This window comes from Cottoperca gobio, chromosome 14 (assembly GCF_900634415.1).
Source record: "Cottoperca gobio chromosome 14, fCotGob3.1, whole genome shotgun sequence".
NCBI classification, from domain to species: Eukaryota; Metazoa; Chordata; class Actinopteri; order Perciformes; family Bovichtidae; genus Cottoperca; species Cottoperca gobio.
The window spans coordinates 3,532,044-3,676,222 of record NC_041368.1 but is presented as its reverse complement, the minus strand read 5'-3'; the positions used below and the strand labels follow the sequence as shown (position 1 = coordinate 3,676,222).

General features: G+C 41.2%; 3 protein-coding genes across 8 annotated transcripts; 2 read left to right on the top strand and 1 right to left on the bottom strand.

Moving 5' to 3' along the window:
• The first annotated feature begins 4,429 nt into the window (after positions 1–4,429).
• Positions 4,430–7,702, top strand: LOC115019063 (piggyBac transposable element-derived protein 4-like). Of its 2 annotated transcripts, none has more exons than XM_029448393.1 (3): positions 4,430–4,694; positions 5,660–6,973; positions 7,085–7,702. In XM_029448393.1, exons 1-3 carry the CDS (start codon positions 4,549–4,551, stop codon positions 7,515–7,517), a joined length of 1,893 nt encoding a protein of 630 aa, XP_029304253.1. In that variant the 5' UTR covers positions 4,430–4,548; the 3' UTR covers positions 7,518–7,702. The 2 variants fall into 2 exon arrangements, with proteins under 2 accessions (XP_029304253.1, XP_029304254.1); XM_029448394.1 differs by lacking the exon at positions 4,430–4,694 and adding an exon at positions 5,253–5,370.
• A 16,923-nt stretch (positions 7,703–24,625) lies between these two features.
• On the top strand, positions 24,626–44,010 carry pcp4a (Purkinje cell protein 4a). Of its 2 annotated transcripts, XM_029448424.1 has the most exons (4): positions 24,626–24,743; positions 38,425–38,476; positions 41,829–41,861; positions 43,130–44,010. In XM_029448424.1, the coding sequence occupies exons 1-4, from the start codon at positions 24,735–24,737 to the stop codon at positions 43,261–43,263; spliced, it is 228 nt and encodes a 75-aa protein (XP_029304284.1). In that variant the 5' UTR covers positions 24,626–24,734; the 3' UTR covers positions 43,264–44,010. The 2 variants fall into 2 exon arrangements, with proteins under 2 accessions (XP_029304284.1, XP_029304285.1); XM_029448425.1 differs by lacking the exon at positions 41,829–41,861 and having other exon boundaries at positions 24,648–24,743.
• Positions 44,011–46,998: 2,988 nt separating this feature from the next.
• On the bottom strand, positions 46,999–138,541 carry dscama (Down syndrome cell adhesion molecule a). Of its 4 annotated transcripts, none has more exons than XM_029448306.1 (33): positions 138,349–138,541; positions 116,164–116,481; positions 115,869–116,018; positions 80,961–81,107; positions 79,580–79,858; positions 79,109–79,384; positions 78,290–78,586; positions 76,754–77,029; positions 75,320–75,598; positions 74,844–74,963; positions 73,118–73,297; positions 63,960–64,156; positions 63,526–63,622; positions 63,244–63,372; positions 62,844–63,011; positions 62,229–62,299; positions 60,925–61,168; positions 60,477–60,623; positions 57,493–57,648; positions 57,008–57,141; positions 55,702–55,855; positions 54,758–54,875; positions 54,483–54,646; positions 54,085–54,183; positions 53,796–53,984; positions 52,686–52,976; positions 51,841–52,017; positions 51,715–51,745; positions 51,465–51,580; positions 51,231–51,389; positions 50,228–50,425; positions 49,778–50,080; positions 46,999–48,985 (listed from the first exon to the last, which is right to left on the bottom strand). In XM_029448306.1, the coding sequence occupies exons 1-33, from the start codon at positions 138,389–138,391 to the stop codon at positions 48,606–48,608; spliced, it is 6,087 nt and encodes a 2,028-aa protein (XP_029304166.1). In that variant the 5' UTR covers positions 138,392–138,541; the 3' UTR covers positions 46,999–48,605. The 4 variants fall into 4 exon arrangements, with proteins under 4 accessions (XP_029304166.1, XP_029304168.1, XP_029304169.1 ...); XM_029448308.1 differs by having other exon boundaries at positions 54,483–54,613; XM_029448307.1 differs by having other exon boundaries at positions 48,606–48,985; positions 51,240–51,389.
• Between the last annotated feature and the right edge of the window lie 5,638 nt (positions 138,542–144,179).

Sequence of the window (144,179 nt, the reverse complement as noted above, 5' to 3'; positions counted from 1 at the left end):
ACCTCACGGAGTGTCACAGCAGCAACATCTTGTCAATATGTTTTAATGCTTTCAGCCACTTTAGTTTTTTTGAACATTGTTTTCAGATTAAGAACATGTTACTTTAAGTTTCGATGCAGAGCACTTTCTGTAAATACCTCTAAATTAGTTATTTTCCATGATGCTGTGGCAAGTTATATTAAAATGAAGTTAAAATGAAAACAGCAGTTTTTTTTATGCTGTGATTGTTTAAATGTTTGAATAAATAATTCAGTTAATACATGTGTGGATTTTGCATTTTTACCCAGTGCTTACACATAGTCAATCTAACACGTTACTTTGTTTGGGTGTCAATTTATTTTGTTAGACTGGTATCTGAAAATATTTGGTACATATTTGATGAGTCTCAAACAGCCACACTTATATTTTCATTCATCGCAGGTTAAAGCATATTATAGCCCAGGAAAGTTCATGATCTAGATCTAGTTCATTGTTCATCAGCTGTCTGAGTTGGATGTACAGGTCAATGGTTTCAAACACATCATTTGTTAATGTCAGGTTATACTCTGACATGAGGTCCACACAGATATGGAACACATCTTCATCCTATGGGAAGTCCTTGAACACACACTCATCAAGGCAGACTTGAACCTTCTCCAGGTCCACAGAGTGCAAACGCTCTCTGCCTCCGTACAGATGAGGGACTGCATGTCATATGGAGGGACGTCCATGGGGTGATCGTGAGTTATGGACTAGACGGATTCTGTGGTTGTTCCAAGTCAATACAGCCTCATTAAGTTCTTCCTAGGAGGAAAATAATATTCAGTCAGTCAGATGTGTTAAATATTGAGCATTGGTGATTATTGCCTTAGTCAAGTCATTTGTTATATTTGAGAGTTTTATTGTTTAGTTGTAATATGGTAGGTCGGCACAATAATATTATTACCTATAATGTACTGCAGCCGTGCAACTAATGTTATATCTTCACAGCTTTAAAAATGTGCTGGATAAACCCCGTAAATAAAAATGGGCGTTTAGATTGTTATGCATGCAAATTATTACACTGGACAATTCTTAAAGCCCCACTCTTGCTACACTGAATACCCACATTATTGTTTTTGCCAACTAGAAAAATAACGTATTATTCATTCTCTGCACAGGAACACAGTAAATGACTTTTTACACATTCATTTGTGCCTTTAAAAAAATATTCAACACATTCAACAGTTCTTCATTTCATAATGTGTCATCTACCTGTACTGTTAGAAGAAAGCAGAACTGGAATCAGGGGCTTGTCCAAGAAGTTGTCTGAGAAGTAGCCATCTTCTCTCAGTTTGTCAAATAGGTCTATCCAAAACTGGACACATTCACTTTGCAAGGTCAGCCACCATCTTTCAATACGCTGGTTTCCAGTGCTTGGACCAAAGGTGACACTGTCGGTTTGTGCTTGGTTCCTAGGAAAATGCAAAAACTGCTGCATTTCAGCCATATGGCCATTTTCTGTTCCTAAATCAAGTGTGATTCTGGCAGGGCACCCACCAGCATTGATAACAGCATCAATGAAGTAGCCAGCGATGATCTTTGGCTCATTGTTTGTTTTATCATCTTTCTGGAAAATCCATCAATGCATCCACTGATTGCGATTCCAAATGGCTTCAGCTTGTCGTAGCCATCAATGTGCCATACATAGTTTGGATCACAGCTGTGGTAAACGCGCCTTCGCAGTCTGTTTCTTGACCTCAGATCAACACCTTCACCATCCAATAACTGCAGCAGTATTCACACTGTTTCTCTGTCAGTCACAATTCCATGTAACCAACATTTTTGGTGCATCCATCTGTAACCATGACACTGACCTGATGTTTCCAGTTGCTGTTCAATGAAAGTTGCCACCTCAGCTACATCAGTTTTATTCTTTCGACGCTACAGCTGCTTCCTGCTCAAAATTCTTTCAAAGGTGCGTTTGCTTAGTTCAACCCCATGTGAATCAGCAAGCAAATGAAATATTTAATTCACTAAGTCACCAACACACAAGCCTTTTAACAATATCAGATAATGTGCAGTTATTTTGAACAGATGAGAGCATGACAATCAGATAATGCTGCATTCATGTGAAACTAAATGAACCATCACTTATTGTTCTTGGTCAGTTGGAAAAACTTCACTTATCTGTTAACCTTGGAAAAAACTTTTTCACAAAGACTTTGTGTTTGTGAACTAAACCTGATTGAAAATATAAACCAGTTGTCTGGTCCATTCTTCAGTTGTTGAACAGAGAACATCGAGATAATAACAATAACAATGATACAATTTAATAATAATATCAATAACAATATAAATAATATGGCCGAAACACTTTTGTGTACCCAACACTGGGCAAAGGCATTTATTTAGCACCAAATTATTTGAAGGACTTGCGGCGAAAACTCTCGATGGACGCATCACGTGCACATCACAATCAGAATCATTTTTATTGCCATGTAGGTTCTCATCAACAAGGAATTTGATCTGGTTTATTTGGAGCTGATGAGGTGTCGCGGGGATGGTGTCAGGTCTGTCCCATTGTCTTCCAAAGCAACAGTAAAACTCATTCAGTTGATTGGCGAGGCGCAAATCACTCATGGAGTGGGGGGCTCTATAGGCTTATAGTCGGTGATCTGCCTTAGCGCTCTCCAGACAGTAGCAGAGTCATTGGCTGAGAACTGCTGTTGTTGTTTCTCAGACGACTGTCGTTTAGCTTCTCTCACCGCCTTGCTGAACTTGTACTTTGACTCTATAAACCTTTCGCTGTCCCCACTCTTGAATGCGTCCTCCTTTTCCAACCTTAACTGCCCGAGTTTGGCTGTGAACCAGGGTTTGTCATTCTTTTAACTCACCCGGGTGCGTGATGGTACACAGCTGTCCTCACAGAAGCTGATGTATGATGTCACAGCCTCTGTGTACTCATCCAGACTGTTGGTAGCAGACCTAAAAACATCCCAGTCAGTACAGTCCAATCATGCCTGAAGATCCTCCACAGCCTCACTGGCCCACTTCTTTAATGTCCTCACAACAGGTGTACAGAGCTTCAGTTTCTGCCTGTATGCAGGAATCAGGTGGACCATGACGTGGTCAGAGTGACCAAGTACAGCACTACAGCACGGGGGACGGCATGATAAATATATATATATATATATATATATATATATATATATATATATATATATATATATATATACACACACTTTGCTCCTAGTGACGAGAAGTAAGGTCTTACAGTGTTCGGGTATATGATAAGCACAAATGTTTAACGTAAACATGGAAAACATAGCTTTAGCATGAGCTCTTACCAGATATAAAGTGGACGCCACACACACGGGTGAATTGTGCTTTTTCTTCTGTTAAATCCTCACGAGTTATGTTGCTAAACCATCTTACGCCGTTTGGTAGACAGCAATTCATCCCTCTTTTGTGGATCCTTGTTTTTGATGATTTTAGTAAATCTAAAGAACCGTTTCTCTGGGTCACGAGTAGCGTTATGACCATAATTATACACTGCGCACAAGGTTGGCATTTTCTTTCAATCTTAGACGTTTAAATACAAAGAAAATTATGAAGCGTTGCAGCAACTCACACGTGAACGGCCGCAGTCTTGGTTGTATATACATCCAACATGGCTGACTTACGGGTTGGGAAATAAGCGTGACGACACATGCACACGATCTATATGTGTATATATATATATATACACATGTGTATATATATATAAACACACATATGTATATATACATATATATATGTATATATACATACACACACACACACACACACACACACATATATATATATATATATATATATATATATATATATATATATATATACACATATATATATTATATATATGTGTATATATATGTGTGTGTGTGCATATAATATATATATATATATATATATATATATATATATATATATTTCAGTTCCAGTAAAATAATTCATTTAAATTTATTTAAACTGGCTTAATATATGACTTGACTGAATAGTCTATATTTAATCAGTCTGCTAAAATTACAACTATGAAGAGAAATTACACTTTGAAAAATAACATTAAATAATATTGGAGATGACAAAATCTTACTTTCACTTCTATAAATCAGCTATCTGGCCATGCTGAAAGGCCTGTCAGCGTTTACTTTGCAGCTCGGAGTCCTCTTTTGGGTGTGTTTTTAGATGTTTGTTTGAATTTGTGGTGTTGCCACAATACTTTATTTGTTTCCTGCAAACATCGCAGCTTGCAGTATTTTGGTCTGCAGCTGTAAAATAACACCAAACTGCTCCTCTTCTTCTCTGCCATCATGCAGCCGACAGTGCGCTGCTGAGTGACGTCACGTGACTGGCTGCACGCCGGAAACACTCACAGTGTAGCAGGGGAGGTGGATCATGAGCGAAGTGAGTAGCACGCAGAGAACAAGAGGAGCGCAGAGGAGCACAGTGGTGTGCGTTACCAAAGTTTTCTGTTGGGAGCGGGAGGTGCATCATTTTGAGCGTTTCTTGACTGTCGAAGAGTTTGTGTTTTTTCCGAGGGACACAATGGCACATTTCGACCCAACAAACATCAAATCCCTCAAAGCAATTGTTGATTATTGCACACGCTCAAGCAGTGAGTCTGCAACGGAGGAGTCAGACTCTGAGGCTGAGGAGATGTTTGTGGAGGGCCAGGATATTCTTCTGGACAAGTAATTACATTATAACTTGTATTACTATATTGTTTGACGTAAATAAGTTAGTTTGGGCTTAGTTTGAACTATAAATGCATATGTTGCTGGTCGTTTTTCGTGTCTCAGTATTGATTGGGCTGACTTTAGTTTGAACTATGAATACACTGTAGGTTGTACGTTCACTCCAAATAAAACCCGCCTGTTTGTTATCCTGGACTAAAGTAGTGGAACGATTCGCAGTGTCTCAATTCAGTGTTCGCGGTCTTTGCAGGCCGGATCCTCCGTAGACCGCGAAGGCGTTTGTTTGAGGGGAATATGCATAGTGCATCAGCGCTAACGTCCCGTAACTTAACCTGTCATCTTATGTCCTTTTGGTTTTATAACATTTGTATTGTTAGCTATTCGAGCGAGTTGAAACCCAATACTTGCATTTAAAAGTATATCCATTTGCGGTTACTGCTGAGTCGGGGGGCGCCTTTTTCATCAGAAAATAACTAATGGGCGCGCAATGAATCTTGGGATACCTGCGGCCGTGAAGGATCCATCAGATGTATCCTTCAAATCCGCGAAAAGAATGCCGCATTTGAAGGAGTCGCATGTCGCGGCTGCTGTGACGTAATCTACCTATGTCATGTCAGCAGGCAAACTGAAAACTCACCTGCACCTCGACGAATGAAGACAATTACCCCCCCCTGTATGTTACAATTTTGTTTGGCTTATTTGAAGCTATTCTGCACTTAAAATGATTGTACCTGCAAGATTCTTGCTGTTCGGAGTTGTATCCTCATGATTGCACTTATTGTAAGTCACTTTGGACAAAAGCATCAGCTAAATGAACTGTAATGTTTCCCCTGTGTGAAGTGTTATTACCCTAATTAGTGTTTCCCTGTGTGCACTGATGAGGGAGTGAGCTGTAAAGAAGTTATGGAAGAAATGTTGTCTATTTTATATAAATAACTTATTTCTTTATTTTCACATAATAGACACACCGCAGATCAAGACTCTGATGGGGAGAGGGAGCCGGATACCTCCTCTGCCAGTAAGCGGTGTAGAGTGGAGCAGCAGGAGAGCAGCTCCCCAGGAGAGGACCCCCCCCCTCCAACTCGCCGGAGAAGTAGAAGACTAGAGAGAGGGAGAGGAAGAGGAGAAAACGGTGATGGTGGAAGCAGCAGCAGTCAACCTGGGATGTCAGCCACCCCAGCTGGAGAGAGATGGAATGGTGTAGACACCCCGGACATTACGCCACCACAGCCCATCTTCAGACCCAGAAACGCACCTGGGCCCAAGCTCATCCTCACAGCTTCATACACCCCCCTGGAGCTGTTTAACTTATTTTTTACCAACTCGGTGTTAGACACAATAATTCGGAACACCAATATACAAGGCTCCACACACCATACAGCCAACCACCCCTGGTCTGACATCACACTGCAGGACATGTTTTCATTCATGGCTCTGATTATTTACATGGGTGTGGTGAAGTGCTGTTGCTTCACAGATTACTGGCGAGGGGGGAACCTGTACAGTTTGCCGTTCCCAAAACTGGTTATGACTGGGAGGAAGTTTCTGATGATCACCGGGTCCCTTCAACTGAATAGCCCAGCGGCGGTTGATGCCAACGAGCTGAAGAAAGGCACAGCAGACTACGACCGCCTCTGCAAAATCAAGCCACTCTACGATGAGATGAGGGAAGCCTGCATGAGGAACTACCACCCTGGCCAGGAAATGTCCATCGATGAGAGGATGGTTGCCACCAAAGCACGTACTGGATATAAGCAATATACGAAAAAAAAACCTGCGAAGTCAGAGTGCAAGCTCTTTGTTTTGACAGACTCAAAGAACGGCTACACATGGGACTTTTTCGTGTATGGTGGGAGGCCCCTGGGAAATACCGGCAGGGGACTCGGTTATGAGTCGGTGATGGCGCTAATGGACACGCCGATTCTCGGCACTGGCTACAAGCTGTATGTGGATAATTTCTACACAAGTCCTACCCTTTTCCGGGACCTCCTCCAGAAGAAGATCTGGGCTTGTGGAACCATCCGGACCAACATAATTGGCTTCCCAAAGACAGAAGACAACAGCCTGGATTCCAAATCTCCCCGTGGCAGCATACGCTGGATGAGGAAGGACTCCCTCCTTTTCATCCAGTGGAGAGACACGGGGGATGTCTTCATGTGTTCAGCACTCCACACCGCCCATTCAGAGGACACAGTGCGCAGGAGGGTGAAGAGTGCAAATGGGCAGTGGACGGTGAAGGACGTCTCTGTGCCACCATGTGTGAAGGATTACAGCAGGTACGTAATACATATTCTTTTATGTTTTATGCCCTTTGAAATGTTGTTTGCTTGATATACTTATGTTTTGGTATATTTTTCTCAATGTTGTGTTTTTTTCTGTCCATCCAGGTGCATGGATGGAGTGGACCTGTCGGATGCCCTGATAGGCTATTACAAGGTCCTCCACAAGACCCGGACGTGGTACAAGACCTTTTTCTTTCACTTTATGGACATTGCCATTATAAACGCCTTCGTCCTGCACAAAGCCATCGCCACTGGAAAAGGACAGAAGCCGATGAATCAGAAGGCTTTCAGGGAGACCCTCGTCGAGCAGCTGGCACAGGTGGGCTCTCCTTCCACAACCAGACCCGGATCGCCTCCTCCTCCACCCAGCTCACATCACAGGCCAGTGTACATCACTGGGAACAGCACGGAAGGGCGGTTGAAGTGCAGGCAGTGTCACGCAAAAACACCACTGAAGTGCGCCTCCTGTGGCGTGCCTCTGTGCTTTGTGGCGGGGCGGGACTGCTACAATGACTGGCATGTTGCCAAAAACCTATGAGGATGTTAGGGAGGGACAATGTTCACTCAGGGACTAGTGTTTTTGTAAGTAGTTCATGTTTGCTGTGGGCTTTTATTTATTTAGGATATGCACTTTTTTTTAAATTTAATTTTTAATTGGATTTATTCATGTTCAGACAAAAAATACCATGCACAAAGTTCAATAAAGCAAAAGTTTGTGCTTCACTTACTCTGTCTATTAGCGACAGTGAATCTGGTATGTAAATGTTGCCTTTATGTTGAAGCATTAAAAAGTTATGGCCTTTTTACCCAATGTCTGTGACCATGGTTACCAAAGGTCTTTTTTTGTTCTCTGAATGGCACCGTTTGGAAATGCCTTATGGTACCCTTAGAAAACTAATATGTAATTTATTTGTGGTTTTGTTCTGAAATTTGAATCTGAACTTAGTAATACTTGATGCTATGTTCCTGTTGTGTTTTCCAGCTTATACCTCAAGTCCTCTTGAAGCACAGCATCCATGTCCATCTTATTATTTATCCAAACAGAACACACATACATACACACACACACACACACACACACAACTAAGAAATGAAGTATCTGGCAAATATAAGATACCGATCTGCATATACAGATCTCTGGAGGTTTAGCCTTAGATTTTTCAACATATCGGGGGTTAACTGCATTGATGTACAATTAACAGCCATGAGTTTAACTTCCTTAGGTCACTTAAAACATTTGTTAAATGGACCACTGGGGGGGGTGTAGTTAAATCTTTCAGGATGGGAAAACTACTCTAATTACTAAAGTGTTTGATGTAATGAATGATTTAGGTAATTCATATGGAAAATGTAATGACATGGTTTATACATTTGAAGTGGATCCATGTTGGATCCTGTCTCGCCAGTAGGGCGAGTGGACTTTACCCACGGACTGCCAGCTTCTAGTCATTCTGCAGAGAGCGACCTGTCTAACAACAACACACACTGTCTGTCTCATCATGTACCCTGTTAAACAGGACATGTGTGTCTGACTGCTTGTCCTCTGAACTGGGCTAAATTATGGGCTATACTGTTGTGAACTATATCATGATTGTTCTATGGTTTGAATCCTAACGGGTATGTTCATTACATCTGTAACTTTGCCTCATTTCAAATGAAATATTTATCGCTGATCTTTGTATGTGGAAGAATGTGACCAGTGGATTAGTGTTGGATCCTGTCCGGCCAGTGTCTGAGATACACGAGTTCAGTGGCGGTTCTAGACCAATATCACTAGGGGGTCCAAGTGTTTTTTAAGAGGGGCACATTCAATCCGGGACAAAAGAGAAGAAGCAGTGTTCAAGCCTTCAATATTCTTAGTTAAGTATAAATTATAGCGCAGAACAAAAACAATACCATGATTGGTATGTTCCTGACTGATGACAGCATCTCTCCAGTTCATTCATGTTATTAGCATGTCATTTTCTCTCCACGGCCCTTTTCACACTAGACACTTTGTGTGAGCGTGGCGTGCATGTTTTTATCTAGGTTCCCATGGTAACGAGTTAGGCTTCATACTAGTGATGGGAGGTCGGCTCTTCAAAGATTCGTCTCTTTTGACTCTTACGGCTCCCAAATGGCTCTTCATTTAGTATCACTCGGAGCCTTCTATTTTAGCCTAATTTAGCAATAATAAATGGTTTGTATGTTGGTAAGCAATTTTTCATTCAGTGTTTTCATAAGTCTTATTTTTATGCATTTATTTTATTACGAAATACACAGTTACTATTTAACATTTCAATCAAACCTTTAAATGAACAACTTAACACAGAACCACAGCAAACAAATCAAATAAATAAAGGCCAAAATCTTAACATTATGACACTTTAGATAAAAGTCTGTAGTGCAGTACTTTTACGTTTTTCGCTAATTTCTTCACTTTGTCCCGACGCGCTTGCATTTAAATCCGGCTCCCCGTCTCTCTGTGTGCACCTGGCCTGTACCACTACACTCGCTGTCTTTGGAGCGTCTGCCCCCCTTCCTTCTTTCACATAATGGTATGATCCTAGTCGGTCCTCGCATGTGATTGGCCACATGGTGTGCTCATCTAAATAAAGTCCCGCCTGGATCATCGCAAAAAATCTGTACTTTTTAATTATTATTGTACAATCTTCATTCGGAGGGGGGGCCGCAGGTGGGTCCTGGCTCAGTGTTACAGGGGCACTGGGAACCCTGTTCTACTCCACTGGCCGTGATTGTTTTGGGCCCATGTTGAACGCCATGATAAATGTTTGGGAATTAATTTGAAGTGTCCAACAATCAGGGTGGTACACCTCAATCCCCTCAATAGTATGGCTGTGGATCTGCTTACCTGCCTGCTCTGAGGCGGTTCATCGCAAGAAGAGAAGCCCCTGTAGAGTTGTGGTCGGAGCAGAGAACACAAACTTAGGTTGGCCTATAAGAGCATGGTGCAGAGTCAACTGGCCCGCAAAATGATTAAGATCCAGTTTAACCCCCCAGCAGTGCCACACTCTGGTGGAGTGTGGGAGAGAGAAGTCCTCTCCATCTAGTCTGCACTCTACATCTGTGTGGGGGTCCGACCTGTTATTGAAGAAGTCCTTCTCACAGTGTTCACGGAGGTTAAGGCCATTGTCAACTCAAAACCGTTAGGTTATGTATCTGCTGACATTGAGGGATATTGACCCTGTGACACCAAATAGCATGATTATGAGCGATCTACCCTGAGACGGAGATGCTGAGCCACGGACGTGGGCAATATTCACAGATTCTTGCTAACGAATTCTGGTCCAGATTCATTAGGGAATAGCCCCCGTGCTTGCAGAACAGACATACATGGTATTCTTCTCCTCCTGGATAAGGCAGTTGTGACGTTGTGAACATTAAAGGACATGTGTTCACCCGACAAGTAGCCCAGGTGATAATATTACCAGCTCTCCCGTCTGGAACGATACCTTGCTGAGCTCCTGACCCCTCAACCTGACTATAAGCCTTTTATTTGAAGCAATTGTGCCCTGACCATTCATGTATAATGCTGTATATTTAAGCAATAGCTCACGACAGGCCGTGGTATATGGTCATTATATCACAGTTAAGGGGCGTGGTTCGTCCCGACGCGAAGCTGTAACGGTTGTAGTTTTTTCTCAGACGCGGAGGGATACTGACTTGTTGTGAAAAGTAACTACAATTCTACCCGTGATATACGCTCATTATACCACGGCTAAGAACCAATCAGATTGCTTGATTTGACATGTCCGTTTTATAAATGCTATTATATCACTCCGTATGATGGCGTATGTACCCCACTAGCACAAAGCAGCGAAATATAACATGTTAAGTAATGAGCTTCAGCGGTGCTGGTAGGCAGCAGTTGTGTGTAAAGGGAGTGAGAGCTTGAGTTCAGCTTGTAGTTTTCCGAGTCACTTGCATGCGATAATTCACAACCTTCTATTCTTCCTGTGTGATCCAGTTTTCTACACTTTGAATATGGAGTCAGTGACGGAAAGTAAGTGCCTGTTGCTTCATCATGTTTATCTATATAGGTAGTGTGCAAACACGTGACAAAACTGTGTGACGTATGCGTGTGACGCCTTGTTGGTTGGAAAACAAATCAAAAATGGCGTCTAAAGCGAACAACAACAACTCCGACTTCTTCAAAGTATTGTGACTCTCTGGAGTCCTCTGCAAAGGCAGGATTCAGAGAAAAAGTCAAAACTTTGCGGCCGTGACCCGTACACGCTAAAGCCGTCAGATTATATTGAGGATTTAGATTCATTACCGCCAATTGAATATCCGGATATTGTGAACTACCTTGTGCTACAAACGTCGTGGGCAACCAACGCACAAATGAAGGCATACAAGAGCTTAGATGCTTATAATGTCTTTGTTTCTGGCTGGGTTGGTAGTCTTCTTACCAAACCACTGAAAGATGACAGGGTGCTCGTCCATGCCCGTGTAAATCACTCTCAAAGAGCTCGAGATACACCGCTCAAGCCGTGGTTTGTGAGTGAGAAGAGCGGCGATGTTAGCCTCGCACACTGTGATTGTATGGCGGGATTAAGCGAAGCATGTTCTCACATTGGTGCTTTGCTTTTCGCAAGTGAAGTAGTCTCAAGAATAAGCCAAACAAAAACATGCACAGAAGAAAAGAGCAAATGGCTGCCATCACATGTAAAGAAAGTGCCTTATTTACCAGTCAGCGATATGGAGAAGTAAGGTCTTACAGTGTTCGGGTATATCATAAGCACAAATGTTTAACGTAAACATTGAAAACATAGCTTTAGCATGAGCTCTTACCAGATATAAAGTGGACGCCACACACACGGGTGAATTGTGCTTTGTCTTCTGTTAAATCCTCACGAGTTATGTTGCTAAACCAGCTTATGGCGTTCGGTAGACAGCAATTCATCCCTCTTTTGTGGATCGTTGCTTTTGATGATTTTAGGAAGTCTAAATAACCGTTTCTCTGGGTCACGAGTAGCGTTATGACCACAATTACACACTGCACACACGGTTGGCATTTTCTTTCAATCTTAGACGTTTTAATACAAAGAAAATTACGAAGCGTTGCAGCAACTCACACGTGAACGAGCGCCGTCTTGGTTGTATATACATCCAACATGGCTGAATTACGGGTTGGGAAATAAGCGTGACGTCACATGCACACGATCTATAGTTTAACCAGCGTGATTAAAGAGATATTTACATATTGTCACGTTGTTAATTCTGTAGGTGACAGGAGGAATTACTAAGATAGTTACTGTGATCTTCATATGTTTCAATTAAAGTAGTTTCTTCTTTTGAGGGAGTTAAATTCCTAGTGTCTGTCTGTAAGAAGGGCACGTCCGCTGTGTGGACACTAGTATGTAGTAGCCTCATCTAGCCTAAGGGTGGAACTATTGTACTTTGTGTAACCTCTTCAAAGATAGTATGAAGAGTAACATCCTCATGTGTATATAACTCTAAGTTACTGTTTCTGCTGGAATTATCACAGCATGTTGTGCTGATATATACTGTATGTATGATTGAATGAGTCATGTTGTGGTGATTCAGTGCCATGTATGTAAAGGTTCTTTATTTATGCCTCACAGTGGTTTATGCACTGTTGCTGTTAAGGTGCCGGTGCCTAATGGTTTTATTTTTTTTTGTTACAGACTGATGGCAATACTGAATGTTAAACTGTTGCAATAAATATTAATAAATAAATACTGCTGGAACACAGTAAAGTTTAAAGAATAAATGACGTCTCCTCGTCTTCATTCCTGTGTCCTGACCGACACACTATCCTGTTTACTGTCAAATCCTAGACGAGCTAGCCCTACTTAATTACCTCAGAAACAACCAAATTCATATGTTTGTGAACACATGAACAGTGGTCTTTATTACTGGAGCATAGTGTATCTATGACAGAGATACACTTATCAAAATTGGAGAAGGAAATAAGTGCAGCAGACCTTGAGACGATCATTGCCAACAGCGTCTGCCGACCACCAGAACAAACTGCTTTTGTTTTTCTTGTGTCGTATGAATGGACAACAACCGACTGCATTTCGCTGTGCAACCCTGTGTTACCCTGTGTTACCCTGTGTTACTCTGTGTTACCGTGTGTTACCCTGTGTTACTCTGTGTTACCCTGTGTTACCCTGTGTTACTCTGTGTTACCGTGTGTTACCGTGTGTTACCCTGTGTTACTCTGTGTTACCGTGTGTTACCCTGTGTTACTCTGTGTTACCCTGTGTTACTCTGTGTTAAACTGTGTTACTCTGTGTTACCCTGTGTTACCCTGTGTTACTCTGTGTTACCGTGTGTTACTCTGTGTTACCCTGTGTTACCCTGTGTTACTCTGTGTTACCCTGTGTTACTCTGTGTTACCGTGTGTTACCCTGTGTTACCCTGTGTTACTCTGTGTTACCCTGTGTTACTCTGTGTTACCCTGTGTTACCCTGTGTTACTCTGTGTTACCCTGTGTTACTCTGTGTTACCGTGTGTTACCCTGTGTTACCCTGTGTTACCCTGTGTTACTCTGTGTTACCCTGTGTTACTCTGTGTTACCGTGTGTTACCCTGTGTTACCCTGTGTTACTCTGTGTTACCCTGTGTTACTCTGTGTTACCGTGTGTTACCCTGTGTTACCCTGTGTTACTCTGTGTTACCCTGTGTTACCCTGTGTTACTCTGTGTTACCGTGTGTTACCCTGTGTTACTCTGTGTTACTCTGTGTTACCCTGTGTTACATACAGTGCACAGTTCTGCGGACATGTCCACTGTAAGCATACTGTGAGTTTTGCGTCTCTGTGTCTGGACACATGACGGGTGACATGGGGAGGATGTTTGCCTTGCAGTCTGCAATAAGAACCCATTCAAGTGTGGGAAACCCAACACTAAATCCTTTTACCTGCTCTGTTTATGTTTCTATATTGGAAATCACATTAGTGCTAGTAATGTTTGCTTTCATTTAGCTTCTTTACAAGGGATACATGGCATTAACGTGAAAGATCTTCTTATATGTTATCATCTCTACTAATATTGTACTAACACTAACATATTACTTTGGCTGGTCAGGTTTTCTGTGAAGTGAAAGCAGTCATAGCTTATTTTGGCTGGTTTATGACAATATTATTCACAGTATTGTAATTTGATTATGCTTTGATGCTCTCTGGGCTCTCCTAAATGTAGATACTTACTTAGGTGGCAGGCTGGCAGTGGCTGAAAGAGTTAATAAATAGAACTAATAAAATGTATGAATAAAGCTGAAGTAATTACAATTGATGAGCAATACATAGTGTTGCTTGTCAAGTCATGCTGGATTTCAGGGCCCTTCCTTAAGCAGTTTTAACAGTACATAAGGAATGTTAATCTCTAAAAGCAGACTTCCATCATTAAATTGGTTCCGTGCAGTGAGCCGGGCTGACGCACACGCCTCTTGCTGGTATAAGACACAGCAGTCCCAACATAATGCAAAGTAAAGTGCTGTATGTTGACTAGACGGGCGTAAATGATAAGATGTTGGCTGGTACTGATTTTCTGTAAGTAAAGTCAGCAATTGCACCTTTTTAAAGTCAGTGTCCCAGCTGGGAACCATTTCTTTGGGCAATACTTCTTTTGTTCATTCATGAAAGGTGATTGTTTATTTTATCATTACATTCTTTCATTTAGAACTGGTTGAGGTTTTATTTTATGTTGGCCAGTAATCACATTGTGCTGCAATGATTTCCAGGAAACACAAATCCAAGTTGGTTGATTAAGGTTGCTAGATGCAGCATCTGTTGGAGGAAAGAAGTCCAAGTCTGGACCAGAATAAGAGTCATGACCTCCTCACCAACAAACCTTAACTTGGTTACTTGGTTAACTGGAGACGATCAGGCAATAGAGTGTGCTCACATTGTCATAGCTCAAATACCCTGTCCTCATTGGTGGAAAATGGGGGTGGATTGTGTCTGTCTACGAACATTTGTGTCAGCACTGTTATAAAGGTATCACGTGTGAGATGATCTCACACCCTTGGCCAGGCTTTTTGCTGACACTAGCATCTTTGGGGTTTTCTTCCATAGTAAACTAAAAACGTATCTCTTCACTTTAGCCTTTCTATACAATTTTTAATGCTGCTACTCTATGCCACTTTAAACTCATTTAAATGCTTTCATTCTGTACTGTTCATTGTTACTATGACTCATAGGTCTTCAACAGGGGGTCCGCAAAGGTACTGCAGGGGGGTCGCAAAATTGTATGTAGATAAAGCAATACCATTTTTTTGCATTGCCAGTCACATTCCCTCCTCCGCTTTACTTCGTGAAGGTGGCGACACACATCTACAGTCAGAGACAGAGTGGAGGAAAGGAGAGGGGTGACCTAAAATAAATTTTCGCCACGCACCCCCCCCCTGAGATCAGATGTTACCATGGGAAAAAGAGGAAGTTTCTCTGATAAATGATAATATTAAAGGAGAAAAACTGGCTTTAACCGCTGTGTTTTAAACGTTAATAGTTCAATAAAGAGGTTGACGCTGTAAACGTAAAAAGTATGAAGACTACCAAGAATGGGTGGCAAAGGGAGTAAACCAGTTGAAGGGCCACAGGGGCCCATTGTTGATCTTATGCTTTCAAAATATGTCTCTGATAGTTTAAAACATTTACAAGAATGGTGATGAATGTGGTTTCAGGAGGGTCGTTAAGTACGGCACAGATACGGAAACTAGGCATGATTTCAAATGCTATTTTATACTATTTTTAATGCTACGTCAGACTCATTTACATCATCACTGTGATTATTGTACTGTAAATGCTCTTATTCTGTCTAATCTTGTACTAATTGTTATGTTTTAGCTGTGAAGCACTTTGGGCTGCAATTCTTGTATGAAAGGTGCTATACAAATAAAGCTTATTATTATTATATATTATTATTATATTTGGCCTACAAGTACCTCTGGCCCTTGGGGCTCATGTTGTCTTCATGTGCTCATCCATGACTCCCTTAAGTCTGGGGTTCCTCAGGTTTCATTAAAAAAATTAAATAAAATGTTAAAGTTGTGCAATGCTGGTTACAGGCACACTGTCTACTTCTACCATTAGATAGATACAATAAACTGAATACATTGATTACCCTTTATTGTATTATATTATATTACAAGGCAGAGTATTCACTGGAACACATCACAACATCATACCACATTTAAAAGAAGACTGGCATCCCATCTTCCATCCTGACAACATTTCAGCCAGTTAGAAATATAAAGCCTTTATCTTCATGTCAAGTCAGAATGTGCTGCATCATCTTCATCGTTTTAGCGAGGACAGAACAATGGCTTTCTCTTTCTATGATTCCTTGACATGGAATGAGTTTCAAAATACCCTGACCTTAGATGTACTCCCTTCTTTGAGTACCTTTTTAAAGGTATTTTACAAACTGCATTAAAGTAAACATGCCGCTGTTTCACATACTCCTTGACTCAGGTGGAATGTGTTATGGTTATCGCTGGTATAGCCTGTAGGTCTCTCCTCTTTTACTATTTCCCTTGTGTTGCTTTTATGCATTGTATGTGTTCTAATATGTGAAACTGCTTATACTACCATCTTGATCAGGACTCCTTGGGACTCAATGAGACCTTCTTTGCTAAATAAAGGATAAATAAAGAAAATAAAAAAGAACAACAGAAATCTGATAAATTGTTTGTGTGTGTGTTAACCTCCTGCCTGGAGGAGATAGAGGCGTGGATGAAACACAACTTCCTTCAATTAAACAGCTCCAAAACCGAAGCCCTTCTAGTTGGCACCCCACATCAGGTCCAGTCCTCCTCCATAACCTGCATCACCTTCTCCGGTCAGAACATTCCACTCTCATCAACAGTCACCAATCTGGGTGTTAAAATGGATCCTCACTTGACCTTTGAGGCCCACATCAGACAAACATGCAAGAACTCCTTCTACCACCTCAAAAATATTGCCAAACTCCGCCCCACACATACAATCTCCCTTTAGTGCATTCACAGAAATGCTCCATCCTACCTCAGAGAACTGCTCACCGCACAAACCTCCACAAGAAACCTCCGTTCTGTAAAGGCTAACCTCCTCCTTCCCCCCAGGACCAAGCTCAAAACCATGGGAGATCGGGCCTAAAAACCCATCTTTCTAACAGAGCATTTTGCTAGACTTTAACCCTCCATCTGTTGCCTTGTCTGTCTATCAAATGTTTTTATTGTTTTTATTCTGATAGTTTTTGATATTCTGCTTGATCATTTTACTCTGTAGCACTTTGAGTTTTGTTTATTCAAATGAAAAGTGCTCTTATAAATAAAATGTATTATTATTATTATTATTATTATTATTATTATTATTATTATTATTATTATTATTATTATTATTATTATTATTATTATTATTATTATTATAAAAGGTGTATCAGTAGTGATAAACATTCACACACTCTCACACACTGTTGGCCATTGGGGTTCAATATCTTGCCCGTCCTGAGCCACAGCTGGACGTGTGTGTGTGTGTGTGTGTGTGTGTGTGTGTGTGTGTGTGTGTGTGTGTGTGCATGTGCATGTGCATGTGCATGTGCGTGTGTGATTTTCACAAACCATCAGCAATTGTTTTTTTTTCATTTTTCAGGTAGAATTTACTGCATCATGATTATGCTGATTTATCATATTAACAATGCAAATGGGACTGATTTAGACTTTACGCCACACAGTATGATGCACTAATCACAAAACAGTTCCTTTTTGTGGAAGACAGTTCTTCAGAGAATTCTAAAAATAGCAGATAAAGGTTAAGGTAGCAGCTATTATCTATAAATGCTTCAGAGTAAGAGCCAGAATGAAGCTGGATGAGAGAGCATGCATCTAGTAATGGATAACGCTGTACCTTAGTGTGTAAAGCGATAGTACATCTGAGAGCTTATTCTTTCACATTGTTAACATGGCTTCAGTATATGGAGGCAGTAGGTTTAGAATTTTGAAAGAGTTTGCAGATTTGATCACTGCAAAAGTCCAGAAGAACATGACTTGCTACCACTGGCTGCATCCAACTCTCTCCCTGGATAAATATATAAATGCATGTCTATGAAAATTCAACATTTTGTGAGTGCTAACACTAAATAAGGAACACATTTCCCCACAAAGCCTACTGCTTTCTGAAGAATGAATATTGAATTATTAGTATTAAAGGGCCTACGAAATGATATTTCGTCAGTGTTATTGGCCTTGGTACATGATAGAGGTTGCATATCTATTGTGAAATGTGCCATATATATTTTTTTAATATTGATGTATTCGTAATAAATCACGATCATAACAGCATAAAAATGACTTCCGCTAACAATAATCGGTCGCTGTACCGGGAGCATCCACTTCGGCAATGTTCGGGCGATGACGTCACAATTAGAACACAGCCGCCAGTGTTCGTCTGCGTTACAGCCGCCGCCAGTGTTCGTCTGCGTTGAAGCGTCCAGCAAAGACTGCTGTCAATTATTACGAGAAAGAACGGACAACAATCGATCGCCAAGGATAATTGTGAAGCGATGTGTTGTATGGGGATGTGGGGCCGTCTCCAAATCTAGCTTTCTGTGGGCAAAAGATGATAAAATGTTGCGTTTATGGACAAGACAAGTGCGTCGATGAAACCGATGATTTGTGGGCAGCACTTTGAGAGATCGTGTTTCGAACAAACTATGCTCGCCAAGGAAATGAGATTCAAAAAGAATTTAAAACTGAACGCAGATGCTGTGCCTACAATACTGCTGAGACCCCAGCCAGCACAATCCACCACGCCGACTCAAACACGTCCGCCGGTGCAGAGTCCTCCACCAAAGAGACGACGAAATGCATTCGCCAAAAGGGAGAGCGAAGGTAAGCTGTGGTACTTGTTTACTGTATTTATTGTTTCAAGCATAAAGCCATAATCGGTCTCGGTCTACTGTATGTAACGAGTTTACACCAGGCCCTAGCCAATATCTGTGTTATTGTTTGTAGTATTAATAACTTTAGCTAATTACACTTCATTAGCTTAATTAAGTTTAGATTCAATGTTTATAACAGGCTTCCCCATTTTATTCTGTAGTTTGAGTAAAAGCGTGAGTCTATTTAACTTTTAACTATCACCCTATTATTACATAGTATTGAAACATTGGTGAATGAAGCCACTGACAGAACTGAGGACACCTGTATGATCAGCAACCATCTATTGGACATCCACACTGGGGAGGAAGCTGTGTGTACACCAGTAAGTATACAGACTGTACGTCATCTGTACATTACAGTTGTAGTACCAGTAGACCTGCACATGACGTGTTAAACATACAATCACCACATGCATGTACATAATTCATATATTTGTTTCATTTGATATCATTGCTCTCTCAATCAATTCAACCACTTCTTTTATTATGAATGTTATTAGATATTAACTTTACGCAGACATGTATAAACATGCAATACAATTTCAAGCTGGTTTGAAAGATTTATTAGTAAAGTTGTGTTTTGTACATTTCAGACATGTCAGAAAGAAATTGCTGTGCAGACGGATCCCCCTCCACGGACACACCACAAGTCCATGCAGGCGCGACCACGTGTCAGGTCAGCTGGACTGCAAGTTCCGATCCAAGTTGGTTGTTCCAAAGGTCAGTATCATACACATACATACATACATACATACATACATACATACATACATACATACATACATACATACATACATACATACATACATACATATATATTATATATAATACTTGATTATAAAACACATTTTTTGCAGAGTATGTTACTGAACTGTTGACCGAGACTCTACGCTTTGTGCCAAGACAATGTTGATGAGGAACCTTTCCAAGTCCCAGCTCCACTCAGCAGTCGGTGGAAGAACCAAACAAGAGGGATGCTGTTGTGCTGTATAGAAGCAGATTCAATCACTGAACTGACATTGTGTTTTGTTATTGACTCTAATAAAGTGCTGATACTTGAACGACGTGTAGTTGTCAGATGGAAACGTAGCGCAGATCTTTTGAATGGCACATGATGGCAGTCTGTGGTTCTTACCAAGTATTCCCCGGCACAATCTCACCAGCTGGCGGTATGCCACATAGCGATACATGTCAATGGTAATCACTTCAACCTTATTTGCTTATTTATCTATTTATTCTGTGACTGTGCCAGAGTGACCATTCGACTTCCCAAAAATACATCAAAGTTTCTGAGCTCTACACATTACACAAGTAACTTACTCATTACGTGACTGATCACCTGCTTGCTGTCTGTCCCTCTTTCGAATACCTGTGGTAGGCTGTCTGCAACACCCAAACATCCAGACACTTTGATTTGAATCCTGGGTGATCTGTTATGCAGGTTATGTTTGCACCATGTCCCTCATATTCATTGAGTTCCTCCATGACATCCTTTTCTTGGCAGCAGCTCTTCAATTGCTTCCATAATGGTACAGTTTTCACATGTACACCTAAATGTACAAAAGAAGAGTGGTAAGGACATGTACACAATATGCAATATCCAGAAAAAAGGCCAATATTAATGTCATCTTAATGTCATACTATTTATATGCCTGCGTTTCACGACTCGACTCATAAGCCTGTTATGGTCGTACGGAGGTTGAATCTATCTAGTAGCAACTTTTTACCTGTTGCAGCCGTGAGACGGTCAGTAGGCAGACTATACTTTATAAACCAGCGCTATCCTCTGGTCTGTTTGTTAGCTAATAGCTAATGCTTTATATACAGCCTCGTAATATATGACGTTTAACATCAGACACAACGATAGAACCTCAACCGCAGAAACTTCGAGAAAGAATCAAGTTATCAAGCTTTACAGACGTCGATGTGTCCAAGTAGAGAAATAATTGAATATTTAGCGATCGAGCAATTTGCAGACAACTAGTCGGGTTCATAACAATTCAAGGAAACCAAGCTATCGACTCGATATAGGATAGCTTGCGATCTATTTACGATCGAGGATAATGTTACGTTTTATTATGATGTATTTACTATATATTGAGATGTTCTATGAACTATAGTCAAATGCATATATACCTGTCTGTGTTCTGTTGTCGCACAGGATCTCCGCCAAATCCAGGATCACCGTCACCATCATCCGCATGTCCGCTCCCGTCTGTGTCTCCATCTTGAACACTGTGTCTCGAGCTGCTCTGTTTCCACCACGTTAAACTCGCCCGCATGATCTAAATCCACGACACCGGCATCCTCTTCAATAAACTCCTCTTCTTGAAGGTGCAACGAGTCTATTGACGACTCACTGTCACTCGATTCTGTCGGAATATCCGAGCCAGAGTCCAACATCGCCACGTCTGCCGTGCTGTCTGTGTATTCAACTGGTAGACTGTATTCTACTTGTGATGTCAGAACACGGCGTCGGGTGTTTCCGGTAGCGGCAATGTAAACATCGGTGGTCTACATACTAAATCATGATTTATTAAATACTGTGATCATTGTGTCATAAATAACACATCATTTTATACCACAAATAGCATTTACTATCATCAGGAGAAATTCATGTTTATCATTTCGTAGGCCCTTTAACTTCCAGGATCTTAAGTGAGCCCATTTGTGTCGTAACTGATGATGATTCATATAAACCTGCAGAACAGCGTCCTCTTCCTGTAATGCCCCTCTGCTGTAACACAATGAGGCAGCTACTCTTCACAGCTTGGTCTTGTTTGTTGTTGTCATTATGAATGTGATAATTAATACTGGTGTTTAAGTATGACACTGTAATAAAACCTCACTTAAATACATTTTAGTTGTCCTAACTCATGACAGTAGACTCCTGTCAGCCTTGTTTACAACATTATTGTGTGTAATTTATCTACAACAGCTTTTATATTTTCAAATGACCGCTTCAATAAATGTACTTCAAATGAAAACGTGTCCAAGCTGTTTAAAGATCTTTGAAGTGCCTTTGATTCTTGCCAGCAGCAATAATGACTCACTGTGCACAGAGACCTATATGTGTGTTTAACATAATCGTGTTCACGATGCAGCAAAAATAGATATCTGCCTGGACACACACCTCAGATCAAATCAGCCTAAATACTGTACCTAGAGGGGATAACAAAAGGAATGTGTTAAATTCCTTCATCACGGTCAGTTTTAAAATGCAGTTCAACAACTTATTTCCAAGACAAACCACATTTATCTGCTGCATTTAATAATGATCCTAACAAAAACCTTTAACCTGCAATAATGATTTTATTTCTGGCCACCTGGGGGCAGCAGAAACAATCTGTCGACATATTATCACCTTTTTAGAACTTTAATGTAAAGATACACGCTTACGCTCCCCGCTCCAATGACTTCCTCCTCTTCTAAATGTCATGCACGGGTGAAACTAATGCATAAGCTTAGATACTAGTTTCAGACATCAGTTTGTGTTATGCATCTTTTTTAAACTACACGGACTGTATTTAGGTTCATATGCAAACTTGTGAACATACAGATTTACACATCGAGCAGACACAGAGTTGTGTTTCTGGTCTGCTGATCAATGTAAAAACAATATTCACTCTTCCCGTAGCTCTGGTTTATTGGAATATTGGAATCTTTTGTGAGCATTGCGACCAAAAACAGCCCTGTGTTAATCAAAGACAAGGGGTTGCGCTGGAGGGGCGCGTTGCTTCAGGGATCAGTGAGACATGAAATACAATTAAAGAATTCACACAAGACATTTGACATCGCACAGTGGTTTCTAATAATCAGAGACATGAATTTACAACCCTGGAAAGTTATCACAATGGCAACTATTATACTATTATATTTTATATTTATATATTATATGAGTATCAAGAGATAAACAGTAGAAACAGTAGAAATACCCGGAATGTGCACTTTCATTTATGTGATTGTCCAACGAAGCACAGATAAGCCTGGTTTGGATTTTTTGGACTGGCTCCATTCAAGTGAATGAGGAGGCTGCACACCTTCAGCTGCTAAATGCTCCACACTGCCCCCAACTGTGCCTGTCGACTGTTTGGTGCTCGGTATGTAGTTCACGCTGGGTTTTTCTAAAAATATGGATTACAGCAGCTTTGCAACAACTGCATTGCGTTGCACAACCCTGTGTTGTACAATGACAATAAATCATCCTTGTATCTTTTATCCCCCTGCAATCCATCGGTGCATTGAATCCAGACATTTACAGTATATGACTATGTTTGTAATGCAACACATTCTGTTGAAGGCAGTGTAAACCTTCTAAAGTGACTCGGTTTTCCCGTCCAGTCATCCCGGAGCCACTCTCCTCTTTGAGGCCTTTTACAGAAAGCCCCTGAGCAGCTCAAAATAGAATAGCTTCTAAAAAATGTCTGGCTTTTTTACATGCTTTTGACAAGCAATGAGTTCAGAGACTTAAAGCAACGTTATGCAACTATTTTACCTTACAATAACAGCTTCAAAATCATTTCTACACTGACTTGTATTAGGGAGGATGGTGTCTCTGTCAGTCCCACTCATGCCTGTTCTTGCACTATGAAACTTTTGCCCGGGGCGAGGGGAATGCTGACGCTGAGCACCACTGGTGTTGTGCCACAATCGGAACCTTGTGAGCGGGCAACAGAACTGGGTTCATCAATCTATACAGACATCAAGGCAGAAGCAAAGAGTGACCCAGCCATAGGCCACCAGACCAGAGTACATCTCTGACTGGCTTTTAGTCATTGGCGAGTGCTTCGCAAAATAAAAGGCTGCATGAAAGACACCGAGTTGGCCTTCTCGCTGTTAGACTAGTAAGTAATATTAGCTGGCTTGCCATGTCTTGTGTTGTTATATTTGTTTGATCTTTGGCTGTGTTAGCAAAGTTAAACTCGCTAGTTTCTAGGTTCAGAACTACACATTGCACCTTTAATAAATATGTGGAAGAAACATATAACATATATGTAAAGTCTTCTAGGCCATATTTAAAAAAGATTTTCCTTCAGGAAACGTAGGTACAGCGAGAAGTATGATTTAACACTTTCTATACATCATATTGGCAGTGACACAGTTCCGTTAAGCAAGCTGTCTTAGACCGTACTCTGTACCAATAGCAGTATAAGAGCAATGAACTCTTAACGGATGAACAGATTGTGCCGTTCAACAGCCACACTTTAGGATTTGACGTTTCCCACTTCCACATAGCACTGTGAACGTAGTGTACTAATTTTAATGAATACTCTTTGAAATTATCCTAAATATTATGACAATAGGCCATTTGTGTAACATTGGGACATACATACAGGGAAAAAACTTTAGGTCGGGATTTTGTCAATTTGTGTAAAATGACAGTGCCAATCAGTGTATATGAATATGATGTATAGAAAGTGTTGAATCATACTCTTCTCGCTGTAGGAAGGTCCTCAGCCTTCTTTGTTTGGCTGTCACTCACAATTCAATGCCCCTCTCAGTTGAAGCCCCCCCCCCCCAAACACACCAGATCAGGGCCAAAAGTCTGGAAGTGAAAAAATAAGAATTTAAGCAGTAAAAGATAAAATCTGAATCTGAAAAAAAAGCCCTGTTTGTTCAGATGAATGTCTTGTCTTCCCAAGGGGTTATATTTCATTATTTTGCCAGGCCTTTCATCGTCCCTTATACACCCTGACAACACAAACTAAAAAACAAAAGGCAGAACATGTGGAGGTTGGTGCCGCTTGTCCCCACTGTAGATCTGGAGAGGAGGAGGGACATGTGCTGAGCAGAGCGGCTATAAGAGCAGCAGCAGCAGCTCAGTCACACATCACTGGGAGACACAGAAACACACACAGCGCAGCCATGAGTGAGGTAGGTGCTTCTCTATTCATCTTATTCTCCACTTGTCCGGCAGAGACGGAGGACATTCTAAACGTCGCGTTTAATTGAAACAACCTGGACTTTTGATAGCATAATCTTTCATTTGGTCTGTATAGTCGTGAAATGCAATATTGCATGACCAAACGATCGCAGTAACCGTTTCTTTAATAATATGTGTTTTGTGCCATTGGACCGTAAAATCAAACTTGACAGTTACCCTCTGTGCACACGTCAGTTATTCCTTGTGTTGTTCATGATGGTGACTGAGACACACATTAAGGAGGGTCAAATCTCAACTTCAAATGACGGTCAGCATGTGACATTAGATACATCATTGTTGTGAAATTTAGTTGAACAAAGTTTAGTTTGAAAAGTATGAACACATGAGGGGTGAAGCAGAGGCAAATTGACCTACACAGTTAGTCTTTGCATCATTTCATGGGGCTGAGCCGTTACTACTTGTCTGTGGACTTCAGAGAGGGGGAGAGATTTTGAAAACGTCAGAGTGGAGATTATAAAGGACCCCAGCAAGAGTCTTCTCTGAAAGACAATTCACTGGCAGCACGTCCTCTGCTGAATTATTCAAGGCTTGCTAGTAACTCAGAGAAATAAAACATTCTCACAGTGTGTACGGGGAGCTGGCTCCAATACGACCTGTTATTATCACAAGTTCCCCCCAAGGAACTGAAAGCACATCATACACAGTAAGTCTGCTCTTAACCCACCCTACCCACATTTTAAATGACAAGGATCCTCTGAATTAACCGATGTAAGAAATACTTATTTCTTCAGTATTAGTTATGTAATTAATAAGTTAGTAAGAAAGAAAACGGATTATTTTTGGAAAGTTACAGTTAATTAGCATATTGTGTAAAAGAAAAATAGACCGAGCACATGAGGAAAAGTGTGTGCGTCCTTCAAACTGATGGACAGAGTGTGTTAGTGCGTGCTACTTTAAATTAGAAGACATGGCAGGAATGGTATCCATCTGTTAACACGGCTTAGGCTGCAATTGTAAAATGGACTTTTGAGCTTTTACACTACATGCCAACATTTACCCATTTTACGCACACATTCATACACTGATGGCAGGGCTGCACACAAGGTTTTAAAAAAAGCATTATTCAAAACAAAAACATAAAACAATGACATGAAGCCATCAACACATGTATTGAAAACAAATTGTAATGATAGAATAAAGCTCTGTGAGATGAGATGAGAACAGTAGCTCTGGGGTATGCGGGGACGCCAGTTGGTAGGATGAGAATTAATCTGTATCCTGCTGTACATGTTGGATGGAACCTTCATTAGCGACAGGAAAAGTGTTGGACAGTCCTCACTAACATATCATTCAGTAAAATAAGTTGTATTTGTTTGTGTGTAAACTGATATGAACACCACCTGCCATTTCAATTCCTATAAATCTTTTAATGGCGACTTGTCATGTCTTTTTGTACTCTGTCACACACATGATAGTCATGGGACTGACTTCTCCCCTACCCTCTGGTGTACTGCAGCTACAGAGTGAAGTCTTATGAATAAGACATTACACAAAGGAAAACTAAGGAACTTCAGTTGCATCTCATGTCAGCAATAGATTCATATAAACCAATGGCAGGTTCTTTTTACCTCCACACTGCACCGCTCTGCCTTACCTTTCTCCAGCTCAGACTCACACAAAGTTAGAACAGTACCTCGCTGCTTATTAGCATGGTCGGCACTCTCACCAGTAGCAGAGGAGATGGAGCCTGACAGATGTCACTTTGTACTGAAACTGTCCAGTTTGGAGCATTGTCAAGACAAAAGAGAGAAATGTTGCTTAATTACCTCTCCCTGCCTGCCTTCAAAGCCTGAGCAATGACTCAGTCTCTGTGTCATATACAAATATAGCAGCTTGTTTCTTTAGAGGCACTTGAACATTGATAATATCTCTTGCAAGTACAGGCAGTATATTATTTATAACCCCTTCTACAAAAGCCCACAGCCATGTTGCATTGTAACTGTATTACAACAACCCACTCAATCCAAACTGCGTCACAGCCAGAGAGATAAGATATGGAAAATCACACACTTTGTAGTTGCTATTCAAATCAATAGTATTGTCAAATGAACTGTTATATTGTGCTAGGATGTGAAGAAATTATGAAATCATGGAGACTGAAATGGACATATTGGAATTGTGCGCTCAGGTTCAGCACAGGAAGTGTATACCTATTTTTATAATAAATGATCTACCACGCCCCTTTAATTTATGATCAAGTGGACTTTTATATTTATATATATTTTTATATCATAATAACCAGGTCATGACAATATTATGCTGAAGCTATGTTTTGTAAAACAGATTGTTTTAGTTTTTATAGCGAATCAGCGGAAGGAGAAACGCCTCAAGTTACTGTCTGATAATTCCTCTTATTGTGTCTATGAGAAGCTCTACTAACGCATTATTCAACAGAACTACGTGAACATGAACGCGATACGAGTGGGAAATATACAATAAGAAATAACTGTGACAGCGCGTGCAGTGACATTGACCTGAACAGCTGATTTCAGCGCCACAGTAACAGGCGGGACAAACTAACAAGGCTTTTTAAACAAAGAAACTAATCATTTATTGTATCATACATCAGCACAAATGAACAATACAGTGATAATACTGATCATTTTGATAATTGTGATAGTTGTCAATCAAATTGTGTCTTTTATGGAAATGTAGTGTGAGGATGAAATCAGCTCAAATACACAGTATGAAACATATTTTGCTTGCAAATTAAACCCTTTAAAAAACTGTCTTGCTCTACTTTTATGCATTTATTGAAACACATAAAACAGTGTTTAGAAGATAATGTTTCATAGCGTAACAGCGAGCTCACTCCTGTTTCGGTCACACAGACAGTTTATATAAGTAGCCTTTTTTTGCGATTTGGTCAGCAGTGATACTGAATCACATGCAGGCTGAGACATGGTCCCTCTGGCAGGGGCCCACGAAATCATTTGAGATAAAGTTGTGCTGTATCATTAAAAATTGCATATCCACAGATAGGGACCGTTTGCACCAAAAGTTGGAGTACTTACTGAAATTCAGCTTTAGACTGGTAAGTTTAAATGTCAGGATTTATTAGGACTCTGTCAGTCTTTCTACTTTTAATTTTCTGAAAGATTGAACGGGATCAATAACATGAAAAGTAAAAATGATGTCAAGTTGAGTATTAACATCATTCAAATTGTAATGTGTTTCTGTTTATCACTATGAAACAGGTCTGAAGTATTTAGGTTGAAGTTTTAGAATACAAATCAAATATATCCGATAGCATCCAATAGTACAAATGGTAGTGAAGATGAATCAGTGTTATGATGAGTACAGTACTTGAGTAAATGTACTTCGTTACATTCCACCACTGAAAATCAGGGTTTATGCTGTTAAAGATATGTGATTCATAACCTTTAACAACTGAGGATCCGCAAACATTATTGAAGTTCCAGCAACTAGAGCAGGGGTAGCCAACGGTGCCGCAGAGCATGTTCTAAAAATAGCTAGTCTAAAATTTGTATTTAATTGTTTTGCTGTTTTCATTTATTTATAAATAACACTTGAATTATTAAGTGTAATTTAACATTTACAATGACAACATTGAATATAGAATTTAAAAAACCATAATGTTTTATGTATATATGAACTCTGACCCTGTAGGCAAGCTAAATCTCCATTTCCCTTCTTCCTGAGACAAGCTAGCGGGAGCAGCTACGATGGGGCGCTAGGTGCGTTTTTTTACGCTAAACATGGCAGAAAAGCGAAAGAAAACTAACTATTTTCATAATGATTGGGAGGAAGAATTATATTTTACAACAGCGAAAGAAAAGTGTGTATGTCTCATTTGCGGGGCGACGGCAAAGCGGCACATTGTGGAGACACTTCTGTACGTGTCACAGAAGCTACCATGCTAACTACCATGCTAACTACCACCTGCAGCACTGCGGGCAGAACAAGCCAGGAGTTAAAGGCAGCTTTGGACAGCAGCATCTCTTTTCACGAGGCCGGTGAACAAGTCACAGAAAGCATCGGAAGCTTCATTTATAGCTGCACATTTTAAATAAAGAACAAGAAAGCCTTTTCGGACGGAGAGGTCTTGGAAGATGCAATGATGTTTATTGAAAACACTGTTCAAAGACATGAAGAAAGATTCCGATGTCATCTCCTCTCTCTCCGATGTTACAAAGTTAGTGTTTTGTACAGACAGGATATGATTTGAAGATGCGACGGTTTGTAATTTGTGATACTTTGTGCAATAAATATATTTATTAAAATATCAGAGATGTGATAACTCTGACTTTCAAATGTTGAAATAGATTGAGAACATAAATAAAAATGTTGCATGTTATTATTATTATTGATGATAATATTATCATTAAAGGTGAACCGTGCAACTATGTTATTCAGGAAGTTTGAATCAAACAAGTAGCTGTTGGGTTTTGAGCCCAAAGGGCGCTGAGATAGTCTTTCAATTGAATCCAGTAAACTTCTAGTTGATCAAGATACTTATTTATTTAAAGTGATGGTGACAGCAATGTCAAAAAATACCCTCAGCCGAGGACACTTTCACACACCAAGTCCACAGTCCGAATCAATAAAGAGCCAGTTAGCTGTCTGTTGGTGAAAGTGAAAAGTGGTACAAAAACATCATAAACATTTTGCTATATTCTCTACAGAAGGGTGTCGTCGTCCCTCATTGGTCCATGTTGGCGCGGTTATGCCCCTTGGTGGGCCGTCTTGTAGGTGGCGAGATGGAGGTAGACCTGAAACTCTTTGAAGAGAACCTACAGTGCTTCATTCATAACTAATATAGTGCTCATTATACATTTGTGCAGAAATACATGTTGTGCAATAATACATTTAGATTGAGGTGGACGAGTACATGTGATAATCATTAAATGTGACACAATACAATCAGGAGTTTATTTACTTCACATAGCCCTTCGTATTATTCAGTACCCTTGAAGTAGCTCTCCGTATCAAAAAGGTTGGTGACCCCTGAACTAGTGTATGTCTGGGTAACATACTGTGTAAACCAGGGGTCGGGAACCTTTTTGGCTGGGAGAGCCATAAAAGCCAAATATTTTTTTTATGTATTTCCTTGAGAGCCATATAAATTTGAATGTAACTTTATGCGTGCATTTTTTAATATAACACGTCTCCGAGTACTAATAGAGGTATCAGTGTTTCATTGAACAGGTGCTCTTTTATTAAATAAACTAAACGCTTACGTTATTTATCTCATTTATGTGCACGTTTCAGTGTTTACTGCACGGGTGTCAAACTCAAGGCAATTATATCCAGCCCGCGAGAAAATATATGTCCGTCATAACTGGCCCGCCGGTTTTGGTAATTAAATCAATGCATGGCACAACCACGGGAAAAGACATTTGAGGAAGAATCTAAATGTGTAAATGAAATGAAAGTTTTTGGAAAGCAAAGGGAAAGACACCACAGATCTCTGGGACGATGTGAGCTGGACTGTTTGTGCGACATAACGAAGCATCTCACTGTTAAACCTGCAGCTTCAGGGCCGTGTGATCACAGACATGTATGATGCAGTGAGAGCTTTCCAAGCTGAGCTGCCTGTGGGAGACTCGGATGCACAAGGAAACTTTGGTCACTACATGTTTCCAAACACTGACAAACATCTCCACCGCTGTGTTCCCGACAGCATTCTGCTGATCAACTGAGAGCATTTGCCGACTTTGCAGCTCAGAAATGAAAACTGAACTGCTCAGCAATCCGTCTGCAGTTGACTAAAATATGTTCCATATCTTTTTGCACTTTATGTTTATCCTGTTCAATAAATGTGGACCGTGTTTGGCCCTCGACGTAGTCCCAGTTTTTAATGTTGGCCCTCTGTGAATGAGTTTGACCCCCCCGGTCTACTGCTTGCTTTGCGCAGTTTCTCCTCTGCTCGGTTTCGCGACGGGCGGGGCTCCGCCCCCTACACCCCTACACCCACACCTACACACACACCTATACACGCACACACATACACACACACACACACGTGTGTAAGTGTGTGCGCTGTGCAGTCTGAGACAGAGCGGAGGAAAGGAGAGGGGAGAACTAAAAACAAATCCGCTGCTAAATGTTTTACTTTAAAATGACACAATATAATTGTTTATTACTTGTTAATCATGTTAAAAAATGTCAGCTCAAAATTGTCTGCGAGCCATATCACGTCATCGAAAGAGCCATATATGGCTCGCGAGCAATAGGTTCCCGACCCCTGGTGTAATCCATGGACCAACCAAAGACACATGACTCTTCAGTGTACTTCAGCTGGTGTATGTGTTTTTATGAAGGAAGCACCAGCTCATGGTGAAACCCTGCAACTGAATGAATGTGCATGTTTACAGTGGAATCTAGACTTGGCTGGCAGCGGGCTGGTCTTGGAGGGGAAATTCTAGGTGGCTGCATCTGTAGCAAGCGACCATCCTTTTAACCCATCTGATGTAACTATTCAAGTTTGCACACTGCCATTAGTGCCTGCTGTTGTTCTGTAACTGTTAGGCTCTCATGACGATCTGTAGACGTACACCTTCTCTGTGTAGGCCTCAGGTTGGTCAACAGGCTCCAGCCAACTGTGTGGTTACACAGATATGTCAGTTCCATTTTTGGGATTTTCAGCAGAAGATAATGATTTCTTCTTTACCCCAATACCAGTGACTCTCACACTAACAATTATATTTTTCTTGATCACCTAGTTTTAATCATCACTTTGTTTGGCCATCAGTGAGAGCACTGGGCTGTGAGGATGTATGTTCTGTATGTAGTTAGCTTATTTTCTAACACATTTTACATTTTCATTGAAAAAGACTCCCTGGCCTGGCTTGCATTACATTGGTGGAAACTTTGGTGGTAATCAAACACAGTTTTAATGATAATCAAAATTTGAAATGGTAATACTAACCGTCTGCAATGTTAACCGTTACATCCATAGTTTAGAATGGTTTGACTTTACATTGACACTATAATGAATTAAATAATTAATTCAGAGAAGTCTTTTCATGTGCACCTCGGTTTAGAGTCCCATCTTAGGTTAACTGAGAATATTTCCTACAACTCCTTAGTCTTCTGTATAAAATCAGTTAAAAAAAGTCCTTATTGAGGAAACCAGACCTTCAATCAATGCACCAACAGTTAAGTGGCGTCTTGCTGTGTCCACCCACACCACTTTAATTACACTGAGAGTGGTGGCTGTGGTTGGCAAAGGGATTTTTTTCATCTCCTAAAGTGGACTACAGCTCTTTTTCTATCAAATGAATGAGATAAAAGTTGCTGATCAATGTAAAAAGGACAACAAGCTGAGATGGGGGAAAAGTGGTCAGAGACGGCTTTCCTTAAAACTCCTTTTTGCTGACTTAACACTGATGAAGTGATTGTGATCCAGAGCCAAGTGGTGATTAGAAAGAAAACGTCTCTGCATCTCTGGAGAAAATGTTCAAATACAATTTTAAGCGTGTTGATTTTATGTGATTCTGCTTATTGACCTGAAATATAAACTTAATCTGACCTTAAAATGACCCTTATCCCACTTTACACAATAAACAGAGATTACATTGTGTGTGTATGACATACACTCTAGTGAGCCAGCTAATTAAAGCAGCTTTTATAGTTGTAATTATAGTTATGTTGTGCAACAGAGAAGTAGCAATGTTGCTTATTCACCTTTTCTATGGAATAGTCATTACAGTTTGATGCTGCTGGATAGGCCATACTCTGCCTAATGCATCCATGTTCTATGGGAACACCATGATGCTATGCCATTAGTTTCACTTGAACAACTCCAGCAGGAAGGCAAACTGTACCTTCCTTACACTGTAATGATGCTATTGTACATGTTCAGGGGAGAGAAGGAAGTTTCCATAGCAGATCTGTTGAGATTAAAAGGAGCATTTACCCAAATTGCAAAAACAACATCTCATCTCACGAGTCCCTACTGGTATCTCGCATGCCTGTGGTTTCTCTTGGATTTCTTCCTCCTCACCAAAGTGAATGGAACCCTTTATGTGGTGCTCACGGAAATGAACACTCATCATTTTTTAAGGCCTGAAAAAGACTTAGTCAGATTTAGGGACAGATTATAGTTTGGAGTAACATAAGCACTTTGTTAAGGTGTGGGAAGCTTGGTTATCATGGTTACAGTAATACATACCTGGTAAAGGTTGAGCAACGTGGTCATGCTTAAAAAAGTGTTGACTTGTGGTAGGACAGGATAATCATAATTACTACGACTATTACAGTTACTAGTTACAGTTTTTCTGGGGAGGAAAGTCTTTTCTAGTGTTATGTAGACAATGGAAAGAGAAAGATTCTGCTAGATTTAGTCATTTTAAATCAATATCAGAATCTAAAAGTGAAACCAGCACTATCTGCATGTCTAGATAACACTAGAGGGGAAATATACAGTATGTTTTGTAATTTGGATGATTTCATCGATCAGACATTAGTGATTTCTGCACTGAGCCTCTGTCCTGTCCTTGATTAATCTCTGATCACTTCATAACATGCAAACACTTTGAATTGAACTATTTGAGTAGCTAATTATGATGCCAAAGGCAAGTCTTGTTAAACTTGTGTCTGGCTGCTAATGCACTGTGCAAAGGCCTAGAGAAGATATGTGAAGGATCCCATGACCAACGCTGTTATGTAGAGTTGTTTCCTCTCTCACGTCTTTAGTCTTAGTTTGAACGAGGTCTTTGTTTTAACAAATGTTTTACATCACTTATAAAAATAGTTCTATTTTAAACTTGGTTGTACCTGCGCTGTAAATATCTCAGTGTGACATCATGTCTTCTACAGTGTTACATCATCAAATATAGGCAAGTTTCTGTTCATCTCCAAAAGCTGTTTAACTGTTTGTAAGTTGGCTTGGGTGGTTTTAACAGAAAGGTCAGGCTAAACACAGTATACTCCACCCTCATCTCGCTTGTTCAGTCAATCAGCGATGTCACTCTTCTGTGTTGACATCCTTGTGTCCAGTCTGCCGGTGGCGAAGCTGTTAAGGAGTTATAGTTGTGCTGGGATGACCTAGTTTTTCTGTCTCCTAGTTAAATTGTTAATAGATCTTGAGTGCAGCATGGAGTCTCTCTGGGGAGCCTGAGCTGCCACAAGAACCAAAAATAGCCCCCCACACACTGGGAAGGTGATTTATTTATTTCACCAATTTCCTCCATGTCCACACCAACCCTTTTTTATAAACATACTGTATATGGGCACGACGTAAGGAAGCAGAAAGCACTCGCACAACTCATCCTGACTGGATGTGAATGTGAGCCTTTGCTGATAATGAAAAAGCATCTGACAGCTGTAGATAATTCATTTGTATGGATGCACTCTGCACCAAAAGCGGAGACGGTGATACCAAGTATCCGATTAATATTTTAATGTAATGAAATTAACCCAAAAGCATGTCCTTTATTTCAATTTCTTCAAATCCCTGAGGATCATTTTAAAGGACAGATACTCAAGATATGCAGTCTACAGCACAGCACATAATGTACTCATACAACCTACAGCCATGTTTCTTGTGTTTCTAAGTGTGGGCTGTAAGGACTGGTGCTGATATGGACACTGAGCATATATCTGAGTGTGGCACAATGCTCACATGAGACAGAGGTTATTATAAAAACATTCCTAGATTTTGATCCAGTATCTCAAGGATTTGTGTTTATCAAGCTTTGCAAATTGTTAGTCAACCATGGCAGACAGAGCCATATGTGGCACGTACGCTGTACAGAAGGACATCATCATTAGCAATGTAATTATCATCACTGCCATCCATTTGTCAGGCTCGGAGCAGGCAAACACTGCGGTTCCTCCGCGAGGACTCTGACAGCACGCCATCTCTGCACAAGCTGTGCACCAGCTCAGACATCAGCCAGCAATACTGTGGGGTTCAGCTTAGCTCGCCACATTATTGGCACTGAAGGCATCCTCCGTCCAGCTTCCTAATGAGAAGCTGTGCTGTTTGGCCTGAGAGAGTGTCTTTAGCTTTGGATCAGTTTTTTGCTGCAGTCTAGTCTAGAAATCTTTTAGATTTTCCTGATCTAAATATGTGCATTTTAATATGTTTGGAGAACATATAACAATAGATTTAAAACTATGTCAACGGGCATCACGTTTTCTCCTCTGTCCCGTTTCTCTTCACTTCCTAAAGCTCAGCTTTGATTGACAGTCTTTTAATTTTCATCTGTCACAGTTTGTAATGTACATCTTATATATATATATATATATATATATATATATGTATATATATGTATATATACTATATATAAATATATATAGTATATATATATATATATATATATATATATATATATATATACTATATATATAGTATATATATTATATATATACTATATATATATATATATATACTATATATAGTATATATATATATGTACATACTATATATATATATATATATATATATATATATATATATATTATATATATATATATATATATATATATATATATATATATACTAAATATACATCAATGACTAAGAGTTGGCCTTAGCTTTTGCTTTTTCAGTGCTTTGATTGTTTTGTTACACTCTGCACGTTGTCTCTGTACCTCAGCCGATAGAAAAAGATGTAACATTCCCAGGAGACAGACTTTGTCATACTAGACCAGGAAAGTAAATTCATCTTTTTATTTTATTTTATTATTTACACTGTTTTTTAAGAAGACTGGTCTCGGAAAAGGTTACATGCCTCAACAAAGAAAGACAGTGATATGTATTTATTTACACTGAGATATTGTTCTTAATTTATGGAGAACATGCAAAGAAAAAGCTTCCTGCCAGGGAGGAGAGACGGTGACAGTCTGTCAGAAGTTCAGAGGCTGTGCTGAGCTTTGTACCAGGGAATCATTCAGCTGTCATATCAGTGTGTTTGATTTAAAGTCTCACTAAAAAGGCAAACGTCAGCAAAGCTGCACCTGCTCCTCTACTGTTTTCTCTCTTTTACCTTTTCAGATTCCTATTGTTAACCCTCATCCTACCAACGGGCCTCTCCGCACACCCCGCACACCCCAAGCAATCTATTCAATACATTTTCCCATTTTAATCACATTACATTACATTACAGTTCATTTAGCTGACGCTTTTGTCCAAAGCGACGTACAATAAGTGCAAACAATCATGAGGATACAACTCCGAACAGCAAGACTCTTACAAGTACATTATCTTCAAATAGGTTCACTCCTTTAAGTGCAGAACAACAGCTTCAAATAAGCCAAACCAATAAGTATGGATGTGTAAATATATAAATATAATGTGCAACATTTTTATTTTTCTTCTTCATTGGCCTGAGTGCAGTCGATGGTGCATGATGACTTCATGTCATTGTTTTATGCTTCCTGTTTTTGTTTGTGGTTTAAAACAACTATATATATATATATATATATATATATATATATATATATATATAATATGTATTCAAAAGCACCAAATTGCAGTTTTAATATAAAAGTAGATACAATGTTTGCCATGGGTTCTAATTTAAATCACCACACACGCTCAGGGGGGAGGGGCACTCTGTCAGACATTTGTAACTTTCCTAAAATAGTAATAGTCTTTTTTCTTTTCTTCAGGTGACATTTATAACATAACTTATAATGTTTTGAGAAGAAATAAGTGAACATGTTGAACATGTTGCTACGATGGTTGTTTCTTCCAGCAGTTTATTCCTTGTATGTTAAATATGTTGGTTTGATGAGGGTTAAAAACGCTGCTGGCAAACAGAGCGACAAAACCTCCTCAACTGCTAGAAGTGAGCGAGTGATGGGAGACAAGCAGCGCCAAGCTTGAGCAAACGATGGGCCATGACAAACATCTCATTTGAAATTCACCGCTTGTGAAAATCCTCATCTGAATTTGTATGCTAACACTCCCTTTATTCTCGCTGTTCCCTCCATGTTTATCAGGCACTTTAAAGCTTATGTGCTGAAATAAGTCAGAACCAGCCTTCACTGGACTGGAATAATTTAGCGGAAAAGGGAATAGTGTTGGGAAGATGTGCTAATGTGTGGAGCGTTATCCCATTGTGCAATAGTAGTTGTGTAAGCTCTGACTGTATCCAGGCAGAAAGAGACAAAGGAGAGAGAGAGAGAGGATGATGATGATGATGATGATGATGATGATGATGATGATGATGATGATATAAGTACTGTATAGGATAGAAAGGAAGACAAAGAGCAGTGTTTGTGAGAGGATCACATTGTTGCTTTTGAGGTTTGAGGTAACAGTGTGGCGTGCCTGATAGAGAGACTGTCTTACTCAGGATACTTTGATCACAACACACCGCAGACAAGATTTAACACCCTCAAGAAGTCTACACATTTCTATTGCTGAAATGGGACCTTATATGTAATAAGTCTAACTCTGAACATGGATTAGCTTCTCCTCCATCTGTCTATAGTATGACAATCCTAGTTGAAGCTATGAGCAGAGACACAAAGGATAGAAAAAGGAGAAAACTAAAGAGTAAACGGTGAAAGGAAAATGGAGCATCCTAAAGCTGTGAGCTGCAGCTGGTTATTGAATTCAGTTTATAGCTTATCCATCTTCATTTTTCGATATTGTACTGCACCGAGACAATCACTCAGGCATTATTGTTGCCCTGCTCCCGGACGTCTGGCTGCTTGCTTGTGTCCTGGTGGGTGGAGATGTGAATACCAGAGCACAATCAAGCAGATGAGAGTCAGCGTGGTGCTGCGAATCACTTTGAGTTCGACGTGTAGAAAAGGAAAAGAGATGGCCATGCAGCCAAACACATCAGAGGAAGATGTCAGATTTCTTATGCCCGTTTTATTTTGCTTTCTTCCCACAAGAGTCACATTTATTCCCCCGTACGATTGCTTATGTTGTCCTACTGCTGTGTTTTTAATGTTATGTATGTCTTTGTATTTTCTGCACACTGAGACAGAGTGGCACTCTGAATCTCGTTGTACTTTTTGTATAATGACAATAAAAGGCTTTAACTTAATACATCAAAACTTCAGGATTTGAAGTTCATTTAAAGCTCAGGATTAATAATTCAGGCTGAGCTTGGCGAGATGGAGAGGTGATCTTTGCTGGGAAGATGAATGAGTGAAATACAATGTGCTCTAAATCAAATCACACTCCTTATCTGTATGTATGGATAACAGTGATATTTGAAAAAACAGGATGTTAGTTGAGTAATACACACACTGTAATGCCTGTGAGTGCATCTTGTGATATTGCTTGTCGGTGGAGAACAGTCAGAAGCTGTTAGCCGGCAGAAACATGGATTATAGATCAACATATCTCATACAGAGCCAAGGTCGTCCTGCAACATGTTCAGTGGGACTGTGTGACCCTAATTTCCTACGATAATCGGTAGTGTAAGAATGTAAGAAATGTGTTAAATCGTGTTGTGTTATTAACAAAAATCTTGGAATTTTAATGTGAAATTTACTGCAAATGAGCATTTTGTGGAATAAATATATTATAGAAATGTAATAGGAAAATAGGAAATAGGATACGAAGAAAGTTTTTAGTATTCCCCTATCGACACAGTGTGTTCATAATCCTTTATCATAAAATAAAAAAAGCAAGAAAAGAAAAGATGATCACATTTTTCTCTGTTTTCTTTGCAGAGACAAGCTTCTGGAGCAATGACTGGGAAAAGCAAACCATCTGCTGGCCAAGGTATTTCATCATGATCAATCTGAAAAGTACAACCATGCAGAAATACAGAACATTGCAAAAGTGCTGTTTTCACCAGAACTTGAAAGGTGCATTGACCGCATCTAATTTACATATAGCAATAGAACAACTTACACTAGTTTTGTCCTTTTGTTGACAGTTTAATTGTAATATTAGCATAGTCAGGTTAATTGCACACAGTAAAATAAAACCCAAAATGACACAATCACTATCAGCCCCGGGCCACACTACTACCTCGCTGAACTACTGCGGTGTCCACACAGGCAGCGTGTCTGCAGCGCTGCTGCTACTGCTGCTGCTGCAGACACGCTGCTGCTGCCAGCCCTGTCTCTCTGCATTGAGTCTGCCTGTCACTATGGCCATCAATACAATAATGTTCTATTTCATTATAAATGTCATTCTTATTTATTTTAGACAGAAAAAGGTTAAGAAGCGTGTGGTCATTTGTAAAATAAAAAATAATAAATGAAACAATTAAAAGCTGGATTTATGGAGCATTGCAAGTCACTGCATTTTCTGCAAAACTGTCCTGAAAATAGTGTTGTGTTAACAAATCAAGGGATTCTATCCACAGCAAAATGCTAGGGTGCTTTTATTTTGAAATGGATAAATGTAATAAATATTTACTTTTCTTTCTTGTCTGTGACATATTCTACAGATATGACACTGACACTGCAACATTGTGTTTCCTCAAGTGTTCATTTTGATCATTTTCACTGTCTATTTGCTGTTTATTTGCTGTAAACCGCGCGCATCATGTGGATTACAATTACATGTAGTGATGGGTCTTTATTATCACCAGCCTTTTCTTATTTGCAATTAGGTTTATCTTGTCTATAATGTTCACATTCATGAATTAATGTCATGACAATGATTTATTTTTTGTTCCTCTGTATGTTTATTAAGTGTGCACCGTCTAATAGTTGGTAAGATGCAATGACGTGTCCGGACCATCTTGAACACCAGACGATACAGCTCAAGGGGCTTATCCTAGTGTTCTGTTTGTTCAAACAGTATACGTACCACACTTATTTTCTTTTTCTAAATATCTTAACGTCCCCATATATACTTTATTTCATAGTAAGATCAGATAGAATTTGACAGAGAAGTTGATTTAAATATCTCTGCTGTGCTTTTATATAAGAAACAACATAACACAGGGGTTATGACGATGGCAGCAATTCACAGGACAGAGACCTACTTTGCAAACTGGGCTACAGTATTGTTGGCATAGTAATAATTCAAACCCCTTGAGTTATAAATGGTAAAACTGGGCTTGCAGTACTTGGCAAGACCCTTTGAAATTCAGAAATGATGTTGACTGCAAAACAAATTGGAGGATGCAAGAACAAAGGCCTGTTTCTACAGAATCTTACGCCAGGTGAGACACATTGAATTCTGGCATTTCCTGTTTCGTTGGCAGAATTAGCAAATGCTAACTAAGCTTTGAAACCCTAACCCTAAGCTATGTTATCATCAATATACATTTAGCAGGTTGTGTTCACGGGGTTTCCTACTTCCTACAACCATGCCAGTAGATGCTGTATTTATTTTAAGTGTGTTTTGCAGTCTGCACATTCACAAGATGAAGTTTCATGGTCTCATATGATACACTGAGGAACCACTGCGTGTAATCTCCTCCACTCCTTGAAGTGAACCTTCTGCTAACACAATGGATGCAGCAGGTTAATAGCAGCACATAAAGCCGCCCGATGCTCGCTGCTCTCTCTGGGGCTGCTGATAACACCGGAGGACCCCGTGCTGAAAAGGATTTCTGTCTCAACTTCTGGGATGATGAAGTGTGATGCAGCTCAGGCTCGGTCTGGAGGGAAACCTTCAGTGCAGTGTTCGGGAAGGATTTTAAGCAGCTTAATTGAATTTTGACGGAGGCATGAATTGCATTCATTTGACATTTGCCCATTTACACACTTTCACACTTTTCTCCTCTTCCATTGTTTTCGTTTTAGTAAAGTTACTCAACTCCAATTCACTCTGATACATGCACAGTTTATTTAAATATAATTATATTTCTATTATATTTAGGTGAGCAATTCTCAACACACTATCACAATATTAAATATCATAGGCCTACCATACAAGCGAGAGGGGGAAAGAAAGAAAACATGTAAGTAAGAACTTCCCCCTGTGCTTCAGATCACTGTCTCACTGGGCAAGAGCTTAGATCTACGTCCAAGGTTTCTTCTGTAAATGGCAGCCCCTGTAAAACTTCCCCCAAAACTGCACGGTAACACTTCAGATTACCACTCATATATTACGTTTTTTGTAAACTGGGTACCTGCTGGCAGGTTCAAGGTTAACACACTTGTGTTTTGAAGGGACCTTGAAATAAATGACACATGGAGGGGCTTTTAATTACTCTGAACTGACGTCTTGTTCCCCAGCAGCAATACAAATGTACACTATGTTGGAAATTAGTACTCCTTATTTATACACTTTACAATGTCATTGTTATTAAATTTGAAAATGCAACACTGTTAACCCCAGTTTTCCTACTTCTAGTCATCTTCCATTGTACTAACATTGTGTCTCTGTATGGGTACCTGGTAAGGATGTTATTGTTACCCTTATATTGTAAATAACTCTAAAAGGAACACATGTAAGTTCCAGCTGTCAGTTTAAATTGGCTGCATGGACTACATTGTATAGTCTTAACGACCACTTTACAACACAAGCCAGCATTCACCCCTTCACACACACATTCACACACTGCTGGTCGAGGCTAACATACAAAAGTGCCACCTGCTCGTCAAACATGTTCATCATATTTATTATGAAGATCCTCTTCACGTCATTTCACAAGTCTGTCAATGGAAAGATGCTTTTTGTCTTGTTGTGGCATCATGTCTGTAAAGAAAATCCATAACTTACTTTACTTACAGGAGCTGACAGTGAGGGAATAAATGTCCATTGTTTGTTAATAACCTGTGGTTCAGTTCACAGTCATTATCCATGTACTCTTAGGTTGCATTAAATCTCACAGGACACAGTTTGAACATGACCTTTCACAAACCTCTTATGGAAATAATCCCATCATTCATTGTGGCGATTTAATTAATTCATGCTGAAACTGTGATGTGCCAGGCTTTTAAAGTGTTACGCTCTCTGTGGTGTGGAGCAGGTGTCATTTAGAGAAGGAATGTGTGTGTGTGTGTGTGTGTGTGTGTGTGTGTGTGTGTGTGTGTGTGTGTGTGTGTGTGTGTGTGTGTGTGTGTGTGTGAGAGAGAGAGAGAGAGACAGAGAGAATGTGTGTAGTCCGGGTCCTGCATTCATGAAATATGAATTTGTTTTAATTGCCATCAATATGTCATCCAAGGGCTTCAAGGTCAACAAAAGGTTCCATCTAAACGTAAGTAGGACTGGAAAAGTCTCTGATTATGCTAGCAGGTCAGCACAATCATGCTCGGAGCACTGTACTGCATGTCAACTGTGTTGCTCCTTTAAACCACATCCCTACACGCCTTTTCACTCACCACGTCTGCGTTGTGTGTGTGGAGCAGTCATCAGTAGTCTTCACTCACTGTTTGGGCACTTGGTTTTGCTGTATGTGATATTGAACTTTAAATCAGCAGCGTTTCTTTTCCTTCTAATTTCAACGGGGCATGTCTCCTTCTCTTCACACAGATTGTCTGCTATTTATAGAGGGGTGATTAGAAGAGTTTCTCTTCTGTCATAACAGAGCAACATGTTCTCTGTCAGACTGGACAGCAGTTATCCTTCTCTGGTGATATGTGGGCTTTCTGTTCTGCACTTTTATTAAATGTCCGTAAAACCTATTTTCTCTGCATGTTTTATGACTCCATTAGTTGTTTAGTTATGTTTATCTTATATAATTGATCTTTTGTATGCTTCCCTTCCCAGAGTTTACCCTCTCTTTGAATAAACTCCAAACTCAATAACAAAGTCTTAAGTTTCAGCAAAGAGTAGGAGTTATCAGTAGCCCTGTGTGGGACAGTCTCCGCCCCTACGTGGGACACCATGAAGCCCAGGGCAGCAGCTCTGTGCTGCTCTTTAATGCAGGTGGCGGTGTAGATTTCACAAACCAACCAGTCAGTCTCCATCCTTGAAGTCTTTTCTCTTGTAAATACAAAAAAGTAAGTTTCAAAATGGAACATTGACGACACAAGATTTGACAGAGCACAAAACACATTCTGTACTATAGCTAAATACTAAAAACATGCTCACCTGCTCGAGTTTATTATGTTCACCTTCTTTACTTAGTGTGTTAGCATGCTAACATTTGCTAGCTAACACTAAACATAAAGTAACCTACAACTTGGATGGAAATATTAGAGCATCACCCATAGAGTAGATGTGCCTGCTAGGCATGTTGTCATCATAAATAGCATAAAAAGAGTTTGAGTCCAAAGAGGTGCAGCTTAGGTTAATTGTTGACTCTAAATTACCCGTAGGTGTGAATGTGTGATTGACTGTCCTGCTGTACTCCGCCTCTCATCAGCTGATCGGCTCCAGACCCCTGTGACCCTCTCAGGAGAAGCGGGGATGGATGGAGTTTGAGGTTTATGAATCTCCCTCCTGGAGATCAAAAGGTTTCTGACACACATCCTGCCAATTTCTCACCCCCCCCCCCCCCTCTCATCCCTGTCCTCTCCACAGATGAGAAGAACAAGAACAACCTCCCACAGGACTTTGACATCGACATGGACAACCCGGAGACGGAGAAGGCCGCCGTGGCCATCCAGTCACAGTTCAGGAAATTCCAGAAAAAGAAGCAGGATGTGAAGTCATAGAGCGCACACTGTCAGCTGCGTCATCTCTTGATGTGGGCCGGATCTTGCATGTCAATCAAATTGCACCGTCATGAACTGAAAAGGAAAGGTGGGGGTGAGGGTGGGATTCCTGTAGATGGAGGTTGGGGTTGGGATGGTCTGAGGCTAAATAGTGTCTTTGTGAAAGTCTGTGTGTAAATACTAAGTTATCATGACTATTATTTACAAAACAATCATTCTAAATGTGTATTTAAATATTTCCTATAATTGAGCTATTTCTGTTTTTTAACTTCATTGACAATTCACAGTCTGAGCAAGGCGTCGTAATCAAAAGATCTTTCAGCTCTACTGGAGCTCTGTTAATGTCATTTCAAAACAACAACATGCAGTGGCCAGTGCTTTTACGCCGCACAACTGATGCTTTTCAGTCGGATCTGTCCATCTGTGGACATGAACCTCTGAGTTGTGTCTTTGTACAGGCTGTGGATGCTGTGCTCTTGATTTGAATCCAGTTGTGTTTTATTCCTTGTTCGTTTTTTCCAATGTGATTTAAACAATGTCATTGTTCTGTTGACTAACACATGTAAACTGTGCACACACACTTATGCATGCAAGCTTGCACACACACATACAGAGAAATAAATAAAGACATTGGAGTGCAATTTATTTTCCCTTTTACCAAATTCTTCTGGTTAGCCGATGTGACTGCAACGAGTGCTCGTGTCCATTAAATGCAGTAGAACGTATTAAAATGGATTTATTACCATCTATTGTTGTCTTTGTTGACTCTTTTTAAGTAGGCTGTCCCCCTATTAAGCACGGGCAAGGCAGGAAAAGGAGAGCAAATATAATGATCACAGAAAAAGTAATGCAATGTACTGCTGCATTTTACTTCCAATTAACTTCACATAACTAAAACAGAGGCTGCTAACTAGCTAAAGGAGGATGAACACAGATAAAATGATACCTCTGCATTACCTCTGGGAAAATGAAAATACTGCCTAATCCCATCACATTTGTTGTTTTTGGCTCCAAAAAGCTACATTACTGTTATCAGTAATATTACCATTTTCACATTGAAATAAATTACAACATCCATGTTTGCTTATCGGCCAATGGATTTAAAGTCCATTTTTTAACACAGTAGCTTATGACTATGATACTTTTTAGCCACTAACTGTCAAGTCTCAGCTGTCAGCTGTCAGAGTGCCTGGGGCCAGTTTGACAAAGATGGACATGGCTTTACTTTGATCAAACTAATAGTCAGACTTCAGATCGACGTCTAAATTCATCCGTTGTGTCTAGTTCTTGACTACTTAAGTAGGACTAGTGCAGAAAATGTCAGTCTTCTTAGGAAACATTTTACTGGGGTAATTTAGTGAAGAGTGTGAGAATACAAAGGTCCAAGCTGCTGTGGTCTGTTGCTGTGGCAGGGCTCAGTACTTGAGCTAACTCTTCAGGCTGTCCTCACTGCTGTGCATTTCAGGTCTCTGTGCTCTCTAAAAACTCTTTCCCTTCTCAGTACTAGCTCCACAACATTGTTAACAAGACACAAATGATGAGCTCTGCTTTGCTTGTTTTCGTCACTTGGTGCCACTGATCAGCAGGTGTCACTGCTTTGTTACCTTGGAAACATGGCTCTTAGTTCAGAGCTAGTCTGGAGGCCTTTACTTTTGTGAAAATGTCAAGCTTGCATGAGACTGGGCTAACACTGCCGACCAAAACTATAAAAGGGTTTATAATAACTATATACTACAAACATGATGGTCTTCACCTACAAAGCCCTTCACCAACTGGCCCCCCGTACCTTGCAGACTCCCTCTCCCCACCCCCCAGCCTGGCGGACAGAGCTCTCTCCCCCAACACATCAGAGCACTTGAGTCTCTCCAATCCAACTAACAATTGATCCACCACTTTGGTGTCATGTGTTATAGTATGTGTTGGCTGACCTGGTGACCTGGCTGTGTAAGTGCTTCTACTACATGTGTATACAAATGAGTAGGATATTGAACTGGGCCTACAAAGGGTGGCCTGAAGTGCCATGTATAAACTATTGGTTATATAGGGCACCTATTGGTTAAAACAGGTCATATTGAAAGACTTACAATGGGATCATTGTATTATATTATTAAGTGTGGACTCGTTTTTATAAATTAGTATAAAATGCAAGCCTCTTATACTTGTGCCAGTCAATCCTAAACTAGACAATACTAAGCCATTAAAAGAACTATTCGTAGTCATTGATCTCCGTCCTGGATAATTGCTGCACAGTGATTTAGCACATTTTAGCTAGCTCACGTGCATGAGGATTCATGGGTAACAGTTAGACTATCATCAGCGTTGTGTAAATGAAATGGGTCTTTGTGAATCTTGTATTCATGTTATTAATATGTGTCTTTTTAATATAACTTCTTTTAACAGTAATTTGGCGGCAACTTCCCAAAAGTAACCCATGATGCCCTAGTGAAGACTCATGGTCTAGAAGAAAACATTTTCCTTCTTTCAATAAGAAAATTAATGAATTTGATACGAACAAAGCTATCTTTAGATCCAGTAAGCTGCAATCTGTTCAGGAAGGTGCGGAGTTCATTGCTCCAGTTCTGCACTGGGACATGTACATACATCCATGTTTATTACTTTACATTTTCAAAATCATTTCCGCTGCGCTGCCAGTGATATTTCTCAGGCTGATCAGAGGGAAGAATTTAGTTCGCCTGAGCCTTATTTATGACAGCAGTTATTAACCGCCAAGTGTGGCACACTTCCTTTGTTGTGGACTTCAGAGGTGGATGGCAGGCGTAGTTGTCAAGCTGAGTAATGCCCCCTCCTGTTTCCTGATATAAGACCATGGAAGCAATATAGCAGGCAACACTTGAGGCTCAGGCAGGCGCTGCAGGGTGGCAGGTTGGCAAGTCATCAGTGAATAAACCAGTTTAGGAAGGAAGTTCTTTATAATGCTCGAAATGATATAACTACACACTTCACACCTGTGGTTAGATTTTGGAATGAATCTTAATAAGCTATTGGTGTGATTTCTAGAAGTGGTGACATATACATGTACGCTGACTTTATGAAAGGAGAGACACCCACCTATAATGTTCAGAACATTTTATCATTACTTGATGCTGCACATCCAGTGTTTGCCTTCATTTCCCAGAATGCCTTTTGACAGCTACGCTATAAACGGCTGTGACCAAGCACTTGAAAGGGTCATGGCTTTGTGGATATGTAATGTCAGTATAGCTAGCAGGATGTCTATAGCTGTGTAGTTCATATTATATGTTGTGTAAACACACTCAGAACTGCTCAGCATTATTGTGCAGTGTGGATCAATTTATATCTACACCCCATACAAACTACATGTCTCTAGCTCTTCTTCTCTCACGTAAGAGATTATCACTATTACGTGTTTCTAAAATGTATTCTCTTTGAATGTGTTTACTTTAGTATGCGTGTGTCCTTTAAAGAAGTCAAGTTGCTCTAAGCTCACAGAGAGGCAGTTTCTAAATTGCAGGCTTCACACAGCTGATGAAAGTCAATGGAAGAGGATGTATTAGTGAGCAACATAACTCTTTACAACACTGCCACCTGCAGGCACGGAAGCTACAGAGTCCCAGAAGATGAGCTACATTATAATATGTCATTGCAGACTCCCTTTATGATGTCTCACTGCTGTCATGATGGAAATAAGGCAAGGATCGGTGCGTCTGCTTCATCTCCACACCACCATCAGTCACTCATGTCAAACCCGTGGAGGACACTTTGGGGAACAGCCATTTTATTAATCAAATTTGAACTTTGTGTTAGTTTCTCTTTATTCCAGTGCCACCATGGTGAACACTCATGTTAAAAATAAAAAGTGACATTTTTTTCCCGTTAAAATGTATAATCATAATGAAGACAGGTAATCATAGAAGCTAATCATAGAAACTGACATAATGACCTCACAGCATTTTGGATCAAACTCTTCTCCATTCAGTCTAACTCAAAGAAACAGAAAGAACAGAAATGGGCCAGGGTAGACAGGAACAAAAACAGCTTCTTACGTATATCCACTTTTTTTTCTTTTTTTCAGATATTTCCCATAGACATTATAGGTTTGGTTTGAAGGGGGGATTCTGCTGGATTGTCTCACGTTTTTTTTTCCCCTGTAGAGGAGCATCACTGCAATGCAGCAACAGTAAATCTACTGAGGAGAGTGAGAGCCCTGAAGACTCTACCTAGTGCACTGAGAGTAAGGGGATCTATCTGGACACACTTGAGTCGGGGTGTTGTGAAGTGCAAACCATTAGTTCTCTAAACCCTCCCTATTCTAGCTAACATCATTTACCACCCTGGCAAACAAGCAGTGGTAAACTACACCTGAATACATAGCTGGAGTGTGTCCGGCCCTGTAAGTATACTCACAACATAGTTATTTTTCATCATTACAGTACAGTATAGAGCAATAGTTTTCATATACTTTTCATATCTTTTTTCATATTGCACCATCAGAGAATGGGACACAGAGAAAGATCAACAGAGACTCCATTTCCTAATTAAAACGAGATATGTGCAAACATGACTAAGGACTTTATTAACCAAATTAATTCTTCCCTGTAATATCCACAAATAAAAGTGATTTCTCTTTTTATATATATATTTATAGTAATAAGAATAATAAATCTTCACATTGGATCATTTCATAGTGTGACAAAATGCTCGACTGGGCTGTCCAGCCACGATCGTAATCCTCATTGTCTTTTAATTGGTCAGTCCCCATGCATCCATAGGAAATAGATTTTTTTTATTCAAAAAAAGTAACAATTTGAGAGCAGCTGAAAAGTTTGGACTGGTGTCAATTGCTTTCATTCAAAGATTACTCCCGAGTTTCATTCAGTGTTTCAGAAGGATATTCCATAGGAAAAAAATGACTCCAAATCGTCATCTTCCACTCCAGGAAAAAAAAGATGTCCGGGTTCTTATGAAAACATTGTGGTAATGGTGAGAATAGATCATTTGGTAATCAATAATTAATGATCATTAATAGCTGACAACTAACAATTAATAATCACTGATTAATTATAAAGAATTAACAATAATCAAGAATAAATAATGCTCCCTCGTTACTCAATTAGTTTGGCAAAACTCCAGCTGGAGTTGTTTCCGATGAGTGAATTTTTTCTCAAGTGAAACAAAAAAAGAAATACAAACAAGAAATAAAAGAAATCTCTAAAATAAATAAAAGGAGATTAGTAAAAGTGACCCCGCTCTGGAGGGGGGTGGACGTATATACAGAACTGCGTGGTGAAGGTCAGTTTACTGCACTTGAGTGTTAAGTCCAGTGTTAGAGAGTTCTAGTCCCGCCCTAGGTGCCCCTGCTGTTATACCAGCGTGTAGGACTTTGCGTAGGGGTTGTTGCTCTGTTTGAGATGTCCTCGCGAGTCCAGCAGGGACTCTTGGGAGGTGCTGAGCTTGGCGGCCTGGGCCAGCTCTGAGCCCTCTCTGTGGGGGAGCGTGGCTGCAGAGCCAGGCTGCCACTGGGCCACCGGTTCCCTGCTGGCCTGAGGGGCCTCTGTGGGTGTTGGGGGCGCCATGCGAGAGGGCCGCTTCAGTGAGCGACTCTTCTGGGGTTCCAGACAGGCCTGACCCATGGCCGCTCTCTCCCCACTCGCTGTCCCCCTGGATGACCCCGAACAGGACATGCCTCGGTTTAACAGGAAGTCCATGCGCAGGTACGGGGGAAGATGAACCAACTCGCCCCCTGCGGGACAACACACACAGCGCAAAGTTAGGTAAAGGAGAAAGCACATGCACACATTCCTGCCCAACATCATCAATAATTTGTTAACTTAAATGTAAGAATTCAAATAGCATCAAACAGCTGCAGCAAGCTAACCTTCCACTTGGAGCTGACTCCATGTGTTTGTTTTAGAAGACTCACCTTCATGGGTGATGAACAAACAGCTAACAGAGTTTATTCAGTATGATCACACAGACTTGAAGGCTGTCCTCTGACCTCATCTGATTTAACTGACTCATTAGACTTACAATATTACTATGAAATGATTGAAACAAACACTTTCCTCTGAAGAAGATGTTGGATCTACCTCACATGTTATATCTAGCTGTGAGCATGTCTGTGAAGTATTTAGGTTAAAACCTCAATCATACATTTTGATAAAGAAATAAAATGCACTTTATCATTCAGTTTTAACACACCAGACAGAGTTCTTGTGAATGTTTAGTCAGCGGTGTGAAATATTAATCGTCTAATATTTTATAATGTCCTACTGTATTTACTCAGATATCATTTACGATTTCATTGTTGCCAAGTTTCTTTCTTAAAGACTTTGAGCCTAACTCACCTGAAACAGTCATCAGCTGGAATACATTGTGCAACACAGTTAAGGGTTGGACATCAATATTAGAAGTTTATTATATTATTATATTATTGAAGTTTAGGGATTAGTGTTATCAGCACCAGAATGAGGCCAGTTGTAATAAAGGTTAGCATGCTGTCGGGGTTCAGGCCGAGACAGATCTGTGGCCTCACCCGGTCTGTGGGCCTTGGGCACGGCCATGTTCATGACCCGGCTGACGTCCTGAGGCTTGGGCGGGGAAGCAGTGAAGCGGCAGATGCCTGATTCGGACGGTGTGCTGGAGGTCAGGCTGTCGGTGTAGTCGTTGGTTCCTGCCGTCATCTGCTCTGAGGAAGTGTCAGAGATGAAGCATTCGGTGATGGTGAATTTGGCGTGGCGCAGCTGCTCCTCCATCTTGGCGTGCTCATAGGCTCTAGCGAGCTCCTCGTAGGTGGAGGACGCGCTCTCCGTTGACACCATACTGCTCCGTGCTCGGTCTGGACATGGACCGGGGTTAGTGGAGGGATTAGTATCAAGAGTTAGTGCCACAATTGTTGGGATGCAACTTTGTGAGAGTTGTCAGACAACTGATAGTTTCTTGTTGTTAGAGATGACGAGTAGAGTTACACTGAAATGTTGCTTACCTGTGTCCTGAGATGGGCTGACGCTGTAGCTGTCACTTTCCTTATCAACAGAGCCTGCCACTCTGGGGGTGGGCAGCCTCCAGTCAGTGCTGAGAGTGTGGGAGGAGACAGGGGGGTGTGGGCGGTTCAGGGTCCACTGGCTGGCATAGCGGTTGCGAGCAGCTGGGCCGGCTTTGGCTGTGCGGCGGGCTGTAGGGTCTTAGAGTGAGGAGGAGAGCGCAGGGTGTTTATACGGCTCATGCTACTTATTAAACTGCTCATGATAGAATCAGATTTGTTACAAATTCACTGCATCTCACATCAGTTGCCACCAAAATGTCCAATAACCTGCAACTTTATTGTCTTGACTCACATGGAGCTTTTGACAGACATTACTAAAAGCCATGACAAGGCGCACCTTGCACATATATTATCATGTGCGAAATAGAAGAATAAAAGAAACACACAAAAGAAACACACTTCATATCATATCTGGCAGAATGTTAACCATCATATTGTTCCATTTCTCTATTAGAAATTTGACTTCCACTGTAATGGAAGTAAGTTGAAGTCTACGACATTTGAGTCAGTGAACTCGTATTGAATGACTTATTATGTGAATGTAGAATTTTGGCACCTACACCCTGACCTCATCACTCATCACAAGGAAGCATGAAGGTTACTGTTGTAAAGCGCTCACTCATCATGGTATGCTTTACTCCAGGGCTGGTTAGTCATCTCTGACCTGTAGTAACCTCAGTTATTGGTACTTGTTCATTTATAAAGCCATTCTAGGTATAATACTTTGATTACACATAAATCTGACTGTAGTTATAGACGGAGATCACAAGATTTGGTGTGTTGAACTGTACACTGCTCCCATCGCCTGCAATAGTCTTAAACAGAAGCTCCTATAAGAACGATGGAGAAGGTGAAGGCGAAGGTATTTTAATATTTCAACGTGTTAATTGTTGTTATTTCTTCTATCTGATGTGTTATGAAGTTAAAAAAAAAGCTTTCGTACTGGACTTACTGGTTCCTGGTCTGGCATCAGACACATCTACCAGTGGACCGGTGGCCTGGGACAGGGACTGATAGTGGACTGTGTGAGTGACTGTGGAAGACTTCTGTTTCTGGGTCTCTCCGAAGTCGTTATCAGTCAGCAACACAGTGGACCTGTCGTCTGTGGAACAAAAACAAGCTTAGCACTACACTAATCAGGAAACAGTGCAGTTTCTTATACGTCAGCAGACCTTACCAACAGTTTCCATGGTGTCCCTCTCCTCGATCAGGAGCTGGGCTCTGGGGATGTCAATGTGCATGCGGAGCGTCTGCTGTTGTTTATTAATTGGCTCTGCTGGACGTGTGTTTTTACTGCAGAGCACAAAACCAAAAAACAACTTAATTATCAGAAACTCTTGTCATGAGGAATCCTCCTCAGTTGACTGCTGTTTGCACACGGAGTTACTTGATAATGGCTGAGCAGGGAAGTTGTTGAGCATTCTTACCTCATTAACATCTCAGCCAAACTTTTTGCATCTGGAAAACAAAGCGAGAAAACATCAATTTAACGTGTTGAACATAAAACAATAGAGTGTCAAATCTGTCCTGTTGGATGACCTCTCTCATCTCACCTCTGAGCCTCTTCAGCCTCTGCTCTCTCCTCCTCCTCCTCAGCACCAGCAGCCCGGTGGAGATTACAATGATGCCCACCAGCACACAGGAAATAGTCACCACCATCTTCAAACCTTCGCCGCCCCCAGAGTTTTCCTCACTCACATTGGGTGCCTTCACCAAAGGTGCGATGGTACCTGTGCAGAAGATGATACGTGTGATGACAGATACTGGTGCTCCACCCACAGACATTTACACTGCCCAAAAACATTAAAACATTTGCCGCTAATTGGCAGTTATCATATTGTGTAAAAGTTGATGAAGACTACCAGCAGCTCAAAGCTCAAGAGTCTATATTGTTTCCCCCCAAGACATCACATACAGTGCTCCACCACAAGCTGCTGCATTCTGTTAATATCAGCACTTGACCTTTTGCAGAATTAGTTTACTCTGCCAAACTGTACTTAAATGCAAATGAAGTCATTGTTCATAGATAAATGCTGGTTGTTCTCTGAGAAAGAATACCACATCTCCCAGGGTGCAATATGAGCGGTGAGCGTCCTTTATCTCAAAGGATATCATAACAGCAACACACAAACCAGCTACAGCCACTGGAGTCGGCATGAATTGTATTTCATCAACGGAGCCTCATCACCTGGAGCCTCGAGCTGTGCCATTAACATTCATCTTTGCATCAAACTACTGCTGTTACAGACTCAGTATGCTGCAGTTACTGGAGAGATTCTCTATTGTTCTACCGTCAGAGTGTCAGTGTTCCTCTGAATCATGCAGGTGCAGTTCCCTGCCACCTTCAGGCAGGATATTTCAAAGACTGGTATCATGCTCTGCTATAGTGTTAACTCACTGCCATCATAGCTGAGTGTTGAAAACTTGACTCTCTTCTCAGCGTAGCCCGCGCTGTTGTAGACTTTCATCTGCAGCTCGTACCAGCTGGCCTCCTGCAGGTCGTACAGGATGTAACTCTTGGTGAGGGAGGTGCGCTGTGCCGTGGTCCACGAGGGCGAGTCTACAGGCCGATACTCCAAGGTGAAGGAGGTGATGGGGCATCCGCCGTTATTCCAGCCATTCAGGTTGAGCTTGACCCGAGTGGCGTTGATGGTAGTGAACAGCTCCTGTTCTTTAGAGTACTGAGGTTCTGTAGAGAGAGGGAAGGAGAGCCTCAGTGTGTTGAGATAATAAGAATGTACAAACATGCTTAGACTGAAAAGAATCTAACTTACAACAACTACAAGTAACAAGAAGAAATGCAGGACAATTACTTTCATTATCAATTCATCTGCTAACCTCAATTAATCTTTTGGTCTAAAAACAAATATCAGAAAAGTGTCCATCATAGTTTCTCAGTAAAGGTGATGTCTTCAAATGTCTGACCGACAAACATAAACCTGATTGACTATTGTAGACAAATAAAAACCACCACACTTTCACATTTGGAGCCAGAATTGAAGATGAAGCAGTTTTGCTTGAAAGATGTCTTTAAGGAAATGGATCATCAGAACAGGTGTCTATTCATTAATACCATGAATCCTTTCAGCTCTAATAAAAAGACCCTCAAAAAACTATATGTTCACAGGTTACATTACAGTGTACTCTCATTTAATAATCAATTACCTTATTAGGAAAGACACAATATTAACAATATTAATAAAACAGGCATCTTATTCTTATTTAGAAGGCCACTATATAGTGCTTTAAACAATTAGAAAACTACTGTATGTATCACATAACTACAACATTAGTAAGAAGAAGACCAGAAACAATTGATGGCACAAAATAAAGCTTCTGGAAAGTGTTTAAAATTAATAAATAAATTAAAACTCCAATGACAAATTTGAAAGTGTGCTGCCACTAGATCTATGAATGCTCCACTTATGAAGGTAATAAAATACATTAATCGTGTACTGATCACACATCTAAATGATCAAACACAATATTATACATAGTTTGTTCTTACCTTTCCCATGGGTCTTTGCTTCAATGATCTCACTGATGCGTCCTGGCCCCACTGCATTCTGGGCTGTGAGTGTGAACTTGTACCAGGTTCCACACTTGAGGTTCTCCAGCCGATAGGAGCGCTCACTGGGACTGATGGCAAAGTTACCCCACTGCTCGCTGTTGTCCTCCGAGTACTGCAGAATGTAGCCTGAGAAACATCACGTGTGGGGAAATGGATGTTAATCGACAGGAAGAAAGCGAACAGAAAGAAAAACACTGAAACCCCTCCAGGGTTGTATATGTCTGACCTCTTATGGAGCTGCCTCCGTTGTCTCCAGGGATCCAGGAGAGGGTTATTGAGGTGGTGGTTGTCTTGGTTACTGTGAGGCGAGGCTGGTCAGGTGGAACTGAAGGAAAGGCCCACAAATGATGATTATAAGTACGAGTCTCAGGGGAAAACCATGTGTACAGCTGAAAGGTTCAATCCCACAAAGAGCATTATCTAGCTAACAAGGTGCATTAACAGCAGCCCACGGGTGCAGCAGGCTCAACACGGGTGCAGCAGGCTCAACACGGGTGCAGCAGGCTCAACGCGGGTGCAGCAGGCTCAACACGGGGGCAGCAGGCTCAACACGGGTGCAGCGCGTCATACATAGTGATGGGCACTTGTTGTTAAAGGTTGGTACAGAGATGCTGTATGTCTTACCTTGAACCTGCAGGTTGAGGACGATCTTGTCCGAACCGAAGCTGTTACTGGCCACACAAGTGTAGTTCCCAGAATCCTCTGCTTTCACCGTACGAATAACAAGGCTGCCGTTGCCATGGACGCTGCGCCGACTGTCAATCACAACAGGTGCTGGGGTTCCATTGCTAAAACATACACGTGTTTAGAATTTGAGTGTTACACGATATCTTTGAAGAGACAAATGTAACTAATGTTGGAGCCTCAATATCTATTACAACACCTTCTCCTGTACTCACATCTCCTTCAGCCACTTGATGGTTGGAGATGGATCTCCCACTGCTTTACAAGGCAGCACAATGTCCCTCATCCAGGGGGTCGTTACTGTCCTGTTGAAGGTCAGGATCCGAGCCGGAGCTGCAAAAATGCACACACACTTCATCAGCCCACAGAGGACGTCCAGTGTCAAATGTGTTGTTGTTTTCTAAATGATTTCTCAAAGAGTTTTTCATTGTTTGTTGTCCTTTTATTTACTCTCTTCTAACCCTTTAGCTCACTGAGTCAGGGATACAGGCTCAGGGGCCACAGTCTCCATCTGAGTTGTGGAGCAGGGAAGGGGGGGACATCCATCACCCTGACCTCAGACAGGATGTGACGTCCTGATAGGAGCTGTAGGTCCTGACTGCAGACACCATGGGGTCTATCAGCATATGCAATCAGCTTATCAGCTCTCACCAAGCATGTACAGTGTTGACAGGGTCAAACACAGGGTTATTTACATTCAGCTGATGCTGCCCAACCTGTCTTCTTACAAGGATATACTAGGAATAATCTACTTTTTCACACACCCACATGGGTGAAGTGAGTTAGGGTAAGAGGGTGGAGCAGGGTAATCGCCAGAAAACATTATATGAAGTTAAGAATTGGACCTACTGCAACAACAAGGTAAACTTTATATTGTATGCTGCCAAATGCTGTCATACCCTTCCTCTTTGTTATTATATATATTCCTCTTGTGTTTAATCCTAAAGGAGTCCCAAAATCATTATTGTCAAGTCAGGCCTGTAGGTTAGGACATAATTTGCCTCTTTTTCAGGCTGACATAACCCTTTATGCAGTTACTTCTCAGAGCTTTTATTAATCAGTAAATCAATTTGCCTAAAGATCCAGTGTGGAACACAGTACAGTACAAGTATTTCATCTTTATTCAGCTTTAACTGCACCACAGATCAGCTCCACCTACCCTCAGCCATGGGTTTGACAGTGATGATTTCACTGGCGTTTCCACGGCCTGCAGCGGTGACGGCCACCACCCAGACACTGTACTGACGGTTCCTGCTCAGGTTGGGGATGCGGTAGAAGAACACATCTGGCGCCGCCTCAAACTCACTGCTCACCTGGGCAAGGGAAGACATTCAGGGTTGTCAAAACTTGTTGCCTGGGGATATTCTATATTTTTCTCATTGTCAAGAAATCCCATAAAAACACTAAAATCATCACTGAATGTATTCTTCAAACAAACACCCTGTGTGTACCTGACGCCTGATATATCCTGTTCCTCTGTATGATAGAGCTGCTGTTGTCAAAAAACTATTGAAAAAACATCAATGGGCAATGTAGTTCTATGTTTTAGTGAATCCCGCGTATGACCAGACCAGGTCCGGTTGAAAGTTCAGGTGTGTTGCACCTCTGAACACACAAAGCATCACTGATGGGTGTGAAGTGCATCTGCTGAATCCACTGTCCAATATGCATTCTCCCTTTAGCTTTAGTTTGGTGTCCACTAAGTCCTGAGGGAAATCTATGTCTCTATAGCTTCTAAATCAGGGGTGTCAACACCGGCCCGCCAGAGGGTCCAGTCCGGCCCGCAGGATGACTTTGCAAAGTGTACAAATGTGTTGTTTTGATCATAAAGTAAAAATACTGTTCCAGATACCTGTGACAGGGGCGCATTTAGATTCTAGATGCAGGGGTGTCAAACTAATTTTAGTTCAGGGGCCACATGCAGCACAATGTGATCTCAAGTGGGCCGGACCAGTAAAATCATAACATAATAACCTGTAAATAATGACATCTCCAAATGTTCCCTTCGTTTTAGTGCAAAAAAAACAAGTACATTCTGAAAATGTTCAAATGTAATGAACTATCTTTTTACAAAACATTATGAGCCTGAAATACTTTAAGAAAAAAAGGTGCAATTTCAACAATATTGTGCCTCAGTTTATCATTTACACATGTTCATTACAGCTTACAGATCACTGTGTGTCTACTTTAGGCACAAAGACTGAGTTTGACACCCCTGTTCTAAATGCTCCCCTGTGTTCTCTGGTTCGTCACTAACATTGTCTGTCTGCTGCTGCGTGCTGAGCAGGGAGCGTACAGTGGGACAGAAACACTGAAGCAGTTATCTGAACGATGCTATAAAGCAGCAAAGTGTCTGTAGGTTCAGCCCATAAATGATCAGGTCATTATAAATACAACCAATTTAAAACTTGAATCATTGCAAAGTACTGAATATCTCATTTCACATTTTATTAACAGTCACATACCGTGGGGTGTGGGTTGGAGCAGAAAACGGTGTATTTCCTGATGATGCCGTTCACTTTGAGAGGAGGAAGCCAGGACACAAACACCACCGAGTTTGATGCAGCTGCTGACTTCACACCTGCCGGGGGCCCAGGAACTGAAAGGAAAAGATAATCTGGTTGATATATTTCCCACATTAAGATAAAATTATACGATTTTTACACTGATACGAAAGAAAGATAACAGATGGCCAAATGTCATATTCTACAGGACTTCCTACTACGTGTAAGTTACAGTTAGAGCCCTCCACTTATTAAGCATATTGAAGACCCTGCCGCTCCCTTGCCTGTTTTTTACCACAGGGATTCATTAACTGACATTTCTCATTTAATGTTAACGTCAGACATATTGTAATTCCTCGAATTGCTCGACACAAGCTCGCCTTAACAAGTGCGAAGTGACTGCTGCCCATGTGATTTCATTTGGAGAGGTGACTTAATCTTCCTACCATCCTCCTTGGTGCGTGTGTAAATCTGTTCACTGCGAACACCGTCTCCAGCTCTGGTGAAGGCCAACACCTGGATGCTGTAGTTGGTGTACTTCTCCAGTCCATCCAGTTCCAGAGACGGCTTAGAGGTCGTCACATTCCTGATTTCTCCGAGCTCTGGTGGACAGAAGTGGACGAGTGAAGTAAGATTTAGTCAGGACACCTCAGGTCAAAGGCAGGTTTCTTATCAAGTGCAAATTTTCAATAGCTACGACCACGTAGGCGCATGCATTAACACACACACACACACACACACACACACACACACACACACACACACACACACACACACACACTCACTGCTAAGTGCAATGATATCTCTCAACAAGACTTTACGAGTTTGGCCAAGAGGTTTTGTGCCTTTATGTTACAGGCCACTTTAACTAACACACACACTTTTGTGGACCGACCATCCCACCGTGACTGCAGCTTACTATTGCGGTGACAAAATCTGATACACAGACAGACAGACAGACAGACAGACTCACAAGGTGAAAACAACACCAGCTTTGCTGTTGCGGCTGCTAACTACTCCATCTCTGCTGCAAGGTCTGCTGTGGTGGCAACCTGCTACCCTCAGCTGTTAGGGTTTGAATTATTGATGTCTCTCTGTGTCACTCCCTGTCCATATCACCTCTTAACAATGTTTCTCTCTCTTTTCACTTCTCTCCAGAGATCTATGAGACCAGCTGCATCTCTTCTTCTTTGGCTTTTAATGAGCAATTAAATGTCTGGAATACCCATCACACTTCCTGTACTACAGACACTTTACTGCAGAGTCAATACATTTATGCATGATTGTGTGTGTGTGTGTGTGTGTGTGTGTGTGTGTGTGTGTGTGTGTGTGTGTGTGTGTGTGTGTGTGTGTGTGTGTGTGTTTGCCTAGTGTCTTGATATCCAGTTATATTGTCCAGATACAAAAGTGACAAATCTGAAACCATAATTTGATTATAGCTACAGGAATGTGTAGCTTAGTATGTGTTAGGCCTGTATGTTGTCTTGCCATCAACTCTTGGAGGGTAACTGTTGCTGTAGTTTGATTGTAAATTGTGTATCTGTATTTCCTGCTTTTGTCACAGAGAACAATGCTGAATAAAGAAAAGAGAATGTTGCTGTGACCTGGGCGCATGTGATTGACAGTCATTAGTGTAGTTAGAGTTGACAGGAGGTGACGTCTCTACTACAGGTGCAACACAAGGAAAAGGAAATGTGCGTGCAGCACACATTTCAACCAGTAGTGGATACAAAACAAACTGAGCTGTAAACTCATATCATGGCTGTTGTTGGAGTTGTGTGGAGCTCAGTAGTATTATATGGATATGGAACAAAACTAATTCTATAACATTTACATAATTTACATGAATGCAATTAGCATACCAGTATGTGTAGCAGTCCATTCACATACAGCTTCCTGCAAGCGTCTGAAATAATTCAGTGCAACATAACCCTAAACTGTTACGGTCTAAAAAGACACGTTAACCATAGCGACACCGAGCTGATCCCAACAGCACTGATGTCCTGGTACAACCTGCACCACTGGTTGTTAAACACGGCCTGCACCTCCCTCTGCTGGTCAATGACACTACATGGTGTCATACTGATGAACGGCTACTGTCTGGGACTATAGATAGAATAGTAAGCAGTTTGATTGTAAGAGATACATGTTAAGTGTGGAGTGTTGGCCATTATATAGTATATATTATGTTTTCATACAAAAGCCCAACCATATAAATAATAACACTGAAATGTAACTTTGAGTATTCCCCATGGAGCACTGTTACCATGCAAACTAGTCCTGGCTGTCTGGAGCGTTCATGTTGTGTGGGCAGGCCAACATGATGTGACAGTGCAGGGGTCAAAGGTAATCGTGCTGTCACAACCAATCCCACTGACACGGCATACCCGGCATGTGACAGTGGCAGGGACTGCACCATGCAGACTCTTGGCCAGTAGTGGAGATACCCAGAATACACCTGGGTAACTATAAGATATACCTTACTCATAAGAAAACATAAATAATGACTCACATCAAGACTGGACCTCAGCATGTAACAATATCTGATGTAGTGCAATAGAAAGTATTTAGTTAGTTTCAGTTTGACCCAATTGATACACCAAGATTACTCTCTCTAGTCTCCACTGTGTGGTTTTCTACATTTATTAGTAATACTATGATGATGGAATTGCTAGTTATAAAGACCATGCCATTTTAAATATTTTGGGAAAGTAATATATTTTTCTATCTACTATTTTTATTGGTATATTTTTGTTTTCTAGTAGTTTCAATGACTGGCCTAATTGTTTCCTTTTTATAAAAACAAATATATATAGAGTATTTCTTCTTATTTTCTTATTTTGGCCCTTTCCATATATGGTGTGTCTCCTGTATACAGTTATGCAGCTCCACTCTGATTGGTCCAGTGTGAGAGCAGACTCTTAAAGGGGCCCCGTGGAGTGTTCTTGTAAACAAACAAAAGTTATGTTTACATTCATGGATTGTGTGTTTCTTTGAGGTCTAACAAATGCGTCCGGGGGCATTTCTTTCTCATAGAACATTTCTTTCGTATTTTAAATCTGGCATTATTTACATACCATGTTTTACTAGCTTGGAGTCTTCTTCTACCTTTTCTTTACTCACATTTTATAGGCTCATTTCAGCCTTAATATTACGAAGGCCCCGCCTTGCTACCCTTTAGAACTGCCTCTGCGTAAACAACGCAGCTTTTCTACAGTAAAATGCAATTTTTTTCATGTGTTGTTGCTTGTTCTGCTTTGTGATGTTTCTTTTACATTGCCTCTGTTAGATCGATGATAGAGACATTCCTGATTAAAATGCAATCAAGCAGCTTTTGATTTTTTTCTCAATATGTTGATGACAAATTGCAGATTAGGTCAATGCTCATAACAGTTAATGTTTTAAGAAGTGTACAGATGTTACTGTGTACCTCCATCAGGCAGGTTGGCCCAGTAGATGACCCTGAAGCCCAGCAGGTTTCCATTCAGAGCGTCTTTGGGAGGGGTCAGCCAGGACAGAGAGATGATCTCTGGAGACGTGGCTGTGGCCTGGACGTTCTCTGGAGGACGACTGGGCACTGAGGGCAAAGAACCAGAGGCATATATAAAAACAGTGGACTCTCAGTAGACACTGTAGGACTGACAACACGTGGCAGCACCCTCTGATCTCCACTAGGCCGTGATATAGCCTCATAAATCTCTCCAAACATAATCCATGCTCTGTGCTGTGTTAGCAAATCCAAACATATTGAGCTCATCACATCAAATGTACAATCCTTTGTTGGTTGTTGCAGTATCAGACTTTCTTTAATGTAATGGTTTTATTCAGAATATTTTGCACATAACTTCTCTGAGTTTGATATTGAATTCCTGTCTTACCGTCTTCCAGTGTGGTAGCAGCTACCTCTGTGGAAGACGGCCCTGTCCCAGCGCTGTTGCTGGCTTGTACCACGACTCCATACTGGGTGAACTTCTTCAGGTTGTCCAGCACCAGGCTTTCTGCATTGTCCCCTGTGGTCTCCACGCTGATCACACTGAACTGGTAGTTTCCACCAGAGCTGTACTCCCTGTAGCCCACCTGGTAGCCTCTGATGGCTCCGTTCTGGAGGTGCTTCTTAGGTGCCTGACAAAAGAAAGACACATGTTATACGAGACAATGGGTGTGAACGTCCCTGATCTTTTTTACTTGAGTGCAAAAGTACCACATTCTCCAAGACAAATTAAAACTGAAGTCAGACACTGATTAATAAAATAGTACCCTCGGGTCAAGCTCTATTTTGATGAATAAAGAAAACTCTGGTTAGTGTAGTTTGAACTTATGATGGTACTTTATTACGTTGTGGTAACAGGAAGTGAAACGACACACAAAAAGATCATTCAACAGTGATTCAGCAATCTACATATACATGTGAGTAATTGTCTACCAGAGACGAAAGAGGGAATACTTTAAAATACACTTATTTGCTAATAACTCTTCTGGTATATTGATGTTGTTTGTGTCCAGGTTTGGTACTCTCTTTTGATTTTCACTCTGCCCCTGACAGCATCTTGGATAATCCGATCACATGTGGAGAGCTCTACATGTCCCCCCAATAAACTACTCCAAAGCACAACCAGCACCATCCCCTCATCCCGCTGGCTGAGGGGAATGTGCACATGTTTCTGTTAAACAGCAGCTCAAACAGAACTAGAGGGAGGATGTAAAATGTGATCACAAGTCATCATTGGAGACATTCTGTATATTTAGATGCATTTTGGAGCCACATTTTAATTGAGTACGCCTCCCTTGGATTTACACACCATTTGAATAAACCAAAGGCCAAGTGTGTGCACACATGATGGAAATAATGATTTAAAGAAAACGAGACACCTAACAAGACTGATAATGGCCACACATACTCTCTTTACACACATGCTTCTTTTAACCCTTTAATTTATTCAGGAACAGCCAACACAAGTCACACCTGGGAGATGATCAGCGCGTCAGTACTGCTCAGCTGGAACACTAGCAGGTTCCATTTTGAGAAATTCAGTATTGAATTTCTTTGGAGATTTGAAGAATAATTCAGCCACACGCCAGAACTCAGCGCTGTTAACCCGATGGTACCTATCTGCACGCAGCTACATACTCACCTCATGGAAACACACACACATTTTCAACCCACAAGGTCCGATTAACTTACCCTCCAAGCGACTCGGATGCTCTGAGAGGAGAGGGCTTCCAGCTGCACGTCCTGAGGTGGTCCATCAGGAGCTGGGATCACATCGCCAACACGTACATATTATACAACTGTACACATCCAACATTAATATGCAAAAACCCCACTAATGTCCAGAAGAGAGTCTGAGTATGTATCAGGCTATTTTAACAGATGGGATGGTTGTATTTATAGTTGACTGCTGGGGGGGGGGCGAGAGAAGAATAGGGAGGGTGATTTACAGATGGGGTCCAGCCTCAGTCTATTGACCGTAGTGTGACATTTACTACTGAGGCCACTAATTGAAATTTTCTGCTTTTAGTGCGGGGTCAGCGTGTGTTCAATAATGCAACAGAGCCGATGGGGCTGATGTCACCAGGCTGGTAATGAATTGACTCAGTTGGCCCTTTTCCTCCCTGTCCCCTCCCGTCTTTCACTCCCCACCCACACTCACATGTATGTGTTACTCTCATTTGTTGTGTCATATTAGATGTGTATATGTATATAATGTGTGTACTGGTATAGCGAGTGTCTGAAACATTTGTGCATGATTAAGTTGTGTACAGAACACAGACTCATCCTCCGTCAGTTCACTCTCACCTGCTTCGTCAGTGGTGATGGTGAGCTCGTTGCTGGCCTCGCTCTTGCCAATCAGGTTCTTGGCGAACATGCGAATGTTGTAGGTGGAGGAGGGGTGCAGGTCGATGATGGTGGCCTGGTTGAGCTGAGGTGAGACATCTTTGGTCTTCTGAGCGGTGTCCCAGGAGGCTGTAGAGGTTTATTGGGGTTATTGGCTAAATTTAGGGGAGAAGTCAAAGCTAAGTGCACTAGGGCAGGCTACATTAAATCATAGCGCTGAGACAAAGTGAATAGAGGGATAATCAACCAAAACACACATTCTCTACAAGCGTACACATTCTAATCAATGCTATGTGAAATCATTGTTGCTCATTGTATAATTCTAACATCTAATTTTAGGTTTAAATGTTTTGTCTTGTACCTGATTTGTTCTTGCTCTCAATATCGAAGCCTGTGATGGGACTGTTGCCATCAAAACCCATAGTCCAACGCAGTGCAATGGTCCTGTCCTTCACTTCTCTGATCTCCACCTCTGGGGGGTCCGGGGGCTCTACGATTCATAACGTTGAAAAATACTTTGTTATTTCAGTGTTACTGAACTTAAAGTGGCAGGTAAAGTGTTAATTTGCCATTATCTGGCTGACAAGTTCCGATACAGCTTTGCTGTTTTCTCTTTGAGCAGTCGAGGCAGGTGAAGTCATACCTTGCACTGTGAGCTGTATGATTCCTCTGTCTTCACCAAAGGAGTTGATGGCATGGCAGGAGAAGAAGCCAGAGTCCTCCCTCACTGTGGGCATGATCTGATGGATTCACAGGGATGACATGGATTTAAATAAACAATACTATGCAGGTCCACTGGTCAATGGGAGTCATATTGACGTCAGAAAATTGATGCCAATATCTGATATCTTTATTTGAATGGAGGTTTTCACTCCAGTTATGGTTCACACAACGTTTGACTTGCGACCCCTCATCACAGCTCACAGTCGTGTGGTAGGTGAAAGTATCCAGTATTTATTAAGAACAAATAAATCAAGAAACAAAACTTAGCTGTAGCTACATATATTAAATGAATATCAACAATCCAATATATGGCCCAAAGTTGAATGTTACACTACAAGTGGCACAGCCTCCTACCTGCAGGGTGGAGATGACTTCATCACCCATCTCCTTGACAGAAACCACGTAGCGGCTGGTCTCGGGGTTGATGATGCGTTCCTCCTTCTCCCAGCGTACCATGATGGGTTTCTCACCGTGGGCCGTGCAGCTCATCTTCTTCTCTTCACCCTGCGTGGCTAGCGTGGTGTTGGGGTAGGATGTGATCATGGCTGGGACTGGTGAGGGAATGAGGTGGAGAACAAGAGAAGAAGAATTGGTACTAAGTGATGGATGTTTTGATGAAAGGACACCCATTTCTTTAGTTCAAATAACTTTTGATCAAGCCAGGAACTACCTCAAAGTGATTGATATTAAATAAATAAATAAGACATTTTGAAATAAATAATCCAAAAAATAAATAAATTGTGAAATAATTAAAAACATTATAAAAACAAAGTCTTCTTTTATTTAAAATTTGTATTTTCCCCAATGTCACTCTTATTTCATAATGTTCATTTGTATGGCACTTAAGTTTTCATCAGTCACTTTTCTGTATCTGTGTCACGTGGGTTTCTCCACTGCCTCTTTAGGACACGAGCAGCAGGTCGATGAACTCCATATAGAGAAGTGAACGTGAACACAGATTATGAGCCATTCTTTCACCCCATAGTCACTAAAGCTATTGGACCCATTTTTCACAAGCCGCATATCTTCAGAACATTCTGACACTAAAATGAATCAGACAGAAAAATCAGGAGAAAATCTTCTTTGCTCGAAAACAATTTGTCTGTCGCAGCAACACAGTCTCACGAGATCTGGGAATGTAAATCAAACTGTGTCAACATTTTAAGCTAACGTCAACTTACATTTGCAAAGGCTCTAGCTAACTAATATTCATAATGCTAAATATGTTTGCTAGCTGTCTAATGTTAGCTAAATAAGATATAAATACATTAGACATCTTTAGTTACAGAGCATCTTTGTCTTTTCCTCTTTTAGCGAGCTCAGCAACAATCTAGCTGGTTCCTTCAGAGGTACTTCAGCATTTACTGATTTATTGAAAGGTGTTTTTCAGAGGAAGACAAGCCACTTTGTTAAGAGCATGAACACTGTCTCGTTTGGATGCCAACAGGAGCCTACTAGTTAGCTGCCAGTTGCTGAGGTTGCAGAGAAAGGAAGAGAGAATGTGATTGGCTAAAAAGAGAGGGCGGGGACGGGTGAGAACTTATCTGTCATGAAAAGTGACATCATGAAATAAAAGCGTCATTGGGAACAATGTCATTATGAACCACAAACAGACTTTTGAGAGTTTCTGAAACAAACATGGACACCAATAACACTCCAATACTTCAAAGGTTCTTTTACACATTTTACACAAATTAATCATATTACTGTTTATGAAAACGTAAGAGCTCCTTAGGGATAACACATTGTTCAACTACTGTTTAAGATATGTCTGCTGAATAATCAAAAAGCTATATCCAGCTATAATCCAACAAAACCTTACTAACTGTTTAAACTACTGACTTTTTAAAATGAAAATAAAACATTTTGCCAAAGGTACACAAAGTGTTCCCCGAGCTTTTAATGTGCTGTAACTGAACGTACAGCTTCCCTGTGATGTTGTGTTGAAGGCTGCCCCGCCGTGTATCTTGTGTCTGAGGGTCCTAAATGGTTCAGTGATGCTCTAACAACACTCTGAAGACACCACACTAAACGCACACTAACGACATACATGCCTCATTACACCCACAGCAGAGTGTAGAACAACCCTCTGCTCCCAGATGCTCACACACACTCACACCCACGTACACACACTCAAGCTCACGCAAGCGCGCAAATATGTGTGTGAGCTCTCGATCTCGCATACGCGCAAACACAAATACACAAAGCGAGACTTCAGTGATGTGATGTGATGTGAAGTGTCAGGCAAGAGGTTGCAAACATTTAAGCCTCATCTCTTATTCACTCTGCAGCCATTTGGGGCTCGGCAAAGGAAAAGAACGCTGATTTATTTTGCATGGCAAGTATGAATTTTTTGTGAGTTAGAAAAGTGAGGGAATAAAAAAGCTCAGGCTTTATTTAAACGTTATCGTTTTAGTGCGCAGCCACTTTCATTTTGCAGTGAAAGTGGACCTGAGGTGACTCTCCTGCAGAGAGGGATAATGTGCCCGTTAGTGTACAGCACATCTGTACGGTTAGCGTTAAAGAAATGTCCACATCCAGGAGCTGTAGGGGAATACATCATATAACAATATGATTAGGTTTTTAAAAGGAAACCATTTAAAAATATGTAGCTTGATATTTGATGATCTCTGCTCAAACAAAGTTCACTACATTTGAATTTTTTTTTTTTCAAAGATATATTTGGAAAATAAATGTGACCTCAAAGTCTGAGCGTTATCAGCTGGTGACGGAGAAATGTGACAGCTCAGGTTGTGTGTGGTGGGTTTTTTCATGATTTTGAGGGGCCAGATTGAAACATAAAGATTAATTATAGAAACTGTTTCCACTAACATCTCCAGAACATGTAAGAAATTGTTGCAGACTTTCTAAAGAGCTGTCGATCGCTTATTAAACCAATGAGGGAAATATAATTTTTCATGTTGCATCATAAATCATCATCACTGTTCATTTATTTTTCTAAAGCAGTTACTGACATTGGCATATAGAAAATCAATTTGCTTCTCTGACTACACAAGTCTCCTTTATTTGAATGTGTGACCCAGGCAGCAGCTCTTCAGCTGATATGTTGCAAACATCAAACTTAATCTATTTTGTTACATGGCATCTTGATATGACAATAATGTGTAAGAAGGCAGACACACCACGCAAACAAATAGTCAACAATGGAAGTGAGATGAGGGCTCAGAGATGAGACACGTGCAATTCATACGTCTGTGTCTAAGTGTGTTTAAACATGCAGCAGCTCGTGTCTATGTAAATGCACGTGTGTTCAAACGTGTGTTTTTGTGTGGGTGTTTGTGTGTTCAAGTAGCGCAGCTGAGCCAGCCCTGAGGCGCACTTTGTGGCCCTGTAATTGTTTTGTTGATGTATTTCTTTAATATCCAGTGGAATTATTGGAATAGGACTACCAGGAGGAGTGACGAGGGGAAAAAGAAAGAACAAAAGAGAGGAGGTGAAGGAGGAAAAAGGGAGTCCCCTGTCTCATTAGGCATCAACTCCCCTGGTATCTAATTCAGCCTTGAACACAACACATGGGGCAGAGCACACAGCAAACACACACACACATGTGAGCTGCCTGTCAGAAAAAGGTGATTTCATCATAAATCTTCTTTTATATCAATCACTGTGAGTCATTTTGTCACTTGGACCTCACAGTGTTATTAATAACTTGCTGTGTGCACATATTGATATGCTCAAGTAAAGCAAAGACAGTGAGCAGACAGACTAAACAGTGCTCGCTGTCTTTCACACACAGACACACACACACACACACACACACACACAGACACACACACACACACACACACCCACACACACACACACACACACAGACACACACACACACACACACACACACACACACACACACACACACACACACACACACACACACACACACACACACACACACACACACACACGGACAGAGGAAAAGCACAAACCATTAAGAGAACAATGTGTTGCAGATGCAAACATGTTTGTTTTTTATCCGATGATTATTCCTGGAGATCTGGTGATGTATCTGTAGCTTACGTTAGTATAATGTGAGCATTACAGCTTTTGTAAAAGCAAAGAATGATAAGCAGAGCGTGTGTGTTTACTGCACAGTACAACATATCTTTTCTATGGAGGTGAGGAGAGCCCTGTTCCTCCACAGCAACCCAGAGGGCAGTGATGATACACTTAAGCCTGCAGGGGATTGTGGGGGATAGGCTGGCTGCTGATAGGCTACTCCCGTGAGACAAAAGCCCCCCCTTCCTCCCTCCCTTCTCCCAGGCTCCCTTTCACCTGGACAGGTTACCATGCCAACCAGCATCGGACAGTTTCTCCTCCCTCCTCCCTCTCTCTCCAGTCTCTACTCTTAGAAAAAGGGCCATTTCTAGTAGCCAGGAATAGAACATGGACCTGCCATTGATTTTTACAGGAGTATGATGATGATTACACAATCACGCCCTGAATGTCGCAATGCAGGGCCAAAAAAGAGATACAAAAATAAAATGTTTCTAGTGTCTCTAAGTGGCGGTGTTAGTGGTGTGGAATGGAGTCATGATAATAAAAACACATGATAACAGCAGAATGGCGACAGTGCTTCAGTGCGGGGCTATTCATATGTGATCAAAGAAAGAGAGCAGTGAGACCATCCCAGAGATTCAGTGAGATGTGAGAGGGGATGAGGAGGGATGACATTTTCTCCAGAGGCATCATCATCAGCAGCTATATTGTTTTTATCAACACAAAGAAAAAGGACTGAAACATCAAACTCCATTTTAGAAGAAACACAAAACTTTTACAAAAAGAAAACGATCGATGAAGTTCATCATTCATTCGACAAATGAGGTTGTGAGGTTGATGTTTGTAATGCACTAAACTGTGTGAGTTTCTCTAGGGGGCACTAGTTTCTGCATCTGAACTGGGACTATCAAAGTTGTATGCAATAAATATTCTAACATCAATATAAATATAATGTAATAGGTGCTGAACATGTTTAATTAAAAATAAACCTCTGGTGTGCTATCTTCCAGATGAGCTGGCTTCATAAGAGTCTCAATCCATGTGGAGAGCACTGGGATGCTAGTCTGCTTTGCTACGCTGTCGCAGGCTGTGAGCCACAGGGCATCCTGGCTCAATGGGGCCACAAGGGCCAGACAAGAGAAGACGAGCTGAGATGTGTATAGCTCCCTGCCCTGGAGGCACACTGTAAGTGGGCTGGGGAAGAGACTGTGTGGATGTGGGGGGAGGGGGGGAGATGACTGGTTCACTGGACGCCTGCAATGTACTGAAATAATTCCCTTAGCTGCACAATTGGCTTGGACAAGGAGCATGAACCGATGTATGATGCAGACTGGACGGGCTTCTGTGCACAGGTGGGAGGGAGGGGGCTTGGATGCAGATGAGTAGAAGAAAGACATAGAGATCAGAGGAAGAGGGGACTTCCTTATGGCCGTCTGAAGGACGTTGTGCTGGGGAGACTGCTCAGTGACCACGAGAACATTTACTCCTTCTCTTCAGTGAAGCCTCATTAAGTGCTCTGCCCTCATCACTGTCTGCCAACATTATGATGTATAATAGGCTTGATTGGTCTTAATTGGCCCTGATAAACACTGAGTGGCTGTTGACTGACTCTGATAGCATCCGCTGTGGATTGGTAATGAATTGACTGAATTGCATCTGTTTTGGAGGTAGGGATGCTTGACGGGAAATTGCAAAAAAATCATTAGTTTAAGGCCCCACCTGCAACCAGTGTCATGACAGAACAAAAAACGCAATATTTCTTCTCCTATACAGAAGCCTATGAAAGAAAAATACACAAGTGCAGCTACGTACACGCGCAGAGATAGGAAACCTAATCCTGGTGCAGTGAGTGCAAGCCATTTCTACTGGCTGTTAGAGCAGCAGTGTGTTCATGCAGGATGATGCATGGTGTATTATGACGAGACATTAGCCCATGCACAGACACTCATAACAATGAAAGTGCCAAGCTAGAACATCACAAAAGCTGCAATTCATTTCCCGGGGAGTCCAGCACAATAGCCTGGCAGAGCAGGATCTATCTAAAGCGCTGCATTAGCTGCCTGGCCCATTACTCTTTTGTGATGGCTGCATGTATCTGTGCCTTACATTATGCCTTTGCTTTGACATGTGCAGGTTGGTTGTCTTTGTGTGTGCTCATGAGCTTGTTTGCTCACCTGTGTCACATGAATGGCCATATAGCATCTTCACCATGTGTCTATACTTTACACCTCAGAGTTTCTGATTGAATCTATTGATTTTCCACTGTTTGTTTACTGATACATCAAGCTACACTTGGACAGCCAATAATACACAGCGAAGATCATACTATCCATCACGTGAGTACTTCAGCATGCGTCAGCTTGTGTGCCTCCCTAATTGGCTCCTAAGCCTCTTAAGTAGCTGCCACTACTCAAGTGGTGTAGGCTGGCCTGAATAAACAACACAAAAACAGTCCAACATTACCAAAAGCATTACAGCTTCAGACGCTATGGTGGACTGCAGAGGCTCATCACACATGGAGAGGTATACACACACACACACACACACACACACACACACACACACACACACACACACACACACACACACACACACACACACACTGTACAACATAAAAAGACAAAGATCAATAGTCTGTGTATTCGTTTTTCCAGGAATGTCAAACTGGGATCCTGTTAATATGGAAGTCTGTCACTAGTTTGATGAAAATGTTTTTATTAAAATGACAATGCAGATGCAGTTGCCTCCACTGAGTGACCAAAGGTGGAGTTTTTCAGACTATGAAGACTTTGCAAAGGTAACATGTGGCTTATTTTGTCTGACCAAAGATAATTAGTTTGACCACCTCTGGGTCGTATGCCTCCACCTGGCACACAAATTTCAGTTTACATTCATGTATGTCCAAAATGTCATCACTTTTGTCTGAAATTGTCATAATTAGCATATGAATTCTTGAGTTAAGTCCAAAACATTGGCTTGCGAGGTCACAGTGACCTTGACATTTGACCTCCAAAATCAGAGTCCCAGTGGACGTTTGTATGTAATGAAATGACCTCAATGTGTTCCTGAGATATTGCGTTCACGAGAACGGGACGGACAAAGGTATGGAGGTTGGTAGGTACAGACAAGCAGAAACATAACGCCTCTGGCCATGGCTGTTGCCGGCGCCGAGGCATATAAATAGAAAAAGCAATATATCAATTGAAAAATAAACAAATGAATAAATATGTCACCACAAGAGTTTTAGTGACAATGAAATACATCCGCTGAGTGTTCAACCGCCTGCAATAGATGATGCAGCGCTCCGACAAACTCCAAAATAATAAATCTGATTCTGATTGGCCCGCAGACTATGTGTGATGCTGCCATGAGTTATAATCTAAATAATCTAAAGAGTTTAACAGCATGGAGTTGCTCTACACTCAGCCTCACTATGTTCTTAATGTATTTAAATTGAATAAATGCAGTTAAGAAGCTTTTCACGGTAAGGTTTTACAACAACTTCAGAACATGGGGATCTAACCACCGGTAGCATCCTACAGTAGGTACCAGAGAATTATAAAATAAACTTCAAAGCGATATCTTCAAAGATATTTAAAGGTTCAGTTTGTGGGATTTAGTGGCATCTAGTGGTGAGGTTGCATATTGCAACCAGCTGAAAACCCTCCGCTCAGCCTCCCTTTACGTGCAGAGAACTACGGTGGCCTTGAGGTAACGGAGACACATGAAAGGCCCTCTGTAGGACCAGAGTTTGGTTTGTCCGTTCTGGGCTGATGTTAATTGATTTTCGTGTGTGTGTGATTAATGGTGAGCCAGTGGCTGCAGTGCAGCAATATAGATGTTTGGGCACTGTCCTGGACAAGAAGCTTACATTTGATGCAAATACAGATGCTAAATGTATGGACATTAAAGTTTTGGAATCTTTAAATCAACACGGACACAGATTCCGTGAGGAGGACCCGCTATGTAGATATTAAGGGCTCATTCTAAGCTAACGAAAACACAACCAGTTTCTGATTATACGCTGATGAAAACATAGTTATGAGTAATATATTCCATTTCTGCTAATAGATGCCTCTAAATCAACACACCGGTCCCTTCATTGTAAATCACACTTGAGAATGACTTAAGGGAATGACTGTACTGAGAGTTGCTGCCTCTGCGTTTCTGTGCATGTGTGTTAGCCTGTGAGGGAGCATGCTAGGCTGCAGTCAGACAGGAGGGGTCATGAAGGAGTGGTAGCCTATTTGGCTGTGGCTGGCAGACAGTGAGACACTCAGCAGGGAGTACTCTGCTCTGGCTTGATAAGAGCCACAGGGGCATAAGCCTCATCTAGCAGTGACTGATCAAAATGAGCACCCAGCCACAGCAGACTGGCTGGGGATCACACTCACACAGGCAAATCCTCAATCACGTGCACAAGCTCCAACTCAGATATACATTATTTGTGACACGGTAGATAGTCACTGTCAAATCTACGCTTTTAGGCTCTCTCTCTTTGGGAAGCTTTGGTGAGTTAAATCATGTATTAGACTCTCATGGTTTATTAAATGCTCTTTCAACCGGTAGAGCACAATATTCCAATTGCAAAAGTGTAATAGTATTACAAAGACACTTAGTTGTAAGAAAACATTGAAATGTCTTAGAAATGCAAAACAAAAATGAAAAGCAACTCTGCTAAAGAAAGGCTTACTTGATTTCTGTATCATTTATGTAATGTTTGCGTATGTACAGGACATATCTCAATAATATTACCTTAAAAGTCATTTGTTTCTTCTGTTCATGATCTGTAATTGGTTTAAACGTAAGTGCTGTATGTAAGTGTGAGCGTGATGGGTTTTAACGTCAGTGGTAATAAGAACATGGTATATACAGTATAGCCTTGGTCAGGCAGGAAGGGAAAGGACATAGATATACATATAGTAAGCAAAGGTTTAAAGAAACCAAAGAAAAAAGAGAAGACAGATATACTGTAAAGGGGGGGACAGACATGGATAACCCATTCACCACCCTCTTTTCCACATGGCAGCTCCTGTCTGCATGCAGAATTCAGGGCTTAATGGAGGGGAGCTAAGTCCTTGGCCACATGGCGGATAAATGCTGTACTTTCTCCAAGAGATGCGATGGCTATGTTTGTTGCTTTCGTGGGATTCATTCAGGCAGAAAGCACAGAGCAAACACCATGACAGCATCTTGCTGGTGGCCTGCCTGTCACATACAAAGCCATCTCCAGCTCCACTCACTTGTGTAAAAAGTGTTAACTTTTTACTTTAATGTAACCAGCAGCACTGTACATGGACAGCCAGAGCATGGAATAGGACAGTGGACTAGATAAAATCAGGTGTTACTAATGCTTATTTGTGGAAAGCTGACTATAAGAATACACTACATCCATAACCTTAAATACAGAGATGATGTAACGCAGACATCACTTTCTGCAGCACCTTAGAAGCAACTTTTAAATTGACATAGGTTTTAGGTGGTGTTTTCCCACTTACTTTTGACATTGAGATACATGGACTTGCTGACATCAGCTCCAACGTCATTGCTGACTCTACACAGGTAGAAGCCACTGTCTTCTTCCAGCACATGCTTGATGAACAGAGAGCCGTTGACCAGCACTTCAATCCGAAAGCCTGAGTTGAGGGCAATGGGTTTGAACTGAGGGACCCCGGCGCCTGTCGGAGAGGACAGAGTTAGTGTCAATCAGGGTTACACTAAAGTGCAGGACAAAGAACTGAAATTCAAACCCTATAACAATATGTCTGCTATGACCAGATATCAGGTCATATGCTTGTAAAATAGATGAAACTAGCTTTGGGGAAAAACTTTGTAAATAATAATAATAATAATAATAATAATACATTTTATTTGGAGGTGCCTTTCAAGTGCCCAAGGACACCTTACAAGTAATACAGGAGATAAAAACAGCAAAACAATGAGCGGGAGAGCAAACAAACAAAACCAGACATATAGTGTAGACATAAAACACAGAGCAATTCATATGAAAAGTTTGATGATGTTGGTGTAGATGTACATGGTGGTGTAGAGGGGTCAGAAACAGTGTAATCCAGCAGTTTCATAATCCAGGTGATGTCGAGGAGAGGCAGAGGGGTCGAGTTGTGAGGGCTTATTGAAGAACAACATTGGAAACGTGCCTCTGCTCAAGAAGTTCAAATGCTATCCATCTATTAGAAGATCCTCAGTCAATGCTACTCGACCCCAAGCAGCATGACTGGGCTTAAACTAAGAGATAATTATTTTAAATACATTTATTTTTCATTGTTTGTGATCTGTAATCATTCACTATATATTATTCTTATGATGTATTCATTAGTGGAGATAAAGTGAGGGGGTCTGTGTGCTGGGTTGAGGGGGTAATGGATGTGAGGCTGTATTTAGACTATATATGATATGTAGATAGATAGGTATGATGTTGGTCACCATCTTAGTTCAGCATTTGAACATGCCAACATGTCCTGTTATCAGTACACACAAAGAACAGCTAAGGATGATGGGAGTCTTATTAGTTTATTAGTATTTGGTCATAAACCAAAGTATGGAACAATTTAATATTTTGACCTGATGATGGCGCCAGATGAAACATCAGAGGAACACCAAAGTTATTATAATTCATCCTGAGGATAACGTGAACGTGTGTACCACATTTCACGTGGATCCATCTCACAGTGCTAAGATATTTAACTCGAAACCAAAACTGTGAACCTCTTGGTGGCACTAGAGGAAGAGTCAGAGGAGCACCACCATCATCAAGATTAGCTTTAGATTAGCTCTAGTAACAGTGCATGAGACTCGGTCATGAATCATAACCAGGAAGCAATGTCATATCTGACAAGAATGACAGCAGATCCTTTTTTTTTAGAATCACGGTTGTTGATGGGATCATGTACATTTAGAAGTCATACATAGCTCTTCCATGAACTGATGCTGTTTCTCATCTCACAGTGCTTGTTTGGACTTGAGGTGGGTTTTATTAAGCATTGAACCTCAAGGCTGTGGACATTGTTTGTTATGTTGGCCTCAAAGAATGAACATACAATTCAGTACGATTGTCAAAAGAAAAGACAAGTTATCCAGTTAAACTCTTTGAACACTTTCACCACACCTGGAGGGGACAGTTGATACTACAGTGTCTAATATATGTGTGTGAGTGGCAAAAACGCACATGTGTAATAATGTGTGTGTGTCATGCTGTGCGTTTACCTTTCGAGTACTCCCACTGGATGGTAGGAACAGGATAGCCTTCAGCTGAACAGTTTAGTATCACTGCCTTTCCATAGATGCCATCCTGGTCCTTAGGTTGCACCACAAATTTGGGAGGAACTGCAAGTCAAGTAGCCATTAGATACACATAATCATCTCAACATGCAATATACGTCTACTGATCAATAACACTTTGAAAGAAATCTCTCAAGGTCTCTGACTAACCAATCTTCAGTCTGTAGAGTGTACATTTTGGCTCATCGTGTTTTTTAAAATGTATTCAGGGAGAAATATCAAGGACCAATATTACATTACAGATAATAGGTGGATGAACAACTTGTAGTCATTTAAATATCTGATACCGACACTCATCACTATCTTATCTGGCACCAGCTTTCACTTCGCTTTGTCCCTAAAACTTCTAATAGCAAATTACGTGAGACACAAGGATCTCTGCCTGTCTCCCCCCTCCTTACCTCGGACAATGAGCTGGCTCTGGTGTTCAACGGCGGCAGCCTGGTTGCGTGCGATGCAAGTGTAGTTCCCATTGTGCATCAGTGTGAGGTTAGAGACACGCAGCGAGCTGGTAAAGTCTATGTTGTCTATGGTGACACCCAGGCTGGCCGGGATTGGCCGACGGTCCTTCTGCCAGGTGATGAAGACGGGTTGGTCGCCGGACATGACCACGCAGGGGATGAAGACTCGCTGGCCGATGGAAAACCGAGGGAACTCAAATGGGTGGATGGTAGGTGGAACTGGGGATGAGACATTCAAAGTCATTCATTTACAAATAAAAAAACAACATACAACATATATACACAGTGTTTACTGTACACGTCATGGCTGAGCTACTCTATAAAGCACTCCCATATCAACTCATTAGTCACAATTCTTTCTTCATCACCTTGTTCCCAGTATTAATACATCATGCTGTGATTTTATTACCTCTACCCACGTAGAGCGGCTGATTTCTCACTCAAACAACATGCATATAACATTCTCTCTCAATGTCTTTTGCTCTCTTGGGACATTGTAGCCATCGTGAGAACCAGATGCTTTGGAAAATTAATGATTTAAAATAACATTAGAATAAGCTGCACTTCAGCGCTTATTTAATTCACAACAAAATAGGCATAATAGGCTCCTGGGGATTCCCTCTCGGCAGCGGTGGAATGCTAAGCAGCCGAGAGGCAAATTAGCCGAGGTGGAATGGCGGTATAGCTTTGTCTACGCTGTGTGATTTCCCCCTCGCACACTTGTTAGCACGTCAAGACCTGCCAGTGAGAAAGGGGGGGTTGGGGTGTGGGGGGTATACAGGGGTTGCCCATCCGACATTTCAAATTATGCAGCGTCATTGAAGAAAGAAAGCCATCTGAGGTTATCATCATCTGGCTCAGCTCAGCGCCGCTGCATATTCAGATGAGCCCCAGATAAACTGGCTGGGATGATGGAGATGGTGCTTTAATGTCGGTGATGTGAGTGTGTCTTTCTTACAGGTTGTAGTATACAAATATCCCTCTGCATATCTGTGTTTTCTGTGACAAGGAAAGATAGATAGTCGGGTGATGTTTTAAGGTATCTTTTAAATGTGATGTATTTAAGCATGCACGCCTGATGGAAAGACACAGGGTCAGTGTGCAGACTGATAAAGTCTTAGTATCCACAGGCTAAGAGATCAATGATGGAGTACCTATGAATGTACTGTAGGAATACTGGGGTATGATACAGTGTGTATGTACATCTCAAATAAATGGCCTGAGCTGTTTACTTGACACTTCGGATTGCTCATGATTACACAGCTACAGCACCTAAATCTTATGCCAGTTTTTTCTAAATTATTGAGTACAGGCTTACCATCCAGGGTTGAGTCATGAACTGTAAGTGAAGACAGATGAGATTGAGGGTCATACCTTTCACAGTAACATAGACACTCTGGTGTGTGGAGAGCTGAGGCTGCACCAGCACATTGCATGTGTATTCTCCTTCATCTACATCCTTCTGTACATCAAACAGCTTCAGGGTGCCGTTGTTCTCAAAGGCCCGCTGGCGGTGGTTGTAGGGCAGCAAGTTGGAGTCCTTGTACCACTTGATGGAGTAGTACGGGTAGCCAATGACACGGCAGTGGATGTACATGTCGCGCCCAGCGATGGCAGTGAGGTTTTTCATTGGTCTGATGCTGGCAGGCCCTTGAAGGACACATTGGAGAGACAACTCTCTTAAAATGATTTTGAGGCAGGGGGGTGGTATAAGAGATAGCTGTGCTGGGAAGTGTTTGTTCTCAAGACACCACAACAATGTCTTTTACATGCCTTGCCTTATTCTGATTGCAAGAAATCAAAACATTGCCAAAATGTGTTTAAGAGTGTTTCAAAGAAAAGGAAATCAGGCGCTGAATCATTGCCAGTGGACCCATTCTGCTCTGTTTTCCTCCAAGTCAAATGTGCATTTTCTATGCCTTGTCAGAACCGGGGACTTGTCTTCCCTTCTATTTGAGCCTGTAGTGAATATTACCTTGCTCTTCCACCTCTTCGGTGCCGGCTGTAATTGCCTATGACAAGCATTAGAGTGGAATGTTCCCTTTCTCCACTCATGAAGCTATTACCAAAACCATTACTCATGTTGCCAGCTTTCGCACACACTTGTGAAAAACCAACAGAATAACCAATAGGCTTCCATAGCTCAGTGTCTATCAGGGAAATGGAGTATTAGGCTTCTATTTAAAGCACCATAGAAGACAGTTTAACTAGGCTCTGTAGTGTACTTTGAGCACAAGCATATCCTGGGTTGCTACTCTCTTTAGCACGATTAAGGAGCCAACGATGTGAGAAACAGTCATTACACTTTCTCTGCAACGGCACCTGTGGAGATTTATCTTCATTGCTTGGTTGCATTCGGCATCCATGGACCCTCGCTTAAGGCCTAGAGGATCGCCCTATTACCCTTACAACATGCAAGAATGAACACAATCAAATGAAACCAATCAGTGTACAGAACGTAGGCTTCCCTCTCTGCAACGGAGAAATATAAATAGCCTTGCACCAAGCACAGGAAGCTTGAGCTCCCCAGTACTACCACTACCTGACAACAGCAACCCAGCTAACCATGTCCCTGTAGAGAGCAGAGAGCACTAAAGCCATACACTGGAGCTAACAGTAAATCACCCTAATGGCGTCCCAATATAAATCTTTCAGCAGGTGTTGGGCATTAGTCGCTGTCGTATTCTGAGCACTGAAACTACAATATCAGGTTTCTAAATGAAAAAAACTAGCAACTCATCTGATGACTAAAAATAAAAACCAGTCGACAAACTTAATCAGGCAGTCTTTCAACATCTGCACATCCAGGCACTCTAAACGTAGCCAATTAGAAAGGTATAAAAACAGAATAAATCAAGACATGTTGATGTGTATGTGATGGTGTGTTGGAAGAGTTGATCTGACAAGCACCTCTTACGTTTATTCGCGCCTGGTAGGAAACTGTCCCGGCCGAGTTGTTGCAGATGCAGCGATACACCCCTCCATTGGGCACCTGGGTCTGACTGATGTTGAGGTGGCTGACCACATGGCCCTCAGTGTTGGTGTAGTAGGAGATGCGGTGGCGGCTGTCCCGTATAACCGCTTCATCATCCAGAGTCCACGTTACCCGGGGCTCAGGCGTGCCCTTCACCGTGCACGACAGCGACACAAACTCATTGATGTTGTAGACCTTCTCGCTGAATGAAGTCAGAATCTTGGGAGTGCCATCTGGATAGTGGAGGGAGATACACATGGCAATATACATTTTATTATTCAACACTAATTATTGTCTTAATAGATTTTGTAAGAGGATCTATTCAGAATCCAGACCAGACCGATTTGCCTTTCCATTGCAACACATTGCATGTCTGTTGTATAAAAAGCGGTATCAGAGTGTAAAGCAGATTAATACAGCTCCTTTCTCTGGCTACACAACATCATTGATTATCAATATTCTCCTTACATTGGTGTGGTTATGAGAGGTAAACACTGCAGCAAACCAGCTTGTGTAACAGTTTGCAAGCCTCTTTCAGAAAATGTAATACTGCAGCACTCAATACCAAATACACAGGTTGGATTTCAACATGAACACAAAGACACACAGTTTGGATTCACTCGTGCATACACAAATACTTAGATAACACATAACACAATAACACACTAGAGCTTATACACATGAAGTACTGTGACATGTAACATGATAACTGCTCTGACCCACACATCTCTTGTAAAATCACTGTGAATTCTGACCTTCCAGAATGACTTGAACAAAGTCCTGTGCGGACATCTTGTTGTGTCTGGCGAAACATTGATAGGCTCCTCCATCACTCTTGGCCATACCAGCCATAACCAGGTTCTCCCTGTTTTGGCCTGTCATGCGAACGCTGTTACTGGGGTAGATGAGCTCTCCGTTGCGGTACCAGGACAACTGGTACTCCTCGGAGCCGGTTACGGTGCAGGACAGTGACACCTGGCTTCCAACGCTGCCCTTCACTTTTCGCGGACTCACCACAACCTTCAGCAGTTCTGTAGATTAGAGAAGTACAGAGGCCATTTTTAACAGAAGATTATTTGTTATTTGTTTCTCAATTTGTTATAATTAGCAACTCAAAAATCAGAAGCAACATCTTTAGATTCCTAGCTTGTTCTTGTTTTGAGGCATAATACCAAAGATAAAAATCAACCCAATCAATGACTTACCACCAGCACATGGACACTGACCTTTTACTAGTAGCCTGCCAATCACTTCAGCATTGCCATAGCCATTCCACACCTCACACACATATGTCCCCGTGTCGCTGGACTGGGCTCTCTCTATCAGCAGGCCTGTCACACTCTGTCTGAAGCGAGGGTCGGGCTCCAGTGGCCGGTTGTCCTTTAGCCAGCGATATTTGGGTCCGGGGTGACCGGAGGCCTTGCAGGGCAACTCCACTCGATGAGACTCCATCACCTCACGACGCTCGAAGCTGTCCAGGATGTGGGGTGCTGAGTTGGTGGGGTCTGCATGGGGGAAAGAGGGAATAGTAAGAGGTTTACGTTGTTTTTGTTGTCACTTTTAACAATTTCCAAACCCAAATTCTTAAGCATATCAAGTAACACAGGAAGTTCAATCTGGGATGATTGTATGTTTTTATTTACCCTTTTCTTTCTGGCTGAAAGCAATTACAGTATATCTACTCTAAATGATCTATTGTGTGTATATAATGTGTTGATGGTTATCATGGTGGCTGACTGTGTAAAGGGGCACACACTCTTGCCATATTTTTACATTTATATTTTCCTTTTAATGGTCAGGGATGGAATCCCCATAATGTATGGAGAGCTAATCCCTTGGAAATATTATTGTTTTGATCAAAATCATTAATTACCCTGCATGGACATCCCTACTTTAGGGGGACACTCCAGCAATTAAGCACTACACATAACTTTGGGGGACTCACAGCAGACAGATTTTGAAAAGTATTGCCAAAATTGAAGATAATTACATATCTTGACTTTTAGTCCTGAACTTGGTTAGGCTTCAAAAACACAGAATCCTAATTTCCATAATGCAACTCAATATCTTCTTTGTCTAGACTCTCTGAGCTTGCAATTTGTCTTAACCCCAATCCAACATGACCCTGATGACATCATGTTTTCACAGGTTGAGTAGTATACCTCGCAACAAATCAGCGGATCTTCATGTGCAAACTATTTTTCTTTGAAAGGGTTTGAGATAAGGGAGGACCTTTCCTTTCCTGAAGCCATCCCCACAAACTCGGATGACCTTTATCACATGTCATCTCTTTAATTCATTTGTTTATGCTGTCACTCTCCATTCAACTCACATTATCTACATTTTTTTTACAAGCATAGATTTATTTCCATTTGGTCTCCTGTCACAAACTAAAAGCTAAATGAAATCATATTATATTATATCATGCACATCTTTGTATTTAGATTGGCTTTGAAGACTTATACTGTATGCCAAATGTGTGCTTGTTATGTCATTTACAGTAAAATACATTAAAGAACATGTTAGAACTATGCGTCAGGACATGATGTTGTTGACACTGTTGCTGATGCACAAATGTAACTATGCATAGATTAGTGTTCCACTTACCTGAGACAATGAGGCGGGCACTATTGCTCTGTCGGGTCTCTCCTGTGTACCGATGGCGTGTCATACACCTGTAGTTGTACAGCCCGTCTTCCATTTGCACATCCAGGATATACAGGGCTCCGGTGGATGTGATGAGAAACCGTGACACTGGAAATATAGAAAAAATAAAACATATTAAGTCATTGCACATTATTGATGTATGGTGTCATTTTAAACAGCTACAGTAAAGGTCCTAATGTAACAATGAAACCAAAGTATGATTTTAAAATGATAGCTCCATCGAACATTGTTACTGCCTGTAGGCCAATCAGCGCAACATATGTCACCTTTATGAGACCTCCAAGTATTCTATATTGCCTGTGGTCAATCAGTATAGTGTTGAACATTCTGGGAAAGCTATCTGTAGCTTGCAGAGTCTCAACAAAACACGTTGATCATTTGCCACCATTTAATGAGGCCCAACTGACTCCCTACTCAGCTTATTGTACATTTTAAGGGAGTAAGAGCAGTGAGTTGTGGAGTCCCTCAGGGATGTTGTTTCGGGCCACTTTTGTTTTTTATTTTCAGAAATGATTTACCTCTGATTTTGAATTATGCCACCAATGCAAAGTATTCAGACAATTTGACAATACATACATCAGCACATACACCTGGAGAAGTTCAGAGTTACAGTTAATAGAAGAATAGGTAACACTAAATACATGGTTTCTTCATGTAGAAAATACTAAATGTATGGTATTTTGTTTAAAACATCCATGCGATGCACCAATTTAACACGTGACTGTAGAGATATTGAAAAAGTAAGAGATGCAAAGCTGTTGATAGTAAACAATTCTTGAAACAACCACATTTATCAAACTGTGGTAACAATGAGCAGAAGCATGGCTGCTATAAAATCCCCGCCAACATATTTAACCAAACCATTAGTACAAGCATTAGTCAGATCAAAGTATAGATTAGTACAATGAAAAATAATTTTTGCTTGGTTAAGTGTAAAAACTATTTGCATTATTCTGTAGTCAGCCTTCAAAAACGACTTCATGAAAGAAAGGGAAAGGAAAGGAGAGACCCTGCCCGGAGGAAGCCCGGGGCCCCCGTCTGGAGCCAGGCCCAGAGGGAGGGCCCGACAGCGAGCGCCTGGTGGCCACGGAGCCCAGTCGGGCACAGCCCAAAGAAGCTACGTGGTGCCTCCCATCCATCCATCCTGTGGGCCCACCACTCATGGGAAAAACCGCTGGGGTCGGGGGTGCTGTCACACGGGTGGCAGTTATGGTCAGGGACCTCGACGGACCAGACCCGGGCAGCAGAGGCTGGCTCTGGGGACGTGGAACGTCACCTCTCTGTGGGGGAAGGAGCCGGAACTAGTGCGGGAGGTGGATCGCTACCAGTTGGATCTGGTGGGGCTTACCTCCACGCACAGTCTTGGCTCTGGAACCGTACTAATGGATAGGGGTTGGACTCTATTCTTCTCCGGAGTTGCCCAAGGTGTGAGGCGTCGGGCCAGGGTGGGGATACTCACTAGCCCCCGGCTGAGCGCCGCTACGTTGGAGTTTATCCCGGTGGACGAGAGGGTCGCCTCCCTACGCCTTCGAGTTATGGGGGGGAAAACTCTGACTGTTGTTTGTGCTTGTGCCCCAAACCGCAGTTCTGAGTATTCGGCCTTCTTGGAGACCCTGAATGGAGCCTTGCAGGGATCTCCAGTAGGGGACTCCGTAGTCTTGCTCGGAGACTTCAACGCACACGTGGGAAACGATGGAGACACCTGGAGAGGCGTGATTGGGAGGAAGGGCCTCCCTGATCTAAACCCGAACGGTCATTTGTTGCTGGACTTCTGTGCTCCGGAAACAGTTGCAAGGTATCGAAGGACTAGAAGGGCGGCAGCTTCTGCCGTGTCAGAGGCAAAGCAGCGGGTGTGGGAGAAGTTCGGAGAAGCTATGGAGAAGGACTTTCGGTCGGCACCAAGGTGCTTCTGGAAAACCATCCGGCACCTCAGGAGGGGGAAGCGAGGAACCATCCAAGCTGTGTACAGCAAGGGTGGGACCCTGCTGACTTCAACTGAGAAGGTTATCGGCCGCTGGAAGGAGCACTTTGAGGAACTCCTGAATCCGACTAACACGCCCTCTATGGTTGAGGCAGAGCTGGAAGCTGATGGGGGATCATCGTCAATTTCCCTGATGGAAGTCACTGAGGTAGTCAAACAACTCCACAGTGGCAAAGCCGCAGGGGTTGATGAGATCCGTCCAGAAATGCTGAAGGCTTTGGGTGTTGAGGGGCTGTCTTGGTTGACACGCCTCGTCAACATTGCGTGGAAGTCTGGGACAGTGCCTAGGGGTTGGCAGACCGGGGTGGGGGTTCCCCTATTTAAAAAGGGGGACCAGAGAGTGTGTGCCAACTACAGGGGTATCACACTTCTCAGCCTCCCTGGTAAAGTCTACTCCAAGGTACTGGAAAGGAGGGTTCGGCCGGTAGTCGAACGTCTGATTGAAGAGGAACAATGCGGATTCCGTCCTGGTCGTGGAAAAACAGACCAACTCTTTACTCTTGCAAGGATCCTGGAGGGGGCCTGGGAGTACGCCCATCCGGTCTACATGTGTTTTGTGGATCTGGAGAAGGCGTATGACCGGGTCCCCCGGGTGATACTGTGGAAGGTGCTGCGGGAGTATGGGGTGAGGGGGTCACTTTTGAGGGCCATCCAATCCCTGTACGCCCAAAGCGAGAGTTGTGTCCGGATACTCGGCAGTAAGTCGGACTCGTTTCCCGTGAATGTTGGCCTCCGCCAGGGCTGCGCTTTATCACCAATCCTGTTCGTGATTTTCATAGATAGGATATCGAGGCGTAGTTGTGGAGGAGAGGGGTTGCAGTTCGGTGACCTGAGGATCTCATCGCTGCTCTTTGCAGATGATGTGGTCCTTATGGCATCATCGGTCTGTGACCTTCAACAGTCACTGTATCGGTTCGCAGCCTTAGTGTGCAGCGGTTGGGATGAGGATCAGCACCTCCAAATCTGAGGCCATGGCTCTCAGCAGGAAACTGGTGGATTGCCTACTCCGGGTAGGGAATGAGCCATTACCCCAAGTGAAGGAGTTCAAGTACCTCGGGGTCTTGTTCGCGAGTGAGGGGACAATGGAGCGAGAGATTGGCCGGAGAATCGGAGCAGCGGGGGCGGTATTACAGTCACTTTACCGCACCGTTGTGACGAAAAGAGAGCTGAGCCAGAAGGCAAAGCTCTCAATATACCGGTCGATCTTCGTTCCTACCCTCACCTATGGTCATGAAGGCTGGGTCATGACCGAAAGAACGAGATCACGGGTACAAGCGGCCGAAATGGGTTTTCTCAGACGGGTGGCTGGCGTCTCCCTTAGAGATAGGGTGAGAAGCTCAGCCATCCGTGAGAGACTCGGAGTAGAGCCGCTGCTCCTTTACGTTGAAAGGAGCCAGTTGAGGTGGTTCGGGCATCTATTAAGGATGCCACCTGGGCGCCTCCCTAGGGAGGTGTTCCAGGCACGTCCAGCTGGGAGGAGACCCCGGGGAAGACCTAGGACTCGTGGAGAGATTATATCTCCTCACTGGCCTGGGAACGCCTCAGGATCCCCCAGTCGGAGCTGGAGGATGTGGCCCGGAGAAGGGAAGATTGGGGTTCCTTACTGGAGCTGCTGCCCCTGCGACCCGATCCCGGATAAGCAGTGGACGATGGATGGATGGATGGATGGATGGATGGATGGATGGATGTAGTCAGCCTTATTCAAAAACAGAATTATTTTTCAGACAGACATCAGAGGGTTGTTTTCTGTTGCCGCTGTGTAGAACTAGTTTTATACAGAGAGCAGTTCGTTATGACAGCATGAAATTCATTACCAAGTTTTTTGATTTCAGAAAGTAATACAACATGTTTTTAACAACAAGTTATGATCGTGATTGTGATGATGATTTGTTTACACAGGGAACAGTGTAGAAAATGATATTCTTTTTTGAGGACGAGTAGCTACTGCTGCAATACAATAACTAATGGGGATTTAAATAAACATAATCTGTGAACCTTCTGTAACCTGAATGTAACAACCAACCATTGCAATCCTGAAAATGCCCACTTGCATGAAATATTTTACCAAAAGCAGTCTGAAAAACTATGTGTGACCCATGAAAGAAACAAACAAGGGTCAGTTGCCTCCAGATTTCATCACAGGAGACAACTACCATTTTATAAAACAATAACATATTGTAAAATCTTATGTCTGTTCTTGTTGTCCTGCATTTTAGCGCCTTGAGATTGCTTTTAGCTTTGAAAGGCGCTGTATAAATACAATTTATTATTATTATTATTATTATTATTATTATTATTATTATTATTATTATTATTATTATTATTATTATTATTATTATTATTATTAACATTCTACAGTCAAACCTCATGTATGTATTTATTCTTATGCACTGGAATCACTAACTTACACATTTTAAAGGAAGAAAATACAGAAAATCCAATTTTGAAGTCTCTTAGCAAATATTTGCAAGTCAAGTGAGGTACACAGCTCTGTGGCTGTAGTCACCAAACATCTGCTGCAGCCCATTTAGCTCAGCACAGCTCTGAGGCACTGTGACAAGGCTGTGTGTTGTGTAGCATGGTAACACAGCTCGTTATCATGTATCTCTCTCTCTCTCTCTCTCTCTCTCTCTCTCTCTCTCTCTCTCTCTCTCTCTCTCTCTCTCTCTCTCTCTCTTTCTCTCACTCTCTCAGTTTCTCTTTCTTTCTCTGCTCTAGCAAAAGAGCAGGGAGCCAGGGATCACAGAGCGCTTTGATAAGGCATGGCTGCGCAGGTTTCGATGTGCTCATATAATGCTAATGTTATGCTAATTTGTGTGAACACATGGAAGTAGAGAGAGGTAGTCAGTTTTTATGAGGAGTGATGTGTGCTGTAGCCGATTGCTGCCGGGGTATTTCATGTCACCGATGATGGAGAAGCCAATCTGGCCGTATGGTGGGGGATTCTGGCAATATTGGTAGAGATATCATAATGCAGATTTTATGGGGTGTGGAATTACTTTCATTTAGTCCTGTCATGACAGTTTAATGCAGATTAAGGCTGCTGTACAGGCCCTTGCACAGTGCATGTTAGAATAATGGAAAGAGGTGTGAAGTGTAAGCTATGATCATCTGCAACATCTCAACAATCAATCATTCACTACTGCAAACGTCATCAAAATTATATTTGGTCACTACTGGCCTCTACATTTATGTTGTGAAAATATCAATGCACTTTAGTAAAATAATTACATTTGCAGACCGTGGATGGAGTGAATGACTTCCAACATGTTTACAGATGACAGTAATGGTGCAGTAAGAAAGGATGAAAGAGAGGACAGAGAAGAATGGGGGAGAAAACATAGAAGGAGAGAGAGGAATAAAAGAGGAGAGAGGTAATATACACTCACATGTGTGTGTCTGTAGTCCTTAATCATATAACCACAGAGATGAGATTTGAGCTTATCAAATTGGTGGCAAATGCAGTTTATTTTTTCTTCAAGGAATGAAACAATTCAGAGAAAGCAGATAAAAAAAAACAGGAGAGCAGGCTGACTCTCCTGTTTTCCCTTTTCCCTTCTTTACTCATAAAAGTTTCCTGGCATCAAAGGTTGACAAGGCAGGCTTATGAATGAGAGGAGCTTTCATTCGACCAGACTGCCTGTCACTGTGACAACAGGCCAGGGTTGCTAGAGTTGGAAGAGCTCACTGATGTGTTTACATGTGTGTGCTTGCCTCTTGTCTACCAGCAAATCAAACTGCCTCTGGATTTTTAGTGAATTCCTCACTGAGTAGAATGGGTTTCATTTAGAGGATGGCTATGTTTGATATTGGACTCATTGTAATTTACACTATTATAACTAAGTTATATTCTTCAATGCGATATCTTATGAAAAAGGACTAATATACCGTAAGTCTCATAAGTGTATTTGCTTTCTTGCCAGGAGTCAGATGAGAAGTCTGTACGCTACTTTAAGAGCTAGAACTAGGAGATGGCTAGCTTAGCTTAGCATTAATACTGGAAGCGAGGGGAAACAGCTAGCCTGGCTCCGTCCAAAGGTTAAACCAAATCTGCCTTTCAGCAGCTCGCAAGCTACAACTTGTTGTGTCTACACTTTATTGTTTGATGTATAACTTGTACATGTGTGTTCTGGGAGGTGGATGATTTACCTTTGGCCTGGCCAGCTGCTTCCTCTGGTGTTTAGTCTTTATGCTAAACTAATCTATCTGTCTCCTGGCTTCAGCTTCAGATTTAATGCACAGACATGAGAATGGAAATGTGCCAACATCTCAACCTGTTTCTATAGATTTACTACTCAACTCCTCAGAATAGTGTTTGACACCTTACACCAAAGTTGCTAATTAAAGGAGTTCTGATGTTAGCAGATTGTTACGTGAGTAAAGCATTTTTCAGATGTATTTAGACCATTGCAATGAGAAGAGAAGATCATTTATTTGATTACATTCTTGATCTTGGGGAGATTCTATTTCTTTCTTCAGTACCAACAAACAGAACTGATTGTCTCGCACAGAGATTCAGGTTGATTAGTCGACTAAGATTGGTTTAGTCGAGCTGAGTGCTACAGGCCTACTGTGCTGAATTGTATTTGCATGTCCGTGTAAGCATTTCTGCGTATGCTCGTACCACCGCAGTTACCTCAAATCCCACTGGTGTGTGCATGAACATATGTGTTTCTATGCGGGTGTGCATGCAAGTGAGTGTGAATGTGTTTTTGCAGTATACTGCTGCCTGGAGGAATGGTCAATGAGGACAATCGAAGGCCCTCCACTACGCTTTTCCCTGCTCCTATCTGCTCCACCTATTGCATACTAACTGCGCCTGAGAGACAGCCTCCACTCTTCTTGCAGTGTGTGTTAACATGCTAGACATATGAGCATGTGTTTGTGTCCACACCTGGGTGTATTAAAGTGTATATTTCTGACTATGGCTTCACTTCATCTACTATCAGTCGTCTCCTCTTCCCTTCATCAGCCCGCCCAGCTGCTTTGGCATCCATGGTGTCACAAACACGAGGCCCTTTCTGTGGATCTACACTCAATAGCTTTAATTATCCCCCATATAAGCCACACTGAGCCTGCAAGTAGACTCTTTGTTCATTCAAATTTCACTTCACTTTTTCACTGAAACCCAAATTGCTTGTGAGACTTAATTGAAACAGTGAGAAAAGGCTGAATTATGTCCACACTACAGAGCAATTGTTACGCTTTGCACCAATGACAGTTTGCATTGTAGTGGAGGTATTGTCATTGGACACAGGTTAACATGTGACACGGAATACGAGAGAAGGATTTCCGATAAGGTTGAACACATGACATACGGTGACATAGCTGAGCACTTTGACCCGAAACAGCTGACAGAGTTGCCTCGGTTGCCTGAGTCATTTCAATATTCTATAATTGAGACATGAGTGGAGGAAAGATGAGATGGGAGGAGGGAGAGAAGAGATAGAGGGAGCAAGCAGGAGAGAGAGAGAGCAAGAGAGAGAGAGAGAGAGAGAGAGAGAGAGAGAATAAAGGATCAAAAGGGAAGAGCCCCTCTGGGATACATCCACTCTCTGTCATCTAAAATGGCTTACAAATTAGCTAACAGCTATGCGCTCCCAGTGAAGAAGAAAAAAAGACTGACTTTCATATGCAAAGTCAGATCCTGGCTAAGCAGAGAAATAAAAAAAGAATGTGTCTGTCTGATGGATCTGAACAGGAACCCAGTCCTGCTGTCTGTGTTCCTCACACTGTCTGATGTATCTTCCTCAAATAAAAATATGCTGCTGCTCAGTGCATGAGAGGAAAAAAGATATTGTGAGAACGTACTGAAACCAAACACCTACTTGAGTGAACCTGCTTATATATTTGCAGATCTGCATGCCACACAATCCTCTTGTATGTCATTTTAAAGATTGAAGTGTTATGGCACACATTGCTCACATAGTGCAGTGCACCTCCAACTGCTTGTGCTAACTAAGAAGAGACTGCTATTTTCTCTTTGAACTTTGAGTCATCTGACCGATCAACACCAACAGTCTGGACGCCCCTACAGGAAACCCATGGAGTCAGCTAAACAATGCAGATAAAAATTGCTCCCTCATCACTCTGCTGGCAGTGCCCCACTGTGTAACTGTCTTGGAGTGTATTAGCGAGAGGAGTGTGGTCCCCGGAGACAGCCGGGCCTACAGAGTCACCGTAACCTTGGCCACTCAAAGTCATACAGCTTGACAAAAAAAATGTTGCAACACCTTTCAGCAAATACAATCTTCTCGAGGTGGTAAATAGAAAAAGAGAGCGTGTGTTGGGTGATTGGGCGTATGAGCTTCATGGCCATTCTCTTTGAAAATGTGTCTTAACAAGGTCTTTACAGTTAAACTCAACATGTAGACATGTCAGCCAAATGTGTGCTGAGGACAGTAATTAAGAAATAAAACAAAGAATGTGTGTTTTGGGTGGATTTTTGTGTTGCAGGGTCAAATTGTCTGCAACAAAAGTAAAGCAATTTTCTAAATGATTTATGTATGCACCGTTAACATTCAAAGCAACACTTTGTGTGATCACACAGGATAAACACAAACAATGAAACTGCCTGATGATCACTGTTTCACATTTAGTGAAATGCAAAAGAAACTGCAGCCATAATACTGCCATATGCGACTCCACATTGTTTCCCACTAGGAAAATGTCACACAGTGACTGGCGGCAGAATTGCAGGTGTAGTCTGTGAGTAATAATGAGTGTGTGATGAGCCCGGGAGGGCCTGTGTTGTAATTAGGCCCGGTCACAGTTATTGGCACAGTGACTCCAGGTTGATCAGGCTGGGATAAGCATGTCTATGGAGAGGGGGATCCCACTAATTTAGAGCCCCTCTAATAAAAATCATTTGTCATTCTTTCAGGAGGCACGCTGACAGCTGCTGTGGTTGGCATGGCAACACAGAGGCCACCACTGCTTACCAAGCAATATTCCCAGAGAGTACTGGAGAGGTGGAAACACTCACACGTAAACTGTCAAATGTTTCAATGCTTACATACGCAATACAAATATATATAAGAGATTCTTCTCTTACTTTGATTTGAGTTATAATAAATTAAAATGTGTATTATATGATTTTAGTGATTGTACTACTTATTCTTCATAAATGCTTACATTAACAGAAGGTTGTGGTAAGAATGAAGTTTGTATTTTCATGTCTGGTCATTTACATAAACTATACCTCATGGGAGTATTCAAATGTTATATATATATACTTTAGTTATTTCTGTCTACTCTGTAGACACAGCATCTATTGAATGTCTATCCGTCCTGGAAGAGATATTCCTCATCTGTTGTTCTTCCTGATGTTTCTCTCTTTTGTTCCCTGTCAAAGGTTATTTTCTGGAACTTGTCTTTGGGAATAAATGCCATAAAGCTCTCTCTCCCTTCCATAAAGACTTTGAAGTACATTGGACCCCCGTGAGTACACAAATACAGGAATACAGAAACACACACACACACGCACACACACACGCACACACACACACACACACACACACACACACGGCCACGCACACACACACACACACACACACACACACACACACACACACACACACACATACACACACACACACACACACACACACACACACACACACACACACACACACACACACACACAAACCAAGCACCTGCCCTAATTTCTCATCACACCTGGACTACCAACCTGAAGCGGCACTATCTGGGTCTGCTCGCTGCATAGTTGAGTCAAACAAGATGGCTGAGATTTTTTATTACCGCTCCCAATCAGCGGCAGCATCCCTCTGCTCATTAACTAGACCCACGCTAGCCTGGGGCTAACGGCCTCATATGTCAACCACAGATAAAGATGTCATCTTGTGCTTGACTGAATAAACCGCTATTAAAACTAGATGCAAATGGACGTTGAACGATATTCAAATCAGGAGGCAACAGGGAAGCTTAAACCCTGAGGCGCTTGGCCTCAGCGTTGGCCCACATTCCTGTCGTGTTGGAAGGAAGAGAGATTTTAGATACTGTCTGTCGTCAGAGCGATGTTCTACAAGACATCCCAGATCACTATGAAACAATACAAGAAGGAGATGAATAAAAAATCAGTAATGATACATGATAGATCATTTGGATAGCAACTGTACAACATTTAAAGGTCACAATCTTAAACAGTGTTCGAGTTCTTTTCAGGTTAAGTTTATTTATGACTACATTTGGACATACCAGGGACACCTGCAATGCCAATCCAATATTAGAGCCACAGTGGCGGATGTGTGGGATCCACCCACTACTACAGTATAACATTGTTGGATTCACAGAGGACAGATCAAAATCGGTGCATCAGAAGCAGAGACAGTGTCTTTCTAATTCCACGCATTCTTCTTCGTTGTCAAAACCTGCTTCCTACATTACCCACAACACAACTCAGCCTCTGAGATTCGACAGTGTTATGCTTGTCACTACTAATGAGCCGCTAGCTTTAAGTAGAGATGAAGAGCTAAGGAGGTCTGTAATCTCATTTCTTTCTAACCCCTCACCCACATTTTAAACTTGTAGTCTGCAGAACTAACAAACACAGACACAGACACTCTAAAGTCTTCGTCAGCAGCTTTGTCCACTATGAACCACTGCTCCTGTGTTCATGTGGGCACACCTGGCTGTGTAGACGGAGCAATAAAACTCTATCTCATCCAATATAAAGTGAATCAAACAATGGACAGTGTAATACTATGACAGCATGTCTCTATTCTCCACCAGCTGCGTGAGCACTTTTTTGTAATAGACAAAGTTTGTCTGTGGAAGTCACAACTGAGGAGGGACATCTCCATCACAATAGCGTGTTTTCTCTGCGCACGGTGTGTGTGGCTGCATGTGCGGCCTAATTAACCAGTACTGCAGTCCAGCTATTAAAGCCCTGATGGTTGTGTGTTTACAATGCTATCATTGGCCTCTCTCTGGCCAACACTAAATGAACCAGTGTTGAGCCTCAGCTGTATAATCATGAATATTCATGTCTCTGTCTGTGAGAACCTCTGTGTGTGCTGCACTGGCAGGCATAAAGGAAGCTATTACTATCTACTCAATCACAATCCGTCACTTTGTCTGGATGATAAGTCAGGCTGACAACAATTAAACTTATCGGCAAACCCAAACAAAACATCCTTTGTTTTGGGAGCAAGAGCAGAGCCTGTATCTAGTCCTGCAGCTTTGCACTTCAGCGAGCAATGTGGCAGGTTAGGGTTATCTTAGAGCGTCCCATACAATCTTTTCTCACGATTTTGGTTGTTTACAGTCTCTTCCCCTTTCAATTGTGCTTGATGGAAGCTCTGGATTGAAGATAAAAAGAAAAAAGAGAACTCTTTGTGCCACCTAGGGAAGAGACGTATCAACTGCAACCAACATTGACACTCAGAAATTATGTTTGTGTATACACAAGGGCCATTTTCAATGAGATGTAATATGTGTTTCATGCAAATGTACACATCTCAATGTGGTTGTTGATTACATCCCCTTCAAGCCAATGCTAAACGGTGATAACCTGAGTGTAAAAGAGTTACTCTCATAGTGCCATTCCCTTGAGATTTCATGGCACCACATTCCCGCTTATGGAAAAGGACTTAAATACAGTGCTCATCGGTGTTTCATGGTAATTTGCGGTGGCAAGTGGAGCAGGCGATGCCGCTCTGTGAGTAAAGCAGAGGGGGCAAGAGGAGGATTAGATAATCAAACAGTGTGCCACTTTAAATAATCTCTGGCTCCTCTGGGGGAGGTGAGACTTAAAGCCGGAGCCCTTCTGATTTAATTGTCTGATTTCCCCGTCATTACGGTTGAGGGCCTCAGTAATTCAGGCTTATTAAATATTCAGGAGCCACACTGAGGAGGGGAGGGATGGAGGGAGAGAGATGAAGGTAGAGAGGAGTGAGAGAAAGAGAGTGGGAGGAAGTTGAGGCCAGACGAGGCCCATGTGCACTGACAGAGATACACTTTGATCCCCGCTGAGAAGAAAGACCTCTTTGTTATTTATTAAGGAAGTCCGTACAGGGAATGTTTTAGCAGATTGGATCTCTTCACATCAGCAGTGTAGATTTGGGCAGATTTCTCCTGACCAGTGACAAGGTGCTACGGTTGTCTGACAGGATGGTGTCATTTTAACTGTTGCCAGGTTTGTGCGTTTCCTGTAAAGGCCACTTTTTATAAAGGTTCACCTCTTGTTCCGGAGAGTTATATAAGCAAATACAAATGGCAATTGCTTTGTCAAACTCATATTATCATGAAAGTACTTACACAACTGCCGATCAGTGAGAAAAAAAAATGTCCCTCAAGTTAGCAGTTTTAGAAAAACACTACAGTAAATGACTTCATCTGTGATCTTGCATGTCGGCAATTTATTATCAATTTATCTCTTTTGGATCATTGAGCTTAATAAACAAGAAAGCGAACCCCAAAAATACATGTTGATATCAAATTCAGAAGTACTTTAGTCAAAGAAAACCAACAACCTTTTCACTTTGTGTCAAATCTCCTGAGGGGAGCTCTCCATGGTGCTGAAGTGTGCTACGGAGCAACAGACAGTAAACACTATACACAACTGTTATACCTTAAAATAACATAAAAACATACATTAAAAACTAATTCACAATGAGATGCAGAATTGTGCATAAACTCAATAGATATGAATATAAAGATATTCATATTTCATCTGTATTAAACTGACAGTATTGATCTATTAATGGATCAAACTGTTATTTTACTTACTAATAGAAATATATTTCAGAAAAGAAATCCTGACAGTTAAACCCACCATGACATGCTGTGGGTATGAACGTCTATAAATGAAAGGACTGCACATTATAGTGATTATGTAGAAGGACATGAAGAGACAGAGCTGCTCTCTAATGAGTCACCCTGTCTGATCATGGCCCGCAGCTACAGCCTCCATGCACAACATTACACAAACTACATCTTGACATAACATTTACTGCAGGCTTCAGTCCGTAAAGCACTTCCAGTCCAGTGGCATTATCCTCATTCAAATATCCTTGTGCATTATTTCAAACTATCGCTTCATTTATTAAAACACATACAACTATATTTAAATTAGAAAAAATATATTACATAGTGGTACATCATTTAAATGTAGGCATCATTATTATGTAGCCGCTGAGGTGAAGCTAATTTGAACTATCTTATGAAGTGCTGGGTAGTTCAAAGACCCTGCGCAGCCATTTTTAACAAATTACACAACAAAAAAACCCAAAGAGACTCCAGTTCCCATCCATCCTAAACTGTGGTGTAAAGAGTGACACTGCATTATCACAGTGTTATATTATTTAAAGAGGCCTTCTGGCTAAATGATCAGATTCCTAAGGAGGTGTCTGTGATGTACCTGTACTTTAGATAAGGCTGCCAAATGTATGCATTTCCATAAATTTAATTTGGGAATAAGATCTGCTGATACTTGTGAATCCCCCAGTAAACACAGCTCAGCATCTTCTGTAATCTTCATCAAGGTGTCACAGAAGACGTAACAGGGCCCACGTTCCACCACTGTTTATTTGTAAATTGGTTAGGGAATATTATCTCACACTCTTGAAATTTAAACTAACAAAGAACGGATGTACTGAATGTACGTCTGAATTCACAAGAGGACAAATTATTAAGAATTTGTCGTCCACATCGTTTCACAAAGTTTAGAAATGTTCTCCCTAACTCACAAAAATCAGCAATTTTTGTATATTGATATTATATTATTAATAATAATATAATTATTATAAAGATATTAATAATACAGCAGTAAAATAAAAAAGTAAAAACAGAATAACGTAGAGTAGCTATTAAATATTGTCTAAACATTACTATTAAAAATGTAATTTCAAATGAAATGTAATGTGTGCACTATTCATCATATAATGCAGTGAAATTAAATAAAATGTAGGCGGCGTTCCAGGCAGAACAGCAGCGACGACCCAAAGAAATGCTGGTAAATGTAATCTATTACAAGTAAATGTCCTGCTTTAAAGTCATGCATTGTCACTATGGAGGCCACTCAGTTACATTGTATAATAAACTGACTGTTTTTATTACTGATATATTAACATGAAAGCTGCATTTTATTGTTGTAGCTGAGCGAGGTGGAGCTGATTCTAGCTGTGTTATCTACTGTTGGGTGGTTTCATTTACTGCATAACAACGCATTACATTTTATAAACTCACTTTAGATTTTTTTCAATCTTAATCTGCAAAGTAACTAAAGCTGACAAATAGTGGAATAAACAGTACAAAGTACAAGTACCTCAGAACTGTAATTGTTTAAAGTACTTGAGTAAATGTCATTTAATGTACCTACAATTATAAATCATGATAAATGCAAACCTCACACATAGATGCTTAAAAATCACCAACCCCTTAAAATAGTAGTAATAATACTAATACTAATAATAATAATAATAATAATTATTATTATTATTATTATTATTATTATTATTATTATTATTATTATTATTATTATTATTATTATTATTATTATTTAACGCCTTTTGGTCATTTCTGACTGGCCAACACTTCAAAAATATGAAATATTTACAGTGGTAAAACTGAATAATTTATCAATAGAAAGCTGGAATAAAGGCCACAAAATGATTTAGTGCATCGCAGTGTAAATGTGCTCTCTGTATAACTCTCCTGTAGTTGTCTGTATAAGATTATTTAACTAAACTGATATACTCAGAAAAAGATGCAAAGCGAGAGAGCCTGAGATTATTCACAAATAAAATGTGTTCTCCATGAGCACAGAGACAATATTGAGGCCTGTGAGTAGATACTGCTCTCTCAGCAAGACTGACTTTTGACTAACGTCCTTGTAAAGGATTCACAATGTGTGACAATGAGATTAGAAGGACCTACATTCATTTGGTAGCCGGAGAGTTATGGCCAAGCTATGCATATTTAGAGGAACCTGCAGACTCACCCTGGAGCACTGATATCTGGTGCACATTAGTGTTTGAACGATTTTTAAGGCAGATTCAGACCCCAATAGGTTTTGGACAAACAAAAAGTGAGGAATCTTTGGTTATTTTCCTTTCAAAACAATGACACAAACTTGAAACAATTGAGTGGCATCTAATAAAGAAATTCACAATACAGTACATTTAGAGGAAGGGCTTCGGGAGAGTGATATCGTACAAGAATGCATCAAATACGCAATTAAATAAACTACATCTTATAAAGCACAAGTTAAGAGAGGAAAGCCTCTGATAGCATATGAGCTGACTCACATCAGTGTTTGACACTGTGCATCTCCCGAGGAGAGAATGGAGACACACCCCTCGTTTACAGGATGACTCTACTACCATGTAATCAAATTCTCACAGCAGCCTCCACCTTTATTATAAAGGACCAAAATCACAATAAGAAACATCTCTCCTCCCCTTTCTATCATGGCTTTTCAATTGCATCTCCTTCTTTGTCACTGTCCACTCTGTCTCCTTGCTTTTCATTGCTTGCCTTCTCCTCGGTGTCTCCCTTCCCTCCTCCCCCCTCACTCTCTCCCCGCAGAGCATTAGCTTGCAGTGGTTAGGCCGCCTGACAGCTGCTCCACCTGAAGAATATCAATCAATGTTGCTGTGGAGACAGAATCAGGCTCCCCTCCTTTTTTCTTTCCCACCAATTTCTTCCTTCCATGTCTTCTTCTTGGTCTTGCATGTGGCAGTTCATGGACGTGCTCCAGTGTTTGTTTCCCCATTCAGTGTAACTGCATCATCAAGCTGTCAATATTTAGATAATATTTAAGATCATGAACTGATCTTTTACGGCAGCATACTTTTGCACCTTTTACTGCTAATTTATCTGAGGTGTGACTAATTGAGTTGCGAATGCAAACCCCACAATGTCAGACTATCACTCCAGATGAGCCAGGCAGACAGGCGTGGGATGGAAGTGTCTATCACTGCTAACACATGACAGAAGAGTGAGCACTGTACAAATCATGCTGCTCAATATAGTACCCCACTCAAAGCGCTACTAATCACAATTAAGGGCTCCTCTCTTCATCCATGCAGAAAAACAATTGTGTAGAGATATTGTTGTTGCATATTTCTGTTCGATGTTGTTATGTATTTAGTATTTGGTTAATTGTGGGAACCCAGTTACCAAAAACCAACATGACATTTGTAAAAAAATTAATCTTATTATTTTGAAAATAGTTTGTGATTACATCACCGAGCAGCAATTCCTCCTGGATAGCCAAATTGTCAGGAGACCAATCACATTCTTCCCTCTAATTGCTCCAATCTACCTTCCCATACGGCACACAATCCCACGTTGAGCCTGTCCCCAAACATGGCCCCAACCCTGCTGCTATACATAATACTAAGCAGGGAAATGACTCCCCACAGACCCATCGTCAGTGGCACTAGTGCCAAGCCCGCCAAAGGAGGGTTAAGTAAATATTGGGCAAAGCAGCTGCTCTCAGAGAACCATCATCTGCCTGCGTTCCTGCCTGGTCCCAGCCTGGTATAAATCACATACAGCAATTAGTGCCACACTGTCCCCCTGCCCTCGTTAAACAACCTGGCTGCTGATGAAGCCCATAAACACCAGACAGACACCAGCCTGCTTGGGTGGAGACTGGAGGGACGGAAGGATGGATGGACAATCAAGAGAATGATCACTGTTTAACAGAATGAATTGATATCTTGGACCAATGTTTTTGACATAAACCAGTGTGATCACTCCGGTGCTACATTGTTCTTTCATAATACTAAGGGCCCTATCCTGCACCCAGGGCGAAGACACGACTGACAGAAAGAGATTGTGCCAGTGAATCAAAGGTTCAGTATTTTCATACTAATTAAAGAGCGCATTATTCAGATATAAAGATGCGCCTTAACAGGGCACGCATACACTTGTTACACACACAAGGAAGCACAGCAGCGGAAAAGTGTTTTACTTTAGGTTAAGAAAAATGCAAAATTCAGCCACAGGTAACAAATCATAATATAATGGAATGAAGTAAGCTTCTCAGTTTATCATATTCATAGTTTGTTATAATATGATGAACTAAGCTGGAATCCTTCAGCTGAATGCTTAGGTCAGCATACTGACATGCTCTCAATGACAATGCTAAGATGCTGAGAACGCATAATGTCTGCCATGTTCACCATCTTAAGTGCATGTGTGTTAGAGTACTAAAATGTAATAATTTGCACGCAGCAAGAAGGTGCAGCTGAGGGGAGTGTCATTGGTGTTCTAGATATTTGGTCACATTAAAGATGATGAAGACTAGGAAGGGACTTTGATGAGGAGCTCATTCAGTTGGGATACCTTTCCAATCTGTTCTCTTCTATTTCCATAAGATGAGGACGTCATTGAGTCCATGACGACCAGCTGACCATATCACTGGTTGTTTATGGAACGCAACAGAAACATTCATCTGACCGATCCGTTGGAGTCTGTTTCAGTTCAGTCAAAGGCTTGGGACCCCTGTGTTTGTTTTTGATCCAGAAAGAAAAAGGTGGAACCAATGGGAGAAGATGAAGGATAACTGCTCCCAGCAGCAAGGGAATCTTCCATGGCTACTTTTGTCAGAGCCATTAAGGTGTGCAGCCTTCATCAAGGGGAAGAATCGTGTCTGGCAGAAGATCAACTGTCTAATTAAAGCATTGGTGTGTGGGCAGAATGGCTGAACTTTCTTTAGTGAAAACCTTTCAAATCAGCGTATTCAGAAAGAAACATGACCAAATCAAGAATCCTTCTGAGACAACAGGAACATGCACTGAGGTAGTCAAAGAGAGAGAAACACACAGGCATAGGCAGGTGCAGCTGTGAAACTAAAAGGATAACCATGTTCAATTACTGTCTATTTTTTTACAGTTTTATCAGAAAACTATAATTATATGCAAAAAGCGATTTATAACACAAATGATGTGGTCCTGCCGTCAGATAACAAAAGTCTTATATGTGTTAGTCTTAAAGACAGATATGTTGTTGTTTCATTTGTAAGACTTTCTGGAAAAAGAGGGAAAATCTGCACATCTTAAGTCTCACACGCACACCAAAGGAATATATATCATTCGAGATGTGATGGACTTTTCAATGAAACACAGAAACATGTCCTTTCTTGCAGACAGGTAAACTCTAAGTTGTAGGGCAAATCTTATTTGAAAGGACAAAAAGACACATCATTAGGTGGACATACTATATGTTTCCTGGTTAGTTCTTTGTATATATTTATTTGACATGTAATATAATTAATACAATAAAACAAACAGTGATCAGTTGAGAAGATTCCTTCGCTTGGCAGGGGTAGCAGACCACAGATTGTGCCTTTAACAGCATGTGTGCCCTGCTAATCTTATCTAGCTAATATAAATTAAACAGCATGAGCCAATGATGCTCTAATTTATGATGCTTGATCTGAAAAGTGATAATCAATGATCACTGAGCTGATGTATTTAATGTATCAACTGTGATGCAAAAAAGAAGAAGACACAAACAGGCTCTAGTGAGAGCAGAAATAGCCATCAGCACCTCTATTACCATATTGCTCTAAATTACCACCATCACCAGGGGAGCATTTAACATGCCACTACCCAGTGCAGAAGAAGTCCCTACAAATAATGTCAGAACGAATGTATCTGATTTACATTCTGCTCTCTTTGTCATCGTGCAACCAGTTGCTGTTGTGTTCAGGGTAATTAGGAGGTAATGAGAGTGTAATTGGGCACATTTAGAGACAGAGAGATGGTCACAGACAGACAGACAGACAGACAGACAGACAGACAGACAGACAGATAGACAGAGCACTCAGGTGATGAATGACTTGTCTAAGGGATGACGCTGTATGGGCAGACTCTCTAACACCACCACCACCTGAGTGCCACTCACAGACGACAAGGCAGAGGAGAGGGGGGTGAAGGAGGTGGGAGGACTGATATAGAGGAGGGGGATGGGGAAATATGGCTGGAGCAGGTGGAGGAGGCTGGTTAGCAGTGGTGGTGCTGTAAGAGAAAAGAAGCTTGTCATTCTAGGACTGCTTGGCTTGTGCACATGTGGTCAGGCAATATTCTTGTTCAGAATCCTCTTTTATTTTCTGTCTTTATTCGCTCCTGTTTGATTGGTCCTTCTTTGTATTGCCTTGTCTGCTCTGTGGTGCATGCTTAGTTAAGAATTGTAGAAAGAAAGACAGTTGTGCAATAATCTTTCGGAAATATGCCTCCCCCAATTCTTCTTGTCTCTGTCTCTGACAGGCTGAGACAGATTCTCCTGTTTAGGTGCATTGTGCATTGTGAGAGAGAGAGAAGACGAGAGAGAGAGAGAAGACGAGAGAGAGAGAGAGAGAGAGAGAGAGAGAGAGAGAGAGAGAGGTGAGCTGGTTACTGTGGCAACCAGGAGAGTGACTCTTAGGCAATGGCATATGCATAGGGGGGAGAGAGAGAGAGAGAGGGGGTAGTGGTGTCGGGGGGTTGGGGTGGAGGAGGCAGATCAGAGGGAGGTGTCAGTGGGTTACTGCGCACAGAGACCCCGGCAGAAGAAAGGGAGGCAGAAACAAAAGGAGCTGTGTTCTGAATGGTCGCTGTGGACTGTCAGTGATTCCTCCTAACAACCTGCTCCCACTGCCAGACACTTCCTTACTCTCTGTGTGTCTCCATCAGAACACTACACGCTCCAGTCTGTAGCAGGAGATTCTCCAATTGAATTGTACCATTAATAAATGTAAATTGTTGGGAACGGCTGGATTTGAGCTTTAAAATGTACCTAATATACTTCACACTTTTTGAGTTGATTGTAAATTATTTGAATTCAATTGTATTCAGTTTCTTTAATTGGATTCATCTGCTGATTACTTTCTCAATTGATTGATTCATTGTTTTTTCTATAAAACCTACAAAAACATGGTAAATATATTTTTACATTGGCCTCAACAAATATCTTATAGTCCAAAAGCCAAAGATGTTAAGTTAACTACAATGTTAAGACGAGGACAAGCAGCAGATTCTCACATCTGAGAGGCCGGACCCAGACAACGTTTCGCATTGTTGCTTGATAAATAACTTAAAGCGATACTGTGTAGCTTTGGAAAGAAGAAATAACACATTCTTTCTCCAGCAATTAAACCCAGTACAGTGTTTAGTCTGGTACAACCAGCAGCTCATTGAGTCACTGACTTGATGACTATTGACTACTTGTGCTACTGTTAAACTATGCTAGCAGTTATACATATACATTATTAGTGGCTGCTGTTAAGCAAACAAAGTCGTAATCAAGTAAAGAAACATCACGTCCCCAAACTGGCTCAGTAATTTCATGTACACAGAAATATCTACCTAAACTTTGCTGGCATTGGCTAATAGTATCCACGATAAGTTACTTGTCATACCAGACCAACTAAGGCTGTACTGAAACTTTTCATTTTCCAGAAGATGAATGTGTTATTTCCTCCTTCAAAAGTTAAATATTGTCACTTCAAATGATTCATTAATTGTCAAAATAGTAGTCAATTCATTTAATTTCAATAATCTACCCAAAGCTTGCTACCTCTGCATGCAGGAATCAATTTGATCGTTACTCATTTTACCCCGTACGTTTATCACGTAAACTTGCCATTTGTGCTTAAATAAAGGCTATTAACCTTTTAACTCTTTCCAGAGGCATTATGACTTTGCTGGCCTGTTGTGAAGACAAGAGGAGGATGATAGTACGTAGCCTCTGACCTTATGACAGGAGCCCATAGAGAAACAGACTGCCAGAGACAAACAGAGCCATGGGGTGGGTGTAATGAATATGCTGCCCCCTATGGTGGGGATGACCTTATAAACAACAACAAACTGTCACTATGGCCAGGCCTGCTGGGAGCTGCCCTCTGTGCAAGGGCACAAGGCCTGGAATTCACTGAACAGGGCAGCGAAGGCTCACAGAAGAGGCTGTTATTAGAGATTATAACATAGGACAGGCTTCTGGGCTGCACGGCTTTATCAGTCAATCTTCCAGCTGATGAGACCACATGGGCTCTGTGTTAGAGGTTGCACACATCTCCTTTTCACTACGCAGCACATTACAAAGTGAGGATGGCACATCATAAGTTATTTGTTGTATTACCCAGGTAGATCATCAAAAGTCTCACCGAGGCTGCTGTGGTAAATGTGCTCCTACTGTGTCGTGTAACGCTAAGTGACTGCTTTTATTATACAAGACAAGCTACGCCTGCAATCGCTGTGATCTCAGCCAGCCGTTCTGAATCAAACAGCAGAGGAGAGACTTCCTCATGTTTCAAGGGGGACTTTCATGTCACCATGAAGGAGACAGGGAAGAGCAGCGGTGGAGGGTTAGAAGTCAGAGCAAAGCATATGGCATCTTGAATTTTGGGCAATGAGAACTGACAGGTTAACTGAACACTTGGCGGGGGTAGCGAGTGGTAGGGGTGCTCAGGGAGAGAAAGGGTAGGTGAGAGGTGGGGAAAAAGAGGTGGAGGAGGTGTGTGTGGGTTCTGGTACGTGTGTGTGTATGTGTGTCTGTGTGTGTGTGTTGGGTGGGAGGGGTAGGTGGGTTAGGTTGCTAAACACTCCCATCTGTTCGTATCCCGAGGCGCTACTAGGGGCAGTTAGCTACTGTCTTATGCAGATGAGCTGTTGCTGTGCTGGCGTCTTCCACTAACAGCAGATAAATAACGATATAAATATATAAATATATTTGAATAATAGGAATGGCAGGATGGGAAAACAAAGAGTAGAAGGGTCAAGCTGTTTCCGAGGGAGTGTTTGCTTTTTACCATCCGATGATCACAGCTCTCTCAGGATGTAACTATGTCCTCATTAGGGTTTGCCTTCCTCTGGGGCCGTCCCAGGAGAGAGATCTGCTTAACAGGGGTCCTCTATGCACATAACATGCATTATATGAGCTCTGACGATGTGGTGGAACTCTGGTGGACTAAACAATACTGATCATGTCCTTGTGTACTTTTGACATCAGCGCTCAAAGTAGGAGCATACGGTACTTGAAGACGAGCCATTTACACACTATTATCAGCGATACACCGCAACCCAAGGCTCTTACAATCTATTACAATAAACCTGTAACCACTTAATGAAACCATTTACATTTATTATTCTAAACACCGGGTAACTAAAAACATCATTGTAAGTGATCCATTTTGGTTTCTGTTAATGGGGGCTTCTGGCAGAATTAGATAGTCAGCTGGAACAGTGACAGCCCACCTGTTAATAAGACTAACTAACTCTCAGCCACAAAACGTTTGCAGGAAGGAATGTCATAAATGAAATAAAAAGAGTTGGTTTTATAGACCACATTTAGAAGAATGGAGTAAATGTAATATATGTTTTAGTAAGAACATTCAGTTTATTTTATTGGATCCCGTTCGGCATCTGCTGCATCATTTTCTTTCTCAACATAGTCCCTTAAACTTCTGATTCCAACATTCACAATGGACTTTTCAGATTGAAAGGGGTTTTAAGGGGTAATCGAGTGATTGCATCAACTACGTCCCTGTTCTTAGACACAGTCATGTCATGTGGGTGCTTCCACCAAATGATTACATATTCAAATGAGGATAAGGAGCTTTTGATGGAATGAGGGGGGCAGGAGGAGAGAAAAATGGTTGAAGAAGTGGAGGAAGGAAAGCAAAGCCCGTACTGATTTGAATCTGGTAAACTGTCAGAGAGAAGGATTACCCCACCAAATCCCTGGCGAAAATAGAGGCCCAAGTTATTTACTAGCCTTACAACCAGCTGCAAACCATCTGTACGTAATTGTAAGACATAAACTTTATGAAGATCAACTAGGGATTTAGCCGCAAAGCCTCTTATGCTGCTGAATTGGTGTCCCTGCTTCGAGGGAGAGTATGGGAGGGTGCTCGAGACAGGTCACATGTTCTTTGGAAGACGTGGACTCTGCTGCTCTCTCTAGTATCTATCAGCGCCCCGTCCTTCTAAATACATACACAAACGTTGTGTATTAGAGTAAGGGGGAGAGTGCAAGGACAGGGAATGAAGGTATGCTTTACAAAGTATACATGCAACACATTTGCTTGCTTAGACAATAACCTATAATGAATTTCCTGAATTTCCCTCGGGATAAATAAAGTATCTATCTATCTATCTATCTATAGAAGACAGGCCCATGTCCACACACATACACTCACACACAGTACTATACACATGACTGGCCATGGCCGGCATCAAAGCATTTAATTGGCTTGAGCCTGAATTCCTTTTCGCATGAGGCCCGTCATGAGATCCCTATTAGCCACGTAATTGACCTAGTAACCTGCAGTTAGCCATGGAAATCAGCATCGGGAAGACAATGCCTAAGATACAGGCCCAGCATAAAACCTGCATGCGGCATTGTTTAATGTAGGTCGCTGTGCATTATGTTGTTCCTGGCAGCAATCTGAAGACAGGAGATAAGAAGTCCTGTCCAAGCCACTGAATGGCAGGTAGCCAGCTTAATCCTATTTAACAAGATTTGTGCTGAATCTGGGGTGGAGCGTGTTGCTGGGGTCACACGAGGAGCCTGTCGGCGTCAGGCTGGGGCTTTCAGGTGGGGTCATGGACATCTTAAAAACACTTCTGTGCCTGTGCTTCTCCCTGATCACTGAAACTAGTGCATATCAAGTGCTTGTGAACAATTGAATCAAAGTAAAAAAAAGTGTGGGAAAACAAAAGTGTGTTTTTTTGTTGTTATTTTGCTGCTGACGGAAAGAAGGAAATAAAGGCTTTCCTCCACGAGTGCATCACTTCTAAGAAACTCACAGAAGGGTCATCCAGGAACAAATATTGTGCGATCTAAGCTGCTGGCTGCTTTAACTCGTTTATTTTCTTCCACTGCACTAAATCCTTCCATCTCCATATGTTAAAGGGGGGGGGGGGGGTGTTAGTGTGTTAGTGCGTTAGTGCGTTAGTGCGTGTATGGGCATAGGGGGTGGCGGTGTCAGGGATTAGCCATCCTGTCTGGACATACGCCTTGTTTAATTACGCTGAAGGGCATACCCCATCATAACCTCAATGACCACCCCCTAAAAAAGAAGCACTAACATAGGATGTATAATGTCATAAGAAATATATATAAGTACATTAAATACAAGGTAGACCAAGAACGTATAAAATGTAGTATAATACAACTATTATTATAGACCGCTAACCTAAAATAAGATCTGAAACTTTACCTCATGTATCAAAACCTTAAGAATCATTTGTGTTTCCATGTTGTGTGTAAAAGATATGTTGATATGTGTTAACGCTGCCATATGCAAATGAATCATTTATCTGAAAATCCCAGAAGCTATTCACTATACAGTAAACAGCCTGTAGAGCAGAAATAAACTCTTAACATATAAACCAGAATTCTTAAAACACATCCAGTCCCATGAGCTGAGTGGAGGACCTGTAGCTCGGTCACATCATAACTTGTAATAAACCTTCAGCCCCACCCACCCCTGCTCCCTCTTCATTAGTAGGTATAATCCCTGATGGCCCATCTGCCAGACGTCAAAGCCACAAAACACAGAGCAAACAAGGCTGGAAGAAGCGGGGGCCTCTGTGAATGGGCCGACTGATCACTTACATAGACCAGACCCGTTGTTTGCTCAGCCCAATGTGCACACGACAGCGCCGCTATTTCCATACACACATAGGGAACTATTTGAGCTTCAGGAGAAGGATTGTAGCTAATGAGCGGTGCACCTGCCTCCTGGATAGCTGTGTGTGTGTGTGTGTGTGTGTGTGTGTGTGTGTGTGTGTGTGTGTGTGTGTGTGTGTGTGTGTGTGTGTGCGTGTGCGTGTGCGTGTGTGTGTGTGTGTGTGTGTGGATGGGGAGGGTGGACCCTCTCCCCTCCAGCTGAAAGTACAGACTTGATACTGTAACATTATATAAATTGCAGCTAACTTTATAGGATACACTGGATGCTAATTAATTGTATTATTTGCTGGTTTTAAACAGCAAATAATAACTATGTCCCCTAAACAAACCCAAGCATTCAGCCACACATATTTAAAGGGCCTCCACTACATGAATACAAATAAAAGTTATCTTTCCAAGCTCAAAAAAAAGGGCCTTGGTTAGGAATCAAAAGAGAATGTTTTTATCAGCTCGTCTTTCAAATGTTAACTAAGAGCCAGCACTGTTCTGGTAACACAGACTGACGGACACAAAATGGCTGCCTTGGACTGAAAGAAGCAGTGAGCCAGAGCAGCAGCAGCAACAGCAGCAGCAGCAGCAGCAGCAGCAGCAGCAGCAGCAGCAGCAGCAGCAGCAGCAACAGCAGCAGCCTAGACAGAGCAAAGCTTTTACTGGTCCCCTCTTTCCTCACTCTTATTTAGAGAAGATTAACAAATTGCCAGTAAACCACCACTTGATTGCTTTTTCCCCTTCCAATAGTGCCACAGTATCACAGTCAACACATTTGGGGGCTGCAGTGTGACCCCCAGGCTGCCCAACCAGGATTACATTGTGGAAATGTAATCGTGGTTTGGGGGCTAAAGGGATCAAGGCACTAGAAGACACAATGTAATCAGGAAGAACGTCTACACCCCAAGAATCAGGCCGCTAGATAAATCCAAGCAGAGATTTATCCACAATGTCAATTAGAACATATGCTGGGACACATTAATTGAGGCATGACATGCTTACTGAATGTTGCCTGCTCAAGCATGCTGAGGACAGCACACGTTACATTTATACACTCAATAGATTTTTCACAGTCCCGTCCAATTCTTTATTCAGAAAAGGCAGTATGGTAGAACTCTTTGTTTTAATATATTTTATGGTTACATAAATATAGGGATGTGTCAAAGGCAGTTTCATCTCACGGTGTATTTGATACTGATACAAAGTGTATACTGTGTGTGTGTGTGTGTGTGTGTGTGTGCGTGCGTGCGTGTGTGCGTGTGTGTGTGTGTGTGTGTGTGTATAAATGGCTGCACAAGGTCACATGATCTGGTCTCCATTTTGCAGTGCAGTGCATGTGTGCTGCAGCTTGTCCAACACACCTGGGACACACAAAGATAAACACACACGTACAGTTTAAGTTCAAACCTGCACCTCACTAACACTGAGAGCACAGAGGTGATAGCTTAGAAAATCCAGCTAAAGGGAAAGAAGAAGAAACTGGCTAACACACAGTGAGCTTAATAGCTGCTGAGAGAGAGGAGCTTATCTTCCCACCACAGCTAATATGAGCTTCTCAATTAGATGAAAGGCTCTCTCCCTTTCTCTAATTTTTGTTCAATTTCTCCAGGCAATTTATTTAGGGTGGGGGGAAAAAAATAAAAAAGGAGCGGAACCCGAGCAAACCGTATTGGCCAAACGCACAACGAGTCATAGCGAGCTTCAGCCAATCAGGCGGAGCTCACAGCATCAACTCAGGCCCTCAGCAACAACATGACTATTTACTGTATGCAAGAGAAAAATCTATTTGGGGTTCATCGCTGCTCAAACCACACAAACAAAAACATTATATTCAATTGTCTTTATACACGAACATAATATATTTACACATGTTGAATGAATTTAAAATCTGCACTTTAATTGTCAGTAAGTGTCTAAGTGTGACCTTATTTTTTGACGGCTGCAGAAAGAACGAACATGTTTATTTAAAAAAAATCTTAGCTTTCGGAAGACAGTCAAAGATATTTTTAGACAGTTCATTCTGTATTCTGCATTGTGGATTAACTCGGATTATGCAAAGGAACCTTCATGCGTTTACTTATCAGTTGAATTTCTTTGTCCTCTGAATGAGTTTCACACAGACTCCCTCCGTATTGTATTTCTCTCTGTAGTTGGCGAGTGGAACTAAAGGATTATGCAAGCATTTCCAAAAAATTAGGTTTCCTCACCTTTGATAAAATAATGTAAAGAGTTGGTTGGAAAGAGCATTAGAACATTTTGTTTTAATATTTTCAATGCCGGGAGTTTGCATGTAGAATGAAATTATTTCCAGCCACTCAGTTCAAACATATAAATATATCTGGAACGAAATATTGCATAATTATTTGAAATTTAGCATTTAAATAATAAAAGTAATAAGTAGCCCTACAATTGTTATTAATGTGTTTTAGGTTGAATTTCTTTTAAAGAAAAAATAAGATTTCATTCTTTAATACATTACTAAAATAGTATTAAAAGAAATTATGTTTAATAAATCAGATGAATCATGCATTTTAGATAATATGCAGCTTTGTAATGTCTTTTAGCCTAGACAACGTAACACATTTGCTTTTCAAATTTAAATAAAATGTTTATTTAGAAAGTTAATTATAATCTTTGTCTATTCTATTATAATGTATCTAAATAACTAAATAAAAACATACATTTCTTGTTTATAAGTTCAATCAGTTAAGTTACCATAATGTGAGATAACAAAAAATGAATCTTTCTTCAAATCACCTTTAATAAAAGCATGAGGCTTTTTCCAGATCTTGATTCTTGATCATCTTTTCTCACCATCTGCTCCTCCTCTCGTTTTTATTCAGAGTCAAGGTTACACGTCACAGCTTGAACAAATGCTGCTGCAGGAGTGCAGCGATACATGACAGGGCACCTGGGCAACACATGCAACATACATTGTTTGGGGATATCACTTCCCTAGCTGCCTGAGACGTCCATCTATCAAAGTGATTTCCCATGGCGACTCGTCTTAGAAATATCTTTTCCACAGGTCACCTTTATACTCGCACCACTGAATTAATTCACTTCATTATTTGTGGTTTTGATTAGCATCGCAGAGCAGGGGGAGGAATCTTTTTATTGCTATTATCTTCTGAATGACTTGTGGGACAGCTAAGGTTGGTACCTCATTCTTTACTTCTGTGCAAATGTTGCTTTAAATTGCTAATATCTAAATTATTATGCAATACATTTTTCCAACCCTACTTGCAACTAAAGAGATTTTATGGCGAGAAAACAATCGCATTTAACTGAAAATGAAATGGAAATTAAAAAATCTCTGATGATATCATAATAGCACAAGCCTCATTTGAGGCCTGCTGAGGTTTTGCAGGTAAACAACCATGACTTATTCAAATGCTAACATGTCCGTAAATTGCAGCACAGACAGGGACACCTCTGTATTTAATATGTAATATGTGAATCTTCTGTAAAATGCTTTGGCAACAACACATTCTGTTCATGCCAATAAAGCTATTTGAATTGAATTGATATAAACAGAGAGAGAGGTGTACATAGATGTAGGGAGAGAGAGAGAGAGAGAGAGAGAGAGAGAGGCTGTGAATTGGCAGAGTGAGTGGCATGCATGGACAGCCCCTCTGTCTCTCAAAGACACTGCAGCAGCTGCATGCACGCGATAAGAGCAACCATTCACAGCCAAACCCCCCCTTTTCCTCCTCCTACAAACCAACACACCAATGCACTCTTCTCCTTTCCCTCTCTGTCTCTCTTCCCACCACACACACAGACACACACAAACGCACACACGTTTATATGCACATCAGCCTCTCTGCAGGTTCCGACAAAGTTGCTGGGATTTCGAGCAGCTTTTGTTGCCAGTCAAAGGTTTTCCCTGCAAATCATTTTGTTCTTTCAGAATTCTCTGACGTCAAAGTACAACAGGGTTGAACATGGATGCGATGGAGAGGTGTGGGGGGGGAATCACCTCTCTTTTTTTTTTATTGCTGACAGAGAGCAATTACATAGCACTCAGCAGGCCAGAACACAGGCGTTTCTACAGCACTGTGACTGACTCTCATCTAGCTGTCCGCCACATCCACCGCCGAGTCTGATTTCAGATTTTTTTTTATCCGCCATTCTCCAGTGATCTCACATTCACAAGGCGATTGGTTAAATGCCTGAAAATCACTGTCCCATTATGACAGCTGGATGTTAAAATGACTATCTCTGTTCTGTATTCGAGGTCCTCCTTGTGCCATGTGCGCCATCACTTGCTGTGAAATGGGTGAGATAATAGTCTCTGCATCGAAACCGCAACTTGCATTCCAAAGATATTTAGGCCTGAATGCATCATCCATGTCATGTTGCTTCCAAGCACACACAACCTGCCCCAGCCTTGCACTATAGCCTGCAACTTGTCATACATGCAACAACAAATCTTTTTTTTTTTCTCCAATATTTGACATGTGAATATAAAGAACCACCAATGACATATATGCTAAACTTTGATCCACTGATAACATCAAGGCCCAAATCCATACAGTCCACAGAATGTCTAAGTGCCAATTAATTGGTGGCTCCTTCCACGATTAGCTCATGTTGCGCTTATAGCTAATCTGTATCTTGGCAGGGAGCCACGCATGACCTGGCTTCCCTCCAGGTCTGGGAGCCGCGGAGGAAGCAGCCATGAGCTAGGCCAGCACAGCGCTGAGCAGCCTGCAGAAGATGTGCCAGACTGCAGCGACACAAAGGAGACCTCACTGTTTATCAAAGATTAAGCAGTGTTTAGTATCTCTACCCCCGACCCTCCTCCTCCTGCCTGTGCTCAAATATACGCACACTCACACACACACACACACACACACACACACACACACACACACACACACACACACACACACACACACACACACACACACACACACACACACACACACACACACCACCTCCTTCTCACACCCTAATTGTTCCCAGCCCCAAGAGTTTAATAAAGAACAAATTGCGGTTATTGGTTTGCAAACAGAACAGTACGGAGGTGGGAGTGCGATCATTGCAGCGCCAGTGCAGTAAAAAGACAGAAAGGACATCAGACGATTTAATGAATATCACTGGAACAGCAGGCTGTGAAGAGAGAGCTGTGGTGAGCACACGAGCACAATGTAATGCTGATATTTACCGTGCTGCTGGACACTTAAGCATGTTATTTTAACTGCAAAATGTTTTAATATTGTAATGAGGCAATGTAAGGAATGACACAATCATGGTACCATGATAGCATACCGACCAAGACTTTCCTGAATTTACTACAGCGGTTTGGATTCCAATGTAAGGAGGCCTTGAAGTAAAATAACCCTTTATGCTTCCAGAAAGCTACTCATATTTTATTTGTCAAGAGCTGGACAGTTATAATTATTACTTAATTGTTCCACTGAAATTCACACATGTACACTAACTGCAGCAATAATACAATGCAGTATATCCTTTTATTTTATTTTTATATAGTTGTTTGCTTTGACCATTTTCTTAATTTTACCTTCTTTTGTAAAGCAATTTGTAATGCATTTTTGAAAAGTATATTTATTATATTTAGCGTTAGTCGAGTAAACCTTATGAAGAGTATAAGACAAATCCACACCATTATTAATAAAAATAATTACTATTAAACATCAGTAGTCAGTAGAAGTCATCCTTACAAAATGGTTTGCAAATAAATCATTATAAATAATAAATACTTATATCCATCTATGCACTCATTGCTACATTTTTTAAGTAAGATAATTTGATATTGTTTTCATGAGGCTCGGTGGGTTTGTGTGGGTTCTTTTCACTCTAAAGCGTATCATGGTGCCTGCAACCTGCCCAGCCCAAGTGTATCTATCTACCCGTCATGTTCCCATAATGCTGTGTGGCAGCTGCAGCCAGATTCATGCACACAGGTATTGATTTTCTTCCCAGTTTTTTTTCCGTCAGTGCAACCCTTTATTTATCTCGCTAAGCCCCTGCCACTGGGTGTGAGGAGAGAAGCTGCTTGCAGCTTGTGAGAGGACACAGTGGATTCAACGCGAGAGACGCTAACCTGGATTCAGTTTCATGTATCTGTTATTCATCTGCCACCACTGCTCTGCTGCAGAGTATAATCCTGCTCTGTGTGGGATGTATGTGTAGGTATGCTTGTGTGCGTGTGTGTGTGTATTTGTGCTGTCCGTCCATACAAACACTTCATTCTCCACAGGCCACCTGACCCATTTTTCTGTGTGAATAACAATACTCCAGCCAATCATGGGCAGACAGAATGGCGAATGCTGGAAAAAGACTCTACATGCAGCCTGTCACACGTCAGAGTCCCAACCCTGCCTATCGACAGAGCGAGGCAGGGATGGAGAGAGAGAGAGAGAGAGAGAGAGAGAGAGAGAGTAAGTAAACCTCGCTCTTCTCTCCCCCTCCTTTTCCCTCTACATCTCCACCACAGAGGGACCAGTAAAACCATTACCCACCCACCCCAGCCCCCAGCTCAAGGTTGTGCTGCGCCAATGGCTGCGCTTCCTACATAGCATGCTAAGAAAAGGGCAAAACCAACAGCGAGCGAGTTGCAAGGCTGCTCCCATCAAAATACATCAATTATACCGCAATACCTTTGGCTGCAACACACAGTTTAAAGCAGATTACATCCCATTCTACCCTCGAGACAATAGTTTACAGTAGGGCAACAGTGATACTGGAAAGTCACTATCCCTCTAAAAATACACTGAAACATTGGAGTACGAAGGGAAATCATTTAAATATACATACATAACCTCCCTTTATTTTCACTCATGCTGCTATTACATGTTAATGAAACATTTATTTAGACATGTGGCCAAACGCACCTGACATCTCAGGGTTGACTGAATGTGTCCATAGCGAGAAGCAACATTTGTATGGCTCATTACCAGTCGCTTCGTAGCTGCCTTGGAATGGAAGAGAAACAGTGGGCACTGTGGAAACACACGATAACGTCCGGCAGTCTTTTGATAGTAACTCTTGATATTTACTTCAAGGGCCCATTATCCACAGCCAATTAAACTGACATAGTGTGGCTGGCTCTTCTCCCTCTCAGCAAAGGCTGCAGGGACCGAGACTGGCAGCAGAAATAACTCCAACACACATCCCAAATGTCAACAAACATGAAATAAACTGGGAAATGCACAAGCTGGCTCAGCAAATGGCCAGACTGAAAGTGTTGGAGCAATCTGCAATCTCCTTACACGACTGTCTCGCCATGCTATCAAACCCAGCAGCACTGGTGAGGGTTATTATAAGATATATTTATTCCTTCAGTGTTCTTGTCCAAGAAATAAATAGACGTTAAAGGTGTGTTTACCCATGTACCAGTTCATATGCAGTACGTGTGTATGAGATAGTGATAGAAGCAGAGGGAGCATGAGAAAAAAAAGAAAAGATTAAGGCGGCAGAGAGATGAGGGAGGACTGAGCAGAGCAAAGAGAATCTGTGTGATGGCCGACGGCCCTTGTGCTTAGCTCGTGTGCTGAATGAAAAGAAGCCCCTGCGTGGGTGTGTGTGTATTTGTATGTGTGTGTGAGTCTCTGCAGTAGTGCTGAGGGGTAGGCCCCCTCTAAGCCCTACTGGTGCTGAATGCAGAGCAGGCAGCATCAGGCCAAGGCAAATGACTACAAGGCCTCCTCAGAGACTGCAGCGCGGGCTGCACCTGGGGAATGTCCCTGCACAGCAACACAGCCGCAGCCAGCCTCAGCCCATCACATCACAGCCCAAAAAGCAAGCCTTCAGGAATTACACACATTTCCACCAGGCAGGGTTTATAACATATATTTTTTTCTGTGGTGATTATCAAATATCTTCCTGGTGAAACACCCACACACACCACACATCCATGTTTACTCATGTTTGTCTGACATGTCCTGCTTATCAGTCTGCTGTGAAGTCTTGGGTGTAAGAGTCCGCCACAACCACAAGAGCACACCATCATGGTAAATCAATCAGAGCGTTTAACTGCATTACCACATATGATGAAGATAAACAAAAATAAATTAAAGCAACATGTCCACTGATACAAGCTAACGATAGCTAAACTGCGACATCACCTCACTAAGCCGTGTCAGGAAATTAATGTGTTACTGTGCTCAGGGCTTTTGATTAGACGCATGCACCATGTTTACACCAAACAATGGTGGAAATAGGAAGATTATGTGCTATAATAAGCCTTCTTTAAGAGCCTGATTATAAGACATTAAAGCAGTAAAGGCATCACAATCACACTTTGTTCCTGTTTGGCTCTGCTCACCGAACAATAACTGAAAGAGTTTGCAGCTTATGAAATGATGCATTCCCTCAATGTGTCTTGATAATCACATCACAGCATTGTATATTGTTGACTACAGAAACAAACAGGTGACACACAACTGCTCTCATAGTTAAGAGAAGAGAAAGTGCTCACTGTTTAAAGCAGGCATTTCTCCACACCATACATTGTATTCTTTCACAATTAAAACAATAATTTCATTGGACAAAGTGATTCATAAATCCAAGAATCAGTTCAGCTGTATAGTCATGGCTCACACGAGTTTACTCTAATCCTTGTTTAAATTACTGCACAAAATGGATACAAAACAATATCCGTCTTTATTAACAAGTTATGTTGATGCGTACTGTATGAGTGGGTGGAAATTAGAAAAATGTGTCCAGTTCAGTGAAATACTTCAGTTCTGTTCCTAAAGCAAATCAACTTGATGAAATGTTTCTTGGAACAAACGTAAAGGAAACAACAAAATAAAACTGTGCTGCCTCATTGGCAGATATTATCGTATCTTTTAATCTTTATCACGAGCATGAAGTGGATATACAGTGGTTCTGTTCAAACCCCAGCCCACTACAAAAGCACTACTAGCAGTTATTTGTATTGGATGTCCTGAATGCATGTTTCATCATAGTGTTCTATTCTTTTCTAATGGACACCAGGACCCTTTGTTATTCTACCCTGCAACAACTCAAAAAGGTCCAGTGAGAGTTACGCAGGGCTTGTCTGACGGGCACATCACGCTACACCTTTCCAACTGAAAAGCCAAATTAATTATTTATGGCAAAGACAGAAAAGCTATATTTCACAAAGTTCTTTGTCTAATGTCCAAGTGTTGATATTATTTTTTAGCATAAAAAATTGAAATGTCGAAGCTCGGTCATTGAGATGAGGGGTTAAGCCATCTTGCATTGAGCTGTCAGTTGGTGTGCACATAGACTCGCAAACATGGACACACACTCAAATAATGCACTTAAAATGTGTGTAGTAGAGGATGAGGGGAATGGACGGTGCGTCAGTAGGATGCGTGCACTGAGACGTGAATAAAGACCATTTGCTCATGGATTCATAGGCTTCCGTCATCCATTATTTAGCATGGAGAAGAGCAGTGGCTGGATGATTGTTCTGACAGCGTTTACATGGCTGATGGCTACAGATGTGATGATTTTTACGGCTCAAGATAAACACTTTGTTTTGACAGTGAAGAAACTTTTTTTTCTTTCCAAACACAACGATGTATTCAAAATGAGAAAAACCTAAACATGTTCCATCCTTGTCTAAAGCCAGATCTGTAAACGCTTGAAGCAAATCCATTTATGGACAATTAAGAGATTGCTATAGATTTCAACATGGGCAATTTCGCCTCAGCGGACAAATGTGAAACGTCAACAAAAAAAGCCGTCGCTAGCCAGCATTTGCCCTCCATCCAAAAGCAAAATGACATTAACCCTTGTCTATTGAGTTTGCTAAATGCCCCACATAAAGTGAATTTGCCCCCCAGGGCTGGGAAACAATCACGCAGGCGAGCGTTCCATTTAAGTGATTTGAATGATCGGAGTGCTGCAGTGCTTCCTATCAACCAGAGAAATGGGTCAATACACTGAGGCTAAGTGACACGGCTGGCAGCCTGCGCTCTCGTGGAAGACCAGGCAGAAGAAGAGGAGCGGGACCTCACTGTCATTGGGTCAGACAGACGTGGATACACAGACACACACAGAGTGCTTGTGTAGGTTCATTTCAGAAGATTTGTACAGTTCGCTCAGACCACACACACCTCTGCTGTCACAATGCTCCTCACAGCTCAGCAAAGAGGTAAAGATCCTCATCAGTAACTAAACACTGATGCCAAGTTCAAACTACCATACGTATATGTTCACATGAACTTTTAGACATTATGCAGTAGTTAGTGTAGTAAAGAAAAACTTACTTTCAGCGTTGATTGACAATGTGTCTTTCTCCCAGGACACAACAGTGATGTAGGCCTCCACTGAGGCAGGGATAATGCACTTGAAGACCGCCACATTGCCTCTCATGGCTTTCTGGTCCTCCACCCGGACAGTGTAGGGCTCTCGTAGGACTGGGAGGAGGGAACAGAGAGGTGTTGTGTATAAGATGGAAAACTGCTAATACTTAGATAAGGCAAGCTACTCCTCATAATGGACCATGTTTGTTTGGATTGTAACGATGCACAAGTGTAGACATTCATGAGCAGAGAAACTGACCAGCCTTAATGTGGACATCTTGGCTCCTGATTCTCCCTGAGGGGTTCTCCGCTGTGCAATAGTAGGTGTTGTCGTGGATGAGTTTGCTGAAGCTGGAAGGGGGGATGTGGAAGATCTGAAGGGTGCCATTGGGGTGCACATGGCGGATCCCTGGTACATCATAGATCTCCTCGCTGGTGACCAGGTACCAGCGCAGCGAGACAGGGGGCACGCCTACGGCGGGACAGGGCACCGATGTCCCTGTGGTGCTGGCAAACACTACCTCTTGCACAGATGCATTGACAAAATATAAGCTGGAACGTAGATCTTCACAGAAAACTGCAGGGAGAGATTAAAAACAGAAATGTTAGACAAGCTTTTGTTTAATCTCCTATCAAAACTTGCAGAGGTCTTCAAACAAACTAACCAGCTGTACCCACTATTGGTAAACAGAATAACAATTACATGTGGCAGAATCCTGCTTTCCTGCATCTCTACTTCTCTTTGGGTTTAGTCCAAGTGTGTTTTCTCTGGTTGCAGCAGTGTGTTTTCTCTAGTCTGTGAAGAGACATTGCAGCAAAGCTGTGTGGGAGCAGCAATGGATGTGAAATAGAAATAGTGAAATAGCCAGTGGAGCGCCAGACCCGCTTTCACAACATGTCTGTAGACACATCCTTCCTCTAAAACATGCATCTGTGAAAAAACACCACAGAACACTAGAGCTGGGACCAATTATCCAATAATGGATTCCCAGAAAAAGAAACCTATTTTGATGATTGATTAATGGTTTCAGTTGTGAAAAAATGCCAAACCTTCTCAGATTCCAACATGAAAGTATGTAATGTTGTCTGTTTCACTGTAAACTGAGTAGTTTGTGGTAGTTGACTGTTGGTTGAACAAAACACGACATTCGAAAGGTTTAACTATATTTTGAATGTTTACAACAATAAAATTATTAATCAATGAATCCACAAAACAATCTGCAGATGTATCCGGCCTACAGAAAACACACACACATATACATACCAACCAGAAAGTTCTTAAAGGCAAACACAACCCAACAGCGTGTTCTTGCTGTCAGTGGCTTCAGGGCTAATTCTCCAGCAAAGGAGGCATTTCTTGGTAGAGGTATGGAGGAAAGATTCATTATAATCTAATCTTAAATAATCCTCTTGAACATTAATATACATGTATGATAGGAGGTGCTGTCATACTGTGTCAGCAACAATCTTCACATGATATTTTGGTATTCTCAAGGTTTTATTTCCACTGTTTCTGTGTTTACCTTCACACAGCCAAACAACCGTCTTGACAAACTCATTTTGCATCTATACTTTGAGTTAAAAACTGTTGCCTCTAAAAGGTTTCATCTTGAAATAGGTAATCCTGCATTATAACAACTATATTGTTGCTGTGGTGTCACTCACTGAGAATCAGTTTACATAATCACAATTTGGATTTTGTCAAAAGAAATTGCCCTTAAAGCTGGTATGCAGTGACTGTGTCATATTCATCTACACAGTGTGCAGCAGAGGATGTTTCCAAGTTATGTTGACTAATGAAGCAAGTCAATGTAATGTGATGCACTTTCCCTGTAGTAAGTTACTGCGCTGGATTAAAACTGACAATGCAACTCTTTGCTGTAATGGACAATCCACATTGTTGGCACGAAGCCAGGAGATGTATACTGGCTGCATCCCAAGGAAGAGTGGAGGATTTGTTCAATACATGCACTGCCTTTTATTTATTATTTTTCTTGTTTGAGTGGTGGAGAAAATAAACAGTGATAATGTGAGATAACTGCAGAACCCTGTTTGTAGCATCTTTCTAGACCTGTGCAGTTTCAAAGACTCTTTCTTTACGATTGTTGTAGATAATATCTTTATCTGCCTTCTGCACAATCGTGATTGTCTTTACACCTCAAGAGGAGATAGTAAGAACCTTCAAACTGCACAAACAAGGGACCGCACAGTCTTTTCTGATGGACATGTAACAATCAATAGTTTCTTTGTATCTACTAACTAAATAAAAGCTTTATCAATCTCTATCCCCATAAGTGCCAGTACATCCATCAACAGTAATGGACCTATTATTGTTGTCAAAGTCCACGATCAGTCATTGTAAAACCACATTTTGGCATTGCAAGTATTGTCTGTGCAAAATATCTATACAAACATCTTTAACAACAGGTGTGCTGTTATCGTAGTTTTTTTTCCATCAATCCTGTTAGTAATGATATCAATGTATGACTTAATAACTGAGATGATGCAGCAACATCGCTGCACCAGACCTAACGTCTACATACTGCAACGGGTAAAAGTTGAAGTAGGAATTCCTCTCCATTGCTTTGTTTGGATTTGTGGGGTGGTACTTATCTATAGTCAGTGTAGCCACCAGACTCCATTGAAAAAAAGAGTCATTTTACCTGGCAGAACACAGGAGTTGCTGGTCTTTGTGTTAATGTGGGACTTTGCTTTTGCTTTTTTTGGTAAGTAGCTCAGTCTGTAGGGACTTGGCTTGTTAACTGACTGTCATCAGTTCTCATCCCAGAATGGACCAAGTACTGGATGGTACCTGAAGAGGTGCCAGTTTACCTCTTGTGCACTGCTGAGAGGCCCTTGAGCAAGGCACCACACCCCCACACTGCTCTATGGAGAAGTACCACATACAACCACACTTCAAACAATCAGAACCAGCCCATAAGTCGCCTCTCAGGGTGATCATACCAAGGGGCCCCTACGTAAAGCTACTGTAGTACTGTCATCATTAAGGTAGATTAGCTGAGAGGTCGGTGAGCAGAATCTTGCGCTTTACAGTTTTAGATCTAATTGAATTATGTCTTTATAAAGCCATAAAAGGATAATGGCACATTGGTATGACAACGATGTGGCTAGTTAGAGGAATCACACTTAAGAAAAAGATGTTTGTTTGATGCTTGCTGACTACAAATTGTGGCTGGCCGAGCTGAACAACGTTACCATAGTTAGCGTACAATATTATGTCACGGATAAACAAAGTACGGACTGTATACAATGTTTTACTGCAGCGTGCTCTTACATGAAGAACCTCGTCTTTACACAGTTTATTTATGCTACTGTTCTATTTGATTGTGACTTATGTGGATTCAATGGTTGTATATTTGTATTGTCTTTGTCATGTTTTATTGCTTCGTGTACCTCTATAGTCCTTTGTGTATTTTATGTTTATTTATTATTATTATTATTATTATTATTTTTGTTGTTATTATTATTATTATTTATTATACGATTGAAATCAGTTACATCTGCAGGGCAAAAAAACAAAGAAATGCTCATTTTAATTTTAGAATGATATTTGTGTTGTGTGAACAGCCACTGTCAACAACTGTAAGAATTTCCGACATAGACTCTCTCTAATGTGGGCTTTCCCTCCCTGTCGCCAGCCCGCCTGTGCGACAGCTGCCAATCCCCCCTCCCCGGAGACCAAACATTTTAGTGCTTCATAAATTCCTAATGAGCGCGCTCAAATCACCGGCCACTTCCACCCACTGGTCGTTCAACCTGTTAAGACAAACAAACACCATAGAGAACACATGTTTCCACACATTTCTGGCTGCACTCACTTCACACATGCAGCACTCTGAGGGCCTGGAGGTGTTGAAAGGCCAACAGTTGTAGTTGTCGACAGCTACAGACTGTAGTTTCTATCCAAGCGAACGTAAAAAGAGGCTGAGGAGCCAAGACACATGCCAGTTCAGGGGGATTTCTTTTTATTGATTGCCAGTTTGTCCATGCTAAAACCTGAACATTAGTTACTTCAAAACATTGATCGTCACACATTGAGGTACCACTTTACCAATAAATGAGTAACCTTAAAAGTTGTAAACACACACACATACTTGTGTATGAGGTTGTATTTTGTGTGCACATTGTGAAATGTCTATCCTGTTCTGTAGTTGACATGCAGATAATAACCTTCAGCTTTTATTGTTCTGTGATCAAATTGCTCTGCATTTAAAACTACTTTGACAGCTTTAAGCGGGCTACTCTTACACTGATCAATCATCAGTTTTGAATCTTCAGGTTGCTTTAAAATATGTTGCAAAGACTAAGCATGGGTCCATACTGAGCTTTAACCTTTATATATATATATATATATTATTCGCATTTCCACAAAATGGCACATTTGATAAGCAAACATGTTTAACGTAGCTGCATTAATGCAGTACATATAAAAAGGAAATTAGTGGTGAAAAAAGCCAAGTGAAGCACAGGCACGAAAAGCCCCATTCTAAACCTCCCTCTACCCATAATGATACATGAAGAACGTGTAAACACACAGAGTAACAGCTTGACAGTTGTTTTCTCAAGTAGGAAAATCTGTCATCAAGATGATCATAAAATCCCAGCATCTGTTATGAATCGCAGGGAGTCTGACTGCTCAGGAGACACACACACACACACACACACACACACACACACACACACACACACACACACACACACACTGGTAATTAACAATGCATTGCATCATCCATACAATAACATACAATAGCTGAATTTAATTTAATTGAAAGCTCCGCTGTCTAAGCTGTAAGGGCTGTAACTGTCTAAGGGCTCTCCTCAGTTCATTAAGGCAACTATATTAATATAATTATTAATTAATATATTATAGTGCAAAACATGCTTAAATGTTTTTTACATTTGTTTGTTTTGCATTTAACATGTTGTAGACTCAGTAATGTCTTCTTCATGAATTACGAATGTGTCACAGTATCTGGGTTGGCATGCAATAACCTGTGTTCTAGCATTTCATGTTAAGAGAAGAAAAACCTTTGTAAGAGTTAAAAACACACAAAGATAATAAGAATAAAAAATGTAAGCATACACAAAATAACTAAAATAAGATTAAGTAAAAGCTGAATTTACATAATATGATTAATGATAATTACGAATATAAATAAATATAAGTATGTCTATGTTACTGTAATGTTATATCATATTTGTGAACGTGTGGTGATCATCTTATAAAGTCATTATCATTTGTGTTCCACAAACGTCTTTTCTTTTAGTTTAAAGTCACAGCAATACAGTGAACTACAGTAATGTAACTCTCTGTACCTAAATGTATGTGATTGGAATCCCAACTTAAAAAAAAACTAAAAAAAGTGTGTCTGGACTGAGGCTGAATAAAAGCTGTGGAAAGAGAAGAGGAGGTGTGGGATGGAGAGCAAAGAGCCACCCTGGTCTGACTGTTTGAAGAGAGGCTGCTTCATTACTGCTTTTGTCTCAATCCGCTTTGCACCAACTCATAAAAAATTGAGACGCCCACCAGCTCCACCTCCACCACCACCCATTTCTGGGTGGCTGGTTCCTTAAGATTGGAAAGCCTGATGGACACAAAAACCCTGCCAGATCCCAACAGTTCAGATAGATACAGTGGAAGTGCATTTATTTTTCAGCACAGTGCCAAGGAAAACAGTGAGGGCGGGGTTTGAGTAGGGAGGCGGGAAAGCTGGAAAGCACTCCGACAGTGACACGCAGGCTGCTATTAAAAGAGAGAGACTGGAAGAGAATGTAAAGAAATGGGAGGATAGGACAGATGCCAAGACAGAGGTCAAAGACATGCTCCATCTCAGTTGTATCCCACAATCTCATTCAAATGAATACTTTCTCTTTCCCCTTTTTCTCTGCAGCCTCTTTCTCCACCAAGTCTGTATTCTTTTTTAACCTTCATCTCTCCTTCACACTCCTCTGACCCTGTCTCTCACGCTCTGACTTTGCTCCACCTTTACACGAGGATGCAGGTGCAAAAAAAACAATGCATGCAAAAGGAAGAGAGCCAGAGAGGAAGTCAGACTGCACTCAGCAGACTGAGTGTACTGATGTGTATTTATCATCTACTAGACCTTCATGAGTCCCTGCGACTAAAAAGCAGTGCAGACTAAAATCAGTAGAATGTAGCAAACGTATGGAAAACAACACATACACTCCTGCGTCCGTCCGAAAGAGTAAAGGCTGCTGTTGGGTAAATAAATTAGATTTTTAAAAACCTCCTCCTGTATAACACGTTACTTACTCGAATGCACTTAATAATGCATTCATATCAGTTTATTGGTACACACTCCCTGCAGTATATTACCTTTGACTCTTCACTGAGAATTATCTAAAAAACTAAAATTACATATACAGAATTAGTATTTTGGCTGTATTTTATATGAATATTCAGTTGCAAATGAATGGCTGAAGACAAACCAGCTGAATGTATCATAATGCTCGCCTAAAAGCAAAGGAGACAGTATGTGGGTGGCTGTTGGTTGTCATCAAGTGTGTTTGTGTACAGCACCGTTAAATGATAATCTCATTAATGGCTGTCATAAAATAGTAAGATGTAACACATACAAATGCTCATCTCAGAGATATGTAACGCATTGTTTTTGCAGACTGAAGAGGCACACTTTTGAGGGGATATTGATAATGCTGGCAACACAGGAGTAAGATCAAAACAAGAGCAGGATGAATCTTGAAACGGGAGATGAAAGATTTATGTGGACCCTATCGATAGTCGGTCAGCCTGGTTGGCAGATTAATGCTGCAGTCTGCAGCGCTTTGGTCCACATCTCAAAGGATTTATTTCTCTGTTGATAGTACTGCTTTTCAGAATCTTACTTTACATTTAATTATCTTCTTAAGATGTTACGACTATGATTGGGCTGTTTCTTTCTTTCCTTCTTGTGTCCTGAGATTTTGAATAAAACAAGTTGTTGCATGTTTATCTTTATATTTAATTCCTCAATTGTGCAAATTGTACAAATCCTTAAAGCTATTCTATCTCAGTTTTCTTGAAATGGCTTTGGCCTCACACACTATTACAATAGTATGGTGAAAACTCCCATGCCTATCACGCCAACACACACACACATGTTCTCGCTAACAGTCCATCGGCCTGCCTGTGCCAGAGCCCGTCTTAATCAACGTCAGTTTTCCCTGAGCAAAAACCACAAAGAGGAAAAGGTGATATTGTTCAATTATGAATCCCACATATGTATAAGAGATGCACTCTCTTTTTCCTGTGTTTTTGGTCTTAGCAAAGCTCAGAAGGGGGTTAGGAAGGGGGGTCCTGTCAGGTTAGTGAAGTGGGTCCCTTCTTCTTGCTGTTTGAAATAAAGCTTGGCACAGTCCCAGATGTCAGCACCTATCGGTGGCAGGGCCTGCTGAAGCCTCTAATTGTGAATTGCAGGTGACTCCTAATGCCATCCTCCCATTGTGGAGCCTCTGCTGCTGCGTTTGCAGCTCAAGGGCACGCTTCGGTCAAGGAGAGTACACACGGGCGTGTCAGAGGGATGTGGGGGGATGAGCGGTAATGTTTCAGAGCCCACTAACATAGAGGCTGACACAGTCACCGGTTGACGGTTGAGACAGTGAGGAGTCGTTGCAGGCAGTTATATTGCTGGTTTAGTCTGCCACCATTACAGAGTGTTGTGAGAACAGGCTCTCATTGCAAAGATACTTCATAATATTCCTATTCCAAGAAAATAAAACCTTCTTATTTTCCCTATGTTGTGTGTTCAGTAAGACCTGTGAACCTCCACTCTTACAAGGCCAGTGGTTGCTTCCAAATCACCCAGGCAATTTATTTAAGTAAATGTCTGATCGATACAGGTCCCACTAACACACAGCATAAACAGGCCTATGCATTAGCCTGTGCATTAGTCCACTGATGACTGATGTGTCAGGGGCTTTTTGCTCGGCCTGTGTTTACCTCAACCAAACACCATTAATCAACCTTAGATGAATGTGCTTGGGAGCCTCTTGTTTTCATGTTGAAATGACAAAGAACTCTTTGATGCTTCACATTATTTCATAATGGTTGACTGCTTTGTTTTCTGCAACAACATTCTTATACACAGCCTTTCGCTTGTGATTTTTATCACATTGAATTAGCTATTAGCCACAACATGTCTTCCATGCCCGAAGCCGCAAATGTATTTAAGCATTACAGTCCAATTGGCTCTCAGACACAGTGTGGCCTTCACCAGGTCAGAGATCTCTGTGGTGCTACATTGGGCACCAGGGCATCAAAACATTAGGGCAACTCCACTGGGGCAAACCAGCACTGAGCCACACTGACAGCTCATGGCAGGCGATGCAGGTAATTAAGGCAGAGCTCTGCAGAGACTGCCTAGGGAGGGGAGAGTGGGGGCTGGGGGATTGCAAAAGAGGGAGAGATAGTGAGGGGTGGAGGACAGGACGGCCTCATGATGACAGTGAGTAAGCATCCAAACCCCCCTTCACCCCTTACAACCTCCACCCCTCCTGTCCTGCCCTAGGGGCTTACACAATCGGTAAAGAGAAGTGCAGCGCTGATCCGAGATGCACAGATCGGAGAACAGGGTCCCCTCACGCTCCCAAATCACCGGCTCCCATTTTGCCCTCATGAATAATGTTGAGCAGTGCGCTCAGTGCCATGCAGCCGCTATGTAAAACCAATGATACCCTCCTCTGATGTCAACTCTCTGGAGGACGACACGAGAGTCAGCGTGGAGTGGGTTGGTTGATGCATATGAACGCTCATTTACATGAGCGCCAACAGGAGAGGAGGGAGTTCCCACTAGTTTTGAAGACCTTAATCAGTTACATCATCAAGGTGGAAATGGACAAATACTGCAAATCTACTGAGAGAGAGAGAGAGAGAGAGAGAGAGAGAGAGAGAGAGAGAGAGAGAGAGAGAGAGAGAGATGGTTTAGGAGGGAAGAGGAGAAACTACTGTGAATGAACAAACTAGTTGCTGCTACTGAAGCTACTAAGCAAAAGAACATCAAGACAAAGGAGATAAAGAAGACAAACAAGCATAATGAGACATTCATAATGCTCCATTACCCTTCTTAAGTGGCACAGCATTGAAATACAGTGCTGTACTCTGACACATTACACTGCATGAGATTTTTTGTCCAAGGGATTGAAATCTTCTTAAATTAGGCTACTTTATGCCGAGGTAACAAACTATTCTTTCTCCTCAAGCAGGTTGAAAGCCATGCTAGCAGCTCTGATGATTACCATGTTGGTCTGTCAGTCGGTCCGTCCACCACGGAAATATCTCAACTATTGGATAGCTGTGATGGTGAACATGGTAACATGATACCTGCTAAACATCAGCATGTCAGCATTGTCATCGTGAGCATGTTAGCATGCTAATGTTAGCATTTAGCTCAAAGCACTATCGTCGTAGGCACAATAGTGCTTTGAGACAGCACTATCTTACAGCGTGCCAGAGCAGCTAGCATGGCGGAATATTACATTTATGTGTTTATTTATTTTCTTGTTTTATAACACAGCATTTGTGACTATTTGGAAGAGTTTGACACCTGCTCATCATGATAAACATTCACACACACTCCCACACCGATGACACACCCGTCACAGCTGTCAGGAGCAATTTGGGTGCAATATGGTGTAGGCTACAATATCATGCAATATCATACAATATCAATAACACTTCGACATGTAGGCTGCTCTACCTCCTGATTCACAGCCACCCATATACATTAACTCTTAATTAATAGATTTAATAAGCCTATTTCCGGTAAATGGTAAACTATTCCTTTAGCTTTGGCACAAGTGCTGAAGTATATTTTCAGTTAGAGGATCTTTAAGTTAGAGCTGTTAGTTATTTACTTTCCTGTCTGCACAGCTCTACAGTAACTGACTCAACTATGTAATATGTATGTATGTATGTAATATATCACAGCACATTATTCACTGTTCATGCTTTTAGAGAGTGGAAGAGAGACTTTATTTCTGTTTCAGTCAAATGTTCTTCCCACCGCTGCTTGCTATACTGTCAAGTGCAACTCTGACTGAGCTGATAGGCAGAGAGACGGAGAAGGGAGGTGGATCTCAGGTGAGCTGAGAGGGAGGACATTAAACTCAGCAGGGAGGGATGAACGACAAGATTAGCTGAAGGAGAAAGGCTGACAGCTTGAAGATCATCTACATATTATACACAGCACAGAAGCTGGTCTACAGCTAATTTCCCTTTTCATGACAACTGCACAGGGGTTGAAGCTTTATATAACTCACCCGTTTATATTATATTAGGGCTTAAAGTTATGCAGTTAGGCCTGAACGCATTGAGTAACATGTGGGTGCCTTCTCTGGTCGTTAGCCGCTAGCTGTCTGATATGCTGCGTCATCCGGGCCCGCCTTACCACCGACGGCCATTTTTGGATTAGCCAGAAGTTAGGTAGAGTCGCCACAGCCAAGATGGCGACAGCTAGAGCTGCCCACTTTGAGCTTCATAGCGGCTCTGCAGAAACCTATGGGTGACGTAACGGAGACTAATTCCATATTTTATACAGTCTATCAGTATTACCTGACACGGGTCATTTATGGTGTAATATCGTTGTATGAATCGGTAGGTCTAGGCACTTAAATGTAGGTACAGCATTAAAAGGGAGTAACAATTGTGAATTGCAGAGGAAAGAAGAAATAGGTTATACTGTAAGTATGTTGTAATTTCACAGTACTGGTAAACAGAGCTGAACAGTTGACAACAATGACATCCTGCAGTACCTCTTTAGTAGTTATGGTATAACGTGTCAGTATCAGTGGTGGTTACAGTGTAAATAAAGGTTGGGAGGATGAAAAAAAGTCAAAACCAGACAAGGTGCCAAACTGCTCATCATCTAATATAATGCAAATTCACACATTTTTGGGTTCAGTATCTTGACTAAGGACACTTCAACATTCGGACGGGAGAAGTTGGGGATCCAACCGCCGATCTTCCGATTATTGGACGACCTGCTCTACCTTCTGCAAACCCAATGTGACGGTGTAAGTAAAGACGAGGAAACAGTGGAAACTTCATAATCCAGCCCTTCATAATATATATAGATATATATTAGATGATATAATTGTTTGCAAAGCTGGACATTGTCTGTAGATGCATTCCACACTGGATGCTTACTCACTGTCATCATGAGGCACGCCTGTCCTCCACCCCTCCCCACCCCTCCATACTGGCAGTTGTTGCAGTTTTTCCGAAAGTCTCTTTCTGTGCCTCAAAAGGTATTACTCAACCAGAAGATGATACAGAAGATTAAACACTTTCAATAAAGGCACAGTAAAACATTTGGAGCATTTTGTTGTAGACATAATAGGATAGTCAATTCTTTAAAAAGTGTGTGTGTTGTCTCATCAGGTCAGTCCACAGGTCCTGTTGAAGATGATGGTCCAGCACAATGCCAAGGTATTTGTAATCTGTGACAGATTATATTGGCTCCCCATAGATAAAAGTTGAGTTAAAGGATTGTATCCTTCTAAAATTAGTGGACATTTATTTTCCTCTCAGGTGATGTATGGTTTAACTTCTCATACCAATTTAGGAAGTAGTCAAGAACTGCCTGCTCCTTCTACCCTTAATATTGGAGGTTCTCCAAGGAAGTATCCTCTGTGTACTCAATAAAGTAAAGTAAAGTGATGTACATATATCTGAGACCTGGGAACCTGGAGATTCATGTGAGATGCATGTGAGAAATGCATCCTTTACATCCACATTTACGCTTTGTCGGTGTAGTACCTCTCTTCAAGATCAATCTGACACAGTTTGGTATCGAGTCTACAGCAGTTGAGCAGTCTGCAGATATGTGACTGTGTAAGTATTCTCTGCTGTATTGGGTTTCAGAGGCTACTGGTTGTGTCATTGGGTAAAGTAAGTGTTTAAAATTATTCATTGTTCGTTTATGAATTTATGATAAACTTGCAGCAAATACACTTTGGCGATATGGCGGTAGGCAACCTGATTTAATGTAACGAACAGGAGCTTAAGCATTAACAGAAGTGTTTTTTGTTTTTGTAATTGTGTTTGTAACTATTTTGGAAAATAAAAACCGAAGGTCAGTTTGCAGCACACAGTGTATCTCACTGTACTGGGACAGTAATGGGAACACTTCAGAACTTGCCTGAGAATCCTCCAGTTTTTAGGATTTCTTCAGTAAGTAATTCAGTGATAGTTGTCTGTACATCCACTGGTGAACCGTATCCATGGCATCATTACACTTCCTGTTTTTTACACAAGTGACGACTTTAACATTTGACATTTTCCAAAATAATGAAATAATAATTGCTAAAAGAAAAAAAACATTTATATTGATGTTTAACATCAAATCATGTGCAAGTGTATTTGCTGCAAAGTTAGGCTATCGAGTGCAACACACAAAGAAGTCAGTAACTTCCTGGTCAAGCAAATCCAACACACTAAATATCTAAATCAAATTTGGTCCATGTTCCGTTTTTTCATTTGCTATGTTTTATATTTGCTACTTCAAAAGTACAAAATTATTTTTTTGTTTTGGATTCATAAACGAATAACAAATCGTTTTGGATTTCCAATTCAATAAGAAAAGATGTATCACCAAAGCTTTCTTCTAATGTGCACTTGTATGGAACAACTCTGTAATTCTTCATGACTAATATGTATTTCCTTAAAAAAAAAAATTTAACAAATAAATTTGACTTGATTCGAAACATGACTGAAGGCAAGTGGTGACTAAACATGTTGACATAAACTGAGAGCTAAAATGCAACATGGGCGATGAGCAAACCACAGGCCAAAAACGTGACTGTTAAACTGGAGTTCAGGCAGCACTAATATGTTGAGCCTGTCTGCTGCCGTTTAGTTTGACTTGTTTTTCACTGAAAAGTGTTTATTCAGCACGGAGGCCTTTCTACCAGATGTGTTCATCTGCAGTTTGGAGAGGAGTAGCTGGGAAACATAGTGAGCTAGTAGAACTGAAGAGGAATTTCTTGCATCTAATTAATTACGAAACAATTCAATGGCAATCATTTCTGTCCAATCATTGAAGCTGCACAATGAGGTTTGCCTGTGATGACCGACTTTATTATTATTATTATTATTATTATTATTATTATTATTATTATTATTATTATTATTATTATTATTATTATTATTATTATTATTATTGTTAGTTTTATTAAAAATAGTTTTGTGAATTAATATTAGTATTATCATTAGTGTGCCACTGTTATTATTACTATTACTATTACTATTATTATTATTATTATTATTATTATTATTATTATTATTAGTGTTGTTGTTGTTGTTGTTGTTGTTATCATACTATATAAATTACGTTCTCTGCCTTGTCATCCTCTTGTTGTTTTCGTATTTTGTTTTGCAATAAAAACAAAAAAAGCTGTACCTGTACTGTACTTTATGCAAGGCACCATCACAGATGCGAGGAAAACTCATCTTATATAACACACAGCCGACATCAGCTTCTTTGGGCCTTGTTTGAGGTTATGAACCAGTTATCCACACTGGAGAAGCAGTGAGATGCTGTATTGGTGTATACATAAACCACTTAGATGCAACAGAGAAGAAGGTGGTAGTGTCTAAATTATAATAATAATAATAATAATAATAATAATAATAATAATAATAATAATAATAATAATAATAATAATAATAATAATAATAATAATAATAATACATTAGATTTGTATAGCAAACTCAAAGAAACTTTCTAGAAATTCTCTCAATAATGAAACAAATGCAAGATAGAGGAAGTTATTACAAATGTATCATTTCTATGTTGCAGATTTGTGCATCCAGCTCCACTATCTGAAACGTGATGTCCATGCCAACATTAGCACTGAGTTGCACATTTTGGATGACACATTTGTGTATGTGTGTATTGCCCTTGTGTTAGCCTACTTACATTGATTTACAGGCCACATAGAGAAGAATATAGAATACATTTGCTTACATCTTAACCATAGTGGTGTTTTTTACGCATTGCATCATCAAGTAATTCCAAAAAAAGATATGCTTTAATCGCATGGAAATTGATGGATAGAAGATAGGTCTTTGCTCTGTAATATGCAGCATATTGCAGTGTTGTTTTGCATCATCAGGAGGTGTTGAAAATAAAAGCCATTTGCAGGAGAGAAACAAAGAGGCGAAAGAAGCAGTTGACAGTGGAGGGCAAATCAAAGTCCTGGGGTTAAATGGGATTGTGGGTCAGATGACTAGACATCGTTGCTTTTCCGCCCACAGCCATCCTCTTGTGCATCAGAACCCCCCACCCCCCACCCCAACACTCGCTCCCTCCATCCCTGCCTTCCCTCCCCTCGACAGCCCTCCATTTGCCTCAAAGGCGAGAGTATTTTATTTTCAGTAAAGGAAAGAGTGCTCTCTTATTGCTGCGATGCAAACACATAGCCAATCTATTACATATGTGAATATGTTTATTAGAAATCAAAGTCAATTTACCTTCGATTCAGAAGCATAACAAGACTGAAATCACAGAATAGTCGTACTAAAAATACACCTTGTGATGCCAGAATGACATTGAATCCTATAATGGGCTCACAATATAGGCCCTCATTATTTAGTCCTACAGGAGCCTGCATATACAGCACTATTATAAATCACCCTGATGGATACACGGTTAATTGAGAGTAACACAGACAGGCAATGGTGAGAAAATGGCAGCACTCTGCATTAGAGCTGCACTCAATCTACACACAGCAGAGAGCAATCCTTAATTAATCATCATGTTTTCTATGATTATTAGACCACGGTACATCAAAAACAGTGTTTTATTCTGGTCATAACGTAGCCTTACATACATCTCTCCCTGTCCTACCTGGATCGTGTGTATCAGACAGCCTGCCTGGTGCAGGGGGCTCTGCAAACACTGCCAGCCAGCAAAATACACATCAACGTATTCAGAGCGTTTAGTGCCTGGGATTAATCAAATTATAATTTAATCATCTGATCAAACAGCAATTAGCATAATCACTTCTGGGGAAGGCCTGATAGAGTGGAGATTGGAGCGGAATGGAGCTGGGGGCTAGCAACACTTTAATGAAACATTTGCCATAATGTTTGAAAATGTTACACATTTCAGGCTACAGGAACAGAGCTGGATTTTGAATGCTAATCAGCACAGTTTGGTTATGCCTAATGGATACGTCCAGCAGTCTGTCACAGGGGAAGAAATTGTCAGAAATTGCCATAATGTCTTATTGGTAAGGTTTTTTATAGTTTAATATTCTATTTTTCTTTATAAAAAAAGAAAGAAACTGTTATTTTTTACTGTATAAGATTATTATCTTTTTTTATATTCCCGTTTTCTCTGTTCCATCCAATGACTCCACACCCTGCTGTGCAGAGCACCATGTTAGGCCCACGTGTATTGTAACCCATGTGTTGTTACTGTAGCAGTCCCGGGTCACCCTATACCTGTTGTGTTACAAAGACTGACCACTTGACAGTCACACGTTCAAAATGTACTTTTATTAATTACATTGTAAATATCTTGACTGGCATGTCATGCTTGTTTGCTATCAACAAACGTTTGTTGGTGAAATATCTTTGTAAGTAATCATTTATCAGTTTACCTTCCTCAGAAAACAAAGGGACTGAGACCTCACATCTGGCCTCTAACAAATCACACAACATGTATGTATGTCTGAATTACAAGGTCAGAGTATTATGAAGAAGGAATACAGAGAAGTACTAGCTGGGTCACTATTATAGAGTCACGGTAAAGACTTTTTTTTATTTTCTTTGTTTCATGTTCGACTCTAAAGAGGTTAATAATGTATTTTGTACATCTCAGAGGGATTTATAATGTCAGCATTTTCACAAGGACACCAGACCCTCTGGTAACGGCTACAACTTCTGGAACTCAGTAAGAATTTGTCACTTTTGCCTCACCACAAAGATTACATAAAGTCAGAGACACTGTACACACAGGAGTCTATACCGAGAGCGACATGAAGACAGCCCTACACCCAGTGACCAACCTTTTCTCCAAAGAATAACATTCATAATGCAACTAGTATTTTGCATTACAAAAATACATTTTGGGAGATAAAGCAACACCATCTGATTAACGAATGACTCAAATATTCCCATTGAACATAGTAAAATGTCCACGAGCAGAGTATGTTTCAAATATCTTCAAGGTAAAAGCAATCAAGATGCATAAAAGAGTCAAAATCAACATCGAAAGCACTAGCACTTTATGAAAGTCCCCCTGCTTCTGACTAAATGCTCCAGCAAACATAAATTATTATTGCAAATCGGAGGTGTATGAACATAATGCATAATGTATAGATACAACTTTAGAGAAGGCCCCTGATACTTTCTCCTACATGTATTGCCTCTGGCTTTTAATATCTTCAGAGCAGATCTCTGTTCTAACTTCTGTGAACACAACAAAGCTCTTTGCATGTCCGTCTTTATTATGACTGCATTTCTCAGGATCTCCGGAGGGGCCACGACTGCAACAGGGTCTTTAATGACAAAGGCTGTACAGCAGACATAACATGAGCTCAGCCTAAAATACACCTCACAGAGGCCCCTCTGCTTTGGAATATTTACACTGGGTCAAATTAGCTGATCTCACTAAAGTGTAGTAATGTGTCATTCAATTACTGCTTCATTTAAATAGAATAGATCAAATAAACCACAACCAATATTCTGTCCGAGTGTGCTTTCTGGCTTTGTATGCAAACACAGTCACAGTTGACGAGTTATGAACAAATTAAAGACATGTGACCTGGCAGATTTACTGAATATGAACACCAGATGTTGGTGTTCATTTGATCTATAAAACATTCACAAGCTTCTCTTAATAGCTGTTGTAGCAGAGCCACTTTCTACACCATTTGCCAGGACCTTATTCATTTCAATTTTATATTTTATATTTATATATATTATATTATATTTATATTTTATAAATCATCACACTGTTCTCATGTCAGGATTGTTTTAACATTATTTAACCAAAAACATACAATCAATTATAAAAGTAGACGCAATAGGTAAGGTGAGCTATAACTGGAGAACATGACAAAGAAAAGCCTCGTCTTCTTCCTGCTGGATGTATATTAAAGATTGTGGAGTCTTAATCAGTGTCCAATAATATAACTGTCTGATGTATTGGAAAGTGTCCACCATAGCGCTGTTTCTACAAAGTAAAGCGGCTGATTTGATGATTCTTTGAGCTTTAGATACCACATAACACAAGCTCACTGTGTGTCCCTCGTCCCCCACTCTTCCTCCTCTTTTTCTGCCTCACTACACACTATCATCTCCTTAAGCATTCTGGTCTGGGTTAAATGAAACCTTTAACAGTTCAATGTGCACCCATTAACATATGCTTGAGTCTACTCTTGTCTGAACAGCCAAGCTAAGGCACAAGCACACACAGTGGAGCGCAAATATCTCGACCCGATGCCCCTGACAAATCCTGGTGTGATTAGTGATGCCGTGAAAACAGCATGCCACTAATACCTTGTAGCCTTAAGCATAATATGAATTAATAATAAAGATAATACAAAATCTAAACTTGATTTGAATACCTTTAAGTGACTGGATGTATAAAGTCAATAATCAAAGCTCTGACCTAAATAAAAAATTTGGATTACATGTTAGTGAATGAATCTATTTTTGAAATAATTTTAAATAGTATAAACTGATTTAAAACTTTGAAAATTCTTTAGATAAATGTAACATTTCATTTTGTGTTGTTTTGTGTTACTACACTTTATTATAGTAACGAAATAATTGCCTGTGGTAAATGGCAATTATCATAACATAATGTAGCCTAATGCTAAAAATGTGGGTTAAATAAATGTAGGAATATTCTACCCTTATAATAAAATGATTGCGTGATAAACACACAAGCATCAGTAAATACAATCGCTCTGGTCAGAACTAAAACAAGACACGACTATTACTTAATAAGAAGAATCACAGCATTTCCAGTGGCCTACATTGTGTTGACTGGTGTGCTGATATGAATGTGCGTCTGAGGAGCTCAGTTGTTGTTTGCTGATGTGTGCTGCCGTGACTGTGTCAACCCGTCCTGCCTCTCTATATGAAGTGACAGATGTATACCAAAGGACACCAGTCTGCACAGACCTAGTTTCCCACTGGCCTTAATGCGACCTCTAAGCAATACTGTTTCACTGGGCATAATTAGCCAAAACAATAAATTAAAGACTGGACAAATGTTTCACTTGTAGCATCAAAAAAGATTGTGGATTGTGGGGGAAAAGCAGTACTGTGTCTTGATAACATTTCTACGAAAGTTTGAGAAAGAATATGCTCTAAAGATGTCCCTGTCTCCTATAAATTACAATTAAACTGTAAAGGCTAACGCTAAAGTTGCTAGGCCAATGGAATAATCTGGCATTAATCATCTATTCTCTTTTTTGAGATGTCTTTTTACGCATGACTAATAATAACAATAATCAAAAAATAACTTTTTGGTTTGGTCTGAATGTTTAGGCTGAGTAGCAAAAGCACTGACGTTAGAGAAAGGTTGTGGATTTTGTTGAGTTTTAACAAAGTAAACTTTGTGCTCAAATTAAATTCAGTGCATTCATATAGCAGCAAACAAGTATTTGCTCTGTAAAGATATAGTGGAGTTATGTGTACCTGAGCAGAGAATACAACCTCTCTCTCTCTGTGTGTGTTGTATTCCAAGCTTTTCTGTGCTTTGTTGAGTCCTGTGTGTGCCCCACCTGCTAGCTAGTTTCTCTGTGCCGGTCCGAACACGTGTGCACGTACAGTCTGTGGTGCACACTGGCTAGCTAATATCCGCCGCTCTGCACTGCGGTCAAACAGTGGTTACCGCTGACCACGGTAGCGTAAAGCCCACCCTCCCCCTTCCCCTTCCCCTTCCCCCTCAGTTTCACACTGTTAGCTCCGTCAGCACCGTTGCTGGTGTTTGCATCGTTCTTGCTGTTAGCAATGTTAGCTGCTAGCCACCAGCACAGCTGTCGCCATGTTGAGAGCCGTGTGGAGGCAATCCCTCTGCTCTGAATTATCAATTGAGAACTTTTAAATCCACTTTTTTCCACCATCTTTCTAGACCCAGTAAACTACAGACAGATTTAAATCAATCAGTTGCTACTAATTGTTCCAAACATACAGACCATTGAATGACGTCTATATGTGATATCTTCATTACAAACTCACCTCTTGTCTCTGCGCTCCATTGATTATAATCTCCGTTCTTATCAGGGTCAATGTCGTGCCTTGGTTACTCGTGATAAAAATGAATTCTAACTGCTAATGACAGGCATTCAAATGCTCCACTGTTTTGTAGAATTGTTGTTCGAGATGAAGGAGCGAGGAGACATTCTGTGTTTCATTTGTTGCTATGATGATCTGAACCGGGAAGAAACTAAATTCTGCTCCGACAATAATCATGTTTGAAGTCTGGATCAAATCATACTGAAAATGCTTATGTTTTAATAAGTGGAGGTACCTTTTCTCCAGCAGCCCCTCATCATCCTAAACTGAAAGCTAAAAATACACACGCACAGAGTGATACTAAGAGCCAATTGAGGAGCTTCGCTGTATATTTACACAGCTTATTAGCGTCCAATTGAGCATGTGTCAGATTCCCCCCCTGGCGTAGCAGAGCAAAAACAACATTATGCCATTTCCCCAATTTTATCTCTTCATAACTGGAATATGTTGTTCCCATTCCATTTAGGTTTTAATAGACACTTCTGCAAGAGCACTTTAAGAGCTCAAGCACCACTGAAGTTAACTCCACAGCAGATTTGACTCTTTACAGCGGTGAATTGTTTATATCTACTGTAGATGAGTTGGCAAATGTGTTCCCAAATTGGCAAATGGCAATTTAGTGCAAAATTGATTTTGTATAGTTTCAAAAATGACCACTGCAAAGCTAGAGCTGTGGTTATAATCTTCAAAAGGGAATATGAATATCTACATAAACAGCCATAAAAGGATAACCTAAACAGATCAAATGTTGAAATGAAATAATACGCCAATAACTATTATAATAAGGAAAGAGTGACAGGCTGAAATCTATCAGGAAGTCAGGGTCACCTGAGCAGAGTGCAGTGTTGCTCTAGCCCAAAGCCCACACTGCAGCAACACTCATTACCCAGGTCTCCATAGAGACAACCTCAGCAGCCCGTACTGGACCGGAGCCCTAAAAGCCCTGATTTCAGGAAGCTACATCTCTCTGTCCAGAAGAGGTGCAAAATGTACGACTGTGATGCAACTGCTCATTAAGACTAATCTTTGCAGGTCTGTACGGGGAAAACAAATGTGCAGCAGAGAGAAAACCGTCTAAGATCAACAATCCCTGCGCCTACAGTCAATTTAGCATGGTAGAGAAAGAAGAAAATTACAAAGAGAGGATTGTCATAGGCTAATGCACTCTGGGTAATTCTAATTGCTGCCACAAAAACAACATTTGAATCTCTGAATCAATAGATAAGGTCAGAGTAAAAAGAGCCGAGTCTGTCGATATGAATGGCACTGCATCAGCAGCGACCACAAACGTAGCATTCATCACAATTACAAGTGCCGTTGTTGCCATTCAAAGTTTCCATGTAGATGTCTATAGCAGCAGCCATTTTGCAACGCTGTTGCCTCGACCAAAGAGACTGAAAAAGCCATTCAAAAGCAAAGCAATAGATCGGGCTGAGCAAACAGATTTCATCACAGCATTTAGTCAGATTTGAAATGGACATCACAGTCCTCTGTTTCTTGAAATGGTCTCGCCTCACTTGCAGAAAGGGGTCTTTGGTACACTACCGTCACTGCTTTAACTCCATTCTCTCCTATAAATAACCACTGCCTTCATTGAACCCTTCAGCATGGCCACAAAATGGTTTTCCTGTCATCTTAGCTTGACGCATCGCCCTCTACTCTCAGTTTACATTGTGTCCACTTTAGATATTTTTTAACCCCTTTCGCTTCGTCTACCTTTCAAAAGAGCTTCTAAATACACCAATTTTCTTTCGAGCTGATTTCTGCCCCCCAACACACGCACATCCCACCCCCCCTACCCCATAGCCCCTTGTCCTCCTCATTGCCCCCCCCCCTTCCTCACACACCCTTCTTGTATTCGTTGTAAAAAAAATCAGTCACCTTTCAAACCTATCTTTTGAGGATTTCACTGTGCACAAAATAGGATCTGGATGCATTTTGCGAGATGTGCACTTGGACAAGGGTGATGAGGACTTGTCTCTTTTTTTCCCCAATCCAAAATGACTCCATGTCTTTGCTTCTAATATGGCGGGTGCAATGCCAGAAAAAAAGCACAGCCAACCTATTTAATCCTTTTTCTAGAAGATACCCGACAGATCTAACAGAAAACATGCAAACATGCAATCATATGTGCAACTTATTCAATACTTTAAATTATAAAAACATGCACTATATATATTATAGCATGCAAGTAAATAAACTAAAAAAATGTATTAACATAATTCTTGGTTTAGGAGTAGATTTCGGAATTGAAATGTAATTTTAATGTCCATAGTGCAATTATTTCAGTTTCATTGAGTGAATAATTGTTCTGTTTGAATGTAATATACAGGCAGGTTTGAGATTTAAACAAACAAATGGTGAATACACCAGGTGTACATGCAAATATGTTACAACTAAATTATTCACTAAAGGATCATTTTTAATAAGCCAAATATGTGAAACAGTGAAAGATGAACTGTTAATATGCACATTAAGCATCTAAAAATGAAGTAGGAAATGCACCCAGACTGAGGCCCAATGCAGTTTGATTAGAAACAATAAATATTGCTGAATGGTACAAACTGAGAATGAAACAAAATAATTATGAGGTTTCATTTAAGGTCTTCGAAATTGCACAAAAAAAATATTGCACAAAAACTACCATAACAACACATTAAAAATGTCTTGTTCCTCATGCAGTGCAGGCTGCACCTATCACTCAACCTACATTTCTCCTCTCCCTGTGTGTGTGTGTGTGTGTGTGTGTGTGTGTGTGTGTGTGTGTGTGTGTGTGTGTGTGTGTGTGTGTGTGTGTGTGTGTGTGTGTGTGTGTGTGTGTGTGTGTGTGTGTGTGTGTGTGTGTGTATATATATATCTCCCTCTCTCTATTTGATAAAAGGCTAATCCTAAATGTTGAAACGGCATGAGTGATTATACGTCCACAACCTTCATGTATATAAAGGTTAATGTGTATAGAACTAAAGACCCTCTGTCTGTGTCAGGACATAGCAACAGTCTGTTCTCCCGTTCAATTTTCTAGGACAGAAAAAAATCTATATCTTCAATGTGAATATGCTTACAGGCTATTTGTGATAATATTTCAACCCTCTGTCCGGTGGGATAATTAACATGCACCTGAAGTTTAACATGCACAAATGCATCACCTACCATTCAAGATGCACTGGGAAAAGATAAGAGCCAATATCCACATGCCCCGCTCCGTTCAATATCCAAGCTTATGCTTTTTCTTCTTCTCTCCCCGCACTCTTTCTTCTTGTTATTTCTTCCTTTTATTTCTTCAACAAGTCAGTTGCAATGAAAGAAAGAGGAGCTTGCAAATCTCTCTCTCTCTTCCTCCCTCTCTCTCTCGCTCTCTCTCTCTTCCTCCCTCTCTCTCTCTCGCGCTCTCTCTCTCTCTCTCTCTCTCTCTCTCTCTCTCTCTCTCTCTCTCTCTCTCTCTCTCAATCCTTCACGTTGGGAAGAAGAGGAAGAGGAGGAGGTTTGAGCTTCTTCCTGCTGATTGTCTTCTGTTATGGCGGTAGACAGTGTATAGTCCACAACTGTGCGTCTTTGTTTTCTTTAGACTGACCACACCGCACCGCACCGCGCCGGGCCTCAGTGCAGCCGTCCCCCCGTGTCGGAGCGCAGCTCTGCGTGGAACATGAGGGAGCTCGGCTCGGTGCGCTCCGGTCCAGGTGAGCTGTGCCGCTGCTGCTGCTGCTGCTGAGTCAGAGGCTGGAGAACCATAGGACAGACTGCCTATGCGCACAGCTAACTCCACGGTCAAACAATTAAACGAACAAACCAAAAAAACAAAAAGGAACAAAAATCGGAATAAAGAAAATAATCAATAAATATTAATGAAATAAATAAAATTGAAGTCTATGTACTGGAAACAGCCAAACACGTCATCTCAGGTATATGGGGGAAGAAATGCGTAAAAGTTGGATTTTCTTTCGAGTTGATTGTTAGCTGCGCTGAAAACTCATTCTCTCTTCGCCGCCTCTCTCCGTCCGGCGAGCAACAAGCACAAGCATCTTCCCCCCGCAGCCGTACACACAATCTGCGCACATTGGTCCATGCGCTTAAAAGCTGCCCTGCCTCAGAGCACTGTGGAATAAACCCTCGCCTCCTACACCGCAGCCGATTCTCTCCCTCTCCATTGCCTTAAAGGTGCAGGGGTGATGGGGCGCACAGCTGAGCCTATGAAGTGCGTTCAAAAAACTCTCTTTTGTTTCAGCAAAGAGGTGGAGGATCAAGGTGTCCCACTCAGACAGGGAAAACTGAACATTAACATAAGCAAGAGAGAATTAGCCCATGCTGGACATCCTTCTACGGTTTGCTGGTACTGCTGTAGTGTAGCAAGCTGGAGGATGGATGCTGATGCGGGGAGGGATGGAGGGAGTGATGTAGGCTACACCTGACTGGATACAGTGTAAGCATTTGGTGAGAGAAATACATGCTAAATTATCTTAATTGGAGGAGTTCAGATCTTGTCTGTTAATGTGTTTTCTGGATAATTTATGAGACCTGGGGGCATTTTGGGGATCCTGTCAGCCTAACCCCTGCATTCTTTAATTGACCATGACAACTATAAGCAGCGACCCCCCCAATGCACCAGGGGGCATCAAACAGCGGCCATGTCAGACATCCACAGCCTCCTGCATGAGTCCACCTCCATTCAAGTCACACAGTAGGAGGCTGTGGATTAATATGTGAAAACCAAACTATAAGGTGTGACAACATATTAATACAGATCAATGAACTGAACATAAACACTATAAATGTTTCCTTTTGAATCTTCAGCGAACACACATCCATGTTTTGTTTTTCAGGCACAGTGTTGTGATAAGAAAGTCACATTTGCATTATATGTTGAATTTGAAATGCAGTGACATCCGCTGCCATGTGACTGTTTGAATCTAGCGTGGCCCATTTATGTTCAAATGCTGCAGCAGGCGAGCCAGGCTTTACGCCCAGATACACTGTCTGTCTCTTAGACTTAGCGTCCACATCAGACCTGCACATGAACATGCTCTGCACCAGGAATACAGGACCTGTCACCGCCTGTCTGGCCCCTGCATGCACTTCCAGGAAGGCGTCCTCAAAATAAAACAGATCATTAGCACTGATCCCGATCATCCCAACCAAGAGGGCAGGGAGGAGAACATGCGCTATTCCTCACACATTACATTTTTTTTTTTGTTTGTGTTGAATTTGCCTAATCCCCCTCGCTGCAGGGAGGGGGTGTGTTGTTCTTCCAGTTCTGCTTCTGTGTTTATTGTGTTTTCCTCTGCCTCTGTACAGCACTGGTCTGCAGCCTGGCACTCTCAACACCTCACTAACCTTTTCAAAGTGTTATTAGAAACCATTCTGTACACATGTAGCTCCTGTTGCAGGAAGCTATAGTACCTACTTAAACTGTCTGCAAAATAGAGGGAAGTCATTGTATAAACTGGCTTACACAATGACACCTTTTATAGCTAACTGCATACTTTGGTGTTTTATATGTGTTATGTCTGTGATATGCTTTTAGATGACCACATTGTCACTTATCTCATCGAAATTTGCTTAATACTTGAATTCCATGTCAAACAACAGCAACACTCAGACAAACATATTCAATTGCAGCTGCTGCATATGAGCAAATGTTTGACAATGAGCAAAATCCAAACAACTAAATGTAACCTATTTACAACAGACACATAGTTTCTGGTTTGTGCTGCTGCGCAAAACACATACACAAAGCCATTCCTGTTCATTTGTTGCCTTTTTGTTTAGTTTTTTTGTCTGCGATGTCCAATTATTTAACCATATGGTAAATGATTCACGTGAATGTTCCATTGGACTGTTTGGATACAGAGATTGGATTATAATCGCGGGCTGTATGGTCATAAAGAGCTCAATTCCTACTTCTGTAATCCCTGCTTTAACTCCATGATATGTTGTGAGATTTTGATCAAATCCAAAGGTATTATCCTCTTTACATGTTCGCCCTTCTGTCATTTAAACAGTAAACCTTGTCAGACCTTTCTGTGACTTCTTCTCTACACTGATAAAGGGCAGTGCTGTAAATCTGAGACAAAGAGTTAAATGAATTTGTTTAATGCTATATGGTAAAAAATATAATAAAATAAATAAAATAGAGAAATATCAACTTTATGAATGCTTTTGTTTTCAACATCTGTAACAAACGTTATTGTTTCATAAGGAATTAATACTTCTCTCAAGTATTACAACATACAGTCTGATGGTGAGTGGGACTCTCATCCTTCCATCGGTCGTTCGATCCCCAGCCCCTGCAGTCAGCCCCCAATTGTGTGTGTGAATGTTTATCACTACTGATGAGCTGATGTGCACCTTGTGTGGAGCCTCTGACTCTGTATGAATGTGTGTGAATGGGTGAATGACATGTGTTGTAAAGCGCTTTGAGTGGAAAGATTGGAAAAGTGCTATTTAAATGCCGTCCATTTACCATCTAATATCATAAATACAAAGTAGCAGCTGGGGCTGATGGGACATTTTGCAGGTATTTGGTCATAAATGAAAGCATTGGACACATTATTACCTACTGATGTGAAAAGTGAAAAGGTACCAAAATTATTACACATGGTCCAGAGGGGGGCATTAATGTGTGTACCAAATGTCAACCTCATAGCTGGGCTGGAGGAAACGTCATCAGGGAATGATAAATGTGACACCCGAACCACCGGCACTGCCATCTACATGCAGAAATGTAGAATAGTGGTGGTGAAAACTCTGCGAGTGAAACATGAGTACAACAGCACTTCTGTACTCATTATTAAACACAGAGAGCAGAGCAAGGCCTATAAATATCCCACACAGCACGTTTTGAGACAAACAATTTCCACTGGTAACTACATTACAGTCGTCATGAGAAGAGAACAGAGACGCTGGTAGTCATGGAGGGATTCTCCGGGCAGGTTTATATTCTTTTATATTCTAAGATTTACGAAACGATGTTCTGTTCATTTATTTCTATATTAATGTCCTGTTTACTTTGTAGCAGCTCTTTTACAACATAATGTATGTACATGAGTTCAATAAGAAGCCAGTGTACAAGGGGAATAATAATATCCATTAATCTAAACTACAAAGAGCCAGATTCCCCAAGGGAATCTTTTATGGCTCTTATTAACAACATACTTTGATTATATTCAAACACCCCCATAAAGTATATATCTGATAATGTTTTACATCTCAATCTGCGACTCATAAGGAATAGGGGAGCTTTGCTGCCTGTGTCCGACAGCTGAATAATTCAAACCACGTTATGAGCTGGAACTGGAGGAACAGTAGTCTAACGTACATCCTGAGACCCTCATTTTATTAGATCATCTTTGAATCCCCCGGAACATCAGACAAAGTCACAATTCAAGTTTAATGAGTGGACGTGTCTGCAGAATGAAGAAATGGAGAAATGGTGTTCCCTTTGAGAGAAGGCTAATTCCATGCCATTAGAGGGTGAAAGTGCTGTGTCTGCTATAAGCTGTGTGACATCAGCGTTCCACTGCAGGTTACACACACTGATACTCTGCTCTCAAAGCCAAAGCAACAAGGAATCTAATTGGACAAATTCAGACTGGGATACTCTGTTGATATCATCAATCTGTTGATGTTCCTCCAATCAGACCCATCTGCAGCGTTCCCCCTAACATCTCGTGCTGTGTTATATTCTACTGAGGGTACTGCTGATATGATGGATTTGTTTCAGTAAAATTGATGCAAAAATGGTGAAGACATGAATGTACACAATTTCAGGGCAATCCAGCCACATGTCGTTGATGTATTTCAGTCTGGACTGAGCGGACGACCGTGACATCTATAGAGCTACACCACTAGCATGGCAGGGGGAAAAGGAGCCACAGGATTATTCTGCAACGATATCTGCTTTTATCTCATTATTAGTGCTTTCATTCAGTTTCAAATCCCTCAGAAAACACTGTGTTGTACATGTCTCAGTGTGACATCATGTTGGTCATTTATCCTTAGCATTAGTGGACAAAACAAAATGGCGCTGTGCTCTCAGTTTTAACTTTTCCTTTTCTATGTTGATGTTAACTAGAGTGAAATTACTCCATTTTGCTCCAGATGCAGGGGCTGAAACTATCTGTCCTTATATGTCAGCTGCAGTATAGTTGTAATATGCATGGTGGGTCTTTTTAGGAATGAAGAACTAAGTAAATGTAAATTGTACTTTCATCATTCTTATTATGTTTGCTTGTTTTGTGATCTAACTCTGCTGTGATGTCAGACCCTACCTCTCTCGTTGCCTGCCCTCCCATCAGTAGATTCACTTTGTCGCTCATCCTCTCCACTCACCTCTTCCCCATTCCCTAAATAGCTCCCTAGCATATGTACCAGTCCACTTCCACCAGTTTGCTGCCACATTGTCTTCGTGCTGTGCGCCTTAGCTTTAGATTATAGCCTGTCTGTACTTTATCCACATACAGTTTTTGACCTTTGCCTGTTTATCACAGATGTGGCTTTAGCCTTTAGTCTAGTTCTTTGGTACTTTATATTATTTATTTATTTTAAACCTGCCTCCTGAGTTCTGGGTTCTTTTGTCTTTGAACTGTGACAATGGCTGAACAACACAAATGTTCCCTTATTGGTTTCCATAATCACTTTGCCTCGTAAGGTAGCGACCAATCGAGTGGACAGAGCCGAGCTGCTTGATGGCCCACCTTAGTGGATCTATACATTGATTACACTCATTGACTGCTTTGCATCTCACTGCTCCGTGCACCCCCGTCTCTCCTGCAGGCTCATCCAGAGGTCATTCTGGGAGTTTAAGGAGTTTGATTCAGAACTGGCAACTAGTGTGATTTTTGAGGCATTGATTCATCACAGGCTACGCACAGCAATGACTTTACAGGGACATTTACATTCAGTCTTTACGTTGGACTTTGATCTACATTTAATGTTACACTCAATGAGCAATTCCTTTGAGAATGAAAGATATTGCAAACCTAATT

Bases quoted from the DNA above. Each gene is read 5' to 3' on its own strand.
- pcp4a (XM_029448424.1), top strand. The intron at 38,477-41,828 runs GTATTTCATCAT...ATGTCATCCAAG, and splicing joins CAAACCATCTGCTGGCCAAG to GGCTTCAAGGTCAACAAAAG. The intron at 41,862-43,129 runs GTAAGTAGGACT...TCCTCTCCACAG, and splicing joins ACAAAAGGTTCCATCTAAAC to ATGAGAAGAACAAGAACAAC.
- LOC115019063 (XM_029448393.1), top strand. From the start codon at position 4,549: ATGGCACATTTCGACCCAACAAACATCAAATCCCTCAAAGCAATTGTT. The intron at 4,695-5,659 runs GTAATTACATTA...TTCACATAATAG, and splicing joins CAGGATATTCTTCTGGACAA to ACACACCGCAGATCAAGACT. The intron at 6,974-7,084 runs GTACGTAATACA...CTGTCCATCCAG, and splicing joins TGTGTGAAGGATTACAGCAG to GTGCATGGATGGAGTGGACC.
- dscama (XM_029448306.1), bottom strand. From the start codon at position 138,391: ATGTGGATATTGGCTCTTATCTTTTCCCAGTGCATCTTGAATG. The intron at 75,599-76,753 runs GTATGACCCTCA...TCTCATCCCCAG, and splicing joins TGTCTATGTTACTGTGAAAG to TTCCACCTACCATCCACCCA. The intron at 54,184-54,482 runs GTAAGACATACA...CCTTTCCTTCAG, and splicing joins CCTCAACCTGCAGGTTCAAG to TTCCACCTGACCAGCCTCGC.